Source organism: Columba livia, chromosome 4 (assembly GCF_036013475.1).
Source record: "Columba livia isolate bColLiv1 breed racing homer chromosome 4, bColLiv1.pat.W.v2, whole genome shotgun sequence".
Lineage (NCBI taxonomy): Eukaryota > Metazoa > Chordata > Aves > Columbiformes > Columbidae > Columba > Columba livia.
Window position 1 is genome coordinate 20,289,798 of NC_088605.1, and position 106,124 is coordinate 20,395,921.

The following is a 106,124-nucleotide window of genomic DNA, read 5'->3' on the forward strand; positions in this document are numbered from 1 at the left end:
AGCAAAAGTCAGGTGTCCAAAAGCTCAGGTAGTTTCATGTAATTATTGGTAGTCTTTTGGGTAAGTCATATCTCTGTATTTTTATGATTTTTAAAAAAAGGAAAATATATATATATATTTTTTTTTTTCTCCCCCTCCCTTTCATTGTGTTACAGAGTGCTGGTGATTTGTTCAGCCCTGAGGAAAACACAAACTGTTACAATGATGTAAAATGCTATATCTGCACGTGGTTAAATAACTGCAGTTTTCAGCTGTATCTACTGCTGTAGCTGCTCACACTGATGCAACCAGCTGTAACTCTATGAATGGATATGAGACGCTAACACTTCTACCAAAGCCTCAGAAGAGGTAAACATATTCCTTAAGTTTTCCTAAATCTAAACACAGTCACAGGTCCCTTTCTTGCTGAGTAGAGGAAAGAAGGTCTGGACTCTGGATGTCCCTGTGGGGAGGAGTGACAGCCCCTGTGCAGAGTCTGGGTCTGCTGTGTCAGGATGGTGGCACTGAAAGTGTCCTGGTGGGTGGGAGCTGGTGCCAAAAGCTGGTACCAGGGTGCTCCAGCCCCTGTAATAAGAACTCCTCTGTCACAGCTGTGTGGGTTAGAAGACTGGAGAGGAGTGGTACTACTACTTGTGTTACATGAACCTAGGACCTTACTGGATTCACTTTTACAGATTCATGCTCCCAGAGATGCAGAATACACTTCAGCCACTAAAATTTGATGAAATCGTCTGGAGGGAGGTAATGAAATGTTTTCACATGAAATAAAATCTGCCAGAATATTCTCTGTACCGAGCCTGGCACTGCTTTACGAGGTTAGGCTATTTGCTGAGTGTTCAATAGGGGGCACTTTAAGACCGATGAAGGTAAGCAGAAAACTTTGCAACACTAATTCCACATCATTATGTGCAGAGTAAACAGTCTGGTGCAAAACAAAATATAAAAAAAACATAAGCAATTAAATATGTATTTAGCAGCAAGTGTGATTCGATTCCTGTTTTTCCCCCAGCAACTGCACTTGCTGAAAGTGGACATGCAACTGAAAATTGCATTCTTGTTCTAAACAGATTGTATCATTGTCATCTTGTTCTTCTAAATAAATGGATTTTGCTTTTCAGCATCTAGCCAGAGGATCAGATGCTATATTTTTTCATTAATCAGCCTCTGTCTCTACAGCTATCTGTGATGGTAGGTTTGCAATTTTTTTGATTGTTCATAGGAACTGTTAAAATTTCTGTTCTACAACGTTCCTATTTATTTCTTTCAACTGGTTTTATCTGACTTAAGACCATCCAGAAGTAAAGCTCCATTCCAGGACAGGCTGCTGGAGTGTCTTCTGAGCATGAGAAACTGCTTTTTCTGCCATGTTAATGTCCATTTCCCTGCCAGGAATGTGTGTTTGCCAAAGTGTTTGAATTCTGTAATGATTTGTCATGTTAAACATATTAGAAGGACATAATAATAATAATTCCTAATTCTAACAGATTTTTTCATTCTCAATAATTTAGGAAAGCTTAGGAGTAATCAGATTAATGTGATAGATGCAGATAAACTAACAGAAGCATAGATTTGTTATACTCTTCTTTCCACAAGATGACAGACATTCCTTTCACTCAAAATTTGATCTCATAGTATCAATAAGCTATACAAACTGTGAAGACGTAGATAAGAATGACCCATTCAATTCTCTGCAACAGGATAGTGTACAGTACATAGTTAAGATGACTTAATGTCTTGCAACATCAGTAGGTTTATATTGCTTAGATATTGCTTAGCATGTAAAATAGCCAGACAATAAATGCAAGCCTTTTTTTGAGTTTCATTTGTGGGCTGCATTGTCACTCTTGGCTTTTTTTCCTGCCTCTACTATGCTTATGGCTGCAGCTCACTGTTGCTGATACTGATGTTTTTGCTTATTTTAAGAAGCTGGTAGAACAGTTCAGCATTACTGGATGCACTACGTCTTTTTTTTTTTTTTTTTTTTTTTTTTTGGTCAGGAAATACTGTTTTGTTGAAGCAGAAACATTTTGTGGAAACAATGATTTTAGTAACCCTTTGTCAGGAAGGTGTATCAGCATCAGGAATACTGAAACAGTGCTAAAAATATGTTCAGCCCAGAACAGCTAACAGCCAGTTACTGAAAATGAGTGTTGCTTCTAGTTTGGTACTTATGCTGCATAGAGGCCTCTGTACAGCCCCTATATAAATCAGTATGTAGCTATACCTACCTCAAGTGCCATCCCAACCTGTTATGTATAATTATTCTAAGAAAAGTCTGAAAAAGTTAGAAAACTAACATGAGCAGAGTGCTCTGCAGGCACGACCCAAGGGCTGCTTTCAGCTGTAGTATCTGCACAGTCAGATGCCTGCTTCGAGCCAGCTTCAGCCTGAAGCTTTCCGACCTGTTAGCGCGCAGCTGCATCTGCAATGAAACGTCCTGCTCCTGGGGTGGCCGCGCAGGGACAGGCAGAGCTGTGCGCTGAGGGGCTGCCGAGCGCTGCGCTGGGGCGGGCACACAGCCAGCGGCCTCGGGGCACGAGTGGGGCCCACACGCTGCTCTTTCTGAGCAGAGAGGAGGCACTTCTTTACAGTAAACAAGGAGAGCGTGTGACTGGAAATCAATATGTTGAACTCAGCAGATGAGAAATGAGGTCTAATTGGTGATTAAACAACACAGTGGTTGAAGCAATTAAATGTTGGTCTATTTGCCTCTCTCCTTTCTGGAGAAAGGCTAGATTGAAGAGCTTGAATTTCATGGCTCCTGCCATATCTTGGGATACTTGAAGATACTTCTGGGCTTTGGTTAACCTAGAATTGGGAGAGAGACAGAGACTGATCAGATAGCTGGAATAAGAAGGCATCCTAAAGGATGTTTTGGTTAACAAGCCTGAGTCTTCTGAAATGAATGTCTCACTCTTATAGTCTCTATAACCCCCGCCATGGCCGCTTCTTAGTGAGGAAAGACTGTGTCTTCTGAAATATTATGATGTGAACCTTTGAACAAAGACGCAGATAGGTCTTTCTTAGGTGATTATAAAAGCAGTATAATTTATAAGGCCTCTGCCTCTTTGGCAGCTTAATAGTCTGCTCCCTTTCTTTGTCCATGGATGACTTAGTGTTAGAGAATATTTTTCCAGTGGTATTGAGTAACTAGACCTTGTGCCAATAAATGAGGTTAGTTTTAAACTTTCTATTTCAAATATTGCTATTAGAACTACTTTGGAAGCGTAGGTCTTAGTAGGGGTTACCAAAAGGGTCTTGAGTAAGCTTATCAAGTAGGTCTCCCAGTCTGCACCGAGCTGCTGTGATTATGCCAATAGCAACAATTATCTGGTTAGTTTAAAACGAGCTCTGGTGTGTCTATGCAAAGAGCCGTGATATCGCATGTTGCTGTGCATGTGTGCAGGTGTGTATATATATATACACCATATAACTGCAAGGTGCTGGTATAAGATTCACAAACAGGTATTATGTTTTTTAACTTCTTGATTTTTGTGGTGGTGGTTCTTATTTTGTCTTGGTTTTTGTTGTTGTTCTTAAAAACCTGATTCATCCCACAGATTGCCTTGCTCTCCTAAAAAGGACTTCTGCTAACACTGTAATCATGCTGTGCAATGTGCTTGGTAGTAGAAAAGGTTCTCCATAAACCAAACAAACCCCCACCTAAGAAATGCCTCCTTTTAGATTTCAACTTTTTTTTTTTTGGCCTATTTTTCTGTTTTCCATAAAATGTTAACATTTATAATGGTTATTGTCTGCTAAGAAGATAAAGTGTGTGGCAGGAAAAGAAGCCTTTGGATGAGGGAATAGAGTGTACTATCAGCAAGGGTGCTGATGACACCAAGCTGGGAGGAGTGGTTGATACGCCAGAAGGCTGTGCTGCCATCCAGCGAGACCTGAACAGGCTGGAGAGTTGGGCAGGGAAAAATGTAATGAAATATAACAAGGGCAAGTGTAGAGTATTGCTTCTGGGTAGGAACAACCCCAGGTTCCAGTATAAGTTGGGGAGTTAGAGAGCAGTGTAGGGGAAAGGAACCTGGGGGTCCTGGTGGACAGCAGGATGACCATAAGCCAGCACTGTGCCCTTGTGGCCAGGAAGGCCAATGGCATCCTGGGGTGTACTAGAAGGGGTGTGGTTAGTAGGCTGAGAGAGGTTCTCCTTCCCCTCTACTCCGCCCTGGTGAGACCACATCTGGAATATTGTGTCCGGTTCTGGGCCCTTCAATTCAAGAAGGACAGGGAACTGCTGGAGAGAGTCCAGCACAGGGCAACCAAGATGATTAAGGGAGTGGAGCATGTCCCTTATGAGGAAAGGCTGAGGGAGCCGGGTCTCTTTAGTTTGGAGAAGAGGAGACTGAGGAGTGACGTCATTAATGTTTATAAATATATAAAGGGTGAGTGTCATGAGGATGGAGCCAGGCTCTTCTCGGTAACAACCAATGGTAGGACAAGGGGTAATGAGTTCAAACTGGAACACAGGATGTTCCGCTTAAATTTGAGAAGCCTTCTTCTCAAGCCTTTGAGAAGCCTTCTTCTCAGTGAGGGTGCCAGAGCACTGGAACAGGCTGCCCAGGGGGGTTGTGGAGTCTCTTACTCTGGAGACATTCAAAACCCGTCTGGACACCTTCCTGTGTAACCTCATCTAAGTGGTCCTGCTCCGGCAGGGGGATTGGGCTAGATGATCTTTTGAGGTCCCTTCCAATCCCTAACATTCTGTGATTCTTAGAGCTCTGATTTATTTTAGTGCTTGGTATTGTAAAGGGATAGTAAAGTCATATTAGCCCCATAGCCTTTTTGTTGCTTAATCCACTGGATTAGCCCATAAGGCATTGACTGGGATTCTGGAGAAAACTTCAAGTCCCTGCTTTGTTTAATTCAAAGCAGGAGAGCGAACCTCCAGCTATGCTTTCCTTTGTAGGTGCCAGAGTCAATGGATTAGTCTGAAGTGGGATTGAGTGGGATTTTCCTTTTTGGGACTTAAAAAAAAAAAAAAAAGGGAAACCAAAAAGCCCCAAACAAATAAAACAAAAATATAAAACAAAAAAAAATCACATAAAAAACCCACACAACCCCCCCCCCCCCCCAAACCCCAGCAACAAACAAAAAAACCCAACAATTTCTGTTTCAAACCAGTATGAAATAAGAAATTCTGAAAACTAGAAATATATTTGCAAACTGGATGGCCATTTTTTTTTCATCCCTGGTTCTAATGAACATGTTTTCAATCTTTCTAATTCTTTTGTTAGCAAGTACAGTCTTGTATGCAGAGTCGAGAAAGGATGCAAAAATATTGCAAAAATATTCCAATACAGAACACCTTCCTGGGGAGTTTCCTCATCTCTGCTGTTATATTGTGAAATCATTAGATTTTTTTTTTTTTTTTTTTTGGTGAAGCTTTGAATCCATGGCTAATTATAACATCTCTGTTACCACTTAGGATTTTTATATAAAAAGATCTACTCCATCAGCAGTTCCAAATGTTTCCAGTGTGGTGTGGCATACATGTGTTCCTACAGTACTCCAGGGCTTATAGGTCACGATCCTCTTTTGCTACGGATGTGAATGCACTCTTGTAATATCGCTAAAACAGATGAATGTTCCCATCAAGTGACCACAAGCGTATACACGACACGATGAACGGTTCCTGTACTTTGATCATGTGTTTGCAAAGGCGACCAAATGAGTCACAGAACCACAGACTCATTGAGGTGGGAGGGGGGATGTGAAGATCATCCAGTCCAGTCCCTCTGCTCCAAGCAAGGTCAGTTAGAGCAGGTTGCTCAGGTCTGTGTCAAATCTGATTTTGAATATCTCTGAGGACCAAGACTCTACAGCCTCTCTGGGCAAATTGTTCCACTGTTTAATCTCCCTCACAGTAAAAATGTGGATTTTTTTTTTTTCCTCTCTTCTTATCTGATGGTTAAATGGTATTGCATATATTTGGAATTGTGGCTGGTACCACAGAGAAAAGTCTATCTCCACCTTCTTTTCTCCCACCATCAGACGTGAACCTTCTTTTCTCCAGTTTGAAGAGTCTCAGCTCTCTCAGCCTTTCCCTATAGAACAGATTCTCCAGTCCCTTAATCATCTTCATATCATCTTCAATAGACTTGCTACAGTATTGTCCATGTCTCCCTTGTACTGGGGATTCCAGGACCGGACCTAGCACTCAATGGCTTAACCCGTGCTGAGTGAAGGAGAAGAATCACCTTTCTCAGCCTGCTGGCAATGCTCTTCCCAACACAAACCAGGAGACTGCTGGCTGCCTTTGCCACAAGGGCACATTGCTGGTTCCTGGCCAACTTGTCTATTGCTTCTTTGCTGTATTGGGTCTTACCATCTCTCCTGGCCTCCCTCTTCCTAGTTTAAAGCTTTCCTCATTCATCTGGCCAGTCCATTGGCAAAGATGCTTTTGCTCCACTCAGGTGGATCCTGTCTCTTCCAAGCAGTCCTCAGTCATCAAAGAGGGTGCCAGGGCTAGTTGCTCCAGTGGGGATTGTGCCCTATGTCAAGTCACTGTGGCTGTGTAGGCACGTATAAAGAATTTTTTGGCTCCCTTCTGCACAAATTTTGCTGCTCTAGGCCTCTCTCTAGCACCTGCTGAAAAGGTAGTGCCTGCTTAATTGAGAACAGCTGACAGATCTTGTTAGAAGCTGCTAAAGCTTGCTAGAAGCTGCAGCCTCCTGTAACTGTCCTTTCCTGGCAGCAAAAGGGACCCTGATACTCCTCACAGAGTTGCCAGGAGTCCTCCAGCGATCCCAGGAGCTAAGGAAGATCTAGAAGCAGAGCCCAGAAACTGCTGTGCAAACTGCTGTGTTTCGATGTAACACTGAGGAGGTCAGGTAGAAGCAGGCTGTAATTGCCTGTTTGAGGCATTCATTCCCCCCTCTTGCCTGTGCCCAAGGTGCCCCTGACTGAAAAGCAGCAAAAGCAGAGGCAGGTGAATTGTGCCTGTGCACTGCCTCTGTACCAAGGCTGTAGGGTTGACTGCCTCTTTTATATTTATTATATACAAAAGGATAAGGCATGGAATAAAATACTTCCTCTGAATTTTGTCCTCGCTTGAATAGGTTTTTTTTAAATTGTTTCTGCATGTTTCAAGTTGCTCAGAAACAGCCTACTCTGGATTTGAGAAAACCAGCAATATACCTAATATTGTAGATGGCAGCAGACTCTGCCTACTGCTGACACTTTGTACTGTTTTGTCATCATAAGTACAATGGAAGAGCACTCTTGTTGTTAAAACTTTTCTTTCCATCTGCTCATTCTGACTTTAAGCATAAGCCTGCTTAACACAAAAGGAAGGCATCCTATCTAGCAATAAGAGGTTCAGGAGGGTTCACTGTAAACAAACTGATGAGATGAATGTAAACAGGAGCAGTGTGTTCTACTACAGATGGCTACCGCTCCCTCTTGCCTTATAATTCCCATGTTCATAATGAAATATTTTCATTTCTTAGAATCCTATAATGAAATGTGAGCAGGAAATGGATTTTTTGAAAATAAGGTTGGATTCTTCATCTGCTGACAGTGATAATGGATGACTGAAGAATTAAAACCCTGACTTTACAGCCGACCTTGCTTTGGGAAGGAGATTGGACTAGATTAGCTCCTTCCAACTTGAATTTCCCTGTGATTTTATGAATTATCTCCTATATGAGATGCTATAGCAATATTTTTTCAGTATAGCAGTTTGGTATTTTACTTGACCAGTATAGATCTTAGTACCACTATCAAAAAGTGTATCTTACCTCATTTCTAACCCTTCTGTTGTATTTCTTCCCAAAATTGTTACTGGATGAATGAAGGAATTTGTCATGTACTCTACTTCTATCTAGAAGCTAATGTTCAACTACTTTAAAGATGGTGGGGGGCTGAAGCACTTGCCCTGTGAGGAAAGACTGAGAGAATTGGGCTTGTTCAGCCTGAAGAAGAGATGGCTTTGAGGCCACCTAGTAACCACTCCCAATGCCTACAAGGAGGTTATCAAGAAGATGAAGCCAGTCTCCAGGAGCTGACCTCAGAATTGGCCCTGCTTTGAGCAGGAGGTTGGACTAGAGACCTCCTGAGGTCTATTCCAAGCTGAATTATCCTGTGATCCTTGCATAGCAGGCTCTACAAGGGCCCCCTGCCCTTGAAGATGAAATTCTATAGAATTAGAAAAAAGCTGCAAAAATGTGCAGATACATCCATGATATGTATGATCAAGGATTATATATAATTTGAACTCTCTCTCTGCTTTCCTCATGCCCACTACTGAACACATATTCCCCTTGTTATATCTCAGCAAAACACTGATGTTTCGTACTGCTTTTACTGATGTTGACTTGCAGGTATGTACAGTTGATATGCAGTCTGCTGAAAAGCTGGTGGAATCACTTTGAATTAACATCATTGAGTAGATGATCTTCAGCTTACCTTCTTGATTTTTCCATCTATTTCTGGGTTAAGTGGTTCGGTGAAACCAGAGCTGCTGCTGCTTAGAGGAGGAGTTTGCACAATGGTACCAGTTGCACTCCCTGTTCTCTGCTATGATCCATACATTTATTTTGTTTAAAAGGTACTTAAAATCTACCACTGTGCAGGATCTAGGAGAAGCTGTTTCTTTTGTGGCTAGGGGAAATAACTTGTTCTCCAGACTCTATTTCCTTGCTTCATCCAAGCCCAGATGGTGAGCTGACTGGCAGAGCTGCAGTCCTGTCTGTTCATATCACTGAAGTGTAATCACTGCCCTGCTGCTTTCATTTCTGGGTGAAGCCCAGGCTATTGATTTTGCAGTGTTGGAATTGTCTGTGTATATTTGAAGACAGAACTGGGGCTTTATTATTATTGTGGTGCCTTCTCATCTTTGTTAATGATACCTGGAGTGATGAAGAGAAAAGGAAGAAAGTCTTCTCTCTTCTGAGAGTCTTCAAAGATGAGACATCAGACTATTAGCAACTATACCTTCTTTTTATTTAAAGGAATATTTATAGGATTGAAATGAGCAGGTTTTGCAAATTCCAAGCAGAGAAAAAGGCATTTTTACCTGCAAATAATGCATATGGAGTGCACAGCATTCTTTCCAGATGAGTTTTAGGACATCTGTATGTTGTATCTTTGTCTGAGAGGAGCCTCTCAAAGCCAAGCTGGTTACCTTGTTCTTTCAGTCTTCAGTGGCTTTGACTTCCAGTTACTAAAACCTGGTATACAATAAAGGAATGTTCTAAATCAAATTTATTCTTAAATCTAAAGTGAAGTGTTGCAAGCTAAAGATTTGTATTTATTCTTTCACATTTATAATTAAAGAGACCTCTTTCTAGCTCTAGGATCTTATAAAAATTAAAACATACTTGATAAAAGGAAGAAAGATTTTAAATGGATGAAATGTCTTAACATATCAGCATCGTCTTTCTGTCATTCCAAAAGTTGTCACCTATTGTACTCACTCTGAATAGCTTTGCAGATATTTTCTATAAGGCTTTTGTTTAAGCTTGGATTCATTTTGAAGTGATACCAAGAAGCTGACTGAATGGAGGAAAAGCAAGGATTTAATGAATAACCTATTGCAGTACATGTCAGAAACTTCATGCAATCTTACTTTTTTTGGTAAAAAAAAAAGTGTGCAAACATAAGTATACCTTCCTCTTCTTTCCACTGACTTGCCCAAAAATCCTTGCATCCCAACCTCCAACTTCTTCATCTTGAATTGCAGTAATTCTTGTTTCTTTCCTCTCTCCCACATCCTTAGGAACTTTTCAATGCGGGGTCTATTGGACCTGCCAGCTCTCTCTCTTGTCCTTCATTCCTATTACTTCAAAAGAACAGTAAACTTTTGATGTGAAGGAGAATATTTCAGGAGGAAGAGAGGTGGATATAGCAGAGAGGGATAGGAGACAAGATACAAAGGTTGAATGACATTTTCCTGGGAAGTTTCCCGGCATAATCAACCTGAGAGCTACTCCCTAAAGGTCTAACTACAAAGTAAAATACAGGTGGGATTGTAGCATACTAAGAATAAAACGAATATACTTACATCTCTCCAGCTATATATGCAACAACACAGGGGCTAATAACAAAAAAAATCAAACTCTCTAGAGGCTCAAATTATGTGGTTGCCAATCTGTCACTGTGTCTCCATTGCAGCACTACAGTGCACATTGAAACTAACACAGAGACACCCATATATAATGCGTTTCATTCCCTGACATAAACTGCCCCATGAAACTGAAGAACTTGACTTCTTGCTGCCAAATTAATGGTAGAGGATGTGGTATTCTAGTAGTTCAATGCTCCACCCATTCTGTCTGGTAAATCAGTGTTTACCTTTACTGAGACTATAATCCTAGGGAATCTGATAGAAGGAAATCTTGGTCTGACTGGCTTTACCATAGTGTATACTTTGGAAAATGCCCCTCTAGAGGCCAATTTACCTTAAACACATAAGTGAATTCTGCACAAAAGTGCATTCCTAATCACATGACATATTTCTGAAAATCTTGTCTTACAAATTACAGTTCAATCATAAACAGTTTTGGAGATGATGTGGTGGTATGCCCTGCATCTCTTGTGTGCAAGACAGTAACTACAACAGTGGATTTTAAGTAATTTTTGACTCCTCCTTTGATAGAAAAGGTTTGCAGTGATTTTTGGAATGTTGTCTTTAGTCTTTTGAGAAATCTGAACAGCATTTTAACTGGTTCGTCTGACTTCAAGATATTCTTGAGCCTTTTTACATAGTAAAGACCTGTTGTTGGCATAATAACTTAAGGAGTTGCTGAATGTCGATTAAAAGTAAACATTGCAATTAAAGCTAGTTAGGCAGCAATAAGCTAAAAGATCAAAAACAGTACTTAGCTTACCAAATTAAACTGCTGAATGTTGCATCTGGGAAGATAAGTTAGGTTGCTTTATTTTTGAACAAGATGCAGTTTCTACAAAATACTTCTCATATAGTTTACAGTTCTTATTTTTAATCTTTCCCCAAGAGGCTGACTTGCAGTTTATTATACTGTGTTTTCTAGTGTACTCATAATTCCATTTCTATTTAATTTTCGTCCTTTTTTTTTTTTTTTTGTTAGTTTTAGTATTTTCCACAAAGATTTATTCAGGTTGGAAAACTTAATTTTATTTTGAGTTGTTTTTTTTTGTTTTTTTTTTTTTTTTTTGTTTTTTTTTTTGTTTTTTCCCCTGCTGCCTCAAATGGCTCTTCAAATAATTTGACTTTTCCATTAATTGTATTTTATTTTCACCTGTTTAAAGCTATTTTCCAGACAAGTCTGGAGGGTTAAGCTTTTGTTCAGTAACCAAGAAGTCAAGTCTCAAGCTCCACTTGTGTCTTGTCCATGTGTGTGATGAGCTTGAGACTATGCTGAGATCCCCCGCCCTTTTTTATCTTTCAAGGGAGAATAACTTGAGCTTGTATTTCTATGTCTGAATCTAACAAGTTTATTTGGAATCATGTTTACTGTAAATATTAACACTTCATTGAAATTCTGTGCAATTACTCAATTCAGTGCTTTAATTTTTACTGGTATCTATACTCTCTAGGTGTAAAAAAACCCCAACAACAACAACAAAAACAAAAACCCAAACACCAAAACAAGCAAAAAACACCAAACACCTTTAAATGGCTTTTTAAGTTGAAAGTGAAATAGCTTGTAAATGTAGTTGGAAATATTTTCCATTGCTCTGGCGGATCGTGGTACTCCTACCCGGACACAAATGCAGGGACTGCAACAATATCACTGAAGTAACCCAGTGCAAAACCATCGGAATAAATGCTAGAGGAAATATATCCTGCCTGTGTTCTGAATTCTTATTGTTTTAAAATGCTACATATCTTAGTTACTCAGAGATAGAAGGCAGTTTCCAGATATGTTATTAGGAATTTTATAGAAATGCCTAAGGAACTATGGGCTATGTTTTGTTCTCAATAACATGGGTGTAAACTGGTTATACTGGGGCGCGTCAAAGTCTTTCAATGTGTATTTTTGTCTTGTTATAGTGGAAAGATATACCATTTACTAAACATTATGATTAGCATTTTTTTTTTTTAGATCCCTGTTGTATGATTGGTTTCTGTAGGTCATAACTAAGTTGTTCTTTTAGCAAGCTCCAACATTACTGCTAATTTCCTAAGTGTGCTTAAGCCAGTCAAATGATAAGTTAATGTCTAACTTTAGAGCTAACTCAAAATAGTTTTGCATTCACTTTCTTGTTAGTAACTATAATATGCCTTTAATACACTCTGTGCGGTTCCTCTGATCTATCAAACATGGATGACGCATTTCTGACAATCCTCTTTGGACTCATGCTGTGATTGTAAGTGCTAGTAGGTTGCAGGACGCGTTTGTGGCTCTACTCTGCAAAACAGGACTGCTTTTTACAAATGCATTAAACATTAACACAGACAAATGTGAAGTTTTATAGTGCAGAAGCTTTATTTGCTTGGACATGTATTTATTTTTTATTAATAATTTTTACCATACCACACATTTCTCTTTAGAATTTGAACTCTGAAAATGATTCCTTGGACTTAGTAAATGTTGTTTCATTTAAGACCAAGGGAACAAACAAAAATCACTCAGATTTACATTTCGGTGAAATCTCATAATTAATGCATGAACTATGTTTCAAAACTGACTTGCACAGGGCCTTAAGTACCTTGAGACACACATCACCTTCCACAAGGAAACTGCAGAGAAGAGATGTTCTTCCTCCTTTCTTTTCCAAACCACAGGAAATCTGGAAGAATGGTGATGGAGGCAATCATTGGTCAAAAAATATCCAACATACTTATTTTTAATTATCAGGGAATGTTTTGATTTAGTTAGCTGTTACTGACTATGACACATCACAGAAAATGCTTGTATTCTTGACGTATGATGTCAAAAGTCACTGGGAGGACTTTTTGGTATGAGTTTAGTATGAATGGATAGATCCACTACCAAGAAACCAGCTGATGGAAACAACCACACCAGCTCAGAGCCCTTACTAAAGCTTCTTTCTAAAGCTCCTCAGGTATTTTTCTTTACTCTGTGGGGATTTGGGATTCTGACTCCAGATTTAAAGTGATAGTTTCACGTGATATGAAAATATTTTTTTCCCATAAGCCTACAAAAATCCACTGTCGCTGTCTGTCTATTGTTATTTGAAACTTATTCCTAAAGCATGACCTTTTATTATAAAGAAACCCTTCCCATCATCTACTACTGCACATCCTTTTGCATGTTAACATAATAGTATGTATCACAACTGACCTTTATTATACAATATAATCCTGTTGAATAGGGTCTTAAGTAACTTCAATACTTTTCATTTGGTGTATAACATGTACTAGGTTGCCAGTAAAGGTTCTCATGTGGATAAATCTGCTGCAAGATTAAAAAACCCTAGAAGAAATGCCAAACCATAATCAATGAACAATGTGTGCACATAGATGCAGTTTGAAGAGGAGGGAAATTAATGATTTCAATGACAACTCTAAGCAGCTACTGTTGACATTAGAAATTCAAGGATTAAAATGATATCTGCATTGAAATGCTAACAAGTATGATGATTTAGACAGTGTGCCCTGTTTCTAATTATTATGCATAGCTTGCATATAACATAAGTAGTTGTAACCTTTGTGTGAAGAGCAAAGTCAGGAAATGTTAATCCATGGGGAAACCATCACTTCTCTCCAACTTCCATACAGAAACTCTAGCTCAAATGATTGCTCTTATTCTCCAGTCCAAGGGAAAAAACATCCTCTTTGCAGTTAAATATCCTCTTTTATGCTGTGTGTGCATTAGCAAAATTGATTTCCATGAGAGTTCTCCAGGCTGAGTTGTATAACACTTATCATTCAGTGCATCTGCAAAGGGAGCTGAAAGAGGGGAAAAATGAGAAATGTTAGAAAAAAGACCCTCTGAAAGCCTGGAAGTAGCAACTTTATCAAAGCTGGTAAGATCTGAGACTGCAGAGCCAATATACAGCTTGTGTGGAAAGTAAGTGTCAGGTGTGAAGGTCAGATTTTGAATTCATATTTCACTTGGAGCTCTGTTCTTCCTTCTCTCCTACAGACAGGCTAGTCACCTTGCTGGGACTTGGTGTTGGCCTTAGGGCCATGTGGTGGGCAGGAAGGGACTGATGGAAGAGTGTATCATATCTACTTCACCAAAGTTTTTTTTTTAAGATCGCCTTTGGCAGAGGTCTGTCTATAATGATTATGCACAGGTATCTCAAGGTCTATTCTTGCTACCTTTTGAATTACTCTATGGTAATAATTCCCTGAATCTTCTGTAACATGAGTTATGTGCAGTGGTTTAATCTGAAGAAAAACAAATACCGTCATATTGTTGGAGTGTTAGGACTAGAAACTATTAAGGGGAGAAGTAACATGTGACTGATCAGAAAGTGCAAGCATATTCTCTCAGAAAGTAGACAGCACTATTTGATACTCTGATACTAATCCTCAAAGCTGTTGTGCTTTTCTTGTTCTTAACTTCATGGTTATTTCACTAAGTAAATAAATGTTTTTATTTGAAAGGATTTAGTCAGTTTCAAGTGACTCCTTCTTGCCCTCATTTTCATCTTTCTGCTCAAAAACTGGTGTGGTTTTTTTTTTTTTCCCCATGCACATCACTGCATACTGTTGCCATCACAAGCTTTTTAGAGTTGAATAATTTCTTCATCTCACTCGGATACATCTTAAAGACTTCTGTTTTAAGTATTGCACTGCTTTGGACTCTCAGTCATCCTTCTCCAGAACCAGAGAATGTTAAAGAATGAAATACTTACATTGGAAATTTTTGTGTATCTCTTATATATTTTACACATATACTCTTCAGTGTATGGTCTGTTTGCAGTTGTGCAATGCAGAGATACAGTCAATGATGAACAGCTAACAAACACTGTTCTCACTCTTCAAGTCTGTAATGGTATGCCCCACACAACAAGATTTTGGTTACTGAACTGTTTCCAGTGTTTATCTTTCAAATTCTGCTTCAAATTCTCTTGTATATCCAATTGTCATGCAAATAGTTTTAGCTGATGTGAGAATATTAAGATTCCTCTTAACTTCCTAGGCAAAAACTGAAGCTTCACAGAGGTAATTTCAGGTAGTTCTGAAATCTTAGTTTCAAATTTACATGTGCTCACCCACTCCACAACCAATTTCCCAGTTCTGGGCTATGCTACAGAACTCCATGGTTATTCTTCTAAGGAAAAATATATATTGAGTTTGAGCTCAGATAATGCACAGAGTCTTACAGAAGAAAGAATAATTTACACTTCTTTAGAATAGCTTACGGCAATAGCCTAGACCTTAGCAATAAACCTCATTCATATTCAAGAAGGTAAAACGTAAACATTGGCAATAACAAAGTAAAATAAATGGAAATAAAAGTAAGTATCAAAGCTTCCCAATACAGGTGTGGATATAGAAAGAACTGTGTCTGCCTTAGTCATATGAGATGTGATCTGAGCAAACAAAAGGCCTCAAAATGTATAGGCACTAGAATAAGGAGGTGAAGGCTTTGATCCCTGCACAGCTACATAGGATTTGAGCTGGACATGATGGCTACCAGGGTGAATTAAATCTGTAGTATGGAAATGCTGAGCTCTGGGGAGAAAGAAGTAAGTTTAGGGAGAAGAAACTCTTCTATGGCTCAGTTTACATTACAGTGTATCCTGTATTTTAAAAGCATATCAATAACTCAGGGACCGAATCTGCAGCTGTACCAGCAAAATCAATGCTGTGTCCTTAAACAGAACAGGATGAAAATTAGGGCTTTACTAGGCAGAAAAATAAACATATATTAAAGAAATACAGGATCTGGGCAATTTTCATCAGGTTTTATTCCTAGCAGTTACTTTGATTCTTCATAAAGTGTTTTGGAAATTATATTTTAATTGTTTGTCATATTTACCCACTTGATGCCTTCAGACTATTTTTTTTTTCCCATTAAATTGAACACCAAAACATATGTTTAACTTATTTATATACACATTCTCAATCTCAAAACATGCGGATAGCCATCTCCTCTTTTTTTTTTTTTTTTTTTAATTAGTTACTCTTGAAGTGGACTTGATATGTTAAATTTTGACTGGTAGTAAATTTTTATAGTTGAGTTATAAACCTCTGGGAAATGGTGGGGTGGATTATCACAGAAATGCTAATACAACCCTAACTCCAGCAGTGATGTTGTAATATAAACATCATTAAGTTTCCATTCTCACAGAACACTTGGTGTACAGAATATTTACATTTATAGTACTACAGTGTATCTTACAGTATCCCTCCAGGTAACAGCAAAATGATAGTTTCATGAGGAAACTTATATGACGTTATTTTAATATACCCATGCTGATTTAAGCTCAGAGAAGCTCAGGAGCAGGATTGTCATAATGCTTTCCTATATTAGGCTAGAAAGCATTCAGCCCCTTTTAACTGTTAGTTTAGTAGTTGCTCAGAGAATGGCAAGAATTCAAAGGACTTTTTGTCCCTCTGGCTTCTATGGCTTCTACAGTAATTATATTGTAGTGGATAGTGTTGTGTGGTTTTTTTTTTTTTTTTTTTTTCCTTTTCCTGTTGTTCAAATAATTCTAGTATTCAGACTGGCTTTTTGTAAGGTTCAGGTGCAAAATGTGTTTTTGTTTTTTTCCAATGTGTTTTTGCTACCTGTTTGTATATTTATTGATTTACCTCTGCAGGGTTTACACTAGGTGTCATTTACTCTTAAATGACAGTGTATAACTGCTTTGCATTTTGACCATGACAGGGAAAACTGCAAGGGGGGAATCATTACACTGTTTGGAAGCAGATAATCAGAGCTGCACCCTTTTCTTGGTCTTATTTTAAGAATAGTAATGAAAGGGGAAAAAGAAAACAAAAGGAAAATCCTTTGAAAAAGAGACTGTGATCTTTTGTCACTGAGAATGGACATTAAGGAGGTAAGAGCCATTGATGAGGGCAAAAAGTCTCAGATTTCCCTAAGTCAGCAAGGGGCAATGCAAGTTCATGTGAAGTCACTTGCAGCATTTCAGCCTGGTGAACTATTCTCCAGCACTTTTGCTCATACCAGCATGGCTGTGTTATTACGGTTTTGTTTTTTTCTCTGAAGATGAAGACACATTTATATTTTTGACTATACAAGGGCATTTGCCTTAACAGAGTAAGAAGCAAATTTTGTATAAGTCACTTGTGTCTTTGAAATATTTAGAATGTAGAGATTAATTTCGGGTCTGATGTTCAAGGTTTGAAAAGACTGAACCTACAAGACTGTACAAGAGAGTGTGTTTGCGTGTGCTGTTTGTGTGATGAAGGTTAACTAAACAGACAAACAGGAGTTATTCATAATAACTCTTTGTGTTACTAAATAAATGTGATATTGCTATACCTTAGGTATGAGTGTTCTGAAATAAAGTATTTCCACCAAAGTGTAATGGCCCAAGTGAGGGCTACTAAAAAGTAGCATCATTCTTCCTCAGAACGCATGTAGAAAGGCAACTAAAGATTACCTCTAATGGCGAAGAAAGGGCTGTGGTGAATCTTTTGCTCTGAAAATGCATTTGGGCCAAGATTTTTCCCGGAATCTGTCTGAAAAGCTATTCTGTAGCATTCCACTGCAACAGTAATTTACTGGAATTATGACTGTATCCCTGCAGAGCTTTGTTTGATCCAAAACACACAGCAGCTACCAAGTACTCTTCTGTAGAGTGCATGCAGCTATAAGAGAATGACATTTCAGTTAATTAATCTGTGGAAATACTGTTAGAGAGAAAAAGACTAATGTTAAGGACTTGACAGATTCTACTTGCTTTCTGAAAATAATTTCATGACAAAAGATTCCAGCAACAGGCATCAGTACCAGCAAGTCACCTTGCTAATCTGTTCCTTTTTGTTTCTTTGCATTCAAAGAGCAATCAGATATTTTCTGTTGCAATGACTCTAATTTTAAATTAAGGACAACAAAATAATAGGAAGAATAAAGCTCCATCAGAGAGAAAGAGAGCATTTGAATTTTCTTTACAGCCTTTGCTGAAATGAAATTAAAATGGTTGCTGGTCTCTGTAGACTACTCCAGCTTTTTAGAAACTTCACTCATAGCAACAGCCACAGCATATGTAGGTATCTAATTGCAATTATGTTTACAGTTGTGTATAGATGTTTTCCCCTTTAATGAGATTTTATCTAAGTATTGTCCTCCATGACTTCATCCTCTTGAGGTACTGAACCTTGAGACTGTTTCCTTAACTTTGCCCTAAATGATATGTCTTTCCACCAATACACACATTTAAGTTGCATGACCCTGTGACTAGTAGCTTACTTTATTTTCATATGGTCTGTAACTCAACCAGAAACACTATGCTGGTAAACACTTGTCATTTTATTTTTTTTTTTTTTTTTTAAGTCTAATTTCTGTTGTCTCAAGGGTAGATAAGTATCAGATCCTTAATAGGGAGAAAACTATTAAAATTCAGAAATATATGGAACTTTGAGAAATTACCTATGACAGAGGAATTTGCTGAACAAATTGAGAAAGTGGCTGTGAGTGTGCATGTAAACATAGCCATTGCTATATATTTTAATCTATTTTTGTGATGCTGAATGTACATATTGACTAATGTGTCCTGGGCATACAAAAAGGCTGTCTTTTGATCTTGTCTTGGAAGAAAAGAACTGGTCTTGGGCAGGGAAGAAGTGTGACACACTCTAGTAGGCTCCTCTGTTTGGTCAATGAGGCTCCCTAGATGTGGAATTTTTGGAAGCACTTACCCCTGACCTGTGATAAAATCAGTCATTAGAAAGAGCAAGTCAAAGGCCTCCAGAGCAAGAATGGTTCATGTTCAAAAAGCGTTAGGCATTAGATGGTCAAGGGGTAGTGAGAGAATGCAGCTTCTCAGTGTTCACCTTATGATCTCAAATGGGACCTGTGAGAATGCTAGCTGTCCTATTTTGGGAAGTAGGCTTGCTGGCAGTAAGGGATAAGTCTGAATGGCAGGACTGCATATTCAGGATCAATGACCCTTGACTGGATCTTTTTCTCTCTCTGTGTAATTAAAAATTCTGCACTTATCATGTAGGTTGATTTTTGTACTCCATCTTTGCACTTGAAAAGGAGAGAGATGGTTTTCTTCAGTGGAGTAGAAGTGGAGGCACTAGACCTGTGATGGGCTATCAGGTTGCTGGGGCATTGCAAGTGGAGGTAGTTGATTATTTGAAAAGTTGTAACTAGTCAGGAACGCATTCCTGGTGCTTTCTCACAGTGATACTCACAGAGGGACCTTTTATAAGGGCACTCCTGAGTTAACTGGGCCCTTTGGAAGTCGCTACCTTGAGAGTTGTATCAGTTCACATCTAATAAGTGATTTTATTTTATTTTTTCCACTCATAACTGACGCAAAACCAATCAAACAGAAACTTTGTATCTGAGACACAATTTCTTTTCTCTCCTCCCTGCTTTTCTGTCCTTCAGGTACTGCCCATAGCAATACACTCCACCTTTTTCCTTGCTTGTCTTACTACCCACAAGCCTTCACAAAATACAATTGAGAAATAAAAGGTTTTGAGAAAGTGTTTTAATTGCTAACATGGAATCTCTTTTCAGGCCTCTCCGTGTTCATTTCTCTTACTAGAGAAATTTCTCAAAGGGGAGGAAGGGAAAGTATAATAAGTTTCCAGTGCCCAGCACAAAAAAGATGAGGCAACTACTTCACTTAATTCTTCTCACGAAGTCTATTAACTGCAGCGATCTTTTCAAAGTCATTAAGTTGTATTATGTTAAAGCTAATTAGCATTCCAATTTGTGGAAGTTGCTTTCTCTTTTTGTTGTTGTTTTTGTTTGTTTTTGTTTTTTTTTTTTTTTTTTTTTTGTTTTTTGTTTTTTGTTTTTTTTTTTCCTTCTCCATAAAAATACACAGTAGAGTTTGGAATAATTAGAGAACAGAAATAAATCTGAGCTGAAAAACTGTCTTGAACATTTCAGTGCCAGAATTTTCATTCCCCAACAGCACTTAAACTCTGAAAGAACAAAGTAAATGTCTGGCTGAACTCATGCTCAAAAGCAATCTGTTGAAATCCATTTTCGTACATGATTGAATATCAGTGGAACTTTGTACTACATTGTATGTGTAAGAATTCATTTTCATGACTGTTTCTTAATAATTTTTGCTAGAAGTTTAACTTTTTCATGGGGTAACCTCTTGCACTTTAGTATTCGAATGTTATCTTGGCGGATTTGGCAAACTGCTAATCCTAAAACCAAAAAAATGTCCCCAACGGGAGAATAAAGGATTCTGTAGGAAATGGATCCAACTTCACCTGCTGTGCTCTTTCTGTTTATACCTCACTTTGTCTTTCACAACAAAGGCAAAGTTGACAGTTTTTACAAGTTTTGGAGAGTATTTGCTGTTCTGGAGACAATCTGAAATCTTTGGAATGACTTTTTAAGAAGCATGGTATTTGAGTATGAAAATTAAATGTGTACCTTACTGCTTAAACAAATTCTTCTAAACTACTTATTATGTCTCTGTCAACAAAATGCTTACATGTGAGCTCAACTCTGTGGTTCAAAGCATAGCTAGTATTACGTGGAAGCATACTAAATTGAAGAGAGAGAGAACAGAGGTGTAACTTTTGTCAAAAATATTGTCAGGAACCTATCTCAGGTTTGAAATGGAGTGAGGGGCAGGAGAGAAAGAGGTATTTGTCACAAAATAGCTGTCAGCCTAGTGAAGAAGGCACTGACCTTTGGGATTGAGGACCCTCCTTCAAGCTCTAGCCCTAGAACCGGCTTGTAAGCTAAATTTAGAAAGGGAGTAATCTTTTTATTTTTTTCTTGCCATAGACTTTCCTATGTTTCTTAAAATGTGATTGTAAAATTGTACCAGGATGAACTACCAAATGTAAGCATTTCTTTGCATAACACCTCAGTCAACTACAAAAGGATTGCCCTCAAATGAAAGGATATAGCAGCTGGTTTTGCACAATGCACAGAAGCATTTTCTGTGTGTGTGGCAGAGATCACAGTATCACAGTATGTTTGGGATTGGAAGGGACCTCAAAAGATCGTCTAGTCCAATCCCCCTGCTGGAGCAGGAACACCTAGGTAAGGTCACACAGGAACATGTCCAGGCGGGTTTTGAATGTCTCCAGAGAAGGAGACTCCACAACCTCCCTGGGCAGCCTGTGCCAGTGCTCTGTCACCCTTACTGAGAAGAAGTTTTTTCTCAAATTTAAGCGGAACCTCTTGTGTTCCAGCTTGATCCCATTACCCCTTGTCCTATCATTGTTTGCCACCAAGAAGAGCCTGGCTCCATCCTCATGGCACTCACCCTTTATATATTTATCAACATTAATAAGGTCACCCCTTAGTCTCCTCCAAACTAAAGAGACCCAGCTCCCTCAGCCTTTCTTCATAAGGGAGGTGCTCCACTCCCTTAATCATCTTCGTTGCCCTACGCTGGACTCTCTCCAGCAGTTCCCTGTCCTTCTGGAACTGAGGGGCCCAGAACTGGACACAATATTCCAGATGTGGTCTCACCAGGGCGGAGTAGAGGGGAAGGAGGACCTCTCTCGATCTACTAACCACCCCCCTTCTAATACACCCCAAGATGCCATTGGCCTTCCTGGCCACAAGGGCACAGTGCTGGCTCATGGTCATCCTGTTGTCCACAAGGACCCCCAGGTCCCTTTCCCCTACACTGCGCTCTAATATGTAATTTCCCAACCTATACTGGAACCTGGGGTTGTTCCTGCCCAGATGCAGGACTCTACTCTTGCCCTTGTTAAATTTCATTAGGTTATTCCCCGCCCAACTCTCCAGCCTGTCCAGGTCCCGCTGGATGGCAGCACAGCCTTCTGGCGTGTCAGCCACCCCTCCCAGCTTAGTGTCATCAGCAAACTTGCTGATAGTACACTCTATTCCCTCGTCCAAATCGTTAATGAATATATTGAATAATATTGGCCCCAGTACTGACCCCTGAGGCACTCCACTAGATACTCGCCTCCAACTAGACTCCGCACCATTGACTACCACTCTCTGGCTTCTCTCCTTAAGCCGGTTTGCAACCCACCTCATTACTCTATTGTCTAGACCATACCTCCTCAACTTAGCTGTGAGGATGCTGTGGGAGACTGTGTCAAAGGCTTTACTGAAGTCAAGGTAGACCACGTCCACCGCTCTGCCATCATCCATCCATCTTGTTACATTCTCATAAAAGGCTATGAGGTTGGTCAAGCATGACCTACTCTTGGTGAAGCCATGCTGACTACCCCTAATAACCCTCTTATCCTTGATATGCCTTGAGATGGCACCAAGGACAAGCTGTTCCATTACTTTCCCAGAGACAGAGGTGAGGCTGATCGGTCTATAATTACCCGGGTCCTCCTTCTTGCCCTTTTTGAAGACTGGAGTGACATTTGCTTTCCTCCAATCCTCGGGCACCTCCCCTGTTTCCCAAGACTTGGCAAAGATGATGGAGAGCGGTCCAGCAATGACTTCAGCCAGCTCCCTCAGCACCCGCGGATGCATCCCATCTGGACCCATGGATTTATGGATGTCCAGACTATTTAATTGCTCCCTAACCCAGTCCTCATCGACTAAAGCAAACTCCTCCATTGACCTGGCTTCGTCCGGGGCCTCAGGGGTACAGGGCTCCTGAGGACAGCCTCCGGCAGAGTAGACAGAGACAAAGAAGGCATTCAGTAATTCTTCCTTCTCTGTATCTTCTGCCACCAGAGCACCCACCCCATCCATCAGTGGGCCTACATTGCCTCTGGTATTAGTTTTATCTGCTATGTATTTGAAAAAGTTCTTTTTGCTGTCCTTGACCCCTCTCGCCAGCTGTAATTCTAAGGAGGCCTTGGCTATCCTAGCTGCCTTCCTACATCCTCTAACAGCAGACTTATATTCTTCCCAAGTGGCCAGCCCCTGCTTCCACGACCTGTAAACTCTCCTCTTCTGCTTGAGCATACCCAACAGATCCCTATTCAACCACACAGGCCTCCTGGCTCCCTTCCTTGACTTCCTTTGTGTGGGGATGCTCTGATCCTGAGTGTGGAAGAAGCAATCTCTGAATGCAATCCAGCTATCTTGGGCCCCTTTTCCTTCAAGCAGTCTTGCCTGTGGGATTTCCCCCAGCAATTGCTTGAAAAGGCCAAAGTTAGCCCTGCTAAAGTCCAGGGTTGCAATTCTACTTGCTATTCTGTTCCTGCCACCCAAGATGCTGAACTCCACCATCTCGTGGTCACTGCAACCCAGGCAGCCCTCAACCTTTACTGCTTCGACCAGACCCTCCTTGTTAGTGAGGATGAGATCCAGCAGTGCACCTCTCCTAGTTGGCTCCTCCACCATCTGCATGAGGAAGTTATCATCAATGCACTGGAGGAACCTCCTGGACTGTGGCTGGCTGGCTGAATGGTCCTTCCAGCAAACATCAGGGAAGTTAAAATCCCCCACAACAACCAGGGCCTGTGACTGTGAGGCCACTCTCAACTGCCCATAGAAGGCCTCATCAACTTCCTCAGCCTGCTCTTGTGGCCTGTAACAGACGCCCACAACAGTGTCACCCCTGCCAGCCTGCCCCTTGATCCTGACCCATACACTCTCAACTCGCTCGTCATCCACTCCTGGGCAGAATTTAGTACATTGTAGTTGCTCTGTCTGGGATCTTCCTGCCTGTTATCACCAGAACACTGTAGATACCACCTGGGTAGAATACCATGTTTTTAAATCCTCCATTTTACCATTTTATCTGTGTATCTGTGAGGTACTCTTCCCCCCAACCCTGGAAGATTTCATAAGCTCCTCAACACTACTATTCCTGTTCCTTCCACTTCCAACGGGCACTTCATCACAAATGACACTCAATATACTATGTTTTGAGCACTGTGAAGGCTAGTATCAGAGAAGACCATGGATTTTATACCCAGCAGCAGTGTTCTCAGTTATTATGATGGTGGAGGCACGTACAATACATTTCTAAGTACTTCAGAGACCAAAGCTGACCCTTTCTGGGATAACTTATGGAAAGGTCTCTCTAGTGTCAGTTTGTCAGCGTAGTTTCCTTTCTGAAACCTGTAATTGAGAATCTGGGAAAAAAGTGCATTTTGCAAGAACTCCTATAGAAATGCAAGTACTAAACTGAAGGTAGCAGTGAGAGAGGTTGCAATTGCTAGTGGAAGATGACTTGAGAATAAATTGATTTTAAAACCAGCAGTTTTATAGCTCCCTTCCTCAAGATAATAGAGACTTGGTACAGGTTACAAAAAGTCTATCATAGCAATAAAAGCTTTATAAAAATATTTGAAAACTCTTATTTTTATAGAAATATAGCTACATAAAATCTAGTGCCAAAGGAAACATCAAATGCTATTTTAATTGTAACATCCAACTAACATTGCTGTCAGTGCAGTGCACTTACCCCATACAGATTCATATTTTTAGATCTGTGCATAGTTTTAATTAGGTCTAGCTCCAAGTTTCATATCCAGGTGAGCAAATAGGTATTGCCTTGGAGTCTGCAGTCATTTTTGTATATTTTTGGGAAATGGAGTACTGTTATTTGCCATTAGTCTTGGATTAGAATTTATTTCCTCAGTCTTGTGTTCTCCTTTGCCCTTGTTGATCAAATGTGTTCAACATGATTTTCATGCATTGAGTAGTACATGCACAGTGGAATAATCTCTTACTTTTGCTTACAGTTTAGTGGAGATGTAAGAAAATCAAATTCAAAGGCCTATTCTGGTCCTTCAGCAACAGTGCAAATCACCATTTCCCACATTGTTGGCAATGACTCCAGCCTTAAATCTCCTGCTGTCTTTGGGATGGAAGAGTATTTGTGTCCCCATGGTTATGATCAGAAATGTTATGCCAGATATGAAAACTATTTATTTTTCTTGCTCATGTTTAGAGGGGCAATGGGGAAGAATGTTACTTGTGAAAAAAAGAAAACTGTTTCTGTGTCTTCAGCCAAGACTAGGTTCTTCTAAGATGCAGAAGCTGGTCAATATAGTAGTAATATTGAAATTATTTTCTGTCCACTTGCTTGTTAACTTCATTAACAGTTTTGTGGTAGCAAAGTGTCATCTGTGTTCTGCATATATCTCAGTGCTAAACAAACCTTAGCAAACTTCACCACCCTCTGTTACACAATATATTTTTTAGAAGCATTTTACATCCTCCCTGCCCAGGGAAGGGAGTCTAAAATTAGACTCCTAAATTGCTAGGGAGGTTGGGATTTCCAGTACCTTCAAGTGACTCATAATTACTTCTTATTAAATTAATTCAGACTTCTACAATAATCTTCTTCTAATACAGGTGAGAACACTTTCAAACACTGGACAGTAAGCCAATAAATAACGTGACTGTTTACGGCCACTTTTGTCGTAGAAAGACTACTAAGCACAACACATTATTAACTTATGAAAAGTAGAAAACAAATCTATTAAGAGAAAGATAAGGAAAAATGCCCTCTCCTACAGACCGTTATGTTCGGTGTCAATAGACTACATATACAAAAAATAGGTGTTAGATATGGAAATAAAATGGATTTTCATGGAAAAGTGGGTACCCCATTTTAGCCTGCACCTTTGAAAAAATCTCCAGCATCCAAAACCTCTTCAGTGGAATATACTGAAAATAAACTATATTAATTGAGTAGTTGGGCTTTTGGCAGCCATAAACCAGGGATTTTTTTTTTTTTTTAATTATTTTTGTTCTTTAATATTTTAAGACTAAGAGTTATGGAAATGTCACCTTTAATCCAGAAAATAACGTGTTCCTCTGAATCCTATCATTTCATGCTGAGTTTAGTTATAAGGCAGAAACAGACTAAGTTGCTCTACTTTAGTGTTACTATTTTGGTTTTCTTTACTCAAGGTGTTTTTAATGTCTCTGATAAAAAAATGAACCTTTTCCATACTTTCTCAAGGGAATGGATGCTTTCTGTGCTTTGCTGATATTGTGGAAATGTAGATGGGAGTTAGCCATTTAGTAGGATTTACCTGTCATAAGTTTGGCATGGTGTTAGGTGAAACAGCTAATCTCTAAGCATTAGGAGTTGTGTACTTTGAAATCACCCCTCTGTTTTGTGTGTGTGTGTTTTTTTTTTTTTTTCCTCTAAAAAGTCATCTTTTGTACCTGATAGATGTTTTTATATTATGGTAACTGTACTTTGTATTGTATTATGCTTATCTTTTCAAAATGCCATGATGGTCATACTTACAGTTCAGTAGGCAGACACTTTCTGGAGGTGACTGGGTATTTCTGAGCACAGATAATGAATTGAGGAAACTTTAATCCATAGGCTGTTGCTTGAATTCTTTATCAAGTGGATAGCTGCTGAAGTTGTGTCTTTCATGCACTGTGAACCACATAGAAGGACCCTTTGAATAAGTTGTGTACAAGTGATTGTCTATAGTACAGCCACTTAGTAGAAGGACAAGACTTGCTTTCATGATTAATTGTACTGAGAAAGTGCAGGATTTCTTTCCAGTCAATTCCATCACTTCTAGAAAAACTTGTCTGTCTTTCAGGGAGAAATGGGGAAGATAGGGTATATGCATATAAATAATAGGTTGATTTTGCCTTCGGTGGGATGAAAAGTGGGCAGGTACTGCAGAAGGTTGGCCTTAAAAACTGAACCAACCTGTGTAAAAGTTTTTATATAAAAACAGTATAGGAGAAATATCAGAAAGGGATCAAGTTGATTTTAGAATGAAATTAGGCTTTGAAAACTATCTATTAATAAACAGTTGCTTGAATTCTGTCAACTGTTTTGCTCTCAGACCATTTTGCAGTTGGTGGGCATCAGTAGCACAACAAGCACTGTCAGCAGGATTGATTATAATTGCCCTTTGCTAACAGTTTCAATAAAAAGACACTGAATGTGCTTTAGGACTAGGTATCTCTTGTGTCTAAGGGTGGTCATCTCAGTAGATGCTGAAGTACTTCCGTGGTTATGCATGCACTATCCGATGTGCTGAGCAGAGTGCCTCAGGCTGCAGCTCCATCAGATGGTAAATCTGGCTTTTGAGTGGAGTGCAACAAATGGCTCAAATGCAAAGCAAAGCACAGAAACAGTATAACCCCACTCTGCTGTCTCAGCAGTTCTTGCTCAGTCATTTAGCGTCTGTCCTCCCACAGCAGGCACAGATTTGGCATAAGCATTGAATTGCTTTCTGTGTGGGTGGCTGAAGAAATATATAATGGTGTGCTTGCACTTGATCCAGATCACATTTGTTCTGCCAGCGGGTCAGACAATACATATATTAAGTATCGATAAATGTTGAACCATGGCTTTGAATGTCCAAGACTTTTTCTCCAAAGTACTCAATTTAAAGTTTGGTAGGTTTTGTTTCATTTACATGAAATAATAGGGAGCTATTTTGGGCTCAGTAGCTGGCTTCTCTTGCTGTGTGTATTTCCTGTAGAGAAACTGATACAGTTTCAATTAAAAATTGTAGAAGAAAAATAGAATTTTGACTTTTAAATTTTTATAACTTTTTCAACATTTTTATTTTTCACACTTTTCTAATTTCAGGGGAAGTTTATATTTTTTTTTCTTTATTCCCTCCCCAACCCCCCCCCCCAAAAAAAAAAAAAAAAAGTGTTTCTCACAGAGTTTTGAATTTTCCTTCTTCTGGAGGAAAAATGTAGGAAGCTCAGGAAGGGAATTAAAATGGAAAGACTCTGCTTTGCCTCTGCCTTGCACAAAATGTGGCAAAACATTGAGGAAAAACCCCCAGTCAACATACTTTTGATCCAACACCATTTTCAGCAGAAATAAATACCCTATAAAAAGTTTCTGTAAAACAGTTTTATTTATAAGCTCTGCCTCTTGTGTCTTCTCATATGTTTCAAACAGGCATAATTCTTTTGGTAACACACGTTTATTTAGGACCAGAAAGTCCTGAGATGAAATAGGCTGTTCTGGATATGGTCTATTATGACCATTGATGAAGGAGCAAAATGGAATACCACAGCACAGTTCAGGTTGTAATCCAGCAGTATTGGTTCAGCCAGATATTGTGTGAAATCCCACCGTAAGACTTCATTGGCACTTTTCAGACGTTTTTTGAGAAATCCAGGCCAATATCTGTTATCTCAAGGAAAATAACAGCTGCTTGCATGAGGGCTAAAGTTTTGCTTATGTAGACGATGAGCTATTAGTTCTTGATTCTTCAGTCTGTAAGCACCTTTGGGACATGGCTACTTGTGCTGTGCCATTTTCTTTAGTAGTTTCCAGATCAGCCTTTGTTCCTGGGAGATGATAAATGGAAAACAAACAAACAAAACCAAAAAACAAACAGAAACAACAAATCAAACCCAACTATATTTACATTGTTGGATTTTGGTTTTAGCATTTCTTGGGATTGTAGAGGTTGAAACTTGACACTGGGTCTGGAGTTTTCACTTCTTACTCTTGCTCTTATCTTCTCCAAAGCAACTCAATGTCATAGAAAATATGGCTACAAAATGTTGTGATATCAACAGAGATATGATTAATATATGCCACAGCAAAAGGCTACCAGGATACAAGTATGTATCCTACCTTGCTAAGTATAATAAACATGTGAAAAAGTTATTGCTCTCCCATTTGGATTTAAAAAGTAGAAAATACCTAAGAATGGTACCTAACAATCATGATGAAATGAAGAACAGAGTTATTCAGATTTCACAGGCAAAACCAGTCTCCTTCCAGTCTGTGTTGATATAATAGGCAAATTAATTTGATAAAATGGTGCATCATTTTTAAGGTGAGATACTTAGGGTAAGGCAATTGTGCCAATGGAAAAAAAATTGCAGTTTCAAGAGGCATGCACAAATGCTGTTTCAGCATATCACTAATTAGCTTGCTACCCCAGACTGTCCTAAATTAATCTCTTCTGCTGTGTGCCCTGTATATAGCTAGTAATCATGATTGATTACCAAACAGAATTGTTGCAGAACCACTGAAAACATGTGATAAACTTGCTGGAACAGAATGGAGAATTTTGCTGTACGTGTTCTGTTAGCAGCATAATATTGAGAAGTGTGGTCTGGAGTCTGGGCAGACTTCAGTGACTAATGAAGCTTGATTAGAAGCTGTAGAAATTTATTTAAATGTTTTGTTTAATTTTTAATGTTAAGGTGTGACCTTTAAAAGTTATTCACAAAAAAGCAGTGAGAACCACATGTGTTCCTACTAATAGGAAATGCTCAAAACATTAGGGCATTCACTGCAAGTGATGCTTCATGAATTTGTCTTAATTCATTCTAATTATAGACTTGAACTTCAGTTGTCTGAGTGCCTTTACTGCCATGCTCTGTTTCCAGGGATACATTTCCCTTGTTGGGGCTGTTCCATTTTGAATAACTAATCAAACTTCCATTGAACGAGTACTCTAACATCAGTTTCTTGCATCTTAAAGTACTCTAATCACCGTCATACAAACTCAGGCTGCTTCTTGGTGTGGTTAGATGAATTTTTAATTTTATAGAATAGAACAGATCCAGGAAAGGATTTGAGAGATCTACCTCAAAGTAGCTAATGACCTGTTCAGCAAAGGCACTAACCTCATGTGGGGAACTGGCTGAAACTGGCTGAAATCCCTGTTCTAAAGTGGATATATAAAAGACTTGCAGCCACGCAAGAATGGTCAAGTCTTTTAGCTGCTGATCATTTTAGAGCTGGACTTTCAAAAAAGCAACTCCTTCTGGGAAAGAGGCAGCATTACATAATTAAATATTTTGTTCAGTGTTTTATAATCCACCATGAAACCTAGTGACCCCAACCCATTTTTGCTTTGCTCTCCCACCCAAACCAATGAAATTTTTTTCACAGGAATCAAACTTCCTTTACAATCCTAATTAATATTTCTTATTTTCTTTTCCTAGCTCTGTACCAATTTAACAAAATCACAATATGAATAAAGACCTCATGTATAACCAAAATGCAGCCATGAACTCATTTTATGTATTAATGTGTATTAGTAACCTTTCATTTCCTAAATTTTGCTGCTAGCTCTGAGATAGCAAGCAAAAATATACGAAGGAGTATAGGTATTTCTTGTACCTTCAACTCCTACTGTGTGCCCTCCCAAAGGCCAAACAGAATTCACCCCTAGTTGCTTGTATATGTCTAACTGCAACAGATTTTAGCTACCCTTTTGTCTTTCTCTGCTGTACCTCTGTGGTAATAAGGCCCAGGAAGGATGCATAAATTAGCTCATACAACGTTATGGTATCCTAATGTATGCAACAGTTGAAACTTACCATTTCTAACCTCTCTCTGAAGTGGGAAACATTCAAATTTTCTTCTCACATATGTCTGGGATGGTTTTACAGTGCTTTAGGTATGAATCAGATTTCTTTAATGTCTTGCTGAGGGGAGTGAACACACTGGGGCATGCCAGAATAATGAGTGAGTTATGGGTTACATCTGTGAGCTGATTCCAACATCACCCACTCTCTTCATTCTGCCTTTGTGAGAGAGTGAGTTTTCTTCTCTGGTGAAACAAAATGTTATTTTCGCTTGTCCATCTTGAAGAATAATTAGAAATGTACTAGAACATATTCAGTAATTAACCTCCAATGATAAAGTTTCAACTTCAGGTAGAATCTACTCAGTATATACATATATTATTTGGTGAGAGTGTAGAAATTGCTATGATCAATAGTAAGGACTGATCAGCAAGGAAAGCAAAAAAAAAAAGCAATATCAAATTCAAGATACTATTTGACTTGATGTTTATATGGAGATTCCAGTATGAACATTTAGACTCTAAAAATGTGGATCTTTGTCTTGAAATCTAGATGACATGATAAGCAGTTTCCATACTTTCAGGGAGGGGGATTAAGAGCTTTTATCTTTTTAAGTGTAAAAATCACATACAAGGAGGGGAAAATAAAGACCTCATAAGGAAATGCATTATGATTGTCAGAGAATATCTATGGACACTTGAGTGAGAGGAAGATGGATAGGGGGGGCAGAGGTCCTAGTTCGTGAATGATATGATGCCTTGAATGAATAATATGCATACCAGGTAGCAGCCTTATCTATGAAGTTAGGTAGTAATTAGATTGTGAAGGGGAGGTGGAATTAGGAAATGCATCAGGTGCTTGTAAAAGATCTGTTAGTGCTCCAATGATTTGCTGACTTCTAAGGGAGATGCATGTAGGTCTTAGTGACAGGAAGATACCAGCCTAGGATCAGTAATCCTTCATTTGTCAGTCAAAATATTGTCTGGTCTTGATGTACATGCTTAATTAGAACAAATCAGGCAGAAGTTTTTACTTCAAAACCAAAACAAATAACACTTCCCACACCCTCCTCTGCTTACATACAAAAAAACAAGCCTTAGACTGTATGATAGTCAGAATGGATATTAGAAATGAAGTTCAGAACAAAGAGTTAGCCAAGGAAAAATCATAGTTTAACAATATGATGGGCAAATGACAGAATAATAGCCAGGGAAGGGTTTGGCAGCAGTAGAAAGCAATGTGGAGGGAGTTATAACTCTGATGGCTTTGCTACCTCTTGCTCATCTAAGAACATTCAATGGCCATGTAAGTAGCAGTATATGTTGTAAAATATTTTTTGGTAATTTTTTTATTTCTAAAGTTATTCAAGTTTGTGGGAAATGCATGCACCCGATAATTATATATAGCAGGTGTAAAATGAGTGCTTATTTTATCCAAAGTGAACAAAACAGATATTTCGCTGAGTATCTCTAGTTAACAGATAATGTCAATAGAATAGGATGTTATCACAAGATAATGGTCTCCTGCTGCTTGATAAGTGCTGAGTCGAAATCACAATGTTTATTTTCAAGGCAGGGAACATTGATCCTGTGACAACTTCCTATTTCAATGACATTCTTGCTATTACATTAGATTGATGTGCTTATGACCATTTTGTTTAATGGATATTAGTCTAGTAAAGAGACAAGCGACAGCTGCTTATTGTGTGCCTATTCAATACAGTAGCTACAGTCTGATTGGTTCAAGAAAAGAACCTGTGTGATAAGCATAAAAGGTATAGATTTTTATTTTAACAAGGGGATTCTGCTGCTGTGAAAGAAGTGGTTAAACTTTTTTTTTTTTTTTTCTTAATCTCTGTTACAAAAAACTATTGTTTACTTCACAGAATTGCGTTTTGATGTAATTCTGAGCAACAAGAAGTTCTTGGCAAAAAAAAAAAGATAAGCTAAGAGTGAACATTGCTTTGCAAAACCTGATCTGCTGAATATTTGAGCTTTTCAGCTGGGAGCTTTTCCCAGGTGAAAACTGGTAATTTGTTCTTTGGAGAACAAACAAATAACAAAAATGCTTTCAGTACTGGAATTACTATTTTACCACTCCGGAGTAGACTGTGTAACACACTAAAAACAGAGAGCAGATTAATTCCCAAGAGTAAACAACCTTTTACTGTAAAACATTTTCACTGCAAGCCATAGAGTAAAGTTTTAGTGTGCACGCTCTCTCCTTTTTACATTCCTGAATATTTTAGTGTCATTACCAAAGCTGAACTTTTAATTTTTTGTACTTTGTTTCACCTTGTAAGAGAAGGCAAAAGACAATTTTTTCACTACACTGAATTTTAGGCCTTGGAAGAGGTTTTGTACAAACTAGCTTGTTTTGCATGGCTGAAGGAAAAAGTCTATTGAAGAAAAGTCATTTAGCCTTCAGAAAAATAGAAGTTCTTACTTGAGTAGCAGCTAAGGAAAGCCTTACTTAATTTTTCAAAATGGTCATTACTTCCATGTAAGTAGCAGAGAAAACAAGAGAGGGAAGAAGAGAATAAAATAACTTGATCCATATTCTCAATGGGGAAAAATGCTTATCTACAAATGTAATATCATCTATGTCCAGCAGTAGTTCTATTGATTTTAATGGGTCAAAGTGTCTAATAATACTTTATTACACTGAAAGTGGAGGGTAGGAATGTGACCTGGATGATCTAGTGTTAAAGCAGAGGACTTAATTATTTCTATTTTCTTGTCTCTGCAGTAATTCTACGCTGCACATTTATGAAAACGTGGGAGGAAGAGTGCATGCATTTGTGTGTGTGGGGGAGAAAATGGAGGAAAAGTAATTAGGTGGAACCTCCACACACACAGTCAGGAAGCACAACATCATGTTGTATTTTATTAAATTACTTCCTTCAGAAAACTATGTTGAAAATTTTAACACAGCTTACTTTGCAAGGGCGCTGTAATAAGAAAATTTCAAACTACAGATGTAGTTTGAGTACATGTCAACTACAGTGTCTGGTGATCATCAAAAAACTTCTGATTCAAAACATGTAAGAATGTGCTTGGTGATTTTTCTTTCAATACAAATCAGATACTGGAAAAAGACTTTCTCGTTCCAGCATTTCTGCTTACTTTTCTCCTTGAAATCTATAAAATGATACAGAAAACACTTTGAAATCTGCAGAAAGACTGAGTTAGGTGTAAGAGAGGGACGAAGGCTGGCTTAGGTAATGTTCATACATAAATCATAAGCCAAATTTTCTACTGATAAAAGTTATTTTTTATTTATAGCAACTGAGAATCCATCTATGTTTTTTTTCTCTTAGATGATCTCTTTTTTTCAGGTGTCGGTTATCTTACATAGCTGTAGAAAGTCCACCATTTCCTTTCAATGAGAAATCTTTTCAAGGACTGGACAGTGATTATCAAGGGCTATTTTATAACACATCAGAAGGATTAAAATTCCAGTTGCCTTTGCTTTGAGCTGATGGAGATAATAATGTTAGAACCCTTCAATGTGGAAAACGAGTTTTAGAGAAAAATTGACTTTTAAATGTCTTTAGAAAAGGAGATGTCCTGGATTCAAATACTTTTAGGCAATCAGAGGATTGTTTAAACTCTCTGGTATTGCCATTTATGCAAGAAGAATAATGTTAAAAACATCTCAGATGACAGGTGGGTGTATCAAAGCCCAATGAAAATGCAGTTGTGGGACAACAGTCTTGAAAACTGAATTTATAACTTGTAGAGATGTTTTATAGTGAAATGAGAAATTATTCTCGGGTTGCTGATGATACCAGAATACAAGTACTTCTATGCATGAAATTTCTATAGAAAGGATACGGGATATATAAAAAAGTCTTGATTTTGCTCATTAAATTACTTACATTTCTTCAGACTATTAGATCTTGTCAATCCTCCTTTGTAACACAGAGAAGCTGTGTAAGTGGAAACACATCTCATCCAGGTCACATACCTTTGCCTAGAAGTAAGTGTAGGACTCAGTGAGACAGAAGTGTTTCACTGCCTGGATCTTTTTTGAAGTTATAATGGGGGTTCTGGAGTGTTCTGATTTCTGCAGTATTTCTCATGAAGGAAACAGGCCTAGTCTGTTTTGTAGAACAAAGAAATCAAATGTCAGTAAAAAAAAAAAATCTCATAACTGCCCAGCATTGATTCCTGCTGTGGTAGGTTGATGGTCACATTGCCCAGAAACTATTTCAGCTATGAAACAGGGATCAAAGTTTACATACAGGTGAAAAAACCTGTGTCACTTGATCGTACTGATTAGGAACTGGACCTATTTTCGTCCATTTCACATCTTTGGAAAAAAATTTAAAGCAAAGGTAAGTCCTTAGTGCCTTGGCCCATTCCAATTCCAGCTGAGCTGCACTGTTCTTGGAACAATTTGTGAAGGATGTTGCAATATGTAGAAGCTCTGATGTATACAGTAAATTCCATAAGTTGTATGAAAACAGAAGGGAGAAACTAGAGCAAAATTCTTTGGGCCTTACTCTCACTGTGGGCAACCAAAAAGAGTGGGGTAAAGAAAACTTGTAGCAACTGCAGGCTTGTGTGTGAGGTGGTTGATTCTGAGCAGAACTGTGAAGTCTTAAACAGTGAAATACTGCATAAAGAACCAGCTGTCTAAGAAGTAGTCTGCTTATCAGAGAGATGAATTCATTTACTGCTGATAAAAATGACATATCAATCTAACAAGATACCTGTCAAAACTATCTCTCTGTTCACTTTCTTATCTGGAATATGTGCCATACCCCTATAGATAAAAAGAAATACGTAAGAGAATAGTTGGAAATTAGCCTGATTTGTATCCACCTGGTTTCAATTCCATCCGCTGCTGTCAAATGATTGACAGCATAACATAAATCAAGGTGTTTTTTTTACTTATTGATATAATATGAACTGCAAAAAGATTAAAGTCTCATTTACATAACCTGAGATGAAAGGAGGTGAAATATTATAATTATCTTTTCAAGCTAAATTTGCACTGCCATTTAAAATTAACCTATGCAAATGACAGGTTAAACCCCAGGAAAGCTCCAGCCCTGTTTGGAAAAAATACAATCAATTTCCCATCATGAGTGTGTTTTTATGCTAGCAATCCAATTAGTCACTTGGATCCATAAATATATACCAATATAATAAATTTTTTTTTGCTGTGTTTTTTTATTGACTTTTAGCCCCCCAAAGATACTCAGGTTGTGAAGTCTGCATCCTTATTTGCATTGAGTAACACTCTAAATGTTACAAGGATTATTTATACAGTAATGTGACTTCTTACTTAGCCTGAGTGAGGGTAGTTAAGCACAATTATGTTCACAAGTAAGCTGAGAATCTATATTCTTTACAGTTCATGGGTGTATGGAATGACTTTGGCAAGGTTTGTTTGAGAAAGAAGATAGTGTTTTTTGTGTTTTTTTTTTTTTTTTTTTTCCCAGCAAACCTGCATATTCAAGAACATATCAACTAAGGGCCTTTGTTACACCTTGGTTTATACATATTCTGAAAGAATTTTCAAAAACTAGAGCCTGCATTCCCACATAATTCCTCCCTGGCTTGGGAGGAATTCGAATACAGAGGCAGACACAGACAACTGCCCTTAGTAAACTGACATGTCTGATCAGGTGGATCCAAGAAAATGGAATACATTACATGAGCTCTGAACTTGGCCTTAGCCATGTACCCTCAAGGCAGATATTTCACACTTGGCAGTTGGTGTCCTCCTTAATCATGGCCAGCCTCAATTTTTTATTAAGGGTGAATAAAGAGATGGAAATTTTAGCGAGTGCAGGCCAATGCCTTACTCAGTGCAGCAGAGTTTCATGGGAAGGAGGACTGGACTGATCAGGAAGCTCATTTGTATGTATGAGGGAGCACTGTGCCAGAGACTTCCGGGACAGCAAATGATTTTCACTGCTTCTGCAGATAAAATAACCCTACAGGGGTTCTTGTCTGCCTTACAGGTAGTGTCTACAGAAATTAAGCCAGAGCCAGAGACATTATTGTGAAGTGAAAACCCCAAATTTCCCAGTTGATAACTTGTTAATTTTTCAAAATTTGGGGTGGGTGGAATTTGAAAGTCTTGCAAAAAATTTTGGCAGCCAATCTAAAACAAGTAGTTCTAAGGCAAAGGAGCAATGGAGGCCTGGTTTATGTCTTAGGCCTCTGACAACCTCCTCCCATCCCACTGCAAAACCTCAGACTCAGCACTGAGATACTTCTGGATCTCTTCTGTGTTCTTGAGGACCACCCTCATAATGTTGTCAGTCTTCCTGAATCTCAACCTGCTTTCTGATTTACTCACTGGCTGAGAGACAGTGTACATGCTGTGGCTGGTCTAGGGCACAACACGTGCAAACCGGCCAGATAGTAAACATGTGTTGACCAGCCCAATAGGGGCTGTCAAATACTTAGTTGTCTCTGCCTTTTCTTCAGCAGGAGTACTAATACAGTCTCTACCATTTCATGAGACACCGATTTTCACAAAATTCACGTAATAGCTTTGAACTCTGACTGCCAAATTTGATAGAAATTAATCAATGAGAGAGAGGAATGTTTGACACCCTGTGCAGTCATGTCAGATGTTTCCTTGCAAAATCAGAATATAAAATTAAGGGGAGGGAAAGGGAGAAAGAGAGAGAATTATTTAAATTGTAATGAATGGAATATTTCTTGCTGAAATGAAAGACTGAAACGTTTCATTTAGTTTGACACAAAAGGTTCCATTCACCGTGAAATAAAATATTTTGTTCTGAGGCACTTGTGGGAAAGTAAAGAAAATGAGCGACTAGAGTCAAAAGCTGACAGAGGAAAAACATTACCCTTGAAAAACAAGTGCTAAAATCTGTCTCTACATAGCATTGTGGATCTGAATTGTACTGCTTCCATATTTGGAAGGAGGATTAAGTCCTATTTTCCACCTTGTTTTGACACTGCTCAACTATCCATACCTTTAAAGTATCTGAAATTCCTCATCTTTTAGTACCACTTTTAATAGGTTTCTTTCAGGGTCACAATGGGTGCATATGGATATGCGCATGTTAGAGAGAGAAAGATGGAAGATTTGTTTATAAACAGGTTGAACAGTGTCTGCAGATATGGAGAGGATGTGGCAACATTTCTACTCACCAGAAATATTGTGTTTGACTTCCAGGCTCTCCAGGAACGAGCACACATGTAACTGTAAAGAGAGCTTTGGCTTGGTGTGGAGGTTAAGGTGTTGTTGGCCATCTGAGAGTTTGTATCAGGTGCTGAGCATTTATGGACAAGCATTTATCATTTAGGACTACAAACAACATAGCTCTTACTCTGATTATTTTTGACACTTAGCCATCAGAAGTTTCTTTGCACTTCTGATCTTAAAACTTAGAAACAATCACCTGAGGTGTTGTAGTACTGAGGTGTCATACTGATTTGCTGGTACTTTTATATAAAGTATCTGAGGCCAGAGGTTACAGAGTTGCCCGTGGCTAGGTTTGAAGAGGTGGGAGGAATGCTCTTTGAATTTCTGCTATAGCAGCCATGGAATGCTGAAATGCTCCACCCCGATGCCAGGTCTTGGGAGGGTCAGGTGAAACTAGCTTTCCTTAAGAAGCTAAAAGATAGAGATGAAAAGATTTAGGGACTTGTATAGTTCGTTTGCCCATGGGAGGGGGCAAAGAAAGGGCAACTGCAGGTGTTAGCCTGAAACTCTTCAGCTGACCACCATGGAGAATAAGGGAATAATTGCTTCTCCATACAATTGCCCAGCAAGAAGGGAAGTCTCCTTAGAATATTTTATTAAAGTGAGTCTTTGACACATCATGTTAAAGAATATCTTGGTCCAAGTGGTGTTTGTATGTAATGTTTTACTGTCTTTTATTTAGGGACTTTGCTGTGTGGTCAGTTTTACTGTTCTCCTCTAGGACAAATGGGTCCACCCAAAAATCTGTATCTGAACATATCTTTTATTAGGATATGCTCTGTTCTGAACCCAATTTGTTTTCCTCTGGCTTCATAATAAGATGAACTAAGTCACTGCCAGAATGTAATTGCTTTCAAAGTCTGAATCCTGCATCTTCTTATCATTGATCTCTGATGGATTTGATGAAGTGATCTGATGACGTTTTTGTATCTTGTCTTTTATCTATTTTTTCCTTGTTTAATGATTGTTACCTTGAAGAACTTTCGGTGATATTTAACTTTATAAGATGGCAAATCCAAAATTCTGTCTACCCCAGATAACCCAGAACTCCAAAGTCTAGGTTTTGAATCCTTAGTGCTCACAAAATACTACATTTTTCAGCTAGCAGTCTCAGTCTGTGTATCCATGACCACAATAGGGTGGCATGCAAGGTACTCAGACGAACCCTGAATGGGTTGTCATGTACCCTAAGAATTACAGGTGGGATAATGTTGTACTCTGATAAAGCTAATATGCTCTGCTGATAATTAAGAGTATCTGTGTTACCGCTGATTTTAGAAAGATTATGACAAGGTAAGGTGCACCTTGCATGTGAGAGCTTTTTATGTTCTCTGAGTGTGTCACTGACATGTCTGTTGCTTCTAGACTACAAGTGTCTTGCATTTAGCCACTCTGGGTAGATCAAGTGAAACAAATGTGGACATACTCACAGTTAGTGTGCGTATAGCAATCAACCCAATTATATGGCATATTTCCCAGTTTTGAAAATTGAACTGTTCTTCAGAAAATGACACAAATCAAGAATCAAATTCTCTAGTACCTATTAGAGGCATACCAAAATGAGAAGTTACTGAGCCTGATTCTACATTCATACTGTGTCTTCACACTTCTCTTTACTTCTTTTCTAATGAGTAAAATGATCTTCTGTCTAACAGCACGCACAGGGTAGCTTATTCCTAAGTGCTCTTTTTGCAAATGCCCTGCAAGCTTTGAGGTACCTGCATCACTTACACATGAATTTGAGCTTTAGAAGGGAAGCAAGTTTCAGTTTGTATACGAATAGACTTTTTTTTTTTTTTTTTTTTTTTTTTTTCCCCTTCTCCTCCAAAGAAATTAGAAAGACTGGAGAAAACCTGAATAACCTAGTATCTGTCCTCATAGTCTGTTACTAGCCCTGTGGGAAATGCTGTCCTCAGAAAATAATATCAGCAGACTTCTTTAGGCCTTTACAGTGGGCTTGTAAAGGATTAAACCTTGTAAAAATTGATGAAGGAAAAATCATCCTTACCAGCAGATGCTGCAGTAAATGCAACAATAACAAATGCAAAAATTTTCCCTAAAGTGGGAGAGTTTGCTTGTCAGCATTCTGTGAGCTCTCTGTGTTGCCAAATTTCATTTATGTTGGAATCATTTATAAAGGCTTATAGTGAAAACACTGAAGAACTGACTGACACGGTGGTTTAACCACTATTTTAGTTTATAGGAGAAAGAAACACAATTTTAAATTTTGTAAAAAAAAATATAAGACTATTCCTTATTAATACTTAAGCAGCAAAATTACTTACAAATAGCATAGACTTTTCCTTTCCCTAATGGCTTTCTTTGCTTAGGGTTAATTTCTGAAGTTCTGCATTTTAGTCTGTCTGTAGTTTGAAAAAATTAAATTCTGAATGTATTTACAAGAATGATCATAGACCATCAGCAGCAAAGGAGGAATACATTCTCTGGGTTATCACTTCAGCACTGTGTACACAATATGTCACAGTCTGAAACTTTCAGATTAATTACTAGTCCTGGCGATGCTGTATGTGTTTTGTTGCCCTTCAAGCTTGCAATTAATATTCAGACAGTTGTGAAGGGAGGATAATTTGGTGATTTTCAGTTTATTCTTCCAGGGAATAAACAAGAGAAGAGAATACATATTTCTCTTTTATTGCAGCTCCGAATCAGTTGCTAAAGTTACGTCTGCAACTGTACACAATCAATGTCAGTTAGAGTGCAACTTTATTAAAGTTTTTTTGAATTTACATAACTTTCAGCACCATTACATGTATAATTTATCATGACGATGCAGTATCGTTGTAGGGTATTTATAAACTTTGTGCAGCGGGGCAGAATTTAAAACTTGGTCCTTCATTAAATTTTAATTCAACAACTTAGCTAAACTAGGTGAGCACTGATAGCAAGAACACCAAGAGCTTTACCAGTTCTTTAAATGAAAATGCTCTCTGTGTTCAGCACCTCTAGAGCCCTATGGGACAAAGTTTAATGTGCTTATGAAAATGTGTTTACTTTCAGCATATCCACTAAGTTTTTCTTCAAAACATGTTTACCAGACTACGGTGTGATGTCACAGCCAGCTGAGTACAGATATGAAGTATTTAATTGGAAAAAAAAAAAAAAGAAAATCATGGGGATTTTGTTTGAAAAGGGAAGTGATGAGAAAAACCCGAGATTCTTCTGCATTTCCCATTTTTTTTCAGTTTGTATCACTTTACTAGCCATAGCTCAAACAAAATTCAATTAAGGGAAAGCAATTTCTACTAGTGCTAATCAAATAATGACAAAATTAATGCAGGAGTTAAACGTGGTTGTGAAAATAACTTACATTCCTGAGAACAGGGCCTAGAGGAGTGAGGCGATACCTGAAAATCTGTGTAGTGATTTTCCCGATATGAGAAAAAAGAAAAAGTTTAAATCCTGATTTTGCAGTAAAGTCCTTTGTGCAGGTTCCTGTACTGCTCTCAAATCCCAATAGTGACATTGAGGGATTTGTTTCGGGTCTTGAGATGCCCATTTCATTCAATGAATTAGTGGCTGACTGTTTTTTTTTTCCTATTGGTGATACAGGATGATGTTCTACCCTGCTTTGTGGATCTCTGACAAAATGCAGTCTGTATATTTCAGCTGTATTTTGTTACACAGCTGCTGGTTGCCTTGATTAGCATGCTCTGAGATAGAAACCGTGAGCTATTGTAACACTTCCAATGAAAGTTCTGGATTTTGAGTTTGACAGGTGTCATTTCAGTGATACTGGACACTCAGTTCTGCAAGTGAGGGCCTGGTAAGGTCTTTGCTTTCTTTAGCTGGACATCCAAAAAACATTGTTGTTTGAAAATTTACATTTAATTCCTCAAATCTTCTGACTCTTAAAACTATAGTTGCTGTATTGTTTTACAACCAGGGATGCTTTAAGGGTGTTGTTTTTTGTTTTCTATGTCGAAAAGATGATCTGTTTCCAATGGTGCCTCAATATCAATGAGGATAAAGGGTTCATTATTGATGTACACATCATTTGAAACTGCTGAGAGTGAGACATAAGTAACTGCTCTTACACCCACTGAAATTAAAAAAAAAAAGTTAATTTCTACAGTTTTTGATGTGTCCTAGACAAAGCCTCAAGTGAATGAAAGACCTATCTAATTTTGTTGCAGTCATGCTTGGTGTTGGTCAGTGGAAGTACTCTTTCTGGACTTAGTAGACTTCTTAATCTCCCAGAAATTTGGATAGTCTGCAGCCTGTGACACCATTCTCTTCTACTAATTTGCATTATTTCTCACATAATATACTCCAAGTTTATCTAGAACGTTAAATACAAGCAATGCTATTCTAAGAGTGAAAGAAAATGGGGAAAAAAAAAAGAAGCTTAAACTTTTCCCCTCTCCACCCTCAAACCTCCATCTTCTATGCTAGAAATAGAAACTGTGATGAGAAGCGACACTGTGGCTTTGAGACTTTCTTTTGGGCTGCAGACAAAAAAGAACAAAGTTAACCTTGTTATATTTTTCCTTCCATAGCCTGAAGAAGGCCACATGGCTGAGATTTCACTTCTCATTCCTATTTTCAGGGTATATTTTCTCATCCTCTTCATAAAAAATGTGTTTTATAGCAACGTGTTGATCCAGCAGCTCGTTTGGTTTTTAAATGAAAATGTTATCTGTTTATTATTCAGATACAATTTTAAGCAGTTTTGCTCCGCATATTTGAATTCAAAATCCTATTAAAGATGCAATATTCCTCCTCTACTTTGTCCCACACTGTGCTGACATTCAGTTTCTCCATTTTAAATAGAAATATAATATTGTATATCTGTTCAGGGTGATGTGATTTCCAGCATTGAACTACCAGTCATTGGACAGGCTGTTCACCTTTCTATCGTAGAAATTTTGTATTCATACACATTTCCCTCCACATTTACAAAATGCATTATTGGTCTCGCTATCTCACAATTGCTTCACAGCAACACTTTCTTTTTAAATCATGAAAACTTTTCTCTTTGCCTCCTACCATCTGATGGAAGTCATGAGAACTGCTGAGTTAAGATAAACACCCTCATTTTGTGGTAGAGAGGGGAGGGGAATGAGAAGCAAAATGTTAATTTGTTTTAAAGTTAAAAGTACTGACCCATGCACTGAAGATAAGCATATCTAATTTTAAATCTTCCATATCTATTGTAATGTCTAATTGCATAGTTAAATGAGCTGTAAAAGCAGAAATGCCGCTGTAACCTCTAAACAATTTTACACAGTTCTAGAACATTTGAGATAACAGAAGAAAGCTTAAAGAAGCTTTTCTCCTCTAGTAATGTTACTAATTCAGAGGACAGAGTTTATTGAACAAAAGAGGCCTTCTGCTTGGCCAGCACTTTCTCGTTACTCTGGACACACTTTACATTTAGGGAGGCAATTGAATGCACCATCTGGGCTATGAACACTCTAAAAAGGTCCAAAAACATTAGTGGATGTGTCACTCAGCGCTCAACTCTCATCTTGGATTGATGTAACACTGGAATAACTTGATTGGCTTCAGTAACTTTATTCTAAATTAACATAATTGCTATCATAATTATTTAGCCTACAGAAACATCTGGAGTCCGTAACTAGGTCAGGGCACAATATTGCTAGGCTTTCGGCATTACACATGCACACACACAGATTAATGTGTCAGGGAACTTTCTATATAGCCTGTTTCTATCTGAATGCTTCTCTTGAGGCAAAATAAAACAATGGAGAGGTGATTCCACTAGTCTGAGTGCTAGCCTCTGCCACTGACTTCTCAGAAAGTCCCAGGGACTTTCTGTGCTTCTGGTCTCTTTCTAGAACTGCTGACGATAGTGCTTCTCTTGTTTTACGAGGATAAGTCCATTTAAGACCGTGAAGTGCTCAGGCACCATGGCAATGGGGATGTGTGAGCGTTGTGGGTAGACAAGGTAATCTGCATCCAATTATTCATGCTTTGTAGCCCTTAATGACAGATACTTCGTGGGAGTTGCTTGTGTCCTGAAGATGAGCTGTACAAGAACATAAGATTTTTGACTACTGAGGGGTAAAAAAGAAAGTATCGAGTAGCTGTAAAATAATAGCTTTTCTACAGACTATAAAAGAGTGCAAGTTTAATAGCAGAAATGGTTGTTTCTAAGGTTAAATGAAATCACAACACTGTCTTTACAAAGTTGGAATCACATACATATTGTATAACACATCTTATGTTTCCCGTAAACATAAGGTGTGACTTTTGTTTCTACTCAGAAGTCTGAGTCTAGTGATGCTAGGGGCAATAAAATGATTTCTCTAAAAGCTCACTATGTATTGTCCCTTAATTCTGTCCTTGTCATTAAAGTAGTTGGTTATGCCTAGCAAACAGAAAGTACTAGGACAGGAGCTGAGTGGCAGTTGCATCAAATTAATTTGGGATTTTGAAGTATCTTAATGTTCTTGGGGTGAGTAACTTCAGTGGAACTAGGATATAATTTCAAGATATTTGAAGATGACCTGATTAAACCTTCTTTTTATTTCCCAAACTATCAAGAATGACAGAGTGAACTACCCAGATTTTATGCTTTCAGGGCTGAACAATTTTTACTAGGAAGGAAAATGAGTTGTGTACAGACAAGAATTTATTTACCACTTTTTTTTTTTTTTTTTTTTCCACCAAGATTAGATGAGATACAACCAGTTCTTCTGATAACAAACACATCTTGGTAGTCTGCAGGCTTGCCCCAAATTCAATAACAAGACCTGAAACCGTTTGGTGAGGCGAGGATACCGAAGTCTTTCAGATGCTTGGTTTTGGTTTCCTTTTAACTTCTTATAAAACACCTGTCTTCCTTACATCTTCATCAGTGACTGATCAGCCTGCATTTTAAAGGCTTCAATACTTTCTCAGTATCATCTTAGAAAGTGTGGTTTAATGGAGAATTCTCCATCCAGGACAGACTTGCATGGCTTAGTGACATGCCCTGTTGATGTGGGGCAAGCAGTGAATGTTTTTTATGGGATTTCCCCAAGGCTTTGATATGTTTTCTCACAGCCTCCACCTAGAGAAACTGATGCATTATGGTCTAGACTAATGGACTGTGCTTTTGCCAAGACAGGTTTGACCAGATGATCCTTGAGATCTCTTCCAGCCTGGCACTCTATGATTCAGTTATTCTATGGCTTGTGCATTGTTATTGCAGTGGTGGTTGTTTTTTGCTTAAGTTTTCTGTTATGACCTAGATGTCTGCAACTAGAAGTTTGTAGAAAAATATGTGACTAATACAGTGCTTCAGTTTTTTATAATTAAAAATAATGCCTTCTTGAAATACCAGTGTCTTTGAGGATACTCCCTTCTGAGTAAACAAAATGCTTTGGCTATGAATTTCCAAATAACATGACTTTCATGGGAAAGGCTGTGAGTAATCTATCTCTAGCAAGCCATATGTTAAAAGATTAATGGACTATTTGCCTTGAGAAGAGTGGAAAGAAATGTAGTACTCTTCTTTTAAATTTGTCAGAAACCTAACTATGTAACTGAGTTCAAGTATGAAAATGTCTTAACAGCAGTTGTTCCTTGTGAATTGATTTCTCAAATGAGGGAGACTTATGCAACTGATTTACAGATGACCAAACCACTAGCTTTCTGTGTCTTATAAAGTGAGCATAAATATTTTTGCATTGTGCCAAGATGTTTATGTCACTGGTTTTACTTATACCACTGTTAATAATTTACAGTTGTTGTAGCTAGTCAATGTTGGAAAGGACAAAATTAATGCTATTAATTCAGCTACAAGGTTTTGTGGTTCTGTGAGCAATTGAGCGACATAACTAGGGGTCACTACCTGGATTAATGGTGTTTCATGTCTTGGATTGATCATATCTAAATGTTAATGGATTCCAACCAAATGCCTGATGTTGGTTCTTTAATGTTTTTCTTTTTTTCAATTTGTTATTTGTCAGTAGTATGAAATCAAACAAAGATATTAAGCTTGCATGTCAAAGTGCTGTTGCTATTATAATTAGCAGCTGCTTCTTCTGGTGGCAAGTTTAATTAGAAATATCTGTACTAGTTTTTACACAAATACAGCAATTTGCTCTTGATCAGTTAATGTAACTTTGCATTTCTCCTGTATTTTTGCTAATAGATAACATCCCAAGGCTTCAGTTATCATCTTATGTGATTGGCAGAGACACTGGGTTGAGTGACTTAGAGGACAAAGTGATTTACCCACTGATATAGAAGACTTTTGAGAATGAATCAGAGGATGGTAATGTCAACTTCTTTTCTGGTACTGAATGAGAATTGCTACAAACCAAGTACTCCTTTTGTGTGTGTCATGCTTATTGGACAAGGGAGATTGATTTGCCGTTCTTGCTGTCTTTGCATTAAAATGATGTGTTTTTTCCTCTAATCTCTTTTCTGTCGCAAATTTTTGCCTAGTCTTGGACAAATCATTTAGCCTTTTGAAGCCTTGATCATAGCTTTCCAATTATTCTTAGAAACAGAAAATTTGATTCTGAAATATGAAAGTTTATAAGTTGACCATACTCCCCATCGTCGTGGTATGTGTTGCATAAGTGAATTTCATACTCCTGATTATATTCCAGCTGGTGTCAATGACAAACAGTGTGCTTGTAAAATTTATATGTAAGGATTACACTAAAGGAAATAGTAACATGATTGAAACAAACACAGCCAAGTAAAGTGCTGCTTACCTCTTTTCTGTAAGTGACTACAACAACATTTCTTTCCATTCTCTGGTTTTCACTGAATATCTGCTTATTCCTATACATATTAATGTGAGCAGGGATGAGCAGCACTGTAGGAAAGATTTTATATCTGATTCATAGCATTCAGAGATGGAGATGACCTATTTCATGCTGTAGTCCTTCTTTCTGTTCTGGATAATTTCTGTGAAAATATAATTTTCTCTCATTGTTTCAGAGCATCTGCACCAAAATAGTATCTGAACACATGGAGTGGAGTATGATAGAGTGTTAATATTTTATCACAGAGAACTCTGGGTGCTTATGACAGCAGTGTGAGAAGCTCATTAAGGAGTTCTGTGAGTGTTTTACAAGTATGATTATACTGATGACACTTTTTGCATAAAATAATTTTTTTTCTTCTGGTTCTTTGGATGAAACTGGTTGCTTTTATTACTTGTTTACTATGGAGATGTACCTTTCCTGAAAAGGACAGCTTCTTTTGTGCAAGAGAGACTGCTGAAAGCAAAGACAGTCTATCACTGCACTACCTTTGTGCACTTTTCTTTAGCTTCTGTGGTTCTAATGAGCTACTGAAATTAAGTCTTGATGACAGTAGCCATACAATATGTTGCGTTTACTGCCCTTATGGAATCTCCGGTTGCAGTTACCCAACGTTGCTGGTGAAGGTAATGCCCTTGTGATCAAAAATACATTTTGTCAGTAGACTCAGTACCAAAAATGACAAGTTTGGCTTAGTAGTTATTAAAAAACGCCCAATGTATTGTCCTCTAACTCCATTTATGGTACTACAATTTCCACAAGCTTCAAGGCATGAAAAAAATGTACGGATGTTGTACAGAGATGGTCCTAGACAAGAGAGAACTGTGTGAGCTGTGTTTCTGGAATGCATGAAGTTTAGTGAAATAGGCAGGAAGGACTTATTTGCAACTGTTTTGTACTTCTCTTTTTACATTTTTTATGGTTAGTTTAATCTCTGCTGATTCTATCTTTTGACTTCAGCTTCTGCATAAAGTAAAAGATTTTACTGTGACATTTGAATAACACTCTAAGGTCTTCTCCCCTCAAAAAGCGCTGTAAAAAGACTATATCTGAATTTAGAGAGGCGGTGCATTTTTTTTTCCCTGCAGTGTTTTAGAAACTTTATTAAAATAATTGCAAAAGGCAAATGATAGAATTTTTCTGACTGCAAGAATAATATTAAGAATGGATTTTGTGCTTAGTATTTTGGCATTTTAACTTCTAAGGCATACTTTTCTTTATCATACTAGGGCATGTTACAGAGTTCAGTGACCAGAAGTGCCAAGAAGTAATTAAAAAAAAAAAAATCTCAAATGATATCTAATTAAAAACTGTTTCAGGCAGAATGAATTAAACTTAGCTGTAAAGCTGCTTATTGCATCCATCTTCCCCATGTCAGAAGGAGCCGAGTTACAAAGGTGAGTAACTTAATGGTAAAGAGTCCTTGTAGTAGCTAACTTCGGAAACAGAATAATCAACAATCAGCTGGAATTACAGAATAATCAGGAGTGGTGAATGAGATAATTGAATCTCTTGGCTTGGCATGAAACATTATTAAAAAAATAAAAAAGAAAGTTTAATTTGCTACCAAATCCAAAGCCATAGATGTTTTTGTGGTGGATCATGGTGTCATAGGACATTAATCAGACACCTGGGTAGAAGCCAATACGAAGTATTAAGGGGAGGGCTAATACACTGGGATCCTTTTTAGAGGTCAGCATTTTTGTAGTAACATTTGGAGTTGCCTGGTCTCTGTTCAGCAGAAAGCCAGACAGAACAGTAAGCAGAGAATTATAATAATCAATCTGTTAGGCAATCAAGAGCGAAAACTGAGCTTTTTATGGGCAGAGCTGATTCAGTTCAGCAGCATTTCTTGGCACTGCAATGAAGATGCTCAACAGAGAATAAACTGCAAGGGCTGGTGTTTTAAAGCCTGATTGATCATTTTTTTATGAAAAGAACCTTCATGCCTCGAGACTAGAAGTTGGAACTTATTCACACCTACCACAGTTTTGCCATTTTCAAATCTGTGAAAAAACTCAAGCACAGAGTACTAGAGGTGGACAGTAATTTTTCAGCAAAGTAGTGTATTAAAAAGTTTTATTTCTGGACTTGGAATGGTTCAGTGATCCCATATCCTGTGTTCAGACGTTTTTACATCAAATCAGAACATGGCTTTTACAGATCACTGGCTTGCTATTCTTCTTTCAAGACCTTTAAGTTTCCAGAAATATCAGTATTTCCACCACATACACAAAATAGCTATGTGGTTAAAAATTCTTAATTTTTGTACTGCTTGTCTGTCTCGGTGTCTTTCCAGAAATAAATCAGACTGAGATCAGCTGGGAATGGAAAGAAGACTTTAACTGTCTACAAAAAGGAACTGAGAGATGCAGATTATATAATTCTGGACTCTGAAACCATCCTGATGTTTCGTGGGCAACACTGGTTACCTTCTCTGCAGTGCTAGTTTAGTCTAATCAAGCCTTTTTGTTTCATGACATCATAATATGTCTTCCAGTCTTTCTGCTTGAAAACCTTTCTTCCCTTCATCCCATCCCAATACCATGGTCTTTCTGGCTGCTTCTCTGCTCTTAATGTGACTCTCAAGAAATGTGGCTGTTAAACAGATCCACCTCATGAAAAACTGCCAACCCAAATTCTCATCCATTCCTGCAGCAACATCTTGTGTCTGTAATACAACTGAAAGGTATGACTGGAAACTCAGTTCAGAGTCACAAAACTTAAATCTTCAAAGCAGAATTTAGTGATGACAAAAAGGAATCAAAGCTAGCTCATTTGCTCAGATTAATGTCCACTGACTTAATTGTTTAAAGAAGCAGTGGCTTTGTTGTCTGGAGTGTTTGGTAAAAAGTAGTTCATAATAATACCAGTGTTTATATCTATGTAAATTATGTGTGTGCAAAGAAGAGTATCTGACATTTAACATTTTCTGTTCTTCATGAGAGAGTTACTAATTATTATTATTTTTTTTTTAATATCCATCATTCGCTATCCTGATATGTATGGACAAATTACACGTTACAGATACTGAACAAAGAATGTAGTTCAGCTCGCTTTCTAAACACCATTAATTTCACAGTTACTCTATAAATACAATGAATAAAAAAATTAAACTCTGAATAGATATAAAATTATAATAAAGAGTATATTATATTCACTGGCTTACTCACTATCAAGATATTCTTCTACTGCTATGTCCAAGAACAGCCATCTATTAATTCACATGCTGCAGATTATGAATTGTATTATCATTTTAAAATTTTATTTTTTGTAATTCTTTAGTGACCGTTTCTTGGATGCCACTGTTTAATTAATTGCTGTAGCAAATGCTCTGCTACTTAAACACTATGGTCAAGAGCAATATGCATACCTCAGGAGCCTGGGGACAAAAAATGAACCTAACAGCAAAGCCTGCTGCACTGAAGACGTACAAATTAAGAAGATTAAAACTGATGGCTTCGGGCAGTGTAGAGTAATGATTTTTAGGCCAACACAAGATTCCAGATGCTCCAGGAGAATCCCATGATGAGCAATGTCAACTGATGTCAAATGCTACTGAAAGATCTAAGGTAATAAATGTAGCAATGCCAGTCAGTGTTGAAAGCAGGTGGTTAGCCATGTTCCACAGGGCAATCTCTAGGCTGTGAAAAACCCTAAAATCAGAAGGAAATACATTTTTAGGAAAACTGAAACCATCACGAAAATACTATTTTTCTTTCAGTGCCTCTGAAACTGCAAACAATCATTTTTTCTGGTACTGGAGGAAAAAGGAATGCCCTTGTAACAGAGATGTGTATATTAAACTTAACACTGTATAAATATATGTATTAACTTATATAACAGCAATTTTTATGTAGCAAGTTTTCCTGATATAAAATATTGTCTTTCCAGTATTAATCATTATATGTACTAGTGAATGCATCAGGTTTGTTGGTTTTTCTGAGGGCAAATTAGCACTAAGAATGTGATACAGAACATGTGACTAGGGATAACTGGTTGTAAAGTAGGTGCAGACAGAAGCAGTTAAGCCTGAAGTTTTAATGAGAATCTTAAATTATGTTGTATCCATTATATGAAGTGACAGAAACATGTCTGGAGGAACTTGAGTAGATCCAACACAGGTCTACTGTCTATTTTAATATGTGAACTAACAAAAAAAGGAAAAGCGTACTAGGTGGCAGCCCTTATTAGGAACCACTGCACATTGGAAACCATGCAGATAAAGAGGATTCCAAAAGATAGTACTTTTCAGGTTTCATCAGCTTCAAACAAAAAATAACCAAATTATAATTAATTAGAATGTAAACTGTGATATATTGTAAAGTATATTGAACCAATGCAATGGACACGGGGGAAGAGGCAGAATCTAACAGTTTTGCATTAGGTCTAATGGGCTGATAGAATTTGGTTTGCTCTTGAGGAGGTTGTAGCAGGATCTCATTACAGTCTGTTTCCCATTAGAGTCTATGGTACGGTGATGTTTTGTTTTGTTTTTTAATTGACAGGAAATTTGGTACTGTAGGTTTGAGCATATGTGTTATGGTGTGTCTATGCATCAAGGAGCAGAGAATAAAATTTCATTTATTTATTTCAAGTGACTTGCTGGATATAGGAGAAGTGTGACTGTGGTTGTGGTGTGCAGGTATGACTGGTGCAGCCGTAGTAAACCTTGGTAGAATATGGATGGATCTTGAAGACTGCTGGTGCGCCTAACCAGCTAGACCACTGCATTTTACCATTTTTCAATGATCCAGGCATTTTATTCTTAACATATTGCTCAGTGGGAGACTAACTGATAAAAGTCTGTGGAAAAGCGTTATGACTCTTAGTCATTGGCCCTGGATCATAGAAAATTAACATGAAAAACAGTTTCTCCTATTTCCTCTGATATCTTTCCTACATGACTTTAAAAATTCCTTTTGTATATAGAGGAACCAGCTAATCTGAATACACTTTATTTTTTTTTTAACCGGAGTATTTTCAGTGGGTGTAAAAAACAAATCTTGTCTCAGTCAGAACCTGAATCAAGCTGTGAGTCTGTTCGCTTACCCTACTCAGGACCTTGCTCTTTAACGAGGTCCTATAAATTAATCTGCTACATTTTTAGATCAGTCCTTTCTGTGTTATGTTTTGATTATCTCTCCAGCACCACTTTATTCAACAGTTTTGCCTAATTACTTTTCTGTAATCAGGCACTGCTGACTAAGAAAAAAAGAATTGTCATATCTAGAGATACGGTATCCAGGGAGGTCCATATCATTCTTATAGGATTATATTAAGAGTGGATTAATTGAATGAGTCTCTGTTCTTATTACAATCTGTCCTTATTAGAATGGATTAATTTATCACATTTTCTCTCCTCTTCACAGTCTTTGACATGAGAATGAATTATCACACTTTTCCTTTTCTTTTTTTCTTCTTTTTTTTTTTTCATTGGTGTTTTTCCAGCTGGCTGATGGTTCCCTTGCTTTTCAGCCTGTTGAGGAAACATTAGTAATTTGTTGTAATGAACTTGTACGTGTTGGAAGATTGTGGAATATGGAGGCTTCTGTTTTACAAAGTAGTGAAGTGAGAATTCTGTGCTCCAGAAGATGCTGAGGACCTGACAGGTTGTCTTCTAGTGAGATTCAAGGAAAGATGCAGAGAGGTGAAACTCAAAGTGTAATTGAATGAAGCTTCCCTGTAGTTTCATTTTTACTGTGGTCAGCTTCTTTACTGTCATAATCTTAATTTTAGCTCAAGGGGAACAGCTGAGACCATAACACTGATATAAATTTAATGATCTAATGATGTCATAGCATCATAGAATGTCCTGAGTTGGAAGGGACCCACAAGGTTCATCGAGTCCAACTCCTGTCCCTGCATATGATAATCCTACATCATGTGTCTGAGCCTGTTGCCCAGTTTCTTCTTGAATACTACCATGCTTGAGGCCATGACTACCTCCCTAGGGAGCCTGTTCCAGTGCTCCACCACCCCCTGGGTGAAAAAAACTTTTCCTAATGTCCAATCTAAACCTCTCCCTGCTATTCCCTCAGGTTTCGTCTTTGGTCACTAGAGAGAAGGGATCAGCACCTGTCCCTCCTCCTCCCCTTGTGAGGAAGCTGTAGACTGCAATGAGGTCTCCTCTTAGTCTTCTCCAGGCTGAACAAACCAAGTGACTTTAGCCACTCCTCATATGACTTCACCTCCAAACACTTCACCAACTTTGAAGCTCTCATCTGGACACTCTCCAGTAGCTTTATATCCTTTATATCCTTTTTTGGTGATTGCCCAGTTCTCCAGTTTGTCCAGATCCTTTTGCAGGGCCTCTCTGTCTGTGTGTCAATAGCTCCTCCCTGTTCTGTGTCATCAATGAACTTATTTAGTATTCACTCAAGTCCTGTGTTCAAGTAATTTATGAAGACACTGAAAAGAACTGACCCTAAGATTCTATGATTCTATTCTATGATTCTGTGACATAGTATGGAAAGAATACTTTTCTTGCATTGTTAAGTCACTATAACTCCAGCAGAATGAGTGCAGGCTGAGCACTGCCCAGGCACTAAAGACTCCCTAAACTACAGAGCTGTATTCCAGTTTAGGAATGAAGGGATTTCTACTCCAAAACAGGTTGGATGGCTAATATTCTCTGGTCTGTCCTCTTACAGTAGTCTGTATATTTTATGTGCTTCAGAGGTGTTAAGTCACATCTCATGCAGAGTCATTTTAGTTTGTGTACAAAGAGGCAGAAGAAGAATAATTTCCTATTTGAGCTAGTCATTAGTTTGTACTATAAACATGAGGCGTGGTGACCTTTGTCATTTATTTAATCTTACCAAGCTATTTCTTTAGTAATATCTTAAAAGGCTGAGGCAGTTATGGTAATTATATGGTGCATAAAATCTATTCTCCTTTATATAAAAAAAAATTTACTTTCTTTAATTTCATCTAGTGTCTCCCCATGCTTGTATTACAAAGCCATATGAGTAGAAATGTTCTTCAGAATGCAATTACTAAGTCTAGTGCCTTCCACACAAATGAAAAAATAGTAATCATTTTAATTCCTGTTAAGGAAACCTTCCAGGCTTTTTTAATTGGTCTTCAAAAATTATCCTCCTTTTGCTGTATTTCCTAACTCAATTTTATCTCTATTCTCTTCAATGAGATGACAATCAGCTTTGCATTATATTGGCCTCCTCACAACACACTCTTGAATGTTCGATTGAGAATCTCCCTAATATACTGATGTCTAGATTCTTGCTAGGCCCTATGGTGCCTAAATCCTTTTATGATTTCTTCATCTCCTTTTTGTAATGTTTAGAGTGGGAGTGGATAGCTTAAAAACCAGCTATTACACCAAAGTGTATTGACTGCTTAATAATGTTCACACATTAAATGGATGATATGAATTATGGCTCTGATGCCATAAAAACACTCATTATTTCCTGTTAAGGGTTTTAAAGCGGTATAATTTCCGGATCTTGGCCCAGAAGTTTGGAGCTGTAGATGCAGCGGCTGTGCCTCCAATGACACTTCAATAATTGGTTTGCCATGTAGCATTAATTACATTCTGTTCAGGAATTCTCCTGAATTGAAATACATTTTGTGTGTGTGGTGTATGTTGTAACACGCCCTGTCTGATTGAACAATAGGGGCTCTTTAACTCAAATAGTTTCGGTGAGATGAAGTGAGGTATAGTTTTGTGTTAATTGAGGACCTGTAGAAGCATACTGAGTTGTATTTTTCCTGTTTAAATTTCTTTAGTAGAGCCTCATGTGGTAGAGAGATACAATTAGGTAAAATCAAGAATGGTTCATTTACATTCTTTCTCTTTTAATGGGCATTTAGAAATAAAGATATTGAAGTTGAAGACTTTCTGAATCAAATGTTTTTGAACTAATGTTCTAGTTGTCTCAACTCCTCTGATCAAATATGAGGGACAAAAGTGAAAAAATAACTTCTAAGTCCCCCTTACTTGAAATACTGAGAGATCCCAGAAAAAAATCTCATATTTGTTTCCCAGCACTAGAAACTTCCATCAGTTTTGACAATGTCACTTGGAAGCCTATCTTTCAGCAAGATCCCAGGATCTGTCAATAATATCTGTATATAAATGGCAAATCATTTCAGTTTGCCAGCTGTTCAGAAATTATCTGATGAAGCAGACAAAATTAATCCAGCTCCTGTTACACATTAATGTTTAGCTGAAGTTATGGACCCCTATGAAGATGAGGAACCAGTCTCTGCTCTGTTTTGAACTCTCTGCTTTTTATCATTATTCTATGGTTTTGATCTTTTTAGTTGAAACAAATAATACTGTGCAGTTTGTGTCTGTTGACCTTAATCTAGAAATCAAGCTACTATTAGCAGCCGTCTGCATAATGGTGTACCAGTTACAATTAGAAGACTAAAGACTAATGTTCCAGTTTGCATACAAATAGAAATTTGCATAGCTCTTCAGAGAGAAACTCAGATGTTTTGGGAACTCAGTGCCATTAATCCCTGAAGCAACTAGGAAAGGATCACGAAAGGTTGAAAGGCAATGGTAGATTTAATTTTATTTCTCTGTAGTGAATGTGGAGTGATGTTGCAACTTTAGATATATATCAGATACCTGTGATTTCTCTGAAGTTAGCCAGCTTATGACACGATAGTTTTGCTTTCAGCTACAGTGTGCAGAGAACAGAGATATATATGGTGATTATGGCAATTTGGAAGCAGATAAAGATGAGAAACAAAGCAAATATTTGCAGTTATTGGAAGAATGGATGATGAAAATAGTAGTTTACCAAAGCAAAGAAAAACAACAAAAAAACCCCTGTTAATATTGGTTCCAGCTCACAGAGAAGGCAAGGGATACAAAAAATAGTGAAAATGTGAAGTCAGAAATTGGCCTAAAAGAACCTGGGATGGCAGGACCCTGTGCCAGCAGGTTTTTGTCTGGCAGAGCATTGAGGCCATTCTAAGAAAGGGCTGAGAAACCTTTTGGGCACTCTGGCAGTGAGTACTTTTTGCTATCACAGCAATTTACAAGTGTTCCTACACTTCCACCAGCATCTTTGAAAATTGTTATCAGCTCCCAGGGACTCTTGGAGTTCAGGTATTCTTCCTTCCCCATGACTTTCCCAGAATATTTATTCTCTTAAATTGCTTAGCTAATTTTCAGCCTTGCTCCTGCGACAGGAATAGCAGTACAAATACTGGGGGGTGAGCTGTGGTCTACAATGCAGTGACAAGCTGCACGGCTGCAGGGACTTCTGGGCTGGCTTTGTTGTCAAGGTGTGGGTGCATTTCACTGTGCAGCATCTCCAGCCATTGAACCAGGCTGTGAGAGAATCTTTAAGTGATTCACACCTATTTTTTAGCTACCATTTCTCCATCTTTTTGAACTCCAAGCTTTTGGGCAATGCTGTTAAGGTGTATGAAGAGTCTAAATCAATGAACTGCACCACGGAGACGTTTAGGCACCATTACAGTGCAATGTGTGTTAGTTGCTGGCTTTCATGGCTTTTCTTTCTTCCTTCTTTCTTTTTCTTACATGTTGTTATATCAGGGACCAATTTATTATGAGGATGAAATTCAACACTTAATAGCAATTGCGTTTTTACTACCGAAAATTTCAAATAGCTCTCAAGTGAAATCTGAATTATGTGTTACTTACCTGTGAATACCCAGTACCACGGACATATTTTCCTTATAGTACACTTGACTCTGTGATGACAAAGATCTACAAATGATTTGGACTCTACAGAAAAATAGTGTAGCGGTGATCTTATTTCAGGGTTGTGAGTCACAAACTTGGAATCTTTTTCTAGGGGAAGGAGACCCTGGAGCTATTTGTCTTTCTTTGTTTCTTTTTACCTCAGTTCTCTAATCCGTGAAATAGCAATAATACTTGCTGTGTGATTGGAAGGTCTACTTCATTAGTGTCAACAATTGACGAACATTAGGCTGGAAAAAAATGATGTATGAATGTTGCAGTTTATTATATTAGAGATTACATGTAACTAGCTAAACAGAATGACACAACTTCATATTCTGAAGTAATTTTCTCTAAATAACCATAGGAACATAATTTTCAACAGGAGATGCTTATGGTTTGGACAGTTACAAATATTAGTGTCTGGAACAAATGAAAGAATCATCTAAAGACAAGCTTTTTTATTAGTAGTAATGAATAAATATATTTAAAAGATATTTCATGCATAATTGCTCCACAGACTCATTTTCTAGGCTTCACTTCTAACACATTGAACTGGCAAGAAACCAGTTTGATGTGTTGTGCTTGAGCACAGTCAATGCATTTGTTCTACTCAACAAAAAGTAAAAAACAGCAAAAACAAAAGCAAAGAGACAGATGTAATGTTGAAAGTGCAATATGCATTGCCATGTATCTTTAAATGTAGCATTAAACCTACACAATTCACTGTGAATAACGAGATTCTGCAGATATTACAGGAAATTACAATCCAGTGCAACACAGAAAAGAAAAGCAAGGTACAGGAAAAGTTTTGATACTGCAGAACTTTTCCTTTTCACTTCATCAGGTGTCATTTTAGACCTCTGGAGAGGCTCCCAGAGAAGATGGGTAGACTGCTTGTTTGTAAGATCTCCAGGATAGGAACTTCTATTTTCTGTGTAAACCTTATGACAATGATAATCTCTTACTTGACCATAGCTCTTAGGTGGAAAGCCAATATAATTACTTATTAATAGTAATACTTAGTTGATAAGAGCAGGAAAAGTTGTTTCATTGAATTTTGAGTTCTTTTGAGTATTCTGAATATCTGTACACTTTTATATGCGTATATATGCACATATATGCTAAACTGAATGCATACAAAAATATGTTTTTTTGGGATGTTAAAATTTCAGCTTAATTATACAAAAGCAGAAACACTAATACAAGTGAAATGACCCTGGCTGGACACAGGAGACATGAGAAAAGAACAAAATTTGACAACAGCAAAATATTAGGGTATATGATATATGAAGGGAACAGAGAGAGCTTGTTGTTGTGTGTGGTAGAATTGATGATGGGGAGGGGAACTGAAGTAATAGGGCATTGGGTAAAGTAAAAACAGAATATAACTTTAATACCCAACTTGTACAAGTTTACAGGCAATTCTATTAACTGCAGTGAGGCTGCGTGGGTGTTGCCAAACATAGTGGTTTTTATACAGGGCAGCACTAAGAGAGTGATGAAGGGACAGCAAGAGGGAACAGGTCATTTTGACAATTTCACTTTTCAGTAGCTTGTTTGTTCATTGTCCTCACCATTGTAATCACCATTAATCATGATGTCTCTTGTGTAACATTTTGAGCTTTAGATATAAGCTAATATGTTTTTGTAGCTAGGTTAATCAGTTATGTTTAGTGGAATATAAAATTATGACTTTGTACTTGATAAAAAATACACCCAAAAAGCACAGCAGTTCTTGTAAAGTATTTTATTTCAATTTACTATAATCAGATTTAACATGTAATGCAAATGCTGTAGTTTTAAATTTAGCACATAATCTTAACTACGGTAACCTGATTTTGATGTATTCAATATTTTTCATCACCAGTTATTTCCTTCAACACATTCGGTGGGAACACTTTTATAAACAGTTTGACCTGGGTGTCTCTGGATGATCCAGGGAAAACAATAAAGCTGTTAAAAATGTTACTGAAATGTGCAAAATAATGAAGAGTGTGACACATTTAATTATAATTGTGAAATCAGACTGACTCTAATTTAGACATGATGGATGCTTTCACAAAGGTACAAATCATGCTTAGGCGTTCAATTTTCTTATTTTGACCTAGTAAAATCTTGCCTAGATTGTTGAGAAAACCTGAGTATATTCAGAATAAGAAATTTGCAGTTATTTATGGCTTTTTATTTCAATGCTCGGGGTTGGGTCTTTGTCTTCCTTCTTCAAATAATTTTTGGCTGATTGTAATCAGCAAGTGGTCTTTTTTTTTTCCTTGAAATAACTTAGTCAAATCCATCCTTTTCTTGTTTGCTTCCTGTGTATATTTCTATCTATTTTAGCATTTAAGGTCAAATATTTCTCATTGCTTTGAAATGTAGAAGCATTCATAGGTTTGAGTTGTTTTAACATTCTGTATTTACCTAAAAATTACCATCATCTAAAGTAGTTATTATAAAAGGTGAAATTACCAGTGTAAAGTCCCTTACCTTCATGATCAATTCTCTTAGGTCATATGGAGGTGTGCAGTCAATGTCCTGGAGGTCAGCTACTGATTCCGTTAATTATTTTTTTTGTCATTTTAAAGCTGTAATAACTAAAATTTTATTTGATGTTTACAATTCTGAAAATAACTTTTTGTTGACTAGCCATCTAAGAATGGCTGAACCCCTTTCTTCATCTCAGTGGAATATCAGTAGTGACCATCTAAAGATAAATATTCCGGTGGAGGTTGTTTTAATGTAGATAATTTTTAATTTTTATTAAAGTATAATAAGTATTTTACATCTTATGAATGATTTATAATAATTTTCTTAGATCTAGGTAATAAATGGGTTCTCACTGTAAATTGAGTCTAAACCAAAATCTTTAGAATTTACAATGTCGCTTCATTTGCTATGGAGAAAAGGGGAAAGAAAGACTTTATAGCTTAGTGGACAGAAAGTCACATGGGATCTGGGAAGCCAGAGTTCACGAGCAATAATTTCTTTGTACAGAGTGGAGTCATGCCAACAGGAGAAAGTAAATTACCTCAGATAGAGAGGGACAGGAAACATCTCTCACATCTCCAACCTGAATCAGAGGACAGTTCCTTACCCAGGCAGGGCACTCTGAGCTAGTGGCTTCTCTGCAGAGAATATCAGGAAATCTAGCCTGAAAGCAATAACTTCCATCATTCAAAACTGGTCTGCAAGTGCTCTACCATTTTTTCCCAATATTTGTTAGTTTTCAAGCTACAGTAAAAACTATTTTTCAGAAAATCCTTATTTAATCAGATTATTTTTTTTGCTTTGTGGATTGGACTAGATGATCTTTTGAGGTCCATTCCAACCCCTAATATTCTGTGATTCTGTGATAATTGGAGCTGTCTACAACAGAACTCCACCCAAAATTAAGATTAAATGATATTATAGCCCACAATTTTTTGCAGTCTAGTTAATATGTGTTTTAAAAAATATTCCAGGGCAGATGTTTTTCAAAAGTTCTTTAGAATGTGACTATTGTTTCCAGACCAAAGGAACAAATTCCCATATCAGGACCCTCAGTCTCTCTCATTCTAGAGACTGACAGTAAAATGATTGGAAAGAATTTATAAAACACATATTATTCTTAAAATACTGACTTAGTTGTCTACAACATGGGAATGTTTTAAGGCATTTGGGTAATCTGTTCTTCTACATTGTCTGCTGTTAGCTTTAGCTATAACATGCTCAGAATTTCTTACAAAAGTATTACAGTATTTCTGGCTCAGCAAAATGGTAAAATCTTCTAATGATTATAAATGATGGAGTTTTTTTATCCATTGCAAAAATCATGCCTAGTGGGCCAACCAAGAACACACTGTCCTACAAAGATAAACTAGTGATGATTCCTTCATTTATTTGGTGGCAGCAGTCCCAGGTTTAAATACATATCACACTGTTGATCCTACCAATTGTCGTTCAATCTAAATCTACACACAAAATCTCATTTATGCAGAGCTACATTAATGAGTCAATAAAGCTCTGATGAATCTGGCTTTGTGTTTCTATATACATTATTTTGAAATTTGAGCTGCACCCAATAGACCAAAGAAGGTTGTTTTTTGGCTGGCTTGTTTGCAGTCTGTGATATGTTCAAAACTTTTCCAGTGCAGAAACGTAAGATTGCTTACACTGGGGATTTTAATAATAATACAGAGTTTTATAATATTCAGTGAACTCCAGGTAGCACATATATTGCTTATGCTAATGTTACTGAATTAAGGGTTGCTGAGTGTCAAAGGTAAACAGATTATGTCAAGTCCTAATTTGCCTGACTTGTATGTGCATACAGCAGAAACATGCACTGATTTTTGGTGTCCTATTATTATTAACTTGGTGGTACAATAAAATTGTGGGTATCTCAAGGGCAACTTTGGCTGCAGTGGCCATGAAATGGTGAAGTTCAGGGTCCCTAGGGCAGCGAGGAGGCCGTACAGCAAGCTCGCTACCCTGCACTTCAGGAGAGCAGACCTTGGCTTCTTCAGGGATCTACTTGGTAGAGTCCATGGGATAAAGCCCTGGAGGGAAGAGGGGCCCAAGAAAGCTGGTTAATATTCCAGGATCACCTCTCCAAGCTCAGGAGTGATGCAGCCCAGCAAAGAGGAACTCAGGAAAAAACGCCAGGAGGCCTGTGTAGATGAACAAGGAGCTCCTGGACAAACTCAGACACAAAAAGGAAGCCTACAGAGGGTGGAAGCAGGGACAGGTAGCCTGGGAGGAATACAGATAAATTGTCCAAGCAGCAAGACTCAGGTTAGGAAAGCTAAAACCTAGGTAGAATTAAATCTGGCCAGGGACATCAAGGGCAAAACCAAAAGCTTCTACAGGTATGTTGGTGATAAAAGGAAGACTAGGGAAAATGTGGGCCATCTCTAGAAAGAAACACGACACCTGGTTAACTTGGGATCTGGAGCAGGCTGAGATACTCAAGGACTTTTTTGTTTTTGTCTTCACTGGCAAGTGCTCCAACCACACTGCCCAAGTTGCAGAAGGCAGGGATTGGGAAAATGAAGAACTGCCCACTATAGGAAACGATCAGGTTTGAGGCCATCTAAGGAACCTGAAGGTGCACAAGTCCATGGGACCTTATGTATCTGTGGGTCCTGAAGGGACCGATGAAGAGGGTCCAGAGGAAAGCCACAGAGATGATTTGAGGGCTGGAGCAGCTCTCTCATGAAGGCAGGCTGAGAGAGTTGGGGTTGTTCAGCCTGGAGAAGAGAAGGCTCTGGGGACACCTGATAGAATCCTTCCAGTACCCAAAGGGAACCTCCAGAAAGACAGAGAAGGACTTTTTACAAGGGCATGTAGTGATAGGACAAGGGGTCATGGATTTAAACTGAAGAGGGTAGGTTAAGATTTGGTAAAAGGAAGAAATTTTTTCACTGTGAGGATGGTGAGGCCCTGGAACAGGCTGCCCAGAGATGATGTGGATGCCCCATCCCTGGAAATGTTCAGGGCCAGGTTGGATGGGGCTTTGTGCAACCTGGTCTGGTGGAAGGTTACCCTACCTATGGCAGGTGGGTTGGAACTGGCTGATCTGTAAGGTCCTTTCCAACCCAAACCGTTCTATGACTCATCTTTCCCAGCTCTGGGAAATGTCTTTCTTTAGATGATTTCTGAAATTTTATTTTAACATAATAGATGCTTGAGTCTATTTATTTCTCTCATAATTTCTGAGCTATCTAGGGATGATTTTTCCCCACAGCTGTGCTGGTTAGTCGTGAACAATATATTTTCAAGAAAACATGAGATTCTTATTGATTCAAACAGCTTTAGGTATTTAAGAAAAGGTACAAATACGCAATGTTATGAAAGGCTGCTGAAGGTTATTATGAACTCTATACTTCTATCATAATGCTTTTTTACTTTTAATGAATTTTTGTAAAGACATATATACACAGTTGCACCTGGTACATGATGCTTCAAGTACTGAATTGTAGTTCTACAAAATGCAAGTTAGTTGGAGTAGCATAGTTTCATTCATGTAGTTTTGCATGTGATCTAATAAAATAATTATGATATTTTTTAAGTTTATGAGAAATAAGAAAATGTTTCCATTGACTTTTTTTTTTTAAATTTTTAATTAACTTACTGGTTCAAATATAGCCCACTGTTTTTAGACCATCACTGGCTCCTACAGAGCCAATTAGGATGCATTTTTATTGGCTGTAAAGTTGAGCCTTCTGGCACCACAGTGTGGGGTCTGGCCGAGAAGCTCAGAATTGTGCAAAGCTGAGATCTGCCATTGCAAGGAACATTTTCAGTAGCTTTACGAATTTGATATTGTTAGCTAGAATGGCTGCATTCCCCATGTATTCTTGGCAGTCCTGTGTTCTTTAAGCACTTGCTCTTCCCGGTGTAAAATCATCCATTATCTCCCTAACAATGCCTCAGCTTTCAATATCTAGTTTGTATAAGATAATGAGCTTTTGAGTTCAAAGACTGTGAGGAAACTTCGTGATTTGTAAGCTGAGACTTATACATGGAATAGTGTGAGCACCTTCAGTGCTACTGTATAGTATTTTATTATAGAATAAATAGTAGTGAAGAATTTGAATTACTGACTTTTTTTTTTTTTTATTGGTCTGAATTTGACATATAACTAAGCAAAAAAAGACTTTTTCCTGTTTATTGAGTTTTTGTGAAGAATAAACCAAATCATTCTCATTTGTAATAAAAATTAAAACTTTTCTTCCGGGAAGTCAAGAATGCATCAATTGGAAGAAAATCTTATGGGAGGAAATCAAAGTGCCTTTTTAAAAAATATAATGCAGGTGTTCTGAAATGGTCATTTCACATAAGTGGAAACATACAATTTTTGTTTTGTAAAGGATAGGAAGGAGCTCCTTTTAATTTTCAGTGTACATTTTAATGGTTTTTAAATGAAAATCAAACCCTGCTTTTCAGTAAACTTCAGTCATATTTTCAGAGTGGTTAGTGTGAATCCATAGTAATTGCTGGGGAAAAAAAAGGCCTAGGAATATTAATAAAAAAGACTAATATGTGTTCTTTCTTTGTGGTGCTGAGCATTCACAGGTATCCGGGGAGCAGGAGCAGGGACAGAAGGCCTCAACCACTGTCAGACATGCAGCCTTCCCCCCAGCCCCGTTAGATGCGCCCAGGATTTGTCCAGCTGTCTGATGACTGTGAAAACCTCTGCTTTCAGACCCTCGCTGTGCTCACCCCTGCTGAGCTGGGAGTGACAGGGGACTAAATGTCTTCATATCGATCACTTGTTACAGCACTGCCAAGGCAGAGCTAGTGCGTTCCTTCCTGCAAGTAGGTTGTGGAATCTTTAAAGCACCTGGTCCAATTTAGAGAGCCTAGCCTGGCGTCTTAGCAACAGCATATTTGGAACATTCTGATGTTGTTTTCTTGTTCAACTTTTAAAAGACAGATCATAGTGGCAAATTACCAACCTGTAAATTTGAAATGCCCGTTAGTCTGCAATTAAAAAAAAGCATTAAAAGGGTGACTAATTTGTGGGTGTTTTTATTTGTGCAACACTCATGATGTAAATTGTGCACTGGATAGTTAATTTATGCTTGTTCTTATAATGAATACAACTTTTCTTCTCCAACCTATTCAATTTGTGACACTTGTACTTGCCTTAATTTTAATGTTTATTTTTTTCCCGAACACATTGTCCTTTACTATTTGTTCATTTGTTTACCTACCAGATGACATAGCAATGACTCCATCTGCAACTTTCGAAGTGTTCTTTGGTATCGCTAGTGTTCTAGCATGAGAACTCCGCAGGCTGCAATTTCTTCAGGGAATATCCAACTCCTCTCGGGTATAGTCTCCCAGGCTGCAGTGTGGGCATTTGCTCTGGCGTGTTCCCCTCTACTGGCCACAGGGAAATTCTTGCTCCACCATGGTCTCTTCCATGGGCTGCAGGAGAATTTCTGCTACAGCACTTGGAGCACCTCCTCCTCTCCTTCTTCTCTGACCTTGGTGTTCACAGGGCTGTTTCTCACACCTTTTTTAACTTGGCCCTCTCTCCGAGACAGTGTTTTGCATTTTTTTTAAAATACATTTTTCCAGAGGTGCCACACCTATGGCTGATGGGTTCAGCTGTGTCCTGTGGTGGGTCCATTGGAGTCATCTGGAACTGTCTGGAACCAGCTGTGTCTGGCACAGAGCATCCCTGGCCCCTCCTCATGGAGCGCCAGTGCCTGGACACCTACAGTCAATACAACTAAAGGAAATTTCCTAGCTTTTCCTGCCTCCCGATGTTTCAAATCTTGATCAAGAAAGGTACAAACAGGTACAGTGTGTGCTACTTGATTTGCACCGAGTATATTATTTTAATGTGAGTTTCAACTGAGAGAACACACTGAAATTAACATTTGATGTCTTATTCTTTGATATCTGTCATTTTTCACAGGCAGACTATAATAAAGAAGTCAGTTATTGCTATTAGACATATTTTAGAAGAATTCTTTTTTGACGCATATCTCTACTTGGATTATTAAATTTAAATCACTGCTGCTATCAGTTTGAATACTAATGATACATTCTGCCAGATGGAAGCCTTTAATAAATTTTCACTTTTCTCTAACAGTCAGCTGTAAATCTTAAATAAGAGACTTCTTTTGGGTAATGCAAGCTTTAGTGCCTTATGTCCACACTGATTTCAATGTCATCAGTACCTGGGAGGCAGGAAATTCTTTAATTAAATGTCATTCTTTCCCATTTATTGAGATGCAGGGCAGCACAAACTCCCTCACTTTGTCTTTCACCGTAGCACAGTCGAGGCTTTTTTTTTGTGTGTATTGTGAATGATTTTTGAACTGCCAGACACTTTTCTGCTGTGCTTGTGTTGTGTACCTGATACCACCCTTCACCATGTCTTTCAATTGTTTTATATATTCAGTATATTCAGATGTTTGAGCTGTTTTCTAGTACTTCAAGTACTGGGGCTTGTGAAAGAGGAGGGGAAAAGGGGCAGGGAGCTGCCCACTTACCTCATAGAAATATTTCCTCCAGTGGCAGAAGACTTGGCTGATTCTAGGTGATTTGTACACTTTGGAGGGCAGTGGCAACCTTTGCAGTACCAGGGCTGCTGTTATGACCCAGCACCTTAGGTGCAAGATGAATAAAACTTAACAGACAAGTATGTCTCCTTTATCAGCACATTTGATAGCCTCTTTTCATCAGTTAGCAATGTTTTCATCTGGAGTCTTCTGCTATACTCATTTTAAGCTTTGGGATTTTTCCACGGTAGATAAAATCTATCCTGTTGTAGGGAATTCAATATTATATAGGTTAACCTTTTCTCTGCTGCATTCTACCTAGCTAGGAACATCATCTTCAGGGAAAAAAAATGTGTCTATCAGTCTACTAAAAGTATAGGAAGAGGTAATCTGGAAATCCTGGCTGTGGTGGGGAGGGGAGAATAAACACTAGGTAACAGAAGAGAAAATGAAATCACAGCATTCAGACTTTCTGTACCTTGGGGGAAATAGGAAACTAAAATACTTATGTGAGTCAATAACTAGTCCCAGTAGAATCCTTGGAAAAACCTACAGGTAGAGCAAATTTTTCAGTTATTGAGTTATTTTCTCACCAGTCTGTTTCACTTATTGATTTGTTTTGCCATTAAACCTAAACCCACGCAGTTAAATTTGTTTTATTCATGCACCAGCCTCTTCAAATTATTCTATTATCTAAATGATTATCTGAAGTGCCAATTACAATAAAGTAATTAATAATATAATAATGCAGAGTACAGATTTTGTTGAGCTTTGTGTTCGTGCTTTGTTCATAATTCTTCTGTTTGGTACTCTCTCTGCTTCAAAGTTAGTAAAAAAATGCCCATTGAAACATCTCCATCATGGAACAAAAGATGACAATTATGGAAAAGTACAGACACCAACAAAATATTTCAAATAATTTTAAGCAATTTTCTGACATAGTAATGGTAATTGGTATATTTCAGTTTCAACAACTGTAATTAAACCTGACCTTTAAGTTAATTATGTCTTGACATTTATGATTTTAAACTAGCTTTCCCTGTGGTGATGATGTGTTATATACAGATGCTAATAAGGAGTTTCTGTAGTGTGAGCAAGCAGATTTCAGATGTGCCTACACTGCAGTTCAGAGAACAACCTCACTCCCTACCAGAGTATTCAATACATTTGTGCAGTTCCAGTTAATGCTGTTCCTAGATTTTGTAATGGCGGCTCAACATTGCTTCTTATGCAACAAAAAATCACTGACACAATTTTGAAAGAAGCTTAATGAGCAGTAATACATGCCTTTATTGTTACAATTCTGTATTTATGTGAAACCATTAAGTTGGCATGGAAATGTAGAGGACAACAAGTCCATCTCTCATAAAGGCTGCGTTGCGAAGACCACAACAAAATAGTGAACCATAGGAGTTGGAAACTGAGGACGTATGAGAGAATAAAAGTTGAATACTGTCTTTTCTCACATAAAACTAGCTCAGTTCAAGATTAAATACAAAGGGAAGATTAAATAATGCTAGAAAAAACCATCAGGAATAATGAGTGGCATTTCTGAACAGAGGAGGACTTTGCAAAAAGACCTAGCCAAGGTGTTTTTAGTAAAGGTATTAACAGTGGTATTGAAAAGCTGTAATTATGACAATAAAGCTGTCACAGAGGGCTTTGCTATTTTGAGCAAAAAAGGTCAGTAGTCTTCAGGAAAGATCCTGGCTCTTTTGAAAGTCCAAGGGGGCCTTGTTGTTGATTTGGAAGAGCTGGGAACTTTGTCTCCAAAGACATGTTTAATGTGTAGTCAATACTAGAATTCACAGCCCTGGTGCTAATACTGTGCCTTCAGAATTGAACTCTCAGTTTGATAGAAAAAAAGTAGCTGCACCTTTTAAGTATAAAAGCACGACAATGTATGTGGTGTTCTACACATGTTTTCATAATTGCCTCTGATCCATACATTCATCTACTTTGTATATGTCATATGTTGAGAAATCTCTACTGCCTTGCAAAACTTCAAATCCATATGGAATTATTAATATATTATATATTTATATACTTAGGTGGGATCAAGCCAAAATTAAAAATGATCTGTGTTCATATGGAAAGCTAAGTGGGCTAAAAAATACACCTATACCATTTACTAGTTTAGGTGGTTCTAAACCTTCAAAATACATCTGATTGTTATATGTCTGATTAGCACAAGCTACCCAAAAACCTTTCCCTGAAGTCAGCAACCAGAACAGTGCACGTATTTATGGGGAAGTCAGGAATCCCCCTGCAATCCATTTATTTTCTTCCCTTTGCTAACAATTTCTTAGCAAGTTTTCTTAAATTTGCTTATTTGGATAAGTCAAACTTTATTTTCGGTTTTGTTTCTACAAAAAATTTTAACATGTTTTTTTATGATGGGTCACTTATGATGAGGAAAAGGTCAACAGAAAGTTTTACAAACTGGAAGGCCTAGTCTTGCTTAGAATATCTGGACCCTGGCTGCCTGACCTATTCATTGACTGTGTTTTCTAATTGGGGTGTCATTGCTATCCAGCTAGCAGTGTAATGTTGCTAACTGCTAGTTTAGTCAGAACATGAAAATCAATCTGCCAGAAAGGGCATAGCAGGCACCATGCCTATAGAGTATTGTATGTTTGGCCTTAGCATTAAAAATGTGGTTTTTTATTTGTGCTACTGTGATGGAATACTGTAGATTTATTTCCAAACTAAGTGACTCACAGCTACTGATGCTATCTTTTACATCTTTTTGCATTGCATTAAGAAGTGTTTTTTGATGTTAGACAAACTGTAGAACACATATGTTTAAGAGGTATGTGACAAAATAATACCAGACTCCTTTAGTTGTGGTGCAAAGAATAGTTGTGCCATGTGTCCTGGTATCTTTTGCCATAATTACTGCAGTTTTCCTTTCTGAAATAAAGCTTTGGAGAGTGTCGGATCTACAAGAACTAACAGAACACATGAAAAAGGCAAGTGACAATGTGCAATAAGTACAGAAGAAAAAGCTCATTCTTTTCCTGCATAACTTTCCTCCTAGCTATGCTGTTCGTGGCATTTTGGAAAAATAAAACAATTGATCTGATCTGAAAACTGCATGGAAAGCAAGAATGCTTTCATCAAAGTGAAAATAAAAAAATAAGCCCTTGACTTTCTTATACTTAAGTTTGTCAGTTCCGAAAGATTTGAGGCAAACACATGCTTGAATTGGAACTTGATCGCAGAAATTATTTGGAACTTAGCCTGGAAATGGTGGTAAGCCCATCCGCTTGTTTTGTTTATCATACTGCTTTCTTTTTCTTTACAATTTATGCCCTGATGAAAAAGTGAAAGGTGTGTGATCTTTCTTTTTCCTTTCTTTTCTTCAGGAAGTAGATATCATAAGCTTGTTTCAATCAGGTAAAAATAGTTTTACTGCAATGTTTGTACAATTATTTTAAAATTTGAGACCTGAGTTATCTCTAACATAGTGATAACAAGTCAAGATTTAAAAATACAGAAATATGTCCATATGTTTTACTAGAAATGTAATATGGAATATCAAAAATATCTCAAGAGGTAGTGTCGGGGTTTGGTACTTAGGTTAATTAACCGTATGCTTAGCATACTGTGCACCATGTACCTTTTTTGAAAATGATCCAAAGGCCAGTGAAGCTCCAATGTCTTTTAAATCAGTTCTAAATCTTTGCCCTAAACAGTTGGGAAAGAAGCAAGTGAGAGAGAACATGACCAAGGTCATTAGAATCGCATACTGTAAGTTGTGGATAACCACGGAAGGGCCATTCTTTTTTAAAAAATCAACTCCAGGGAGTATTATGTAAGACTAACAGGTGGCAGTACACAACAAGCAAAAGAATACATTTCTTTGTGAAGAGTGTATGTGGGACTTCTTTGCCATGGAAAGTTATGGATGCCAGATGTTTACAGAAGCGTCAAAAGCAATTAAACAAACCCTTGTAAGGGAGGCAGGGCTATTAAGCACACAGACACAGTGCCAGGCTTGAGTTGTCCCTCAATACATTGCTGGAGGCAGCATCCGGGGGAAATACTGCTATGTATCTCCCCTGCTCTGCTTTTCACTGAGTGCCGGCTGTTAATCGCGTCTCGTAATGGGTTGCCTGACAAAGCATACCTTTGTCATGACCTCCTAGATCCACCTATAAGGTCTTAAGTAGTTATATGAGCATCACAACTAGGTAGGTGCTGCATATTTGATTCTGACAAGTAAAAGATGTGAGCTCTGATTGATGTTCTTCCCAGAGATCTGACCTGTAAATTGTGTGCCTATATGTTGTTTTGTATCTCAAAAGTATCGAGCATGCACTGCAGCTTTTTGGGGAAGCAATACCTTCAACATATCTGTTCTCATGAAGCATAATAGATATTTATTGTCTCTAAGCTCTAAGAGTGTAAATGTAACTAAACTTGTACAGAAGGGTCTGAAATTTTGAGAGTACTAACATGCATGGAGCTATACATAACCTTGATCATATAAGCCTTGTTTAGTTTCAAAAGTAGGCTGAAAACAAGATGTCTAAGTGTTTCTCTGTAACAAGCTTAATAAAGAAAAAGACAAGATTTTGTTTTATTACTAGCAGCAGTAGTATACACTCAGAGTGTTATGAAACAAACAATTAGACAAGGTCCACGCTCTATGGATCTCACCATCTATTTAGGATGCTTTCAGTACAAACAGTTAGAAGCCTGACAGTGGGAGCAAGAAGGGTCACAGGAGTTCTATGAATAAAGGCTGTGTAAAAAAAAAAAAAAATAGCTGGTATGAAGTATGCCAAAATAGACAAATTATGTGAAATTTCCTTCCAGCAGCATACTATGAGGAGAATTATCTTCTGATAAGAACTAGGCAGTTTTCCAGGATTAGCCTGGACATGTTCCTGTGTAACCTCATCTGGGTGTTCCTGCTCCAGTGGGGGGATTGGACTAGATGATCTTTTGAGGTCCCTTCCAATCCCTGACATTCTGTGGTTCTGTGACTTCTTTTTTATGAGGAGATATTCTCCTGAATACTGTGCCTTATATTTTCAGGTTCATTTGGCTTTCATAAGAAAATCCCCATGAAATCCTGGGTTCAGTCATTTGTACAAAGTGGACCATCATTTCCTTCATGTGTATCAGGCCTACCAGGCCTTTATGCACAACTGTAATGTGGCACATGGTCCTCCAGATCTGAAGGAAACATACAGCTGCCATTAAGAGTGTGGGTCCATATCAAGGCATAGGGGGAACTTTTCTGAAGGATGTTGGTGTAAAGCCTAATGTGTAAGGAGAGAGCTATGGAACCTGTACTTTCAGAAATAGTAGAAAATATTTCAAAGATGCAACATAGTGTGTGCTCTGTAGTTTGACATCTTGAGGATGGTTTGGCATCACTAAAATTCTTACCAGTGACCAAAAACAATGAAGAATTGGACCACAAATACTTAGACCTGAAGACATTTATTTATCTGAACTCAAGTCTTAATAGCAAGTTTCCTTCTGAGGGAAAAAAAAAAAGATATTAATACTTTAGCTAAGTCTGTATTAGACTAATACCAATTTGCCTCTTTCCCTCTATTTGATGACTTATTTATGAGGATGATTTAATTTCAAGACCTATACTCTTTTCTGAGCTGTTACCATTTTAAATACTTCTATACCTCATGCTGTTAAGCCTTTGAACATACACACAATATACTTCTCTTACATCTAACTTTCTTACATTATAGCAGAAAGCAAACATTTTTAATTTATCAAAGAATGTCTTTCATTTCTTGCTTGCATTTTGTTTCCTTTATAAATAATTTTTATGTACAGTTTTAAAAATATAAACAAATCCTCCATGACATTCTTTCTGATCATTAACGTTCACAGTCTCTCAGATCAAAAGTTTTCCTAGGATTCTTTGTGAACATGAAAAGTCCTAATCCACACACTCAAGAAACTTGCATTAGAGTTCTTTTCCTTCCATTGTTTCTTGTCTGCCTCAAGACACCTGAAAGGTAAATGATGAATAATAAAGTTCTATTCTTATATGCCTTGAATTTAATGGACATTACAGAGTTTGTAAGAGATTGAACTAGGCTACATATCACTAAAAACAAGCATCGGATGAATTTTTCTTTGCCTGTAGTGAAATGTAATAAGCAGCTTTCTAAGCTTCTATGAAAACAGTGTGTGTAGACATTTTTCTTTTAAATACCAGACAATTTCAGGCTTCCTTAACTTATTTTTGCATTAAAAAAAATTGAATGTTCATTAAAATTCAAATGCTTGTCTTGCTATTATATATGTTATTAATGTCACACAAAGTTAATTTTTAAGTAAAATACAACACAATTATTCTAATGATAATAACTGATAACAAAAGAAATCAGGTACTTTGGAGAACTAACTTACTATTCTGTTTACAGACTGGTCACATTTCCAAGGCTAAAAGCAGAACAAAACTTCATGCAAGGAGAGCAAATGGCTGCAAAAGGTGTCTCCACTTATTGTTACCTAATGAATAAATAATATTTTATGGCAAATGTGGGAAGAATCAGAATGACCAGTCTTTCTCTTCCTCCTACATTTTGTGCCTTCAGAATGAAAGTCACCTGTCTTCACAGCGTAGGGACCGTTGTGAAAAAATGGTATTTTTTATTGCTGTCATGTCCTTATTATCTCTGCCATTTTCTCAGAGCCAGTTCACAAATTCCTTTCATTTCCTTCTGCTAATAACCCTGCTGCCCCTGGCCTGCCATGCCTCAAAATTTCATGTTCCTCCCATCCATCAGTATTTCAGAGAATTCCCTGGGTAACTCTTTCACCCAATGAACTCCGAAATTTTCCCTTTTGTCCAGTGAACAGTCCTCACTTTTATTTTCATTTCATGAATGTAGTGTCAAATTAAAGTGACTCAAGTCTTGTGCTCTCCCATAACAGACTGCACTGACCAGCTTTGCTGAGGGTGTAATCCTTGAGTAGGAGAGAGGAGAGCTCACTTTACTGCCTCTGTGTTAAAAGGAGTCTCTAAATAAGCATGCAGATTGCAGCATGGTTGCATCTTTGTGCCTTTACATGACCCAATACATTCACTTGGTGATTCAACATGTGGGTATATTGCAGTTCATTGGGGATTCATGCACTAGGATGTAGAAAAAAGTTGGTGCCTGGAACTGATCTGTAGGTTGAATCTTTTTCCTCTAATATGACAGCCATCACAATTGTACAGGTTAAGACATGAAGCTAATTACCATTTGGGGCAGAGCAAAAGCTCCAAAAAAGGCTTCCTGAAATCAGCAATACAGAGAATCCTTCATTCTTTTCCTAGACTGTAGGTATGAATTATGTGTCTAGTCATTTAAACTGCCTCTAAGTGTCTTCCAGAGGCCCATTTATACAAAGTCTGAGAAAGGTATTTCCAGAGAGTGCTTTATCCTTTGTGGGAGATTTTATGATGGGTGTCTATCTTCCTCTGTCGATGGTGGAGGGATCTTTGATTTGACAGCTGTAGTGTTGAGTCGTATGAATTCTGCCTGAAATATACAGCTATATATTGCAGGTGAGGCTGAGTCCCTTTTTAGCCTTTCACGTCTGGTGATTCCTAATGTTAGGCACAGAGGGTTAAGTTTTCAAAGAAATTTAGGTGCTTACAGGTACCTAATAGGATTTTCAAGATCACTAAAGCAGACCAGACATCTAAGTTCAGGCTTTGTTTTGTTTTATTTTGTTTTGTTTTGTTTTTTGTTTTCCAAATCCCTCTCAGCACTTTTCATAATCTTGCCCACAAGTCTGATTTAATTTTTAGGGAATGCATTGTATTTTTGTCTAGTGTACTAGACCATATCCATGTAGAATGTGATAAATCTTAGTCTTTAGATTATGAGCAAAAGAGTTTTCATTAAACTCTTCTAGAAGGTCACCAGTTTTGCAGAGTGGTCTGTGGAGCTGTCATGTGGAGTCATCACTTTTCCAGAGAACTGCTGGTACTTTTACACTTCAGATACCATACTGTGATTTTTTTTTTTCGGTTGTTGCAACTGAAAACATAAATTTGAAAAATCCCATGCTCTTTGAATCAGGAGAATAATTTTCCATATGCTTTAAATATGGTGGACAGCAAAATACTACATTTTGATGGACTGGTGGTATGAAGCAATGCCATTAATCCTTTATGGTTATTCCCATGATATTATGACTCCATTCAGGAATGCTTTCTGAATGAAACTTCTGCTGGTGCTAATGGGATGACCACACTGACAGGAGACATTCAGTCTCACTCCTAGTTTGCCTTCAGTAGTTTCTTTAACCAGATCAGCATTTATTTAAAATAATGGCTACCTGATTTATTCCCCTGTCCCAGTTTTCACTTCGCTCTCATTCTGCCAGTCTTCAGTGACATGAATTTTTCTACTTGTCTTAACTTTCTTTGGACAATAGATTTTATTTTTAAAAAATGTTATTTTTAAATGGCAAGTTTTTTAAAGAAGTGTCAGTGAATAAAGCACATATTCTTGATATAATTTGAAACAATTTCTGTCAAATACTAGATAGACATACCTACACTCTGAGTTATTACACATTTAAAACTTCCTTTCCTATGCATCTTGTTCAATTGTAGCTTTGTCTGCCTTATTGTTTCTCACTTTCAAGGAATAGGTGGAACAACATCAATTGATTATTGGCAGTACATGTGAAAAATAGGAAGGACTGTTAGATTGCTTTATGCAGAAAGCCACTCTAAGGGCAGTGTGCAATTCCTTAGCACGACCCTCGGTTCCTACTTCCCTTCCTTCTGCTGCTGTAACGTGGGTCAAACGGTTCCATGTGCCTACACCGTGGGCTTCTCATGCCCGTGTCAGTCACAGATTTTGCAATAATGAGAGTTACAGTCTGTTGAGCTGCCTGGCAATACTGATGCCAGGGAAAGATGCATAGTGTGACGTTGAAGTTGCTGCCCAAGAACAGGAATCTTGTGTGTATCCCCAATGGAATATGGAGACTTGATTCACGAGGTGACAGTCTTTCTTTAATCTTAACAATTTTGTCCATAAGGAATTGTCAAAATTCCTAAAACTGCAGAATGATACGTATTTACATGAACTGTCCCTTTATTTGGAATCATTTTCTCTGGGGCTTTTCTTTCTTTCTTTCTTTCTGTCTGTCTTTCTGTCTGTCTTTCTGTCTGTCTTTCTGTCTTTCTGTCTGTCTTTCTGTCTGTCTTTCTGTCTGTCTTTCTGTCTGTCTGTCTGTCTTTCTGTCTGTCTGTCTGTCTGTCTGTCTGTCTGTCTGTCTGTCTGTCTGTCTTTCTGTCTGTCTTTCTGTCTGTCTTTCTGTCTGTCTTTCTGTCTTTCTGTCTGTCTGTCTGTCTGTCTGTCTGTCTGTCTGTCTGTCTGTCTGTCTGTCTTCCTTTCTGCCTGCCTTTCTGCCTGCCTTTCTGCCTGCCTTTCTGCCTGCCTTTCTGCCTGCCTTCCTTCCTGCCTTCCTTCCTTCCCTTCCTTCCCTTCCTTCCCTTCCTTCCCTTCCTTCCCTTCCTTCCCTTCCTTCCCTTCCTTCCCTTCCTTCCCTTCCTTCCCTTCCTTCCCTTCTTCCCTTCCTTCCTTCCTTCCTTTCTTCCCTTCCTTCTCCTCTCTCCTTCTCCTCTCTCCTTCTCTTCTTCTGTATTAGCTGCAAGACATCCACTGGATATACATATCAAATCTATGTGGCTAAATCCAAGCAACTAACAGCCAGGGGTAGCTAAAGGAGAAGACAAATGCTAAAAAGAATTAAGTCTAGATGAAGAAAAAAAAACAATCGATGCAGATACAATGATGCTTTAATCGCACACACAGTGTGCTGCTAGGAAATTATCTGCTCTGATAGGATCACCCAGGAACTGTATACATTGAATATACGCTATTAAAGCCTGTGTGTGATTCCATTAGCACATGACAGAGACCCAAATCAGTTCTAAAGGCATTTGCAAGCAGCTGCTGCCACAACAAAGATAATATTGGCACAGCTTTTCAACTGTATAAAGAATAGGCAGCATTATTTTAAACTTCCATCTTCCATTTGTGCCTTATAGACAAAATGCTGACTTGAGTGATTTTTAAAGCTAATTATGTAACAGGGATTTCACAAAATAGCTTTGAGCTACTTAAAATGGATATTGAAAAATTCAAAATCCTGATATGACAGCTGCAGTAATAAAACCTATTGTTAAGTTTTGCTAGACTTTCCTCTGTCATATAAGCTCAAAAATGCCTGTCTTATTTTTCAAATATTTCAAATATTTTTCAAATTTTTCCTGTCATGATCTAGGATGAACATTTATTTGTTACATGCTTTTAACATTCAGTAGCTATGCAATAAAACCACATGCCCTTGAGTACATATTTTGTATGCATAGTATAATGGAATAGTTTCCTACTGGGTGAGTTAAACAGCACTTATTTTTCCTTCTCTTACCTGAACTCTGATGGACTGCAGGCTTTCCAAATGCAACTGTGTCAAATTAAGCCTGACCTTTTCTAATGGGGATTCCAATCAGTTGGAAACTGTGGAAAATAAGCCATACTGGTGCTTTTTCTGTGGACTTAAGTTTCATGCCTGTTGTGGTTTAACCCCAGCTGCCAACTAAGCACCACAACAGCCGCTTGCTCACTTCCTGCCCAGGGGGATGGGTGACAGAATCAGAAGGGTAAAAGTGAGAAAACTCGTGGGTTGAGATGAGGACAATTTTATAGGTAAAGCAAAAGCTGTGCGTGCAAGCAAAGCAAAACAAGGAATTAATTCACTGCTTCCCATCAACAGGCAGGTGTTCAGCCATCTCCAGTAAAGCAGGATCCATCATACATGATGGTTACCTGGGAATACAAACACTATCACTCCAAACATCCTCCTCTACCTTCTTCTTCCCCACTTGTATATGCTGAGCATGACATCTTATGGTGTGGAACATCCTGTCAACTGTCCCACCTGTGTCCCATACCAGGTCTCTTGTGTCCCCCAAACCTACTCACTGGTGGAGTGGTGTGAGAAGCAGAGAAGTCCTTAATTCTGTGTGATCACTGCTCAGCAATAACCAAAACATACGTAGATTATCAACACTGTTTTCAGCACAAATCCAAAACATAGATGCATACTTGCTAACATGAAGAAATTTAACTCTGTCCCAGCCAAAACCAGCACAATGCCCTTCAGCAGATCTCTAATTATATTTTCTATCACAGTATACTGGTGTGGCTAAGAGGACTTGGGGACAGTCCAGACTCTTTGATTGTCGTGCTTTCTCTTAATGTCGGTCACCAGTGTGGCACGTGTTTGCAACTGAATCTGTTTCTCTCTACATTGAGATCTACCTGTAATCTTTCACTAATATGTGTAGGATTTACACAGATACCTATTACATTCACACTGTGGTAAGACAAATTATCTTTCCTTGTAATGGCTGTTGTTGAGAACAGCGTTCACTAACAAGTCCCATCTGTGGCTTGTTGAATTATATACGAGTGAAATAGTTACACGTTCTAATTTGAAAGTCAGTCTTAGAGACATCACAAACTTTATACCTATCATGAAACACCAGAATTCAAGACCCAGTTGTGAAGTGAACACTGACTTCTTTTCTCCATTATTATGGAAAACTATTTATTTGAAATGTAACAATCAGATTCTGATATGGTGTGCACTGACAATACTGAGAAATATTACAGATACATATTGGAAGCTGCTGAAGTAAGAAAGCTGTATAACCTCTAGTTCGCAATGTACTTTCCCAATTATAAGAGTCTATAAATGTGTTTAGAACTCATAGGTCTTCAGAAACGCTAAGTAAATGCTGTTGTATACCTGAACTCTTCTCTATGTACTCACTAAAATGTACTCACGTGAATAAATTGACATGTGAAAATTGTAAACTGGATGCTCCATTTCCAGGTTGGTTTTCTGAAAATAAAATATTTGGCTGAATGTCAATACAGGAGCCTAATGCCTGGTTTATACAACCCAGTAAGGCCCTAGTCACTTTAGAAGTGCATCCAGATAAGATGAAATTTTCTCTGTCTGAAGATCACCATCACTTAAAGATGATGGTCAGGTATAAAGATCCTTACTTTCATTTTAATTGATAAAGTGAATTTTCAGTCATTAGCGTAGCCTTGACAGGTGCAATTATTTAAATTGGTCTGAAAATGGAGTTGGCTTTTCCTGCTTGTGTGTCTGCATGTAGCTCTTAATAACAACCCATTGTTAATTTTGTAGCTTGAATTTGACAAAAGATTTGTTCTGTTCCCACCGGACCACTTGAGAGACTTGGCTCACGACAAGCAGGACCAAGCCCAGTTTCTCCTGATGCAGAAATAATATTTCTGCAGCTACTGCAGGCCAATTAAGCTAAGAGCAAATTAGAAAAAAAAATCAGTCAGTTGATCTTTTGCAAACATGTTTAGTTAAATCACACTCTCTGTTGAAGGCAAGAGTAGCTTAATCATTAACTTCAGAGAAGAAACCATTTTATCCAGTGCCCATATGTCAGTTCATGTGGAAGGTAAAGAGAGCAAGATTATTGTATGTTCTTCCTGAGAATAAAAATACTTTTTTTGTTTTTTTTTTGTTTTTTTTTTCCCTAAAGGAGGTATCTAGAAAGATCAAACAAGAATTTGGCCTACAGTTTTTTGTACATACAGAAAGTAAGGAGCAAACCTAGACTTAATGAACTTTGTCTACAGAAGGATTACACTGGGGCACCTCAGTCACAGGAAGATTAAATAACTCAAAAGATGTCTCTCAAAGCCAGGAAAGAACACAGATATTCTAATTCCAGAGTTCTACCTGCAAGACAAATTCTTCTTGCTTTCAATATATGTTCCCTTTATGGAATGTTAGTGTGATTCCAACTGAAATGAAATATTTGTAACAGATTTTAACAATACCAAGACACTTTATCTGATTGGAGTTCATGTTAGAACATGGATATATAAAACTGTGAGTAGCAGATAAAAAAGAAAGCATAGGGACACCAAAGCATTCCTGATAGCATCTTGGGACAGAGTTGAACTCAAAGAAATTATGATGCTTCTGTAGCAAGATCAAATTGCCCTAGTTGCATGAACAAAGAATAGAATGTGATTTCAGTTTGAAACAGCATTTAGAGAAAATAATATAGCTAAAGATTTACCTAGCCTCCCAAAGTAGTCTGAGTCAGTGAAGGTAGTCTGGAATTTTCCCTTTGCTTCAGCTGACACTGCTTATATTTATGATGTAGCCACTTGTTCTTTGCTGTGCGTATTTGTGTATCAGTAAATTAGAAAATACTGTACACAATACAGTCCCTTGTCACGTCATTATTTGACTTACCTCTGTGGAGAGCTGTGTTTTAAAAAAAAGGCACAAATTTTAAAAGGAAAAAAAGGCTAAATTTAAACTGATCACACAAGATTACCTTTTTTCCAATTTAAGCACACATTTTGTCCATGAGAAGACAAAAGAAGTTCCTGAAAGTGAAACTTTCTTTGTTTCTGTAGAAATCATAAAATCAGTGTGTATTTCTGTGGTACATTCTGAGGAACTTTGGGGCTTATTCCTTCTAATGGATGATTTACTTCAAATTATGAGGATTCAGAGTAATGTTCAATGATTACTTTCATGGAAACCAATTCAGAAGGGCCATTCTTGTAGTAGAGAGAGTGACATTTCTCTGCTTGTAAAATTACAGAATGGAGATAAACACTCAGTACCTAGGGAAATATTATCTTTACTATTTTATAATGTACTGTAATTAGAAAAACCTAAAATGCTTGCAACTGCATAGTCCTCAATGAATGGTGAAATAAAGTCTGTTTTTTCACTGAAAAACCCCTTATCAACCAGTCTGAGCTGTAATTCTGCAAACTTTTCTCTGCTTGAGTAATCCTACAAAGCTCAATAGGGCTATACAAATGCATAAAGTTAATCACATAATTGAAAACATAGTTTTAAGCATCTAGTGCACAAAGAAAACATACTGTCAGATAAAATTAGAAAGTAAAACCTTTTTTTCAAATTTACAATAGATTTTTCAGAAAGGCACACTTTACAGTATTTATATTGTTATCTTTATGCTTTTCACAAGATACGTACATGTCATTGTCCTCCAGACTGAAAATAAGGCCAAAATCCACAGTTATAGAACTGCTTTTACTAATCATGCTTTAAGAAACTTCAGAGTTTAAGATTTGGAAAACAAAGTCCATTTTACTCAACAGAATATGGCACTGTCAAGGCAAATAACTCCATATACTTTCTGACAATGTCCTTTTAACGTATTGTAGGTAGTAATATTATTGTAACTTTAATGATTTGCGACTATGAAGGATGCAATATTTATAGGCAGAAATAGTATTTTTTTTTTTTTAAATCATCTCATAGAATTGGAAAAATGCAAAAACTTTAGGACAAGAGCCTTTCTTCAAGTTTTGTGGTTTAAACATGAAGGGGAGTTAATGTCTGCGAGGCTGCTTAAAAACTTGCGAGACTAACCTTTTCACTCATCCTGTTTTAGGTTGGATCTGTGAAAATCATCTTCAGGAATCAGTCAGCTTCAACTCCTACCTATTCAGACCTTGATTTCTCTGTTTGCATGCATCACTAACACAGATACTAACTACATGACAGAATTTCTGAGTGTCAAAGAGAACTTAAAGAGACTTGCAATTGATTTCACATTGTGTGATTGCTCTGAGTAAACAGCTTTCAGTCAATGCTGCCCTGGACTGGCTGGCAAATGTAGAAGTGAAAAGCTCTGTAAACATATAGGACTCCTTTGGTTTTAGCACCCTTGCTTTTAATCTGTTTCTGAAATGTTTTTTCTTTGTTGTGCTGTAATTCCCCTTTTTGTATTCGAAAAAAAAAAAATCTGCTAAATACAAAATGAATGAGTGTGACCAGTTTTCTAAGGCAGACAGTGTTGAGCCTTGTGGGTCTTAGTACACCAAGATTTTATTGTCCTTTCCATGAAATTTTAATAAAAGAATGAGCAGATGAAACTCATGGGATGGACTCACAACTTGCAATTTTCTGTATGTCAGTTTCATGCTTAAATAATTGTTAATGATTGTAATTTGATTAATTCTTGCAGAAAACTCATAATTTCCAGCAAGCAAGGAAAAACGTACACATACCAGTGATCTAATGGAGGCAGGTAAATACTGATTGTTTGCCTGTGTTGTCCTCAGAAATTAATGCTTTAAAAATTATTCTTATCATCCAACTAGTTAAAAAGAGAAATGGACTTGGGCAAAACTAACATACTCACTGATAATTTGACAAGCAAGGTCTCTACCCACTTTCTCCCAGGTGAATTTCACAGTTAACTTCTCTGTGTTTTGATGAAAAAGGAGAAAAATAATTAATTTTTTAAAAAATGAGTCCAAAATTCTCATTAAAATTGAAATATTTCATAGAGAAAAAAGGCTGTTTGCAGAATCAGTTCTGGATGTAGTTCTGTTGTCCATGTGCTTTAATTCTTTAAGCCCATATCTCTTTATTGGCATTGATTAATCCCGTGGTAGAGAAGTCATTCTGTGTGCCAAGTACACATTACAGAAAAAAAATTAAGTGGCAGAAGGATAAAGTCAGGTATGCTATTTTGAATCAGTAGCTATTCTAAATATTCTCATTTGAAGTTTAAAGAAAAGTGCTTAAAGTGGCAGAGAACAGCTCAAGGATGTATATTCTTTCCAGTTTTCTTGGCAAGTTCTTCACAGTTGAAAAACAATTGGGAAGAACATTATTTTTTTAATGGAAGGGTAATGACATCAGTAGCCACCAAGACATTCTATAGCTCACAAATTATCGACTCTAGATCATAACTGCATTACACTTGCAGCTGTATTAAGTTCATTAATGAAACCAGCCACTTTAATAGCAGAAAACGTACAATCAAGTAAATAATGACTGAAATGTCTCCTAGCTTTTTTCTTTAAACTGTGATTTCAGTTTTAATTTTTAAAAACTTATTATATGGAAGATTAAAGCACATTTTTCAGTGTATCATTTGAATCAGTCATGAATAAGTTGATACTAGTGGGCAATGTGTTTGAATATTTCATCACAAAGTGATGGAGTGTCTTATCTTGGCTTGTTAGAGTGCTTGTACTCACTGGTCCATTTTGCTCTTTATTTGACATGAGCTGAATAAAGAATGGCCAAGAAGTTCAGCAAGGACAAAATAAAAAAAAGTATCAATAGAGGAAAAATACGTTTCAAATCCTGATGATATTATTACCTTAATTCAGTCAGTGCTATGAAAATAATTTTCTGAGTTATTCAAAGTTGCATAATGATATTTGGCTTGCACAAATATAATTATCTAAAGCAAAGTAAATATTTTTTCTTGTAAACAGAAACTAAATATAGTTAACATAGATTTTTTTTTTTTTTCCTGCAAATTATGGACCTCGTTCTTTGACTTAAAAGGATTTTTTTTTTAATTCAATTCACATTTCTTTCCATGACAACAGAAGCCTGTCTAATTTTTTATTGGATTAGGGGAGGAACTAAGAACTGAAAGAGAAGCTGGTGTTTCTAGAAATACTTTCCTCATGAATCTTTTGAGATCAGAGATGATTCGGAAAACCTTTGAGAGATTCAGAAATGTAGCATTTTTCTCTCAGTGCTGTGAATCAGGTAAAACACCATTTTATCTAGAAGGCATTAGTATCTGTACAACACTGTTACTCCCTGAGTTATTATTATACTGCAGCGTTTAGACAATGTTCCTTGGGATAGCCTCAATCAGATGTAATTATCCATTGACACTGCATCCTCTACTTGACCTGCTTTTCCCACTGCCATGCTGTTCCTTCCAAGGGACCTTGTTCCTTGGACCTTCATACTCTTTCTGTGAAGCTCCAAAGTTCAAGTCAGCTTAATGTGACAATGACTTTTATCAGATCAGTGCAAACTGTGCAGGATTGAGATTTTTCTTTCAGCTTTCAGGTCTGTAGAAGAGCAAAAATGATGCAAAATTCTACGTGCTTTGTCAGTACTTGCCAAGAGTAAGGAGATTTTTGGGTGTAGCAATAGCAACTGGGAATCCAAGAAAGGATCCCCAGCTGTGCCTGGGAGTGCCTGTTCTGTCCGCAGCTTTTACTATTTTATATATTAATATTTTCTGTTATACTATTATATTTATTATTTACATTTATTATACTATTGTATTCATCATTATACTTATTTATTATACTATACTATTTATTATACTATTTATTTATTATACTATAATTATTTATTATACTATACCATTATACTATTTATTATACTATACTATTATATATTATTATACTAATAATTTTATATAGTAATAATTTTCCCTTGCTTGTCCCATATATCTCAAGAGTAGCTAGTATTGTAAGTTCTGTAAGAAGATTAACAGATTCTAAATCCAAGAGAAAGCCAATGCAATCGTTCATTTAGGACTTTGTGGCCTGTGCTTTAGATGTCAATGGAGATGGCAGCTAGAGTAACTTCCATGTTGTCCTGCATAGCTGTCACCCTTTTGACTCACTTTGGTGAGCAATGGGGAAGCATCATCCTCAGCAGCCACACAGAAATGGAGCAGATGCTTACATGTTTGACTGCCTTATGTTGTTGCAGTCTGGGATCAGCAGATTTTACTCCCTTGACTGGTGATGTTGTATTCATATATTGCCTAAAAGCCACAAAGCAAGAAGAAGTGAATATGTTGCTTGTCAGCCTGCAATTTGTCTGTATTGGCACTTCACCATAGATCTTTCATCAGATGTATTCAGTTTGGGAAACTCTAATCTATTTCTCTTTGTGATCACTCACTAAATATGTAACAATAATATTCCATAATTTTAGGCTTCTACTTCTGCTTGCGATATTATGAATGGCATAGTATATTCATTCTAGTAAAGAATATTCAACATAAACCAGTATTTGGTACATATTTGTGTGACACAGTTTCATATAACAACAAGTAGTTCAAGGAGCAGTGGCAATAAGGAGGCCTGGGTCTTATGGAGTTATGACTTGAGAGTGAGCACCTCTGTGGAGGTGAGTTCACACTATGACAATACTGACAAATAGGTATGAGGGGCTATACTTGGTCCATGATCAAAAGTATTCATGAATGTGCGTTCAGATTACAGCCTTTTTGTGAGAAAATGAATACAAACTCTCTTCTGTCCAGCGGCGTATTTCCCTAGAAGTTAGGTGTAAAACTCCGACACCATTCCTCCTTAATCACACTTGTTCTAGCTGGCCAATAGTTAAAGAATTACTGAAGGAAATGAAATGGGCTGATAAACATATGCTGAACAGCATTGAATAGGTATTTTTTGAAGTTGTGATGGAAAGGGTCATGGATAAGCTGGAAATATAAAAGTGAGAAATTGCAGTGGTGTAGATTAAAGAGTGTTTAAATAATTCAGAAAATAGTTAAAATGAATAATTTTCTGCAAACACAACACTTCAGAATTTACCTGACTCTTCAAGAGGGCTTTAAAGTGATAATTAAGTGTTTGAGAGCAGCTGTAATACTTGGGAGATTATCTTGCACATGGAGAGGGTCCTATTTACTCTACCTGAATCAAATAGGAATAATTTTGAACTTTAAGGATATTATCTGAGAAAGCTGATGGTTGCCAAAGCTCCTCAACATGCTGTCAAGAGAGATATTTGAGATCATTTGTAAGACCATTTAATTCCAATGGAAAGTAGAGAGATGCATCTATTGAAGCAGGTGAAGTTTGACCTTGCATTGTAATGAACACAGCTGTCCAAAATTAACAATGCTATAAATTCTTGAAGTGTCCTTCCAGGCTATGTTTGCGTGGCACAACATAGCGCTCCACAGAGATACTACAGTTAGGCTTGAGTGTACTATCAAGGATCCTGAAACCAATATAGCTGTGGCACTACCAAGGTTAATGAATGTTTCTTGGCAAGCAATACAAAATAAGGTCAGTGTAGTAATAAACACAGTAGTATTGTGTTCTGTGTTTGTGCTAGCCAAGTGTTTTTGCAAGGCCCTGCACTGAGTTCTTCAGATCAACACCTTGGAAGACACATGCAGGGTCCTCAACAGTGAATGGCTGCTGTTGTGTGTGGTTATATATAGTATACATAGCTATAATTTGACTATTTGTTGGCAACATATAAACATAAAGAAAACAGTCTATTTTTAGAATTTGCAACTAATATTTCAAGCTAAGACAAAGAAATATATTTCAACTTCAATGGTTTAATGGGAAATTCAATATACTATGTATTTTGTAAATGTTCTATCCCATTTTAAGTACAGCAAGATGAAAAGCTCCAGAATCCTATTCTGATTACAGATTTATTTTAGAATTTAAAAAGTCTATTTACACATAATATTGAGTTCTGAGTGTGATTTTGATTGTTCTGTTTGTGTGCTTTTTTGTATATACGTGGAGTTGTACAGAAAAAAAGGAATTTCCAGAATTTTTACACGGGATACAAATATGTCTGAATCTCTGCTGCTCGTGATGTAGATTGGTAATGTAAAGTACGTGAGGAGAAAGGAGATGTTCCTAAGTGGAACTGAACCTGACTTTTTGATTGAAAAATGCTGCATTTCCCTCATCTCCCTGCTGCTCGTTTCTCAGGCAGCAGCTCAGATTTAACAGTCACAATTACGAAACTGACATACCAAACGTGATCATTTTGTTTCAAGTAGTTAAATCCCAGATAGTGTGAGAGCTACATTATCGCACATACGTCCACAAAGAAAAGTTGAATTCCCCCAAGGAAACTCATTGGAATAAACCAATTAAAAATTTAAAATATTTTCCAATCACAGTAATTTCTCATGGTTTTTGTATGTTTTAGCAGAGCTTCTAAGTAGCTAATGCAGTTTTTTCGAGCCATATCAACTTGTAGCATAGGAAAAGGACTTTAAGACTGCACAGCCAGTGAGAATTGGTACATTGTGTCTGGATTTATCTTCCACAAAGTGAATAGACACAGAGATTTTCCAAAACACTAAGTTGCACCAAATAACTTACAACATAAAAAGTGTGTAGATCAGAGCTTAAGTCAGCTACACATTTATTGTAGGATGGATCTGACAAGGTCTGTGGTAAACAACATGTAGATGGATTCTGCATACGTGGTAACAAAAATAAAGACATGCTCAGTTATCTTCCTAAGCATAATTAGAGGATGAATACCCAAGAAAGAAGAAAAAGGTAGTCTGCAATGCAATTATGTGGGAAATCTAATCTTATGTCTGAGTACAAAGTTTTGTGTGTTTGTAGGCAATTGGTGGGATTAAAGTTGAAAGAGAAATATTCCTGTATTCTTTATCATTGTTAATATTTTTTTTTTTTTCCCTCAGAAGTTTTATAATAAAATGGTTCTTCAAAATGGACTTGAATTGAACCCTCTGCCTCTTGCTTCCTAGATTTTAGAAGGTTTGTAAACCACAGCCAAGTATGAATTTCTATTCAAAATTTCTCTTTTTCGCTGTTCATACTGCTAAATCATTTGCAGAAATTTTGTATGGTAGTTTTCATTGATATGCATATGAATTCTTATGACCAAATTTAAATATTTAGCACTATAAACTAGAAAGGTGAAATGATGGTCTCCCTTTCACTTGCAGAAGTGACTTTGGGATTAACGACTGGTGCATCGTTAGTTAACATAAAACAGGTTGTTCTAGTCTCAAGGGTGTGTCAGGTGGCCTTCTTTCATTATACTTAGAAATACAGAGCAAAACTCTTGGGTAGTCACATCCCTGACAGCCAGATAACCAAATGGCGTGATACCTTCCAGTGCCATGGATTGTTTTACTAATTAAATACACGTGACTCTGTACTGTTATTTGGTGATGGTGTTATATTTGGTTTGGTTACTGCTTTTCCCTGAGCGATTGCATGATACCTTGTTGTTGCATAATATCAGCAATAGTTGCATTTATATACGGTCCTATATACACTCAGCCCTTTGAAGGCAACGACGAGGCTGATGTGCCCCCTGATGAAAATAAGTTTGACACCCCTGCTCTACAGTTATGCAGGTGCTGATTATCATTCTGTGGCAGCACTGGGGGGGGGGGGTAAAAAAAAAGGTCAGAAAAAATCAAATCAAAACCTTCCACTTTTATTTTAAGGGTTGATTCTGATGTCATCTAAGCCAGGTCATGCTGGGACTAAGTCTATTGAAATAAATGTCATGGGGTATTTTGAAACAGAAGCAGTTATATCAGAATAAGACCCAGGGTTCTTAACGGTATTTTCTGTGCCTGTAAGATGGCGTAAACATTGGTTTTGGTGTAAAGATCATATAAATCATATTGGACTCTCAATGATCAACAAGTGGCAAATAGATAATTCCAAAGTGTGTATGCGTGGCGACTGAAACCACTGTAATCCTTGAGCATAGCAAAAATTATGTTGTGCTTGTTCTGCGTGTGTGGGAGTTCCCCATAAGTCAGTTTGATCCCATACAATCCGATTTCAATTGTGAGGCAATTAATATATTTGCATTCAGATAAACTAAAACTATCACCCTAACTAAAGCAGAACTTCTGTAAAAACATCATCATACCCACAGTCCTCATTTCACTTAGTTGGAGCTGACTCTGTAACATACATGATTTCTCAAAGCAAAACAGAAATTAAAAACCTCCAACACTCACCTCCTATTTAGAAGGAAAAAAAATCCCAAAACACCACAAACCCACAAAACCTCCCCTATCTGTTCATAAAAAGGTGAAAAGTTTAAACAAAGGTAGGGCAATTCAGTGTTACACTCCCAGGATGGTGATAGTTTATGGCCTCACTATAATATGTATGACTGAGTACAGTAGTTTTTTGTTGAGTTTCTAGCACATAGTATTTATTTTTATGAAAGAGTGAGAAAATTTGGTGGCATTTAATCTTTGACTTGCACCAGACGCTGGAACAGATCCATCTTTTTTAAGTCGACATTGCCTATGCTTGCAAACAGAAAAAAACAGTAGCGGACTAAAAGCACAACAAGAAATAGCTTGATGAAAATGCCCTCACAGTGCAAAATAATATAAACACCAATGTCATTATTATGTATACTATTATCAGTCCTGCCTTCCTTTTCCTTTTGTTTTGAATCTTTCTTCTTTCTGTTAAAATAGGAAATTATCAATGTGACAGCTTCTTGATTTCCAATTTGGAGCCCTCCATTTCTATCACAGTTACATTGAAATATTTATAAATTATCGTGGTTTGTATGAATTTCTATGAATTGGAAAGAAGACATAACCCAAAATCTTTCTCCCAAAGCCCTGTGAATCTGATCTATGTGCCTGGGTTGGTTTTGAAATGGGATAAAGTTCTAAATCCCATAAGCTTGCATCGTACAAGCCCCTTGGTTCCATGTGGGAGCCTAAATATTTTAACACTTGTAGGCTCTGCACACTTCAGAAAATATTAACAGAATGTAGCAAAAAGATTAACATTCAAGGAATGTGAATCTTTAATACATCTTCAAGATTAATAGGAGCAGCAACCTACTTACTTTAGTAAGAATATTTATTTGACTAAAACTGGGCACACTAGAGAAAGTTGTATTACAGATGTAGCTGCAATTTACATGTGGAATCCATTATGGTGACAAAATACTTATTTAGTGGTGGAGGTCATCACATGGTTCTAAAAACTAAAGCAATATAAAGAAAATCCTTCCAGCTTAATGGATAATGTAACATCTAATGTACTGACTGTTGCCACTTGTTAATACTATAAATCATTACACTTCAATTGAATTTAGGAAGGACACAGAAGAAATCAATTTATGAGCACTTAAGCTGTTTTAGGACACTGGTTGTATTTTCTTGGTGATTACCTTAGGATATACCATAATGATCTGTGTTATGAAAATACTGTTTTATGTTAAAGGAAAAACTGACCTGTGTTCAAGATGAAAACAAATGTTCTAACAACTCCAGTCCAGCTTGTCAGTATCCTAGTATCCCAGAGTTCTTTGCAAGAAACAAAGTAGTTTTTGTTTGTTTGTTTTTTTTACTGTTACGTTGGTTCTTAATTTTGAATAGCTACATGTATACTGGGAGTAGGAGAAAGAAGCTAGAGGAAGAATAGGGGGGAAAATAATCCCAAACAAGAGAAAGAGTAGAAAAATGGGATCTGAAGTTCAACTTTGAGCAACGGAAACAGGCAGTTTGCTGAATAAAAATTTCATACCAAGAAACTGCTGTCTACATAGAAATCAAAATGCTGTTGACAATGGTGGCTTCATATTTTAAGTATGTTAGGAGAAGTATAGTAAACAATTACTGCTATTTGGATTAGGTAAGAAATAGGAAGTTGGCTTTAAGGAAATTATCGCAAGGCCTGGTGCAGTTAGAAGCTGCTACGTAGTAAATCAAATAGAAAAAGATGACAGGTAGTATGCTATAGTTGAGAAACATTAGAAATATCTGCCCTTTGCACTGCACATATGAGTAGATTACAAAATGCAATTTAATTCAGAATGGTAACTAGGGAGGGTGCGCAACCAGCCTTCCTCGCAGGAAAAAGACAACTGTCTTATCCATCACTCATTGGGAACTATCAGTGTTTTGTCACATTGCACAAGATCAGTACACCCTTATTTTCTGGAAGCAGGAAAACTTCCTGAGGCTTTATATTGGCTCCAAACTTAATAATGTATCCTACCAACACTGCTTGCTATCCCTGAGATACTGCATAAACATTAACTAATTAGTTCTTGCCATAAATCTGTGAAATAGATCATTATTTTTAACACTGCCTACATAATTATTTTTTCAGCTGGTAAAACTGAATATTAGAGACTTTTAAGGGCTTTGAAGCATCTTTTTGCTCAGTATTGTGACGCATATGACACTGGGAGTATACATATTTGGAGCTTCTGCAGCTAGAGTCAGGATGTCAAAACACCATGATGTGTCTGCCCACTGAGACCAGCAGGCTCTGCGGTGACCCTGCCAATACAGCTTGTGGGGCATGGACAACATTCACCCCTGTGCACCTCTTTATTTGGAACACCCTGCACAGAAGCTCATGGCAAAGCTGCTGTCACCAAGTTAACCTGTTTTCCTTACCTGTTTATCTGGATTATGCATGGGATATGCAAACATGAGAAGAAGAATGACATTTTTGCTTTTTCTGCTTACTAGTATATCTTGAATTATTTACTGTGGACCAGTTTGATATAAATAGGAGTGGAAAAATGCCCGTTTCTCTCCTAGAAGATGTCCGCCAGTGATAAGGATAATCTGAGAATGAAGAGAACACCAAGACCCTATTTCCCACTCCCTGATGGCACCTGGCATCATCAGGCAGGCTATTACATAAAAAAGAGCATTGCTTGTGTCAAAGGCAGTGCTTTGCAACAGGCCGTCACAGCCGACACGAGAGGTACATTTAGTATCATGGAAGTCATGGCCAACTTTTGGAAATGAAGGCCTCAGGCCCTTGGGACACTGAGAGTTTGTTACCAAGCCTCCATAAAACTTCATCAACAGTTCCACTGAGTCCTATTTGAACATGGCACTTAGATTTTAAGTCTCAGATTCTTGTTCCCTGCTACTAGAAGTCCAGTGGGCAAGGCTAGTACCATCTAAAAAAAGACCCTTTGCAAAAGGTAAATTGTGAATTTATATTTGGAAATATGAGGAAATATTATCTATATTAACTCTTTCAGAGATAAGATATAAGGAGTTGAGGCTGTGTTCAATCAAAATGATTATACACTATCTGAATTTTAAACTTTTTTGTTTGCTTGGGAGGATTTTATGGGAACTTTTAATAGAAAAAAGTTCATGGAGAAATTGAAATACAGATAATCAAGAAAATCACAAATGTTTTTAACAATTCTTACATATGAAGTTGCCTCAATGCACTGAATGATCTATTCTATATAGCCTGCTTGCTTAGTTGAATTGTAAAGAGGAGTAAATATTTTGGTTCTTCTGGAGCTGTGAAAGAGAAATTAAAGATGGAAAAGCTTGAGGCCAAATTCACAGCTGCTGGAAGCTGGTATAATTCCATTGATGTCAGTTCTCATTCTTTTCACTTGGAGCTGCAGATACTCAGCACCCTTGAAATCCCTGACACCATATATTCAGATTGTTCCCTTTATTTCAACATAGTTTTTGGTGCCTAGACCCTTACATTTTGGCTTATTAATGGCTTTTTATGAGTAATGTAAAAATACACATTTTCTTCTTCCTGTACTACTCTACCTTTTCATCTCTAGCAAATTTAGGAGATTTAGTCTTTTGCACCTAAATGTAAGTAGAACAATACTTACATTTATTAATATCAGAAAGACAGGCATCAAAATAGCAGAGTCTGCTAATGCATTTACAAAGTTGTAAATTACCAACGTGGCTTTGATTCTGGACTATTTTGATTAAGAGCGAATTAAATGAAAATATGGCATAAAATACAAATGCTTTGCAGTGACCAACAATAAGTAATGATTTTTTTAACAGAGTCAAATCCCTTGGGATCCATTGCCACTAAGGTATACTTTAAAGAACATCCTAAGAAGAAAATTTGAGAATAAGTGTTCATGTATTCTTATATATATTGTACATGTAAATTATAATTTAAATATCATTTATAAATGGAAATATTTACCACTTTTTTTGCAATTGTTCAACTTTATTCCTTTCTCTGAATTGTCATCTAATGGATTTATGGAAGGGTGTGAAGTCAGAACAGAACATGATAGAATTAAGCATTCAGAAATAGATATTTTGGAAAATGTTAAATATATTTTAAATTACTGTCATCTGCATTAGGTTTCTGGGTTAGAGTTGCTGCAGCATCGTAGCACAACAGTGACTTAGACAGTGAGATGGAGAAATCGCTTACACGTATATCTACTCTGAGTACCAAAGAAAAATATGGTTACTATAGCAACTGCCACATTACACTCATGCAGTCTCTGGAATAGATTAAATTGCTGAAAAACTGCAAATTTTCATTTGACTCTGTTCAGAATTGCAGCTAAATGTACTGAAGTTACTTAATCAAAGGCATGTCAATGTGCATACTCTCGCGCATTACTGACTGAAATATTGGCTTGCTTGTTACTTTAGCTTAGTTTTCTGTAATATATACTAATTCAAAATAACTTGGCCAACTTCATTTACTGTTTAGGTGGAATCCCTTTGGCCATAGGTGCATATTAAGGTAGACACTGAATATATGAAATGTACTATAGAAAATTTCCTGCCCTGTATTCTTATAAACATTAGATGTAGCCAAGGGGTTTAGAAAATGAAGGCTTTCTTTCCTGTCCGTAGGAAGTTTTTTTGGAGACCATCCTAAAATTTATAAAACACATTAATCATTATACAATTCTGGCAGCAGAAAGCAAGTAATACGTTTTGCTTTCTGTAGAAATTCCACTCTGTGGGCTTGATACAGCTGGTCAAAAATTGCAGGTAACTCACCTATCATTAATCCATTATTTGAATACAAACATTTCTTGCTTTATGTTATAAGTGCTATAATGCAGTGATTCTGAGGACTGATGATTTATTCCTTCCTGATGTGTTTAAATACTTCAAAAGTTTAACTGCCTAAAATGGAGAGAAATTTTGCTGCAGATATATTTTGGATGGTATTAATGCAGAACAAAATACAAAATAAACAGATGATGCAGCTGTAGAAAACAAAACTTCTCTTTGAACAACTGAAATGCCAGATCATCTCATTCTGTGATAAGAAAACTATAGATAATTTTGAATTGTAGGTCTTCTGGACCTCCCCAAGGTGTGACTTTTGACAGACAATGTAGGTATTGTAGTAGACATTTCTAGAAGAATTTAAAACTGAAATCCTGGCATTAAGTGTGTTTGTATGTTGTATTAGGTGTTTCTCTAGTTGCCATTCTAGACCTTTTCCTCTATTCTAGGGAGTTCATTTTTAGCAATCTGGTTGCTGTTGATTCATCTCACGGCTTAATGAACAATTTTTGTTTCCTCCTGCTGACTGTCCTGGGCTCACCTGGCTGGGGCACTGTGAAAAGCACTTTGCAGTCAGGGCTCTTGGTTGCTTTGCTGCTGCTTTTGTTATAATGTGACATGAAAAATTCTGCCTACTTTTGATGTATTCTTATCTCTCCCTCTGAATTAGATTTCCCAAAGTCTTGAGTACGTGGCAGACCCTCCAGAAAGCAACTGTGGGTGGAGTCCTTCTAAAGGTCTGATTGTTTCACTGGACCTCCTAAGTAGCATGAGATTATTAGAATGGGGCTCCCCTACTCCCCTTCTCTTCCTGGAATTGCCTCTTTCATTAGATTACAGTTTCCATTCTTACATGTTTCGCTTCACAAATTCTGACAACAGCTGAGGCTTTGTTAAGACGTTCTATCTTTATTGGATCTTCTTTAGCCAGTACTTTTTACTGATTTGATTTGGTTTATCTATTTGGTGATTACTTGATGACATGACTGTGTGGCACTCTCTTTTCTGCTCATTACTAAAGTTTCAGACTGAATTAGTGCTTTCTTCCACCCCTTAAGGTAATTTCTGTTTTTCAGAGAGGACACAGCAGTTTGGTGCTGAAACATTAGCAAGTCTTTTGTAATGGGTGACAGTTATTTAATTTATTTTGTATACCTAATGTAATAACTCTTACAGCTTATTTTAATATGCCATTTGGTATTTTACATAGAAATGCTGCATCTTTTTCTTTGTAACATCATTACTTGTAGATTTAGTAGCACCAGGTTATCTAGGATTACAGTTATTTGCTCTATGTGTTTATGAAATACATTATCATAAATATTCATTATTTTTTTTGCCTATATTTGATATCAGTTTGCAATGTTAATCCTGCCTCAGGACCAACTTCCATCATGACAAGTAGAAGAAATGTATTCTTCTTGCCTACTTTGTGAGCTTTATAAATTAAAGCCTTTGAAATACAGACAAAGTAATTTGCCTTTTTTTGTCCCCTGTGGTATTTCTCTTAATATCTTGTCATTGAGATTCCACAGAAGTGATATTTTTCCCCGTCAGGTAAGCTTGGTTCAGTCTTCTTTGTCTTAAACTGTCACTTTATTATTTCATTACCCACCTCATTGTGTCATCTTGAGAAGCAACTCCTGTGCTACCACTTTCCTGGTAAAACATATCCTTGTGTTGTGTTGGAGATGGTTAGACACAGGCTGCGACTGGCTGAAGGTGGGACACTGTTCTTGTTCAGAGTGCTAGGGAAGATAAAAGAAGAGGGAAAGGGCCTCTAGGCAGAAGGAGGCTCTCTTCAACTCTTCGCACTGTAGATCCAGCTGAAAGCAAAGCATGTATAAAGCTGCGGTGCACTGTGCAGGAAAAAGAAAGTTACTGAAACTATTTCATTTATCCTTCATTCACTTGTTTGTTTATTTATTTAGTTTTACTTTTTTGTTTTATTCAAGCTGCTCACTCTTAGTCAATATTAAAATATGTTTCTGCTGTGGTAATAATTTTATATATTCTGTTAAAATGTGGGAGTAAATCACATCCAGCATAATTTCCTGAGGATGACTTTCTGAGTAGATACAAGGATACAGCAGAGAATAACAACCAAACATTTCTTCTTGATTTTCTTGACCATAGGCATCAAACTTATTATTATCTGTATTTCCAATACATTCACTTTTTGCTCAATTCTCATACCGAGATAACTTTGAAATTAAGAATAATTTTTAATGCATTAAATAGTTGCAGAAAAATTCATACTTACTACTTTTATATTGATGATAAAGTCTCAGTACCAAATGAGAACATTTTACCAGGAAGTCTCTCCAATGATTCTGTATACCCCAGGTTTCGTTCACTACTGGCAAGATTCACACTTGGCAGGACCTGTCAAACATTTAATGATTTCCTTTCCTGGTGTCTTTGTTACAGTAAAAAATCAGGTCATTGTTTATCCTCCAGGCCTCCCATTTTGCTCCCTCTTATTGATAAAATTATCCTCAAGTTTTTTTCAATTCTATGTACTTACATAGAAGCAAAACTTGAGAAAACAATTAGATGTTGCAAGTGACTTTAGGAAGAGTCTGTGGTATAAGGCCAAACAAACTGTTGCTTTATTTTTCATTGTATATTGTGATTATGTGGCAAGTTTGGGCGCTGGGGAGGAGATGGGGGGCTGGGGGATGAGTGATGCAGGAGTGTTCTCTGTGAGAATTAGACCAGAGCTGCCTCTGTGTTGCACAGAATCAGTACCAGCCAGCTCTAAAATGGACCCACAGCTGGTCAAAGCTGATACCACCAGCAAAGCTGGTGATGCCACTTTGAAAACATATTTAAGAAAGGGTAAAAAGTGCTGCACAGCAGCTATGAGAATGTGGACTGAGGCATGACAAAAAATGTGAAACAACCCTGCTGACAGCAAGGCCAGTGAAGAAGGAGAGGAGGTGTTACAGGTGCCAGAGCAGAGATTCCCCTACATCCCATGGTGCAGAATTCAGGTTGTACCCCTGCATCCCATGGAGGAACATGGTGGAACAGATATCCACGCTGCAGCTCTGTGAGTACCCGAGGCTGGAGCAGGTGGATATGCCCTGAAGGAAGCTGCAGGCCATGGAGAGCCCAGGCTGCAGCAGAATTTCTGGCAGGAACTGTGGCCCATGGGCCACACTGGGACAATCTGTTCCTGAAGGACTGTGCCCTGTGGAAAGAATCCATCCTGGAGCAGCTCTTCAAGAACTTCAGGCATAGGAAAGACCCACACTGAAGCAGTTTGTGAAGGACTGTGTGCTGTGGGAGGGACCTCATACTGGGGCAGTGGAACAGCATTGGGAGTAAGGAGCAGTGGAGCTGAAGTGTTGCGGACTGAGCACATCCCCCATCCCCCTGAGCCACTTAAAGTGGGGAGAAGGTAGAAGAATCAGGAATGGAGTGAAGTTGAGCCTAGGAAGAAGGGACTGTGAGGGTAAGGTGCATTTAGTTTTGTCTTTTTCTCTCCATCCTACTCTATTTTTAATTGGCAATAAATTAAGTTCAACTTCTTAAGGTAGAATCTGTTTTGCATTTGGTGGTAATTAGTGGGTGATCTCCCCATCCTTATCGACTGATGAGATTTTCCATCTTATTTTATCTCCCTGTCTTGCTAAGGAGGGGGAGTGGAGAGTGGTTTGGTGGGCATCTAGCAGCCAGTTAAGGTTCACCCACTGCACGTAAATTGCTTGCAGTGTTTCAAGTATAGAATCACAGAATCATTTTAGTTGGAAGAGACCCTCAGGATCAGCAAGTCCAACCATAACCTAGCTCTAGCACTAATCCATGTCCCTAAGAACCTCATCTAAATGCCTTTTATACACCCCCAGGGATGGTGACTCCACCACTTCCCTGGGCAGCCTGTAGAAATTGTCTCTAGTTGTGTAGAAACATAGCTGTGTTTTCTGTGGTTTCAGTGTCTATTGCTGTGCTATTTGCAATGGCCCTCTGATATGATGACACCAGAATCTACATATGCAGCTTCCTAAATACAGTTTTTAATAAATCATGGAACCAATTTCAAATATAGTTCAGGTAACTAAGAAGACAGTGCAACCTTGTATGTTTAAAATTAATTTGAAGGACACACAAAGGAAGTAACTTTCTTACACATTCCAGACAGAAATTTTTAGAGCAGAATATAGAAGTGGAAAATTACAAGTGCTTTCATAGGGATGTCCACTTTAATTACTTTCTCCTAGGTAATGATTTATTCTTCTCTGCTTTACTGATCTGTTTATCAACAAATTACAGTCTCTTCTTGCACTGATCTTCTAGTTATTAAAGTGTAACATTGCAAAATCAGCTAGGGTAAGTAAAATGAGCACAGGTTATGTGAAGCTTAGGACCAAGGAGAAAGGAAAGAAAAATGAAAACACAACAGAGCTAGGTAAAAAAATGAATGAAGATAATAAGCACTTCAATATGAAAAGGACAGAGAACAAGAAGAAGGGGAAGAAAAATATTCTGAATAATAAACAGCAGTTATTCACTTAATTAAACACTTAAATGTACCTCTGGGTGTGCATGTAGGTATGTGTCTAGGGGTCTCAAAGCACGTCTCAGCTATTTATTTAGAGAAAACTATAGCAATACACTTCAGCCATCAACAAAGGTCCTAGCAAGATGTGACAGATTGATATTTTCTCTGCAGTTTGTACTCTCTTGGTACGTCTGGTACACTAGTTCTCCTTTAAAATTAAGTGTCAAAACTAGTGAATTTTTAAAGGAGCTGTTGCAGGGTTATTCAAACTGTATGGGAATAAAAAGTAGAAAGGGTGGTCATGGGGAGATTTCTGCTTTGGAAGTTCTGTAGTGAACTTGACTGAGGAAAGCCTTCATGAAGTACTGAGTGCCAAAAGCAATGAGAAAGGATCTTGGTGAAATTTAAAAAGCCATTCACTCATAGTTAAAACCTAGAGAGATATCAGCACGCAGAAGCAGAAACAAGCTGCCTTAACAGATATGTGGGGATCTTGTATGTGACATAATTTAGGATTGCTTTTTGGAATTGCATTCTTACTTTTTTTGTGTAGGACATAACCCATGTCCTGTGGGCTGACTGCAAGCTCTTACTGCTCTTTCCTAATTCACACAGTGATATCTTTCAACCTCATTGTATCTTCCCATTGGCTTGGATTTTTAAACACAAAGATGAACACCTGTTCTGCCAGCATGAGCTGCTCATGTCCTATGGGCTCACACTGAGATTTAATCAGCTCTGACTTGGAAAATCATTCAGGCTGCAGTTTTTTCTTCACATTTATGCTTATTGAAAAGACTAAATACTTCGTCTCAGACTCAGGGAAGGAACATGAAAATTCTGGACTGTCTTGCTGACAGCATTGCTGTCCTATAGTCATTAATGTCTTTGTAAGTTCAATGTGAACATACAGGAATAACTGCGATTGACCATGCTTTTTGAGTTAGAAGAGATAGCAGGTTTTCACATACAGAGGTGACAATCTATCCTAGTGTCAGTAGTGATTTTCCCTCTGTCTTTCACTGAAAATACCTAGTAATGAAAACTGTGAATTAAAGACTGATTGATTTGCCAGGCCTCTCTTCGCAGAGCTTCTGCATGATCCCTCCATCTGGATGCAAAATTACATTTGAAGAACCTCTTTTCATTTGTTTGCATTTTTTTGATGTGTGCAGATCAGATGAGTGTTAGTATGTCCTAATTAATCACACAGGGAGAAAGAGGAGACAGTAGTTATTTACATCACCCAGACTCCTAAGTAGGAATATGACCTCTCCCCTCATTTTCCGAACTCTCTAAGTTCAGTCCCTGTCCTTTGCATTCTCTGTCCCATTTCAATTCAACTTCAAAAAGTTATAGCAAAATTTTATCGCCCTCAAAGCGAATGGGAACATTTGGAAGTAACCAGTTTCCCTTACTGAAACCACTAAATTAATAGAATCATCCATTGGATGCAAATATTCTCTCGTATAACTCTATCGCCATTCACTGGGTCATGTAGGCAAGTTGTTGTGGTGTATTGTGTGTGTATGTCTATCACGGAATATAAACCACAGGTTTGCTCAGTTCATAATGTGTAATGCTTTTAGCATGGATTGTTGATATTTTGCTCCTGAAATGGTTCATTTCAATAATGCCTTCCACAGGCAAAATACTATAACATGTTTATGCAGTTGGATAAGAGATATATTATCAAAATACATTTAAAAGTGAAATAAAAGAAAAATGTAGACTTTCTTTCTTGAAAAAGGTTCACGGTTCCCTTCTCAATCTTGCTTTCTGTGGATTGTTATTTGGTCTCTGTTAATGTTTGTATTTTTAAGAGCTATCCTAGTTCTATTTGTATTAGTACCACGTTCTATGGTATTTTGCAGGTATTAGCTGGCAAAAGAGCTGTATGTGGTGTGTTACACAGAAGATAAGTACACATAAGAGTATGAAATCTCAAAAAATCCAAACATATTTCACCAGAAAGATAGTTCACGCGTAAAATATATTTTTTTTGTGAGATTTTTAGGTCACTTTTACAACTTGCTTTGCTTTAGAGATTTTCAAGTAGATGCTATAGGAACTATTTTATAATGGAAATGCAAGCATTTTACCCTCTTTTCCACAAATGTATCCAAACTGATTTCATTCAAGTTGGTTCTGCTTCTGCATTTTAGCATTGTGTGGAAATCACGGATGCAGTCCTGCTCTGATTGAAGGTCACAGCTAATCATTGATTAGTTTTAGTCTAGTAAGGATTAAGCATCAAGGTTGCTTACTATATTGAAACTTCAAAAAACTATGTATAAACAAAAAAATAAAGTTTTAAACTGAGCAATACCAACAGTTTAATGCTATTTTCAATTGTATTCATGGAAAGAAAGTAATAAAATTAGAGAAGGGAATGATGGAGAGAAAAATAAGGAAAGTTATGTTTGAGGGTAAATGCAATTAGTCTGAGCATTGTAATTCAAAAAGAAACTAAATGGTGCCATAATTAGACCCAGCCAAAACATTTCAGGAGAATGGTTTTTAAAACTACAAAACATATTGATTTATTATCTCAGTGCAGTTGATAAATAGCTTCAGAAAAAAATAAAAACTAACGACACAATGCAACAAAACAAACATATCTAATTCCCCCTCCGAAAATAAGAAAAATGAGATGTTAACTTTACTCCAAATGAAGTTTTGAGACTAAACTTCCTCAATTCGAAAGAAATAAACCAAGCATTCTATTTTAGTTGATCAAAATGTTTAGGCTAAGCAAATGTCAGCACAGGGAGGCAGACTCAGAAGATATGTGAATTCTGTATGATGAACTGAAGACATATCCAGAGGTGGGATGTGGTAATTTGTGACATTTATGCTTTTTTTCTTCCCAGTCATTGATGCCTGTGGGTTTACATTGGAAAGAACGCAAGAAGAGTCCATCAATATGGGCAAGTATGTGAAAAATCCCCTCTTAGTTCAGAATGTGTAGGACAAATGAGATAATTTGGTTATTATTGTGATGATGTAGCTTTTTTTTATAAAAAATATTTCAAGGCGTAGTCAGACCTTCTTATGTCAAGATTCATATTCAGCTGCATGCTCTCCAAAATAAATTTTTCCATATTTGCTTATTTTCATTCAATTTTAAAGTGTTCTGGGAAATTTAAGTTCCGTTCCTTGCCTATATGAAAACTTGTAGTTTATACAAATGGTTCTGAAAGTCATGATTACATATTACTAGGATGTGAAGCACTGACAAGTTAGTCAGAAATGTTTTCTTCATCTAAGGTAAGTGATTACATTTAGAAGATGAATCATACTTCTATGGATCCTAGAATTATAAGAATACAAATAAGGAAAGAAGTGGATGGGTAACAGATGTGGTTTTTTAAGAAAAAAAAATAAAAGTATCTTAAAAATGAATGTAATTCAGTGCTCTACTCAAATTTGCTACTGCTCTGAAAGAAAACAAAAGCTTTATCCACAATAGCAGGTGACACAGTAATGCATTTACAATATTCCGTGCTACCAGCATGTTAGATGTTTAGAATACTAATAGTTTTATCTTGTTTGCTTAATGCATAGGATATATCCTTCTTAATACCATATATAATATTTCAGTTGCCATATTTTCGATTGACATGTGTTAATAACTTGAAAAGGATTTCATATTTATCTGCATTTCCTGGCTACTTTTTTTTTTTTTGTTTTTTCGTATACTGAGAAATGAAAGGTTTACCTGAAAGCCCATCCATTGGACAGTTTGAGTGATCTATCATCCCACTCATAGTACTCTGGCCTGTCAAGTAGATCTAGTTATTCAAATGTCACTTTAATCACTGATGAAGGAAATTTACTTGACCAAAGAAGACACTAGGAAATTTCAGAGACTTAAAAAATGCTAAATGAGTACCAAAAGAGCAAGTGAAATTCAGTGTTAATAAACACAAAATAATGCTTACTGAAGTTAAAAATTAGAGCTACTTGTGCTTTTTACAGCATTCTGAGTTAAGAGTATTTCTTTGAGAGAGAAATCGTCATAGGCAGTTAAGTGCACAGCTACAGTCAGGAAAGTTAGCGTGATGTTGGGTCATATATGAAGCAGGATGAAGATAACAGCAGAGATTATTATAATGCTTCTGTGAGTCAGTGATAGGGGTTCTTGTACGGTACTATGTGCAGGATTGATCACCCCATCTCAGAGAGATATTAAAGAACTATAAGGGCCTTCAGAGAAGGACAGTAACACAGAGTATCTGGAATAGCTCTTATGTTAAAAAACTGAGATGTTTTTCCTTGGAAAGGAGATGAATAAATGGGGACATAATAAAAGTATACAAAATACTGAGTACTGTAGAAAGATTAAGAGCATTTTTTCCTCCAGTTTTATAGTACAAGAACAAAAGGGGCATTAATGAAATAATTTATTTTATTTGCTTAGATTTAGAATAATAGAGATGTCTACCCAAGATGCTAGGCTTCCTTATATAATTACACAATAAATGCCTCTACATAAAACCTAAGCAGCATTAGGGTAACCTATTCCACGAGGACTCAGACAGTCATCTACGTGCTACACAGAAAACAGTTCAGGAGCATGTGTAATAAAGACAGTAAATTGAAAGCTGATATTTTTCCCCCACACATAATGTAATTAAATGATAGAACTGTAGTGCAATAAAAAGCAAGAAGACCAAAAATTTAGCAAAACTAAAAAGGGGTTGCATGTTTATAATGATAATAATGATTTACAGAGTCATTACAATTAATTATATTAACTTTGTAAACGTTATTGTGTCTCAGATTTCAGATCTTAAACTTATCTCTAATGATGTGAGACCAGGATGAAACTTGATGTATATTGTAAATAATTTCCAGTCTGTAATGGTTTTACACTTTCCTGTAAAACAATTACATTGGATGCTCTTAGAGATCATTAAGAGTTGATGGACCTTGGTGTGATCTAATATTTTGATTCTTATGTTTCTATATTAGTAAATATGTTGGCATCTAGCTCTGGGAAAGCAGAAATATTATCAGGCAAGATGTTAAGAAGCACTGAGTATTAAGCTTGCATCATTAGAGAGCCAAATTGCTTCAAACAGGCACTCCTGATGGTAAGCAAAATTAGCCAAGTGCACGGCTGGCTCACGCATTCTCCTGGAGAAACTGGCAGCTCATGACCTGGACAGGCATAATCTCTGCTGGGTAAAGAACTGGCAGGATGACTGGGCCCAAAGAGTTGTAGTGAACAGAGTCAAATCCAGTTGGCATCCGGTCATGAGTGCTGTTCCCCAGGGCCCACTTCTGTTTAATCTCTTTATCAACGATCTGGAAGAGGGGATTGAGTGCACCCTTAGTAAGTTTGCAGATGACACTAAGTCAAGCGGGAGTGTTGATCTGCTCGAGGGTAGGAAGGCTCTACAGAGGGATCTGGGCTAGCTGGATTAATGGGCTGAAGCCATTTGTATGACGTTCAACAACGTCAAGTGCCGAGTCCTGCACTTGGGTCGCAACAACCCCATGCAGTGCTACAGGTTTGGGGAAGAATGGATGGAAAGCTGCCCAGAGGAAAAAGATCTGGGGTTGTTGATTGTTGGCTGGCTGAATATGAGCCAGCAATGTGCCCAGGTGGCCAAAAAAGGCCAACGGCACCCTGGCTTGCATCGAGAATTATGTGGTCAGCAGGACTAGAGGAGTGATTGTGCCACTGTACTCAGCACTGGTGAGGCCACACCTTGAATACTGTGTTCAGTTTTCAGCTCCTCACTATGGGAAAGACATTTTGGTGCTGGACTGAGTTCAGAGAAGGGCAACAAAGCTTCTAAGAGATCTGGAGAACAAGTCCTATCAGGAGCACCTGAAAGAACTGGAGCTGTTTAGCCTGGGGAAAAGGAGGCTGAGGGGAGACCTTATCACTCTCTACAACTACATGAAAGGAGGTTGTAGCATGGAGGGTGTTGGTCTCTTCTCCCAAGCAGCCAGCAATAGGATGAGAGGAAATGGCTTCAAGTTGCACCAGGGAAGGTTCAGAGCGGGTATTAGGAAACATTTCTTCATGGGAAGGGTTGTCAGGCATAGGAAAAGGCTGCCCAGGGAAGTGGCTGAGTCACCATCCCTAGAGGTATTTAAAGACATATAAAAGAAGTTCCTGGGGACATAGTTTAGTGCCAGAGTTAGGTTACCGTTGGACTTGATGATCTTGAGGGTCTCTTCCAGTAAGGAAAGTCATTGCCTCATAGAATCATTCTATGGGGCAATGACTTGTGTTGATTGGAGAGAGATTGTTCGAAGTGTTGGTCAACATATTTTTTGGTCGTTAGACTAGCTATAAAAATATTTGGGGCAGAAACAGATTTTATTAGCTTTTCTCCCTATTTTGGTTGTTAGTTTTAAAGGACCTTGACAAGTGTATGCAGGAATGCATAGGGCCCAACCCTAGTATCCATTATGAACAATTCACACGTCAAAGAACTGGGATAAATTTATATGAGACACTCTGGAGCCCCATTAATACTCTAGCTTGCAATACTGTGGATGAGAAGCTCTTGGCTGCTATAAAACCTTTTAGAACCATGTAGAAAGCCAGAAAGGTGTTTCTTAAGAAACACAAGATAGAATTTTTTTCAGTTTTGGCCTATATAACCTATAAAAATTTCACACTAAACATTTCCTTGCTGAAAGTATGGATGTGAACAAATTAGTGCTGGATAAACTGGGGTTTGAACTAAGAATACATTAAAGCTTATACACTAAGTGTTCATTTATCTACGCCACAGCATATGTAAAAGGACACTTGGTTTTTATCAAGAATTGTACCAGAGTCATCAGATGTACTCAGGCAGATAATTCCATTGGAATAATTGACATGCTACAAGTTCAAACCACAGGGTTTTTTCAATTTTTTTTTTTTTTTTTTTTAATTTCCATACATTGAGTTTGGGAACAACTAATGTCTCTTGAAAAACAAAATACAGAGGATAGTGTATCTATTTAAGCTTTTTCAGCATACAGAGAACATTAATACTGGGCATAATAAAACTATTCATGACATCAAGAATATTCCAGTTGTTGTGATACACAGGCTAAAGTGAACCAAAAAGAGAGATATTGTTGAAGGAAAACAGGATGCAATTTCATCAATATTTCTGAGAACACTGAAACATGCAAAGCTGCAGATAAGAAACTCTTAGCTTCCCAGTTGGCAATTCATTGATTATAAGAGCTGTTCACTAATGAGCTAACTAAAAGAAGCCAAAGTCAAAAAAGCTTGCAGAACCAAATATGCTGACACCATTTAAAAACGAGAACGTTTGCAGAGGAACACCTGAACTTTGCTGGTTGAGGGAAAATGGCTTTGCCTTCTCTTGATTTATTTTTTTTAGCCCATTCTAATACATTATTTAGCTCTATAACTAGGATACTATTTAGGCAGAGTCTTTAATCAGACCAAATTTTACTGTCTCAACAGAGGTCTGAGGAGTCTCTGAATTTCAGAGAATTGGTATGCTACATCTGCAGGTCACTGATTCTATTTTTGCCAGGCAATAGTTCTATGGGACACTCTACACAATTTGTGAGTGGTTAATTTCCATAGCAATATCAAAAAATTTGACTTGTGAGTACTGAGGTCACTCATACATTCAGTTTTGCTCTGTACTGTCTTTGGTTAGCTAGGAGACTCCTCCATTGCTATGCATTGTTTAGTCTCGTATGGACTATGACACCTTGAACAGAAAGCTTTGGAAAGCCAGTGAGCTTACAGTGCCCTTTAAATCTACCCATTTTCTTAAATAACTCTGTTCTGTTTCCTCTGTGTATTGTTCCCTCTGTGTAGACTTCCCATTGAACATCAACAAAAGGATACTTTAGGCTTGCATGTAAACTGGTATATTCTAGGGTCTGTTCTGTAGCTCTGTTCTCTTTGGTGTCCAAATTGGTGCATAGCTGCCTTATACTGAAGGTTTCTTTTGGCTAATAGAGACTTTTTTCTTTCAGCGTAGAACAGGGAATAAGCAGCTGGGGCTTTTGTGTGCCTGGATGTGACCAGAGCATATGGCAGGACCAGACAGTAGGAAACATTACTGGATGCTGCTGTTTAAGCATAGCCCATTCCAATCACCTGAAGCTCCAGGATGAAGATGCCTGATGGAGGATGTTAATAACTTCACTCTGACACAATAAAACTCCCCATGATAATGTAATGCTTATCTGTTCAGAAACCTGAGCTTGTAACTACGGCTTGATTTTCCTGTATGTATCACAAAAAGATCCATCACCTCTCAGCTGGGATGCAGCTGGACAGCAATGATAAAGCTATGCAGCTGTGCAGGCTCTCTGCTGTCAAATGACACAAAGTGCATGCTGTGCTGATTAATTCATGTTTGCTCTAAGTGAACCAAATATTTCTGTGGCCTTTTTTCCCTGAAACAAATAGAGGCTTATATGTATACGTTAAAAGTAATTTAAGAATGCTATTTAAATGAAGAACTCATGTCTGTCGTCTCTTCTGACAAGAGAACACATGTTACTCAGGTCACTTATTGCACTGTAATGTAGAGAATGATAAAATATCTAGGCAGATTTTCTCTATGACTAACACAGAATAAGGTAATGGCCATAGCATTTATGTCCAAGGATTTTAGGCAGCAAAGATAAAATGATTGAGGAACTCTGTTTTCATTTTCTTTGGAAGAAATATAGCATTTTCTGTTTGTTCACACACATCACTGTTGTATTCTATGATAAATACTACAATGGGAAGATAATTATTCTAATGGGTTAGTTTTAAAGAGGCTTTTGGGGTAGAGAGAGGAGGATTTTTCATAGTCACTTGTAGGAGATCTGAGTTATGCAACAAAAAGCTAGAAAAGCTTTGTTGTTGATTTCAGTGTGCTCATGAGCTGGGATTTATGTACTTTGGTAATTCTTTTGTGCTTGCTGATGTAGACAAACACAACATGCATTGGAATCAAGCTCGCCTTTTCATTTAAATGCTGCTATGAATAAGAGGCATTTTTTATATCTATTGACTCCTAAGATGGCACAAACTGATGGGTAGAAGTAGAAAAATAACAAGATAAACAAAGATACTTAGTTATAGTCTATCTATAGCGATAGTAAATATCAGTTGTGTTTCACACCAAGCAGAGTAAATGTTTGTTGGTTAGATACAGGGGATTTGTTTTAATGGGTCTATATATGTAGATGCAGACATGTGTAGATTTGTGTGTATGATAATATGGCCAGGAACTTTGGATAGTTCTTTTGCTGAGGGAGTTTACAGATTCTATGTTCAGAAGATTACAATGGACTGTTTACAGGAAGATATACAAACACTGACAGAATCTGATATGCCACAAAGCTGCGACGATAATGTTGTTTTAAAATGTGTGCTAGTGGGGACACAGAGCTAATTTCCATAACTAGTGGAACATCTTATGCCTCTAAAAGGAACTGTGGTGGAATGCAAAGTGGAGGCTGCTTATTAAGTGTTTTGGTGAAAAGAAGGCAATATTTTATATAAAGTACAAAAAGGAAGCTTCTGGAAAGGTGCTTAAGGTACAGGATTTTCTTCTCATTTTAGTAATTTAGATGATGAAAAAACCCAATAATAAGCTGAAACCCCATCCTTTGGACACAAGTACTCCCTTTAAAAATGGCACAAGAACATAGAGAATCATAACTTTATACAGAGTTTTGCAGGTAATGGTAGTTCTTTGTCATCATGCATTCCACCCTTTGGAACTATTTTAAGAACAATATTCATAATGTCCCTTTTATTTTAATGAGGCAGAAGACAGCAAAATACCTATGCTATGTTTTTCTTAGTCTTCAGAATACAAAACAAGTTTACCTAAGTTTAAATCTGGAAGACCTGGTACTTCTCCTGTTGAAATGCTTATTGCGTAGGTAGCTACCCCACCACTCTTGATATGAAAAAAAAAGGGGCTGTGAAATTGATGTAACACCAAAACTAGTCATGCAAGGATCGTTAAATGCAGAAAGGAAAATGCAGAGGATATAGGGTGTAGCTACTTAACTTTGCGTAGCTGACTTCAAAAACCTATTCTGAGTCTTATTTGGAGACAGAGCTACTTACATTACCACTACCTATCCCTGTTGCTTCCCTTCTAAAAAGAGAAAACAAAGAATATCGTGGCAACTGGTTACGAGACCTCTGGGGTCCTATAACATCTGTTTTGCTGAGGAGAGCCTTGAGCTCACATCCCATGTGGCTGTCTTCACATGCCCACTTGGATGCCTTCTAAAGCAGCTGTTAGCATGGCAAGGTGTGCTTCCTTCCTCCTCTGGTTTTCCAGGATTCGATGGTCTTTCAGATATACTCCAGAAAGAGC

The 106,124-nt window shown here is 37.5% G+C and overlaps 2 long non-coding RNA genes across 2 annotated transcripts; one reads left to right on the forward strand and one right to left on the reverse strand.

Annotated features, from left to right (window-relative positions):
- Nucleotides 1–495: 495 nt before the first annotated feature.
- On the forward strand, nucleotides 496–105,298 carry LOC110357938 (uncharacterized). The gene is made up of 7 exons (XR_010472178.1): nucleotides 496–741; nucleotides 45,532–45,654; nucleotides 46,332–46,452; nucleotides 47,386–47,553; nucleotides 48,456–49,728; nucleotides 98,658–98,718; nucleotides 103,765–105,298. It is a non-coding gene; the product is annotated as an uncharacterized LOC110357938 (long non-coding RNA).
- On the reverse strand, nucleotides 27,772–30,307 carry LOC110357936 (uncharacterized). The gene is made up of 2 exons (XR_002411934.2): nucleotides 30,225–30,307; nucleotides 27,772–28,229 (listed from the first exon to the last, which is right to left on the reverse strand). It is a non-coding gene; the product is annotated as an uncharacterized LOC110357936 (long non-coding RNA).
- Nucleotides 105,299–106,124: the final 826 nt, after the last annotated feature.